The sequence below is a fragment of the Lynx canadensis genome, chromosome E1 (assembly GCF_007474595.2).
Source record: "Lynx canadensis isolate LIC74 chromosome E1, mLynCan4.pri.v2, whole genome shotgun sequence".
NCBI lineage: Eukaryota > Metazoa > Chordata > Mammalia > Carnivora > Felidae > Lynx > Lynx canadensis.
In genome coordinates this window covers 35772284-35913764 of record NC_044316.2, presented here as the reverse complement: position 1 = coordinate 35913764, position 141481 = coordinate 35772284, and the positions used below count along the sequence as shown (strand labels likewise).

The window sequence follows — 141481 nt, the reverse complement described above, 5'->3', positions numbered from 1 at the left end:
TTAGGACATCTAAATCAGACATGTGCTCCCGGCAAGGCTGTATGGACAAAGTCCAGTTCCAAGTCCCTTTACTTTTGGTGGGAAGAGTGTAACTTCTCGCCACGTGTGTAGAAGTTCTGCTTAGCCGCTCAGGACGAGAACAATCTATTACTACCTGATCAACGGAATTTGTTGATAGGCAACATTTTTCAAAGCATCGGGCTCATGGAAAACTAACAAAGGAGATCTTAGTCGGTGAAAATAATGGAAACCACTCACTGAGACAAAGGAAACAACGTGGATCCTGCCCTGAGGTTTCCAGTGCGTCGAAAGACATGATCTCACGACGAGAAACTCCCAGACCGATGCGGAAGAATTGGGCTTCATCCTTCGAGGCGTCCGGTGAATGCACACGAAAACAAAAATATTCATGCCCGGGAGTTAAAAGGAGCCATGTGTCTGTAAGAACTGGGACGGACCGGGCAGGTGTGAATTGGGGTGCTTGTATCATCTCAGCTTATTAGGAATGCATGTATAATTAATCAGACCTTTAGCTAAAGTCAAGCCACATCCGTGATTGATCAGGGTGAGTCGCAGTTAACCCTCAACCTTGGTTACTAATGGAAGGAGAATTTCTGGCTGCATCAAACCTGGAAACAGCGGATGAACCCAACTATCCCGTTTGGTTTGTAAAGGTATTTTGGGGTGATTCACTTGAACATCCATTTGCCTTTTTTTTTTTTTAAGTTTGTTATAAAATACAATAGTCTAGAAATCTTGAAAAATATAGCAGAGTCGAGAGAGAGAAAAGGGAGCGAGAAAGAGAGAGGGAGAGAGAAACAAAGACAGGAATAGAAAGAATCCAATCTCAAACCAGAGACTTAACTATCGCACGGGTTTCCAGACTTTTTATTATTTCAATGGATTTTGATTTCTTTCTTTCTTTCCTTCCTTTTTCTCTTGCTTTTCTTGCTTTCTAGCTTTCTTCTCTCTCCCTTTCCTTCCTTCCTTCCTTTTTTTTTTTTTCTTTTTTCACTGCAAAAACCTTTATTTTTTCCATTTGGTCCAAAGCTTGGGAGAGGGCTCCAGGGTGGTTTAAAAGCTGCCTGGTGATCGCAGGTCTCTTTCTTTTCTTTAAAGTTTAACCTCTTCTGGACGCATCCCTAAATAACACGTTGTTAGTTTTGCATATTTTTGAACTTCTATAAATGGAGCCATACTGTGCATATTCATCAGTCTCCAGGTTTTGTTTGTTGGTTGGTCAGAATTGGGAAGTTCACGCCCGTTGCAGAAGTTCCTTCACTGTTATTGGCCCCAAATTCCATTGTTTAACTATACTGTTTTGCTTATCCATTCTCCTGTAGATGCACATTTGTAGGATTTCTAGATTTTAGTATTATAAACAATGCTGCTATGAATATTCTGGTGCATATCTCTGTGTAGCCACGTGCAAGAGTTTCTGTAAGGTGATTTCTCGTCTTTTATGTTCACGTAGCTTTCATCATTGTTGTTAAGGTGGTTCCAATCAGACAGACTATATGAGAACAAATGCTAAATTGTGTGATACGCATTTTTTAAAATAACCTTCAGCCAAGTTTTCTAAACCCCTTTTGGACACGATTTTTAATGGCTACATAATATTTTACCATCTGGCTATGTTGGAAGTTGTTATAAGATCTCCATATTTGTAAGCATTTATATTGCTAACAGTTTTTTGTTGTTTTTTTTTCCTTGACAGTGGTAAATAACATATTTGTTCAGGGTTTTTGTTTTTTTTTTTGTTTGTTTGTTTTTAGTTTTGAAAAGGCTAAAATTTTTTGCCTTTAAAAGTCATAGTAAAATATACATAACAAAATTTATAACTTTAGCCAAGTTTAAATGTTTATTTATTTATTTTGAGAGGGAGAGAGAGAGAGAGAGAGAGAGAGAGAGAGAGAATCCCAAGCGGATCCGTGCTGAGCACAGATCCCCACACAGGGCTCAATCCCATGAACTGTGAGATCTTGACCCCAGCCAACATCAAGAGTCAGATGCTTAACAGTGGGAGCCACCCAGGTCCCCCTAATTAGCCATTTTTAAGTGTAAAATTCAGTAGCATTAAGTACATTTACATTGTTATGCAACTATCACAGTATCCATCTCAAAAACTTTTTCAACCTCTCAAGTTGAAACTCTGTACCCATTCAACATTAACTCCCCCTAACCCCTGGTAACCACAATCCTACTTTCTGCCTCTATGAACTTTGCTATTTTAGGTATCTCCTAGAAGTAGAATAATATATTTGTCCTTTTTGCCTGGCTTATTTTACTTAGCATAATGTTTTCAAGGTTCATCTATGTGGTAGCTGGGATCAGAATCTCATTGTTTTTTTAAGGATGAATAAAATGTTTCATGTACTGGCTTTTTGGTAGAAAAATTTCTCAAAAGTGCAACTTCTCAGGGCGCCTGGGTGGCTCAGTCGGCCGGGCGTCCAACTTTTGGTTTTGGCTCAGGTCATGATCTCAGTTTGTGGGTTCAAGCCCCACATCAGGCTCTGTGATCTTAGTCTGTGGGTTCAAGCCCACATCAGGCATGGAGCCTGCTTAGGATTCTCTCTCTCCCTCTCTCTGACCTTCCCCAGCTCACATGTGCGTGCACATTCTCTCTCTCTCTCTCTCAAAATAAATAAACTTTTAAAAAGCGCAGCTTCTAAGTCAAACAATATGAAATGGCAAGGTTTTTGTTGCCTTAAAATTGTTGTCCCACACAGCCACGTGGAATGTTTTATTTCACTATATTCTTGCTAGTAATGAGTATTATACATTAAAACAAAACAAAGCTCTTTGCTATTTTCACGACCTGCTTACATTTGATTTTAATTCAGCCCGTGATAAGAAATTGGTTTGCATTCTTCTTGAGTGTTCATAGCTTTGTTGATAGGTGGGTCTTCAGTCAACGTGTATTATGGCAGGTGGCTGTAAATCAGACACCCTGGGAATCACTGAGATGGAAGGCTGTCTGGGGCTGACACTTGCGCTCTGGATGACATACAAAATAATAAATGTTCAGATGGTTGATGGGGTGCTAGGTACCTTCCTAGAAAGAAGATCCTGAGAGATCTGTCAGCAGGAGGTGCATGCGGACCATTCCTTGAGTTGTCATCTGGTCGGATGGCATCCAGGGAGACAAGGATGGCTGAGGGTTGTGCCAACTAATTCTGTCGGTTGACATTGACCGCCTAAAGCTTTGAGTTGAGAAGAACTCCAAGGCTACTTACCAGACAGAACGGGAAGGTGATGCTCATCTGGAGGGAGACATGTGGCACAGGACAGTCGTGGGTACAAGACTAGGGAGTGACCAGCCGAGAGACACCCCTTGGTTGCTGTTCTTGATGTAGACCAATCAGCCTTTTGAATGGTTTCATCTACCTGTATTCAATCTGATCATTGCAGAGTACTGTATTTACAAAAATTAAAAAAAAAAAAAAAAAAAGAAAGAAGAAGAAGAAAGAAAAGAAAAGAAGGGAAAAGACGAAAAGAAAAAGCCCTTACAGACAACACAGCATTTTATTTGATTGCACTGACCATGTCTTCGTGGAGAGCATCAAAAGATACTATTTAATATATTTTTGGACACCTGTCAGCATTGTGTGGGACTCCTTGGGTGATATACAGGCTTTGCCCTCAGGATTTGATACATAAAATGCTAATAACAAAATCGTTTACAAGCAACATAAGACAGAAAAATGATACAAAGAAGTAAAAGTGTCCAGTGAACTTTCAGACAAAAAATGCTGCCAGAACCCAGAGCTCTGTGGTCTGAATCACAAAGATGCTCACCTCAAAAATGTAACAAGCTTTTCGGGGTGTTTTTGGTGTATGAGATAATCCAAGCATCTCTATAGCCTTTCACTTCACCAGAAGTAACAGTTTGAATGACAGCAGGTTAGTGGTAGAGGGACAGGAAGAAGGAAAAGGGAAAGAGCGAAGAAAAGTATAGAAGGTTGGGATAGGTATATTGATTAAAAAGAGGAAAGAAATGGCTTGGGGGGCAGAGGAGCTGGAGAATAATAAAAAGGGGAAGAGAAGTAACAAAGAAAAAAGAAAAATTAAAAAGAAGGTACAGGGAAAGGGGGAGGAGGAAAGGAATGGACAGTGTCGGGAGTAGGAGGAAAAATGGAGGAACAAAAAGGGGGGGGGGGGAAGGGGAGGGGCGGGGGGAGGGGCGGGGAGGAAGAGGAAGATGGGGAAGGACTTCATGAAGCTCATTTCAAAGCAATTTAGAAATAACATTCATGTTTGTTTCCTACACAATTTGTAAACACATTTTAGAAATGAAAGGATAATCATAAACATTTTATTCAAGAATTTACCATATAAATGCCTAACCAAGTACTTTTCAGGTTATTTTTTTTAAGAATGGAAGTTAAGTTGTGTTAATAGTAACTCTTAAAAATTTGGGAGTGTTTTCTGGAGAGGTGAGTGGACCCAGACTCTTTCTAGATTGTTAACCCATGAAAATCAGAAATCAGTTTTAGACTTATATCTCAGTTTGATCAAACAACCAAAATAATATTCTATTAGTCTGGGTCCCTTTTCTTTATAAAACTGCTTTGTGTTACAAAGACAGATGAAGTGCTTTTAAGGAGTATTTTGGTGATGAGATTTTAGTGAAATAGTATATGCATAAAATTTTTAAACATAAATATAAAAAAAAAACCGTAGCAGGATCCCCTCTTAAGCACTTTGAAATATTTGAGAAAATATTTCTGGAAAAAAAGAAAAGAAAAAGAAAATCCTAACTAGAGACAAGAGTAAAAGCAATTAATCTTATCATCAGGAATAAAATTTTAAATAGGCAAACAAAAAGAATTTGCTTTCTAGATAGAAAATTCTTTTAGTCTTAAAAAGCTTAGACATTATGTAGCTAAAATCGAATTAACTCTGTGCAGTTTGATGTTGTAACTGATGCATTTTGAATTAAAATCGTTTACATACTTCGAAGACATGTGGATTTCAAGTACCAAGTTTTCTTCTTCTTACTTCCACTTTAAATAATATTTCCAATAATCTTTTGTTGCTTTTTATAATTTGTGGAAAATAACATTTCCTTGTCTTTTCTTGAATTATACAGTCTTCCTCCAAATAATCTGTGCTTCATTTTGCACTTTGTGCAAAATAAGGACTAAACAAAATTGTTCATTATCTTTTAACCAAATGATTTTAGAGTAAAAAAAAATGCAAAAGGCAGTGTTAGTGTAGTGTGATGAATGTTATTGACCATTTTTTGTACATGTGTCAATAGGGGCTAGTGTGGTATAGTTTAATTTACTCACAAACTGACTCTGGAAACATCCATTTTTAACAAGTTAATAAAATAAACGATTCCCTTCCTTATCTAAAGCTTTCTACATTGCAAACCTGAGCCAAAACAAAAAACTGAGCAGTTTAGTCACATAGGCTACGTGACCCATAGGAAAACAAATGATTGTTCTTAAAAGTTCTCTTTTCTCTTTGAGTCTTTTCTATCTCTGGAATAAACACATTTCTCTTTAAGGTCTTAAACATACAATACTTCTCTATAATAATTTGAAGGAGGAAATTTTCCTTTTCTGCTTACAGCTCCCTTACATTTTAGGAGTTATCTTAAACACTAATTATCCTTACTTATTTGACAGGAGAAAATGCTTCATGTGCTTTTAAATGGGGATTAATTTACACTTTTTCAAAGTTTATAGGCATTTAAAAGAACCACACCAAGACTTCAAGTTGTAGGAAGAAACAAAATATCCCAAGGCAATTAACAAGGACAAAAACAAGCAAACAGCAGCAAAATAAATAAAAACTAAGCAAAAAACCAAATTCCTCCAAAAACTGTTTAGTCTAAGTAGCCATGTGTCAATAAGTGTGATTTTTTTTCTTTTTCTGTATTTCATAGAAACCATAATTCTATTTCAAAATTGATTAGGATTCATTTGAAAATAAAATACAGAAAAGTTCTAGTTTAATATATTTCCTTCCTAACTGCTTTCCAGGTTTGTGTCCTCTCTTTTGTAAAATATGCTGAACTTTTAAAAAGAAAGTCATTGATAAATGTAAGATTAAAAATGCAGTGTATATTCTGGGGATTTATTCAAGTGAGCTCATTTAAAAGAGGGAAAAGTTATATGCCCCCAAATATCTATTCACTACTTCTTACAAAAGTAAAAAAAAAAAAAAAAAAAAAAAAAAGAAATTGATGTAACTTATAAACCTAAAAATAATGATTAATGATTAACTTACATCTAGTGGACTGAATGTTACATGTTGGCAAAAAAATGATAGTTATGAAAACTTTGAGGCAGCTGGGGGAAATACTTCTGGTAAAATAGCAAATGAAAAATGAAGATATACACATAAGATGAGAAAATCTAAACCTATTAACAATGGACAAATATGGGGAAGATACATTTAAAAATAAAATTCAAATTGTATGACCATGGAATTGTTGATTTTCTTACTTCAAAAAAAAAAAAAAAAGGAAATCCACTTTTAAAAAAAGTTGTTTTATTGTCCTCAATGTTTTTCTCTCTCTGAATTTGTATGTTCACACTGAAGGAAAATGGATCAGAATCCCATCTTTATTTTTTTTTTTAATTTTTTTTCAACGTTTTTTATTTATTTTTGGGACAGAGAGAGACAGAGCATGAACGGGGGAGGGGCAGAGAGAGAGGGAGACACAGCATCGGAAACAGGCTCCAGGCTCTGAGCCGTCAGCCCAGAGCCCGACGCGGGGCTCGAACTCACGGACCGCGAGATCGTGACCTGGCTGAAGTCGGACGCTTAACCGACTGCGCCACCCAGGCGCCCCCAGAATCCCATCTTTAAATGGAGTCAAGTTTCAGTGTTTCTGGATTCAGAGAAGTGAATCTTACAAGTAGACCAAATACTTCTTCAGGAAAAATGAAGAGGAAAAGAGGGAGAGAACAAGAACAACAACAACAACAAAGTGTAACAACAATAATAAATAAGTGGAATAAAATAATCAGAATAGTGTATTAAAGAAATTTTATCCTGCAGCCACATATAATATTATATATATATATATATATTTCCCCCCCTGCAGCTATTTTTAACTCTCACAAACTAAATTTAATTCTCCACTGAAGATTAAGCCTTCCCCAAAAAAGCTGTGTAGGAAAAAATATGAAAGACAAATACAATGTTTATTAGTTGTCTCTAAGAACAAAAGAAAGCAAGAAGGAAAGAAAAGGAGAATGATAAATTATGGCATTCCAAGTTGGCCCATTCCTGTTCCTATCCTAGGAATGTGAGTCTTGACAAGAAAGAACCCTTCTCTCAGGTTAATTTTAGTGCTGGGCTCACTCAGAGGGGAGACGAAGCACCAATCAGCATCATTCAGGACCCCCAACCCCAGCCTAAAATAGCCAGATCACTGAGGCAAAACTGATTTGGGGGCTAAAAAGGTCTGCATCTCACCCGGGCTGTCTCCTCTCTCTTGTGTTCTTGCAGCCTCTGACTATACACAGAATCCCTTGGTGGGGGCAGGGGTGGGGGGAGGATTAGAATTCACCCAGACGTCTGATTTTTAAAAGAACTAATCAGTTTCAATTTAGCAATAGTTGGTCAATTTTATTTTCACAAATTTGTATCTTCTCTACTGTCATTTTAAAACGTTGAAAAGAAACTAATTTCAACTCACATTTAGACTTCCATTGTATTTTTTAAATGGGGGAAAAAAAACCCTACAAGTGACCTGAATTCAATGATTACGTTCATAATTTTTGTTTTCCTTGGAATCTAGGGTAGGATAAGGTGAGCTGCATTTTACAGGAGTTTAGAGGTCTGGATGGAAATTTTTGTGGGGTGTAACTTGCTTTTGTTTTAAGACTAAAGAGATAGAGTAGTGGGTTATGTTCCCCAGGGAGAAACCCTGAGAGGTGCTTCTATTAATTCTTAGAGATTTAAATTAAATGGAGGAAACAGTACTTAAAGTTTCTGGGAACTGCAATGCCCCGTCTAGGACCCTCTTCCTTATTCCCCAATGTAACAGAAAAGATTTCAGCAGATTGGGGCTCCTATTTAGGAAGAGGCCAAGAACACAACAGCCTTTCTGAGACCATCTTTTAGCCCTTTCAAAAGTCCACACACATCACCAAGAAAAGTCCCCGGGCAACAGACACATTCTGGCAAGATTTTTTTTTTTTTTTCCCCCTGGACTCTCAATTTTCCTCTTTATTCTCTTTGCTCTGCAGTTTGCATTAGCTGGTCTTTCATTTTTTAAATGTTTATTGAATGCCTACTACGTGGCAGACATCGCTTCCAGCTCGTGGGTTTGTGTGAAAATTATGGTCAAGAGCTGACTAAATATTGAGAGTCAGAATCTGCGGGGAAGGGCGGGGGGTGGGGGGCGAGGGTCGGAAGAGGTGGGGGGGGTAGGCTACAGATGTCGCCCACCTTCCTGCGTAGAAAACAACATTCTTTTTCTACTCAGCAACTAACAGCTCATAGTATTTTAATTTCTGTTGCCCCAAGCAGAGGGGAAAAAAAAAAAAAAAAAAAACAACAACCCGTCACAACCCCCCAAATCCGACAAACACGTGGCTGGCTAGAACAAAACGCGGATTTGGAGAGTGGGTTTTGAAGGTGGTGATGGAGAAAACCGAGTTGGAAGCCCTCCCCCCACGCCCAAGCCCCATTTCTTTGCAGCGCGCGGGGAAAACCGGGAGGGGGACAAAGGTGCGGCGTGTGGTCTTTTAACTCCCGACTTTTTGAACGGTATAAAATCGTCTGACAGAAGAGCGGTGTGCCCAAGTCGGGGAGTCAGCTCACTGACTCTGCAAACAAAAAATAATAACAAGGAAAAAAAAAATCCAAGGCATTCATATCAGTGCAGCCAACACGTGTTGCGGAGCCGGCCCGGGCCGCAGGCGACTGAGACAATGGGGTCGGGGACGGGGAAAGGGAGAGTGACCCCCTTCCTCACCTGCCCTCGCAGCACGCGTGCCCCCGACAGAATTGTTTCTCCCTCCCGCAGAACCCGGAGCAAAACCCGAGCTTCCGCCCAGTGCAGGGAGAGTCTGGCGTTACCGGGGGTCCAGTCCCTCCCCCTTTCTTTTCCCGACCCTCGGGCCTGGGGGGCTCCGAGGTCCCCGGGCCGCGCTCTCCGCCACCCGCCCCCCCACCCCCCGGCGCCGTCCCAGCCCCCTCCGCTGGAAACTCGTTGCCCTCGCCCGCCACTCGGCCCGGGATCCCGGTTGCGTGTGGACCGCGCGTCCCGCTCTCCGCCGCCTATCCGGGACTCCGAAACGCGCGGCGAACTGCCCCCTCCCCCACCGCCGAGACGGGGTGCGACCGCCCACGTGTCGCCCCTAGCCCAGTCGGGTCCGTCCCTCGGGCTCCCGGGGCCGGAGGATCCGGAGCGAGTTGGTCAAAGGCGAGGAAAGGGACCAGGGCGGATCCGCTTCCCCCTCCCCAGGAACGGGCGGGGGAGGGGCCACCGCCCCCTCCTCCAAGCTCCCGCCCCTCGCTTCCCCGAGCGCCGAGCGGAAATTACCCCCTCCCCCCGCGGGTCTGACCTGGGGACGTGGGCGGGGCTTCGCGCTCGGCCCCCCGCCCCCGGCCCCTCTCCCGCCTTCCCGCCCGGATCCCACCGCTGCACCCCAAACAAAGTTCCGAGCCCCTAACCCGGCGCTGGGAAAGCTGCGGTCGCCGGCCTGGGTGGGGCGGGCGGAGGGGACTCCACCTGTCTGCCCCCGCGTCAGGGAGGGAGAAGGGGAGCGTTCGGATCTCCACCCGGTCACTCCCTCCCTGAGACCTCCCCCTTCGGTTCGCTCGGGTCTGCTCACGCTACCACTCCTCTTCCTCCTCTCCACCCCTCCCTCTCCTGGGGTCAGCTTGGGCCGGAGCCGCGCGTTCCCCCAGGACCTTGAGACGGCCTCGTTCAGCAGCCGAACCCCGGGTGCGAGCCACCCTTCCCCCGTGGGAATCCCGAAACATGATTTCTCGCGGCTCCCTCGTTCCCAGCCGCGGTCCCCCGCGGTCTCGGCTTCCCGGTCCCGCGCTCGCAGGGTCCCTCGGTCCCGGATCCCCGCAGGCGGGGGAGTCTCCCAGGGCTGGGGCCGGGAAGGCCGAGACCCCTCACGTAAAAATCTAGGGGAAAAGCGCCTTTCTTTTTAAAATCGCCGGCTCGCGCGACCCCCGCCTGAAGACCCCAGAGTCCTCGGCTTCTCTTTGTCTATCTCGGCCGTTCCCCGCCTGTCAGTCGCTAGCAGTTAACCGGGGTAGGGTGGGCAAACTCTCCCCCCAGCCTGCACACGAATAAAAAAATAACCGTACATTTTACCCATAAAGAGGTGGGAGATTCAGGGCCCGACCACCCTCCCCCAGCCGGGGCCGGGGTAGGGGGATGGGTGGGGGCGGGGCGCCTCCCTAGGGGCCAGATTCTTGCCAAGGGGGAGGGGGCAAGCCGAGCCTCGGGAACGCGGCCCCCGCCGCCCTGTTTTCCCCCCGGGGGTGAGTTGAGTGCCCCCTCCCCCCCGCACCCCAGGCTAGGGATTGGTGGGCAGGGCCGGGCTGAAGGGCCGATGGGCCCAGAGGCGTCGGGGGTCTTCCCGAGCAGGGTGGGTGGGGGCTTTCACCACGTGGCTTCGCCTTTTTTTTTTTTTTTTTTTTCCGCTCCATTTTTTTTCAAGTCGATTTTTTTTTGAGGCGGCGCCAGGGCGGCCGCGGAGAAACGTGACACACCAGCCCGCTCGGAGGGGTTTCGGACAGAAGGGAAGGAGCAGCGCCGAGTCGTCCGCCTCCCAGCGCGCCGCGGGCACTTCTCCCGGGCCTCGCCGAACTCTCCCGCGACCTCTGCGCGCCCTCAGGCCGCCCTCGCCGCCGCGGGCTCCGGACAACTTCAGGGGTGGGGTGCGAAGAAAGTTTGCGGCTGCTGCCGCCGGCCTCCCGCCTCTCGGCCTAGGAGGCTCGCCGCCCGCGCCCGCCCGCTCGGCCTTGCCAGGGACCGCGTCCCGCCCCGAGACCGCCACCATGAACAAGCTGTACATCGGCAACCTCAACGAGAGCGTGACCCCCGCGGACTTGGAGAAAGTGTTTGCGGAGCACAAGATCTCCTACAGCGGCCAGTTCTTGGTCAAGTCCGGCTATGCCTTCGTGGACTGCCCCGACGAGCACTGGGCGATGAAGGCCATCGAAACTTTCTCCGGTAAGAGTGCGCCCACCTCCCCGGAAAAATCACAACGAAATCCCCGAACAACGGAGACCTGCCCCTCTTCTCTCCTGGCCCGCCAACTCCTCTGTCCCTCCGGCCTGCGGGGCTTGGCCTGGGCACCCACCCTCCGCCCACCTCCTTCGACGCCCCCTGCATCCCCCCGACTCGCTCCTCGCGCGGAAATATCCCGGACCTCCTCACCCCTTCCTCCCAGCCCCAGAGCAGAAGCTGGGGGCTTTAGTAAGGCCGCCCCTGCCCCCCACCGACGGGGCGGGGGGCCCCATTGGCTGTGTGTGTGTGTGTGTGTGTGTGTGTTGGGGGGGGGTCCCCACTCTGGCGGCCCCGGTCCGGGCATTATTTTCACGTCCGCCCCTCCCTATCCGAGGCTGGCCGCCCCCCACCCCACCCCACCCCCTCGGCCCCCTGTGCGAACACCCCCTGCTCCCGTTCCTCCGCCCTAGGCCTTTCCAGGCGGGGAAGGGGTCCCCGCTCCGTCTCCGATCTCCCGGGAGCCCGGTGGGGACTGCAGCCTTCGGGCAGGACCTGAGACGAGGGGGTCCCGCCTCCCGCCCAGGGCCTGGGCTTGAGCCATTTTGATTTGAAAGTGGGGCGTGAGCGGGGTGGCGCGGCGGCGGCGGCGCCGGGTCGCCATGCTGCTTCCCGAGACGCCCAGGCTGGGCCGAGAGGCGCGCGTCGCGGCCGCCGGGGACCCTCCCCGCGGGGCCCCGCACCGCTCCCCCAGGGCCTCTGCCCACCACCGGCCCCGACAGGTGAGCGCCCCGCCGCCCGGAGCCCCTCTCCGCGGCAGGACGGGAAACTAAAGTTTCATTCTGCACCCCTCCCCCGCCACACACTTTGGGAGCATCGGGGGGCCCTTTCTCTCCCGGCCCCTGCTCCCCACATCTGGGAGTCGAGCAGGCAGCCCGCCCACACGAACGCCCTCGTCGCCCCTTTCCCGGATCCGGCTCCCAGAGCGAGCCACTGCCCAGCCAGCCTCGGTGGGAGAACAGAACGAAACGAAAATTAACAAAACACAATAACGAATTTATAGATTCCACCATTCCCAGAGCGGCCGTTTCGCGTCCCGGCCGCGGAACCCACTGCCTGGATTCCTAGGCAGATCTCAAATCCCAGGAACTCCTGAGTGCCCCTCTTTCTCCGTCCCTTTCCCACCCCACACTCCTGTTCCAGCTCTTATATGGTCTTTTTTTTTTTTTTTTTTAATCTTTAGGGAAAGTCGAATTGCAAGGAAAACGCCTAGAGATTGAACACTCGGTCCCCAAAAAACAAAGGTAGGAAAGGGCTCTTTGAGAAGGGAGGCAACCTGGGGGCGCTTAGAGGCTGTGTTAAGGGGTCCATAGTGTCTCCAGTGGAAGAAACCCATTACTGGCCTTCCCACCCCCAACTCCGGATGTTGGGGGCAGGGAGGGAAGATTGGCTAAGATCTTGTAATGGGTGGTTTACAGCTTGTAAAAAATAAGCCGGGTTTGGGGTGGGCTGGGAGAGATGGTATTTGGAGAAGTAAAAGGGAAAAAAATCAAGAGGGGAGAAGCCTTGTGGAGTTTATTCAAGGTGTATGGGGCCATTTTTATGGGGAAGCTAAAAATCTTTGAAGAGTTGGATCTCCTGGGCATTGCTGCAACTTCTAAGAAGCAGGCCTCATTTTCTCTTTTTTCTCCACGCATCCCTTAGCATAATTCTTAAGTGGATTGGGGGGGGGGTCCCCTTCAGTTCCCTAGGGGAAGTGGATTTGGAGTTCCTGTCCCCAAAAGAATTGCTTGTGCTTTATATGTATTTCTGCAACAGGCAAGGACCTTTTTTTTCTCAGACCCCTACTCTTAGTCCCTCACATCACACATCCTCCCCTCCCAACTGGATTTTGCAAAGAATATGCTTTGGCTGTGTGCTATCCTTTCCGAGCCCCCCCCCCCCCTTCAGTCCATTGTTACAAGGGGACCATCTGGGGTGAGAGCTTTGTGTTCAGGCTGTGAGCTGGGGCTCTTTGGAGGGTCTAGAACTCCCTGGATGAATAGTGGAGAGAGAGAGAGAAAGAGAGAGTGTGTGTGTGTGTCTGTGTCCCAGTACCTTTCTGTTCTCACTGAAGCAAAAAGTGGGGTACCTCTATCATGTTCCCCCCAAATCTGATTCATGGAGGGGGGGGTTCCAGATCTTTTCATTGAACTCTGGCTGGGAAATTATAAGAACAGAGTCGGCTCTCTGAAATCTGACTTTAAACATGTTGACAGTGCAGTTTTCCCTCCTGTGGCAGCTCCCAGGAAATTTTTGAGCCCTGTGTTACCCTCTCCCCTCCCTAGGTGTGTTCTCCCCCTCATTTCACTGGAAACTTGCTGCATTGAGAATGATCCCTGGCCTTTTTCCTGGGTGGGAAGGTGTAGGTGGGTGGCTTTGGTTTTTTGTTTTTTTGTTTTTGTTTTGTTTTTGAGCCTGTGAAGTTTAACTGCAAAGTTTAAGTCAGATAAAAATCTGTTCCGTGGTTTTTGCTTTGAGATATTTTAAGTAACTTGGAGCTATTGTACCTATAGATGATCAATATGGCTTGTAACTATGTTTATAGAGTCTGTGATTTAACCTCACAGTGCTTCCAATACTGTTATTGGAAAGGCAATTAGAGTTAGGAGTAAAGAGGCAATAAAATCGGAAGGATGGGGGGCAAAAAAAAAAAGGCTTATTTATTATTTTGAAACATTTCCTGGAGATGGGAATGAGAGGAGCATACTGACACCAGTAGATTTATTGAGAAGATTGTGGCTAATTGAACTGAAAGCTGAGCGTTTGAAACATGTTGATGAGAGAGATTCAGAATAACTGGAATTCTGAAATATGTAGGATTTTTTTTTCCCTTTGGCGCTTCAGGATGGTTTAAATTGTAAAGAGAATGCATCGAAGGCAAGAGAAATAGCAAAACGTGATGAAATGGGACCCAAAACATTTATACTTTAATTTCCATGGTGCTCTGTATTTATGGATCTTACCCCCTAAGCCATCTGTTTGCTTTCAAGCCATTTTTAGGCTCCTTCTTGTTCCCTCCAAAATGCATTACTTAGGGCCCTTTTGAGTTGGGAAGGGGTGGGGTTTGTGAGAAGAGTGGGTACAAAATCTTCCTGTTCCCATCCATATTAAATTCCATCTTTGTGTGTTCTTCCCTTCCTGAAATAATTTTTTGAGCTCAAACCTGAGTCAGTTGGTGTGTGGTGTGTGTGGTGTGTGTGTGTGGTGTGTGTGTGTGTGTTGCGGGGTGGTGAGAAGGCCCTTCATTTTTCTAAAAATGAATCAATTTTGAAGTTTTAGGATTTAAAAAAGAGTTTGTTTGCATGAAGTCCGTTTGCTCTATCATTGTGAGTTCTTTGAAGGAAGTATTTTGTGGTATGGTGTTTTAGTTAGTCTGTCTGAAAACCAGTTCGTCAGTTGGTCTGGGACTGGCCTTTCAATCCCATGGATGTATAAAACAGGAACTAGTGAAATTAACTATAACTATATTTGAAGCAAGATGAACAACTGTGCATGTTGTCCTCTTGTGTATATGTGTTTCTTTTCACTGTTTAAAGAAATAGAAGTAACTATTTTTGGTGCACTCAGTTCCAAATGAGATATGACTTGACACATTTCTGAGGGATTCAAGAAAGTCTAAATCCTATGTGTTCCTGTTTTTTGTTTGTTTGCTTGTTTTTTTGGGGGGGGGGATCAAACAAATGATAGAAGGTTACAGCAGTTACCTTAGCATCCCTGACTCTGAAGTATGCATCTATTTTGTTCTAATGTTGTATCCTATTTGAATATATTTGTACCTTTTTAAGAACCCAAGAGACCGAGCACTATGTATTTAAAACTGAAAACATGTTTAATTTTAATTTGAATCGGGTGACATTCGATTTCTTCCACCTTTCCAAACCCCTTCTTAGAACAGTGTTGGAATTCTGGCTAACAGTTTTGGCTTTTTGCTGAGAATTTGGTGTATGTTCACTGTCAATATTAGGACAACGGAGAAAAAGCCAGAGCCTTTTTAAAACAGTTGTGGAAAGGGTTCATAATATGTGTTTTATTTTGAGAGACATAAGAGTCCTTAAGGTAAGGGGGGGGGGTCCCATTTTGAGACCTGTTTACCTTGGGAAATGACTTGCTTTTTTAAGGGAATTAAACTTTTATTTCATTTGCCACCGTGTGTGCCTTTTTCTGGGAGGAATGTGACGTAAAGACAGCATACCTACTGTCAACTGCTGTCATAAAATAAAAGGTGTTGGCTGTTAAGAGAAAAAATGCAAGAGGGGGCACTGCCTTTCTGCATGAAATGTGCTCACTTAAAAAGATTGATTTTCCTAGGCAGGTTAATGGTGGTTCTTTTCCTCTAAGCTGACTTAAAATGAGGGCGGGCTAACCCCTTTCCCTTTAATTTTCCAACTCTTACTAAAAAAAAATGCCCAAACAAGAAATTGGTGTCAGAGCACAGAAGCGTGGGAACCCTCCAAAAGGGCTTCCACTTTATTCCGATTTTACAGTTGAACTTCCCAAAGTTAGCAGCTTTGGAAATCCGTGCGAAGGGATGTCCTGTAAGTGGCAAAAATATTATTTTTAATTTTAAGTGATTTGCTCTGAAGTCTTGGATCACTAAATGTTTTCAAAAACAAGCAAAAAGATTTTGCCTTCAGAAATGGAGTTGTCTTTAATAAACATTGTTCTCAGGGGCTGAAAATGAATTATAAGGGTTTAAGAAGCAAGGGAATGTCTTTAAAAAAACACAAAGGAGTGAAAAATACAGGAGTGGGAGGATTTTCAGGCACTTTACTTTAGTGGGTTGCAGTTGAAAGATACATCTGACCTGTATTAAACCAGTAAGTTTCACACTTTTAGTAAAAGGTTTTCTTGTGAGTATGTGTTAGGGCTTTTTTTTTTTTTTTTGGCCTTGATATAAATTTAAAAATGGTTGATTCTTAAATTTTTCTGCACTCTTTGGAGAGGGAAGGTGGAATCAATTCACTCTCACTTAATTCCACCTAGCATGTAAACCTACAAATTCGTGAGTTATGTTTTCTTCGCTGCCAGAGAAACCCTTCACTTGTTGCCATTTAGGGCACAGCATTTCAAGATCCTTTCCTAAGGACAGTGGTGTTTGACCGTCCTTGGAAGAGTTGTGGGTTGCTAGAATCTTTTCTTTTCTGACCCAAAGTCAAAGAGAAATTTGACTTCAGTGCTTCCCCGATGGAGAACTTTGGAGGAAAAGGAGGGGAAGAGTTGGTATTCCCATCGCTAATTTATTCCAAGTATAGTCAACTCTTCCAATGTACAATTTTAATGGCATAGCTTTTGGTGGAAAAGAGCAAAACATTCTTGTAATTATGTTTCAGAGATGAAATACATGACATTAGCAGTTGGAAAAAATCTGATTCAAAGTTTCTGAGCTTCTAATCTTTTCAAATTACCTTAATATACATCATTTGAATCTAGGTCATGTGTTTGGGTAGTTTTAAGGCTTATTTTTTAAGAGTTTATTCTATACTTTAATGTGTAGCAGCTAGCTGACAAAGATTACCACTGAGATAGGCTAGGGAGGATACAATTATAAAATATTTTTAACAATTTCAGATCTGGTTTAGTTGAGTAAAAAGGGGGGGGGTGGGGAGACCAGCAAATGCTGTGTGAGATTTGGGTGGGGGGGGTTGCTGAAAGACATATACGGGTTCTACTCTTGGGTGGCAATGTGTCATTAGAATGAAAGTGTGAACCAGAGGCGTTTGAAGAACAGACATTTGCCAGCTGTTAGGATTTGAATCCAGTCTCGTTCTCTGTCCACCCCCTAGAAAGATTCCTAAACGTGGCCGATGCCTTCCAGAAAGTGCAGCTTAGAATTTGGGATGGGAGTGTTGAGGGAGAGGGGAGAGGAGGGGAAGGGGGAAAAAAAAAAAAAAGCAGCAGCAGGGGAGACTGAGAAATCAGACGAGTTAGATCCCGGGGTTGGAAATTCCAGACGGGGGAAAAAAAAGAGAAAGAGAGATGGGGGTTGGGGTGGAGTCCCACAGCGCCCCACGGGACAGAGGGGGTCCTGGCGGCGCTTCGAAAGAACGGGTGGGAGATCGTTGCTAAGGGCAAGGCGCTTTCTGCCGGCGGGGTTGCCCGCCTGCCCTTCCCCCTTTTTGCAAAAAAAGCCGAGAAAAGTCGCGCGGCGCCGGCTGCGCTTCCTGGAGGGCCCGCGCCGCCCCGCTGCCCACGCCTTCCCCGCCCGCAATCTCCGCCCGCTCCGTTCCTGGGGGGGAGGGGGGCCGCCGGCGCGCCCGCAGTCCCGGGATTGGGGGGGGGGCTCCCAGGAGGGCTTCCCTGCCCGAGACCCCCGGCCGCGGCGCGCGGCCAGACAGCCCTCGCCTTGGACCTGAGAGCCCCGTGATCCCAGTCCTCGCCCACGTGGAGCGGTCCCTGGCTCTGGGCGCAGCCCTTTCCAGCGCCCGGGCTGTCCCTAGACCTTTCCACTCCAAGGCAGAAGCAAAAGGCCAAGGAGGAGCGAAGAGGGCTGGGGAGGGAGGGTGGGGAAGGAGAAAAGGGCGAGAGAGGTGGAGAGAAAATGGAGGTGCATGTGGTTGTTGTGGCCCTCTCCCAGTAGCTGAGGCCCCTTGGCAATGGGGCGTAAGACTGGAAGAGTCAACAGGGTGCAGGAATCTTTAGAAAATGGACTGGCTCCAACGTTCCAAAGGCTGTGGGAAACAACCACAAAGGGAGTAATGGTAGTCACCCGGGCTTCTAGGACGGGTTTGTTCCCCGGGTAAAAGGTGGACGACAGGTCCTCCAGTGGGCCACTGACTGGCCCTTGAAGAGTTTCTCAGGGTCTCAGCCCGGCGTTTGACTTCATGTGAACGTAAAATTTGCGCGCCATTTCCACCTGTGCGGAGCACATTTCCTCTCCTCGCCCACACCTTTTAAAACGCCTGTCAAAACAAAGGCAAGGAAAGGTCTCAGAAAACATGCACTGGAGAGAGTGCAGCCTTTTTTGGTTAACTGATAAAAAGTTTGATTTGGCTAGGAAGACATCTTTCCGGGGAGCGTCTGTGCTAACATACCCTTGGAAGGAAGGCACGGCCAGCAGGAAGATACTCAAGTCTCCAGTTGGCTAACTCCATTCCGATAGAAAAACTTGGATGTCCCCTCAGATTTTGTTCAAAGGGGCCTACGTGCTTTTTTAGTGAGTGGGAGGGGTCATCCTGATACTGAACAAGCAGAGCCAGCTTTGTAAGGCCTTATGTTCGCAGCTAGTAGGTTTGCAATAAATAGTCAAGGAATGAAAGGCACAGCAGGTTCAAACAAGTTTTCATCCTAAAGACAGGTCACCGAAATCAAATGTATGTTGATTACGGGTAAATCACAGGAGAAAAGTAGGTCTGCAGCCCATCATTGTGATACAGTCGGAGAAAACCTGATTGCAAGACACTGAAGTGTAACTGTACGGAACAGACAGGGCCAGAAATGGAGTCGCATCGCAGAAGTCCAGTCCTCCAGGGTCCGGAGTCCTGTCGCAGAAGTCCAGTCTCCCAGTTGTATGGCAGAGAGCATAGAGCTTGGCGACCCATCAGTAAACTGCTTTTGAGTGAAAGAGCAAACAGCTAGATGATGAGAAGAATTTGGACTGGTATGTCCAGATATTTTCAAAGCCCCTAAGGACAAGTCTGCTTATTAGACAAGTGGCATTTAGGTGGCTCGAGGCACCTGAGGGACCTGTCAGGATGGATGGGTGTGAATTTCGCTCCTAGGGTAGGGGAAGGGAATGGAGAACTGTCTCTTTGAGAGGAGACAGGAGGGGACCTGTTTCCCACACCATGTCTGGATTCTAGTCTGCCCTCTCAGTATTTCTGTAGAAGAGGGTTAAGGAAAACTTCAGTTTTTTTATTCCTATAGCGTTAGTTTCAGTTGAAAAGCTAGTCCTTCATCCAGATGTTTTGGCCACTCGCAATGGAAAATGTTAAGTCTGCGTGAAATTTGATTGGATAGTTTCGTTGATTGGATGTAGTTAGACTCTTTCAGAGGAGAAATCAGAATTCAGGAAAAAATTGTTTTGTGTAAAGGTTGTTTGTGGGGTCTGAGTTCTTTGGCAACAGGAACCTGGTGGACAGGAATCACTGTGAGCTCCTGAGGCTCAAGGAGAGAGGAAGCTCTATTAGGTCAGGGTCTCGTGACCTACCCTGGGTCCCTCCCTCCACCCTCTATTGGACTGTGGAGGAAAGGTCTCCCAGGAGAGCCCGGTGTTTAAAAAACAAGAGCTTTGGAGTCGGGCGATGACTATGAAACCGCAGAAGTTAATCTTCTTAAGCCTCAGTTTCTGTAACTGTAAACCGGTGTTACTACACATTAACTATTATTATTGCCGTTGTTATTTGCTTTAGATAGGGACCTCTCTGCCTTCTGTCTCTGGACTGGCAGCTTGGGGCATATACTCTAAGGCAGTAGGTCGGGTGTTTAAGCGTGCTTATGTGAATGTGGCCTGTAGTTTACATGGGACAACGAGGGGTAGGCATGTGGCAGGGGGTTTGTGTGTAGGGAGCTCTGATAACCTGCATGTTGAAAGGAACAGCCCCCTTTTGGGAGAGGGAGCTGAGGCTTACCAGGGCAATCCCCCCAGGCCCCCTGGGATGTGGACCCCGCTGCCAAGTCTCTTACCCATCCCGTCAGACAAAAGGCTCAAAGAGAAGGTGCGAGCATGGTGGAGAATGTTGCTACTGGTTATTCCTTAGGGGAGGGGGCCGCAGATTCTATTGTTGTTGATGCCATGAGCCCGGGCCAGGTGAAATTTCACACTTGAGGGCTACCGTCAAAGGGGCATGTGGTGTAGGGATACTGGTGAGTGAGGAACCACCTTCGTGCTGCCGATGAGGTAAGTGTTACAAGAATTCAGGATGGGAAGGGGACAGTGGGAGTCCTTGAGCGTCTGAGGAAGGAAGAAAAGAGAGCAGCTTCCCCCACCTGGTGGGAGATGGGCGTGTTTTGCCTCAACGCTCCTCTCTCTCTCTCTCTCTCTCTCTCTCTCTCTCTCTGTAAGCTAACAAAACAGCCTTTCGGGAGTGGGGGATCCCTGGATGCCCGGGAAGTGACTGCATACACTGTTCCCCGTCCTGGGCCCTTGTAGACGGCAAAGCTCCAATGGCTTCGCTTTCCCTGGCCCCCTGGACTGGAAAGGGAGCACTCCCCCCCCCCCACAACATCCACTTCCTCTCTCTGGTGCTCCCTGTTCAAAGGGTGCACAAACACGCGCTCGCGCAGACCTATTGCCCCTTTCGAAATCGCAGTGTAGGGACTGAGGATTGAACCTTCTCTTAGCGGGCTGGGGAGAGGAAGGGCTTCCAATCCGGATGTGGGTTTTGGCCATTTAACAGGCTTGTGACTTTAATCAGTTACTATAAAGGGTTTTTACAATTAGTTGACGTGGAATGATATGTGTTGCCTCTTTACTGGAGTGGCGTCTGGGATTGCTTGGGGCTCCTCAGCTTCCCATGAGGTGCTCTGAAAATGAAGAGGAGAAAATGAGGGGAGACAGGAACTGGGCTGGGGGCTGTCGGGTGGAGTAAACTTGTTGAGGATGTGTGTTCAGAGCTAGAAATATTTATTCTACTTCCTCCTCCAGGTCTCTAAGTTGCTTGGGAGAAGTCCGTCTGTAATAGAGCATTTGCTTTGGCAGGATTTGGAGACAGAACCCTAAATTAAAGAGTAAAGATGATCCTCTGCAGACCAGGCTGTTGGTGGCTGCAGCCAGTATGTTCTGAGCAAGGACTAGACAGAGGATGTTGGCTTGGGAAGGAAGGCAGCAGGGTTCAGAAGAGTATTTTCTTTGAGTTCTTTGGTGGAGCGTCCCCCACACCAGCAACTTTTTACCGAACGTAAAAGAAGGGAAAAAATCTAGCTAGCTGACTAGCTTTTTTATCGAGAGGGTTTTCCTGAATATGGTCATTACCATTTTGAACCAAAGCGGCTGCCGCTGCTGCTGGCTTTTTTCTTTTTTTTTTTAATTTTTTGTAAATGTTTTTACTTATTTCTGAGACAGAGAGAGACAGAGCATGAGCAGGGGAGGGGCAGAGAGAGAGAGAGGGAGACACAGAATCCGAAGCAGGCTCCAGGCTCAACTGTCAGCACAGAGCCCGACGCGGGGCTCGAACTCACGGACTGTGAGATCATGACCTGAGCTCAACCGACTCAGCCACCCAGGTGCCCCGCTGCTGGCTTTTTAGAACAGGGTAGAGTGAGACCTGTCCAGAGTAAGCTGGGGGCAGGCAGGCAGTGGAATAAAATGATCTTCCCAAACATCCTAGGTCTTCATGAGATAATCTTTCACTTTCCTACCCTTGCCCCTCGCTGGGCTATCTTGAATGAGTAGTTTGCTGAATTGAAACTTTTTTCTTAAAAAAAATTTTTTTTAATGTTTATTAATTCTTGAGACAGAGACAGAGCGTGAACAGGGGAGGGGGAGAGAGAGAGAGAGGGAGACACAGAATCCGAAACAGGCTCCAGGCTCAGCTGTCGGCACAGAGCCCGACGCGGGGCTCGAACCCACGAACTGTGAGAGCACGACCTGAGCCGAAGTCGGCCGCTTAATTGACTGAGCCGCCCAGGCGACACGCTAAATTTAAACTTCTAACTGGAGGAAGAGCCGTGCCTGTCTGGGCCCAGGCTCCTTCGGTCTCTTCAGAACATCCCATGGTCAGCAACTTGAGCCTGGGCGTGTGGGGGGGGTGCTCTGGCATTCTGGCATTAGCCATTTTCTTCAGGGGGATGGAGAGACTTTAAAGATACGTGGTTACAACCAAATGCGGCATAAGAAAATCTTTAACAAGATGGTACGGACTGGTGGGATAGCTTGCTTGCATTTTGCGGTGAAGTTTGGTACCTCTGAAATATTTGTAATTTAAAATTTCAGTTTTTTTTTTTTCAACGTTTTTTATTTATTTTGGGACAGAGAGAGACAGAGCATGAACGGGGGAGGGGCAGAGAGAGAGGGAGACACAGAATCGGAAACAGGCTCCAGGCTCCGAGCCGTCAGCCCAGAGCCTGATGCGGGGCTCGAACTCACGGACCGCGAGATCGTGACCTGGCTGAAGTCGGACGCTTAACAGACTGCGCCACCCAGGCGCCCCTAAAATTTCAGTTTTTTACGTTAAAAAAGAATTTTAGGTATTTTAATTTGGCTTTTTATTTTTAACCTTTTATTTACTTAATTCTAAGTGGGCTCTAGGCCCACAGTGGGGCTTGAACTCATGACCTGGAGATCAAGAGTCCCATGGTCCACTGACTGAGCCAGCCAGGCGCCTCTTAGATAATTATTTTAAAATAATTTAAGTCAGGGGCGCCTGGGTGGCTTGGTGGGTTAAGCGTCCGACTTCGGCTCAGGTCATGATCTCACGGTCCGTGAGTTCGAGCCCCGCGTCGGGCTCTGTGCTGACCGCTCAGAACCTGCAGCCTGTTTCAGATTCTGTGTGTCCCTCTCTCTCCGCCCCTCCCCTGTTCATGCTCTGTCTCTCTCTGTCTCAAAAATAAATAAAAGTTAAAAAAAAATTAAAAAAAATAAATAATTTAAGTCAATTAAATATTTTTAAAGAATAATTTTACGTGGTGAAGCATACGTAACATGAAATTTAGCATCGTAAGCATTATTTAAAAAAAATTTTTTTTAACGTTTATTTCTTTTTGAGAGAGCATGAGCAGGGAAGGGGCAGAGAAAGGGAGACACAGATTCTGAAGCAGGCTCCAGGCTGTGAGCTGTCGGCACAGAGCCCGATGTGGGACTCGAACCCATGAACGAGATGGTGACTTGAGCTGAAGTCAGATGCTTAACCAACTGAGCCACCAAGGCACTCGAGCATCGTAACCATTTTTAAGTGTGCAGTTCAGTGCCATTAAGAACATTCGCAGTGTTGTGCAGCCATCGTCTCCACAACTCTTTTCATCTTGCAGGACTGAAACTACCCAGTAAACAGAAACCCCCCCCCCCCCCCGCCCCTCTCTGGGGGATTTCAACTGTTGCCAGTTTTGCTTTTTCCTACATGGTGGTCGCCTCTTCATCCTATATAAAACGGGAGTCTTTGCCCTGCTACCCCCCCCTCCCCCGCACTGCATTAAATACTAATTATTGGGTTTTTATTTAGCGCTATTGGGTCTTTTTCAGGGTGGGGGAGAGAAACGAGGGTTGAGAGGGTGCTGCACAAAAGAGGTACAAGATGAAATCTCTGCCCTCCAGCATTTCCACTTCAGATCCAGGAAAAGCTGTGGGACAGCAGAGGCCAAGAGACTACGTATTAAAATGGGAGGCACACAACCTCAGGGACTAAAATAGAGGAGGGAGGCTTTGAGTGAGCTAAGCTGTGTTTTGGAGGATAGGCAGACAAAATAGGAGCGGATTAAGGAGAGCATTATGGATTGACAGGGAGATAGATGTTGATGGGAAGACAGTTCATCTAGGAGAGAGGGGTAGGTAGCATTGTAGTGAGGAGGCCTCAGGCAGGGTAGGGCACATATCCCTGTTTCTTTCCTTCGCTGAGCATCTTCTTTGCGCCAGAGTTCTGTTCGAGGCGACTCGGGTCAAAAGATGAATTCCTTCGACAATTACAGGGAGCATTTATGGAGTATCTGTTCACATTTAACCGACGTCACTTCGCTGAATTCTCATAAGAACCCTGTGCAGGTATCTTCATTCTCCAGAAGGAAGCGGAAGCTCTGAGTGGTTCAAGTAACTTAGCCGGTCAATACCCAGTCAGTACCTTGAATAGGGAGTAGCACTGGGATTCACACCCAAGCCTTTCTGCCTCTAAGGCTGAGCTTTCTAAGAAGGTGGGAACAGGTGATCTTTTAACAGTTCAAAGGAATTTATTTATTTATTAATAGAATTTTTTTAATGTTTCTTTTTGAGAGAGAGAGCGCGCGAGAGCGTGCGCGCGCCTGGGTGGGGGAGGGCCAGAAAGGGAGGGAGACACAATCCGAACTAGGCTCCAGGCTCTGGGCTCTCAGCACAGAGCCCGACTCAGGCCCAAACCCACGGATCCGTGAGATCATGACCTGAGCCGAGGTTGGATGCTGAACCGACTGAGCCACCCAGGCACCCTAGCGCTTCAAAGAAATTGAATCTTGGGGCGCCTGGGTAGCTCAGTCGGTGGTGTCCGACCCTTGATTTAGGCTCAGGTCATGATCCTGGGGTTGTGGGATCAAGCCCTGTGTCATGCTCTGTGCTGTATAGAGCCCAGACGGCGTGCGAGCCTGCTTGGGATTCTCTCTCTCCCTCTCTTTCTGCCCCTCCTCCTTTTTCTGCCCCTCCCCCCAATAAATAAATAAATAAATATTAAAAGAAATTGAATCTTACTTTGAGCTTTTTTGGTGGGGGAAGAGCATAAAGTTAGCAAATGAAGACATGCCCAACGTTAATGCCTCCGTGAAACCCCATGAAATAAGCTGTGTCGGTATTTTGAGTTACAATTTTGAGTTACAAGGGCCTCCATCGTGTGGCGTTCTGGTAGGCACCAGCCCAGGAGCCGGTGGCCTGTCCCTCCCCCACCTTTGTTTGGGTTCAACTGGGAGAAAATAGGAGGCTGGGGGGAAGGGCAGGGATTGAGACGCTTCTCCTCCCACCCACCCCCCTCCTCCTAGCAGGAAGGGACAAAGAGTTGACCTTTGTGACAAGCCTACAGAACCATAATTCATAGCTTACGTATGTTTTGAGGCAAGAACCCAGGTACCTGCCCTTGGCTGACAAGCAGGAGGCAGGCTTCACGCACGTACAGCGACACTCGCTGGCTAGCGTCACCTTGAGTTAGTCACCTAACCTCTCTGGGCCTGTGTTTTTGAGCTGCAGAATGGAAATAAAACAGTCTTCTGTGGTGGTTCAGAGGCTCACGTCAACCTCTTGTCGCTGTTCTGGGTTCCTAGGAGGTGCGAGTGTAAAGGACTTTGTAAACTCTCAAGTACCGTGCAAATGTGAGTTATTAATAAGATTATCATGAATTGATGACACCCCAAGAGGGCAGACAAAGGAGGTCCTTCTCACCCCCAGACGAATGCCCTACGCTGCATGGGGGGTATGACTCTTCGATTGTAACTTTTCAGAGGAGGCTCCTGGGACGCCCCGGGAAGAGGGTCTTTTATTCTCCAGGCCCGGAAGGCCCCTTCGTTCCGTGCCCCCAGCCCAGCCCAGCCCAGCCCACTCCCGGGCCTCAGTTCCTGCCTTCTCGGTGGGAGGCCTCCCTGGCCTGGTCCTGCCTCCTCCCGCAGCCCGGCCGAGGTCTCTAAGGAATGCCGCCTCCCGGGCCATTTTCTCCCCTCCAGCTTCTGCGGCCCCACTTCCAGCCCTCTCCCGGCCCCCTACCCCCAACCGGTTCCCACTTAAATGCTTGCAGGCCTGTTTGCAGGCGGGAAGCCCCCTCCCCCACAGGACCACCTCAGTCACAGCCCTGACCACAGGGAGGTCGGGTCTGGATTTACTAAAGGACCCCGGAGGGGGAGCCTGCCCCTCGCTGGCTGCCTGGCTCGCTCATGGGGTCGGGTTTCGGCCGGTGGCTCTGGAGAGAGAGACAAAGGGCAAAGTCCCGTCCCCACCCCCACCCGGCAGCCCGGGGGCGCTTGTCCCCTCCCCCTCTGGGCCCCGCCGGGGAGGCGAGGCCCCCACCCCACCCCACCCCCTACCCTGGGCCGGGCGGGACCCGCTCCCAGCGAGTCGGGGTACCGAGGGGGTTCTGGCGGCAGAACATTCTAGACTGCCGAGCCTGCGACGGGGGCGGCGGGGGGGGGGCTGGGAAGGGGGGGACCGGGGGCATCGTCTGCCCCCTCCTTGAGCTCTGCCGACAGGGCCCACCCAGCGGCTGGGGTGGGAGGCCGCGCGCTCAGCTTTCCCTGGGCGAGGTGAGGGGCTGGGGGAAGGGGCCGCCCGCGTGGGGCGCAGGCCCGGCGACGCCAGCGCGGCCGCTCAGCTGCTCAGGCCTTCTCAATTGCCCGTTCATGAGGGCTCCCCTCCTCCCCCCCAGCTGCTGCCAGCCCTCCCCCACCCTCAGCTGCTGCCGCCCTTCCCAGGCACCTCTTTCTCCTCCTTTGCCCTGCCTGCCCCCGCTTTCCGCGGCCCTCCTCGGCCCTCCTCGCCGGAAGGCCCCGCTCGCCACCCTGGGGCTCCTGGCAGGCCTGCGACCTTGCCTGCTGCACCATCTTGGGACGCGCCGGTGCAACCCCACCCCGGCCGGCCGCGGTCCTTCTGCCCTGGGCTGGGGAAGGGTAGAGAGGCAGGATGGGTGTCCGTGTCCGAGGAGAGTTGTTCCGATGAACTGCTCACCCGACGAGGAAGAAACAAACACCAGCTTCCTGAAGTTTGCGACTACCAACAACAGGTCTTGGCCGGCAGCCGGAGGGGAGACAGGAGTGAATCCCTTGAGGTGGTTACCCTCCTGCAGGAGGGACACAGCCAGCGCCCCTTGCCACTAACAGGATGATCAATGTTCATTTTTAAAAATGTGTACTGGGAGGCATTTACATTCCTTTCATAGGGAGCACTCGCGATTCCAAGAATTAATGCTAAGTCCCATAGGGTCTTTTCTTCCCTTCCGGGTGGAATGGAGTTGCTGCAGACTGATTTCTCTTGAGGCTGGTCTAGTTTCCTCTTCCTTGCTTCTGAGAGCCCCCCCCCCCCCCCTTGCAAAATCTTGTCTTGAACTGGGCTCTCCAGGTTTGCCGCTCCCTGCTGAGGAGAGGCTCAGCCTCTCTCCATTCCCAAGGCATGCCCCATGATGCTTTCCACCGAGCCCCAGCTCCGTCCTCAGCCAGGTCTCTGGGTCCCAGAGTGCCAGATCTTCCAGCTCTTAAGCTTTCTGGAGAAATGCTGAGATCCCCCACCGGAGGGTGAGAGTTCAGCCTGCACCCCTCATGCGGTCAGGGCAGGAAATAGTCTTTCTAGCCCTCCCTCTAAGAGTATATTAGCCTACCCCACTGGTAATATGCTGGAAGATGCTGGAAAGGTCTCACTGCTAGCCTGAAGAAGGTGGTGAACAATGTCCGCAACAGTTCGTTTCTTTTCTTTAAAAAAAAAACTTTCTTTTTTTTAATTTTTTTTCAACGTTTATTTATTTTTGGGACAGAGAGAGACAGAGCATGAACGGGGGAGGGGCAGAGAGAGGGAGACACAGAATCGGAAACAGGCTCCAGGCTCCGAGCCATCAGCCCAGAGCCTGACGCGGGGCTCGAACTCACGGACCGCGAGATCGTGACCTGGCTGAAGTCGGACGCTCAACCGACTGCGCCACCCAGGCGCTCCCCCCAAAAAAAATTTTTTTTTAACATCCATTCATTTTTGAGAGCCCGAGAGACAAAGCGCGAGTTGGGGAGGGGCAGAGAGAGAGAGACAGACACAGAATCTGAAGCAGCTTCCAGGCTCTGAGCTGTCAGCACAGAGCCCGACGCGGGGCTCGAACCCACGAACCACGAGACCATGACCTGAGCCGAAGTCGGACGCTCCACCCACTGAGCAATCCAGGCGCCCCCGCGACAGTTCATTTGTCATCCCACACCATCGCTACCTCCACTAGGAAGGCTGGGCTGCTCACCGGGGGTCACCTCGTTATCATTTGTCCCTGCACAGTAGGTTTATTCCGAAGGCTGCTTCTGCCCACCTCCCCATCCCCAGATTCCCCTTCCTCACACTTACTGGCGTAGATAGAGCTTACGCGCCCCCCCCACCCCCTCCGCTCTAGGAACCACTCAGGTGAAAGACAACAGTTCTAGGCAGAGAGCAAGGTGGAGGGAGGGAGAGGCAGTTGGCCCCGGGCGGACTTGAAATTTGTCTGGAAAGAGCTCCACTGTCTCAGAGCTTCTGTTTTGGCTTCCTCTGGTGCTGCCCAGATGGGCAAGAAAAAAACGTGGGCTGTCTTGTCAAACCATGTATTTCCAAGATGAGTGAATTGAGCAAAGTACTCGTCTTTGAGGTTTGCTTGCTAACACCAGTGAACGCCTCCCCTGCTCCGTGTCTCACCTTTGCTTCCTCGCCTGTCCCTAGACGTACACGAAAATTCGCAAGAATTTTTGGTGACTACCCTCTTACGCTGCTAACGTTTCTCTGACAGTCATCCAGCCGTATTATAGTATAGTTAGCTTTTCTGTGAGTTAAACCCTGTGCCCAAATTAGAGCCGCATGCAGTAAAAGCCAGTTGGCACGCACTTAGCCATACAGAATATGGGCATTTTTCCTGCTGCTGACACGGGGGCTATACAGGCTTCTGCTGTGTTAACACTTCTTGTCAGAGAGAAAGCAGCAAGGTTTGGTGAGATGAGCATACGCCAGCCTGGAAGGAGAGCTGAGTTCTAGTTCTACCTTAGAGCTGCCAAGGCGCTTTTCCTTTTTTCTGAGCCCCCGTTTCTCCAACTGTCAAATGGAGGTGACTGGTTGAGGACCCTCTCAGCCTCGAGGGGCTTACTCCTCTCCTGCTCAGTCTATGAATCTGATCTCCTTTCACGGAAACTTCCCAGTGCTGGCTTACGGGCTGTGTGTGTGTGTGTGTGTGCGCGCGCATGCATGCATGCATGCATGTGTGTGTCCTTGGTCCCACAAGAAGCCTAGCGATCCCTCACCCCACCCTTCTTCTCTGCCTCCAGGTAGGCCAGGAGCACGTTAAACATAGTACAGAGCCTTCGAAGGAGAAGGCCGTGTGGTTCATTTCAGAGTCTCTTCTGGAGATTTGCTTTTTCCCTTCTGCTTGTCTCTGGCATTATTAGCACAGGAATCAGCACATGTGGGACAGTACATGTGTGCTACATACATTTAAAACAACATGTTCACACTGGGGCGCCTGGGTGGCTCAGTCGGTTAGGCGTCCGTCTCTGGGTTCCGGCTCAGGTCATGATCGCAGGGTTTGTGAGTTCGAGCCCCGCATCAGGCTCCGCGCTGACCATGCAGAGCTTGCTTGGGATTCTGTCTCCCTCTCTTGCTCTGCCCCTGCCCTGCTCGCTCGCTCGCTCTCTCTCAAAATAAATAAACAAACATTTAAAAAAAAAAAAAAAAAAGACCATGTTCACAGGACCACAGATACACCCAGTGGTGTCCCTGCCTTCCCGTACCCCCTCCTACACCCTGGCATTCACCTGGGTGGTGCATCTGCTCTGCCTGGTCTTGTACCTTTCAGTAGGTTAATATTTTCCTTTCCAGCCCCTACCCTGCCCATCAGCCCACCCGACAGCCTGCCTGTCTGGCTGCCCTGCCTCTGGATCAGCCTGGCATGGAGCCCTGGGCACGGTGCCAGCTCCTCCTCCCCCCCAACCCCGCCCCCTTTCTCAGCTACTGCCATGCCTGGAGCGTGCCAGGTCCGCCTCCTTCAGAGGCTTTCCTGGACCATTATTTTCTTCACCTCTCCACCCTACAGGGGTGCGGGGGCAGGGTGGGGAGGAAGGATGGGGTCAGTGGTGATCTTATGGAAAAGGCAGAGGTTGGCACTTTGGGACATCTTTTATGTGTGACTTCCAGCTGGAAGAAACTGGGAGGAGAGCCAGCTTCGGGAGGGTGCTTCTACTCCGGCACTAGTCACAGGGGACTCTCTTGTTGAGAGAAGTCCACAGCATCACCCACTTCTGAAGGGATCCGGTGGACAGCCGCCCTCTCCTCTCCAGTTAACCCTGTCTGTTCCCTCCTCCCATCCCCAACAAGATGGGGTCTCCTCCTGGACTGTCTTCTCCATGAGAGCAGAAGGCATGCCTGTCTTCCATCATGTTAGCTCTGCACTGTAGCACCTCTCAGCCTCCTGCAGTAGAAATGCAGTGAGAGCCACATACGTAAGTAGATTTTTTCTTTCTTTCTTTCTTTCTTTCTTTCTTTCTTTCTTTCTTTCTTTCTCTCTTTCTTTCCTTTTTGCTCAGATTGTTTTTGATTTTTGGAATTTTCTAAGACCCATGTCAGAAAAGAGTGAAAATAATGAAAAGGATTAATCCTAATATTAACTGAAAAGTTCAAAGTATTATTATCGTTAACGTTTATTTATTTTTTGAGAGAGAGAATCCCAAGCTGGCTCTGCACCGCCAGCACAGAGCCCGACTCGGGCCTTGATCTTACGAACCATGAGATCATGACCTGAGCAGAAATCAAAGAGTTGGGACGCTTAACCGACTGAACCGCCCGGGTGCCCCTGGAAAATTCAAAGTATTATTCATGCAACATGCCATCAATGTAATAATGAGGTCTTTATCTTGGGGGGTGGGGTACAAAGTGGTAAAGAATCTGGTGCATGTTTTTTTACGCTTAGAGCCTGTCCTGATTCAGTTGCTAGTAAGTTTTCATCGGAAACGTTTGATCTGTATTTAGACTTAACAAATTTTACGGAGGAAAAGTTAAAGTTGTATAAACACAGAAGACAAGAAAATTATGATCCCGGTTGCGGTAGCCACATTTCAGTTGCTCCAAAGCCACATGTGACTAGCGGCTACTGTGGTGTAGACAGCACGGGCCCAGTGCTTAGTAGGTGCCAGGAAAATCTATGGAATGAATGACTACAGCAGCTGGACTACAGAAACCTTGAGGCAAGTCACGGTAGCGAGTTTCTTGACTACTTCTTAGGATTGAGCAGGCATGATGCGGCTGCCGGTGTGTAACATCTTTGCTCTTTTCCAACATGCACGTGATAACTCGAGCCCCATCCCCAGCCAAGCTTATTTTCTAATTGCCTTGGGTTAGTTTCTTCCCAGCTTTTTGAGAAGATACCTGTAGGCTCGAATGAAGACTTGGACGTCATTGGGAAGAGTTAAATGCGTAGATGTGTGGGAGGATGCCTTAATTTGGGACATACGGATGGATTCCAAAGTTTTCATTAGCTCCTAAAATCTTGAAATTGTGTGCAAACTGTTGGCGTTTTTCTGGCGTAGAGTGTTCTTACCATTTCTCACACTGCTAATGGAAACCAAGTCTCAAAAAAGGCAGGGGGGCGTCTTCAGAACCACTTAACCTAAGACCATCAGGGCCCAGAAAATTCCTCTGATTAAGAAAGCCTTTTCCTACAGGTGGACCGACTTGATCCCTGTCTGGGGAACACAAGACTCGGTAAAAGGCTAATCCTAATCCTTGTTTCCCAGATGTGAGAAACTGAGGTCCAGGGAGTTGAAGGTTTGACTTGCCCAAGGCCACATAGCCTGTTAGTCAGAAAATCACAGCCAGGGGGAGGCGTAGAGGTGCAGGATTTAATCTGGAAATCCCAGTTTAATCCTGGTTCTCTGCAGAGATGAAAGTCCAGGTTTGACTTTTGATAAGGGGCCCAGAGCTTGACAAGATTTCCAAAACCTGTTGCTGCTTCCCTCCCCCCACCTTCCACTGGCTGACCCCACCCTGGTTTAAAGGAACCCCTCCTAGAGAGGGGTGAGGTCATCTGCTTGACTGAAGATGGCACCTTCCCTTGTGGCTATGGGGGTGGAAAGAAGAATCCAACACTCCCTGGGGCAGTTTTCAGCTTTTCTCCAGGAGACTTGGAGTTCTTCCTTATACCTAGGGTGCATTCTGCCCTGCAGGGAGCCCCCATTCTGTCCTCTGCAGGCTCACCGCGAGGCTCGCATTCTTGCTAATACAACACCAACTGGAAAACCTCATTTGTTAGATGCATTCATTTAGAACCTGCTGTGACTTTAAAACTGGGTGAGCTATGGGGCGCCTGGGTGGCTCAGTCGGTTAAGTATCCGACTTTGGCTCAGGTCATGATCTCACGGCTCATGAGTTTGAGTCCCGCGTCGGGCTCTGTGCTGACAGCTTGGAGCCTGGAGCCTGCTTCAGATTCTGTGTCTCCCCCTCTCTCTACTCCTGCCCCGTTCGTGCTCTGTCTCTCTCTGTCTCAAAAATAAATAAACATTAAAAAAAAAAAAGCTGGGTGATCTAGAATAATTTAAAAAACAATTTTAATGATGGGAAACAAATACAAAAAAGTAGAAAGGATAACGTAATCTCCCGTGTACCCATCACCTTGCTTTAAAAAATTACCAACCCATGGGGCGCCTGGGGGCTCAGTCGGTTAAGCGTCCGCCTCTTCAATTTCAGCTCAGGTCATGATCTCCTGGTTCGTGAGATTGAGCCCCGCATCAGGCCGTGCGCTTGCAACAGAGAGCCTGCTTCTGATTCTCTCTCTTCCTGTCTCTAAGTAAATAAATAAACAAACAAAAAAGTACCAACTCCTATCTAATCAGTGTTTTCTTCACCCCCTGATTATTTTGGAGCAAATTCTAGACACCTTATTTTATCTGTAATGGTCTTTTTTTTAAATATGAGAACTTGAGGAATCATTAGTTCTTAATAGTGTAATCAGATATCTAGTCAGTGTTCAATTACGCCATAGAATCACTTCACCCACTTAACGGAAATACGCAGCCAGGGAAAGTTACTAAGCTCGAGAAATTACGGGTGGAATGTTCTGATTTATTGGAGAACAGTACCCACTTTAGCCGGGCCCATTGTTCACCGTGTTGTATGAATTCCGAATATTTTTAATTTGTCCCGCGGCCTAACTTTGACTGTATTTTGGCAAAGGCTTTTTTTGTTTCTTTTCTTCCTTCAAAACAGCAGCTCAGGGGACAGTGCACCGAGCCTGGAATCAGACAGGTTTTGAGTTCAAAGCCTGACTCTGTGTGACTTGGCCAAGATACTCAATCAATCTCCCATTCTTGGGGCCCTGGTCTCTAAAAGGGAGCCATGGACCCCCAGCATCATGGGTCATGGGAGTCTTCTAAGCAAGTGCAGAATCTCAGCTTGGAATCTTTCAAGTATTCCTCAAGTGTTAGGCCCTTCCCTAATCGACCTGTTTTCCTTCCCCGTGTATACTTCTCTGAAAAGGTGAAAAGGACGAGAGCTTCCTTCCCAGGGAGAACTCCCAACCACATCCCTTTCCTGATACCCAACTCCTGTACTTCCTGAAATTCTTGGTTTGCTGCTTAGCTCCTACTGCCGTTGAATGGGTGCTCTCTCCCTCCGTTCTCTCCTGGAATCTTCCCAGGGCTAGAAAGAAATGGTCACTCGGCTCTGTGGCCTTCCCCTCTCCCCCACCCCCATTAGAGAAATCAGTCCCCTGTGGTTGCTCTGTACTGGGAGCTGCCCCAGGGCATGGTCAGGGCAAGCAATGCCTTCAGATCCGGGCAGGCAAAGAGGTCAGAAGCCACAGGGTGTTGGCACCCAGGGAAGTAATTAGGTTGGCGAAACCATTGCCTTCGTTGCCAAGAGCTATTACTCAACAGGTTTGTCAGCTCCTTCGTGGATGGACGGGTGGTGGTTCTTGTACCTCCAGGCATTCTCTGGCCTTTTCTGAACAAGCGATGTTGGGGTTTAGGCCCTCCAGGCTACGCTCAGACTCTAGAGCCCTGCTGCCTGTAGAGTAAAGGTACCGCGCGACCGTAGTGGGAGCTGATGCTCTAGAATGTGGAGTGGGTCCCTGGGCCGAACTAGAACCCTTTGGTTGTCAAGGGAGGCGGGGGAGTGGGACTATAGGCAGTGGTATTTCCCACGATTTCCTCAGCACGGCAACCTGAATACTTACAACGGTTACCATCACGTTGAGTGCTCATTGTCGGCCCTACCTGCCGGTCTCCTCCCATCCTTGTCTGGACCCCTGTAGGCTCCTGAGGACCTGGGTAGGGATTGAGCGCTCCCTCCGTCCGAGTCAGGTGCCCCAATTTACATGACTTGTCTCTTTTAAGCCCTCACAAAAGTTTTATCAGTTTCCACAGGAAGAAACCAAGGTACAGAGCAAGGAAGTACCCTATCAAATGCTTTTAGCTTCCTCCATGGACTCCCAAGCCCTCAGCGCACTGCCTCGGCCCAGCGTGCATCAGGCCTACATAGTTTGGGAGTTAAGCAGGGGTCCCGGGAAGGGGGTACTGGGTATAGTTCCCAACATTGCCCCATGTGCTCTGGGCCTGAAGGAAATTAGGTAGCACCATAAGTAATAGAAACCAGGCCGAGGGCTTAAAAGACAAAGGGCCTTCGTGGCTTCTGTTGTGCTTTTATCAGGGTTGGGGGCTTTGCTGAAAGGAGGTTTGGAGGCCTGAAGGAGCCTGGCATGGTTTCCCAGGATTGGGTGTGTGTGTCCTGGAGGGGTGGGTGAGTCCCTGCCTATTGGGGGTGGGAGGGGGCTGCCAGGAGGTCTTTTCTTTCATTGGTTGTGTGGCCCTGCCCTCCTCCCCCTCCTTCTCCTGGAACATTCCAGACATTCCAGACTGCCATTGCTTTCAGGATATGGATTAAAATCCCAAACTGAGATTTGATTTCCTCACCTCATCCCCTCCCCAACTCTTCCCTACCCTGAAAAGAAAGCCCCTAAAACTGGGAGTTTGAAGGAGGAGGGGGAGGGTACTTTTGACTTTTGACCTGAGATTACACTAAGGAACCCTCTCGAAAGAGCCATCTTCAAACTGAGCTCCTGTACAGGGGTTGCTTTAAGCCCTTGCATGTTTGAACTCCCAGGCAGGCAGCCCCCCACCTCTTCCATCCAGAAGAGTTTGTTAGGGCCTCCTCCCTCAGCTTGAGTGACTCCTGTCATTGACATCAGGCTAGATCAGTGTCCTCAGTCTTTGAATGGTGTAACCTCAACCTTCCAAGAGTTGGACTTGCACTGTGAGGGTTCTTGAGTTTTCTCTGCCCATTTGGGCACAAAATGAGTGCCGTATGGGACGTCCCTCGCAGGGGCAGAGACCGTGGGGCTCCCTCTTTTGCCTATGAACGAAATCGAAGAAGGTGGTCCGGTATGTGATCTGAGGACCCACAGAACTGGACTTACTTCTTAAGGTTACTCTTTTGTCCTGCATAGTTGTCTGACTTTAGGTCAGGTTCACGAACCAATCAACCGAGAAAGCCACACACAGATTCTCAACACCTATCCTCCTTTGCCCTGAAGTTATTTCGTCCCGGGGAGAGGTTTCCTTAGTAGTGTATTTCATCAACAAAGACTTTATGTGCTCAGAGCTGCATAGCTAGAAGGGATCTTAGAGACCCTTTGGTTTCCATTTTGCAGCTGAAGACACTTGAGGTCACAGGGATGGAATCATGAGTGAGCTGGCTCAGGACAGAGCCAAGAGGGAACCATTTCAGTTAGAGCTTAGCATCCTTTCTCTTGTTCCCATGTGTTTACACTCCCGCCCGCCCCCCCCCCCCCCCCCAGCCTGGCAAGAGCCGACATGGGCCTTGTTAGGAACACTGAGGCCTGAAACTTACTTGGCTTAGTCAGTTGAAGACCCAGTCAGGGTAATTTAAGGGCTAGAACTGGATTTTCTTGCTTCCCAGGCCAGTTTTCCCTCATGCCGTTAGAATTTCCTTGGACCTTGTCCCTGAACTAAGTTTGTGATCCAGGATATATGCAAAGACCAAATGACAGTTGACCGATGAAGATCAAGTCAATTGAAATGTTGTAAGCCCAGGGATTAGGGCATTGATTTGGGTGGTGAGCAGTTAATTGCCCTGGGAGTCAACTCTGAACCTAAAAGCCTTCCTGCAGGTGCCGGGGCCGGGGGGTGGGGGTGGTGGGGAGACTACATTTTTAAGAGGTATTTGAAAGCTGGGAAGTAGAGGGTGTAGTCATTTGGGAGGAGGAGTGGTCGTGATGATGTGTTGTGTGTTAACCATTCTGGCCAGAGCATTCCAAGAGGCCTCTGTTACAACAGTTCTGAGTACTTGAAGCTCTTTGCTAAGCTCTAATATTACCTAACAGCACCTTAAACCCTGTGAATAGGGATTATTCCCCTTTTACAAAGAAAGGAAAGTGAGCCTCAAAGAGGTCAAATTTTAAGAACAGTGCTGTTAAAAATGGAATACAGATTTAAATCCATACCTGTATAAAAACCACTTGACGACCGCACTATTATCCTGCTGTAATTTGGGTGCACGTATGTCTCCCCTAATAAATGGTGAGCACCTTGAGGCCAGGGACTTTGTTTTGTTTATCGCCGGGTCCCCAGCATCTAGAGCAAAGTCCAGCGCGAAGTAGGCAGCAATTAAATAGGTAGCAGATCAGTGACTGATGTTTTCTGTAGCAGCTTTGTATTCCAAGTGCCTGAAACGTAGTGGGAGGTAAAAGACGCTTACTGGAGAAAAGGATCAGTAACACCTCAGTAGAGGGATAGACACAGCAGATGTGAGTTTTAGGGAATTCCGCGGCCCTGGTGCTTTTAGGGCATCTGGTTTCAGGTTTCCCATCTGTGGTAACACTGATAATTTACTCTCGAGAGTGAGGCACCCCCGCACCAATTCTGTATCCCCAAAGGTTATCATTCTTGGATTCTCAGACTTTGGTGTTGAACAGAAGGGAGGGAGCTAAAGACTGAGGCAGGGATTTAAACACCTCGAGGTCAGAGGCTCCTGAAGCATCCGGAGCCGTCACTAATCCTGTTCCTTCTAATTTCAGGAGTCGGAAAATCCAGATTCGAAATATCCCACCCCAGCTTCGTTGGGAAGTAAGTGATTGGGGGAGACTCAGTGGGTGGGGTAGCGGAGACCGGAAGGGAAGTCCTGGTCAGTCTGAGTTGGTAGAGACGACTGGGGAGGTTCCCTGGTGGCCTGGGGGTAGGCCAGGGCTGCTGGTGCTGAGGAAGTTTGCTTGGATCTCATCCTCAGCCTAGGACTACCAGTGTTAGCCCTTTGGGCTTGGCCCTGTGGTGAGAGGCGTTATGGAGGCGGGTAGGATGTTCCTCGGGCCCCAAACTTAATGATGGCAGAAATTGACTCAGGGACCCTGGTGGCCCAAGTCCACTTCCAAAACAGCCCTTAAATGCTTTTTTGTGCTCAAGCACATTTCTGTAGAGATACCCCGAAAGGTCACTGCTAGTGTCGATACCCCAGAAAGGGTAAGCCGAACGGGTAGTATTCAATCCCCATCTAAGGCTCGGCCTGTGCCACTGTGCTTTGGGGTGAGGGGTGTCCGGAGCTGGCTTTGTCTCAGTTCCTGGGATGCCCAGAGTAGCCTTCCTCCCTTCTCTGTGCTCCTAGGTGCTGGATAGCCTGCTGGCCCAATATGGTACAGTGGAGAATTGCGAGCAAGGTAAGAGTGCAGAGGGGGTGGGTGGCGGGGAAGGAGGGTAGGAGTTGGGGGGGGATCTTCTTTGCTTCCTTTTCCGTGACCACATCTACCTGGTGTACCGAAAGAAGACAGGCAGAATATGGCTTGGAGGGAGATATACCACACGGGGGCTGTGGGCATGTTCTCCTAGCTTGGACTGGGCCGTTTATCTCTGGGACGGGTTTCTCCTGTGAGTGAGCAAGGTGGCTCATTTCCAGCATGGTGTCCCTAGGCCCCATAGGGATCAAGCACAGTAGAATGGGGTCCCGCTGTTTTAAAAGCCGTAGTTTAAGAATGGAAATTGGGCGCTCGGCCTGAGTATGTCTTCAGCCCTTTTACTTTAAAAGCTTTGTGATTCTTTGTGTTTGGCTGGACTCGTCTGTCAACTGGTGGTCTCTTTTTAAACAAATTTTTTAATTTTTTTTTTTTTAATGTTTATTTTTGAGAGACAGAGAGAGACAGAGCATGTGTGGGGGAGGAGCAGAGAGAGAGGGAGACACAGAATCGGAAGCAGGCTCCAGGCTCTGAGCCATCAGCCCAGAGCCCCACGCGGGGCTCGAACTCACGGACCGCGAGATCGTGACCTGGCTGAAGTCGGACGCTTAACCGACTGCGCCACCCAGGCGCCCCAGGTGGTCTCTTTTTAGAAGCTCTGATTGTCAGGTGCACGTCTTGGGTCAATAATAATAATTAAAAAAAAAAAAAAGCCGAGGATTTATTACTTGGCACATAGTGATGGGGAGGCATAGTCTTTCAAGAGTGGGCCCACAGCAGAAATAATAAGAAAGTGGTCTAGGTCAGAGCATATTTGGCTACGATTTCTGAGGATTCTCCATTGTTTAAGATTATAAATAAGTTTCAGAAGAAATGAGCTAAAATGTGGAGTGATTTTGGTTGGACATATAATGGTAGAGCTTGGCCAATAGAAAAGCTTGTACTATTTGAGTTTGTAGTTCTGCAAGGAATGTGCATCATCAGCTCGTGAAGATTTAAAATTTCCTCTCAAGTGTCTATGGAAAGGTACGAGCTAGAAATCACTCTAGATGGAAATATGTGCCTGTACCAAGGTCAAGGCCCATCGAACAGGATCTCCTGCTCTGATCCTGTAGCTTGCCCTTTTATCATAAATATTTGCCAGGACACGACCGGGCACACTGATAACCATTGCCCGGTACTGCTCATGCGTTAGACTAATGACGGAGTTATTCCTGGACAAACAGCAAGACAGAGCCCTGGCTTGGAAGCACATCGTGAGCCTCACCGGGCAGCCCGGCAGGAGCCCACATGAGTTTAAATTTTTTTTTTTTTTTTTTCAACGTTTATTTATTTTTGGGACAGAGAGAGACAGAGCATGAACGGGGGAGGGGCAGAGAGAGAGGGAGACACAGAATCGGAAACAGGCTCCAGGCTCTGAGCCATCAGCCCAGAGCCTGACGCGGGGCTTGAACTCACGGACCGCGAGATCGTGACCTGGCTGAAGTCGGACGCTTAACCGACTGCGCCACCCAGGCGCCCCTAGGAGCCCACATGAGTTTAAATCGGTGTGGGGCTCACCAGGGAGCGATGGCACGAGGAACTGTATCAGGAGGGGACGCCTGCTACCTGGAGGAGAGAAGAGAGTGGGAAATGTTTGGTTTTGCTGGACAGCAGAGTCTTCGAGTGTCAATTTTCCTTTCTGTCCACCGCATTTAAGATCGTTACCCCTCACCACCGCTTCCTTTACCCTGATTTACATTTCTCCATGGCCTTGATCAATCTGTGATGCTCCCGTAGAATTTGCTTATTGTGCTTAGTGATGTCTGTGCCAGCTGGAACGTAAGCTCTGGGAAGGCAGAACTTTCGTTTGGTTTCGTTCATGACTGTGTGTCAGTTTAACTGGAAAGATGATGATTCTTGGAGAATCTCCCTCACCACTGTGGTGGGAGAGCTCTGTGGAGGAAGGCCAGAGGGGCTAAAGAGTGGTCTGCACTAAGGATTTGTGGCCCACTGACTCATCCTCAGCATGGTTGGGAGAGAGGCGTGGTTTTTGTCAAGTGTCCTCCACCCCAGGGCTGAGCAGGCCCAGGAGACCCCAAATCAAAAGACAGTGGTGCACGAGACAGGTTAATTTTATTAATTTAAAATGAGAAGTATGTCCCCAGATCGCCTGGAATTCTAACGTCCAGCCCAGTCTCCCGTAGGAAAGAGTATATGGTAATCAAATGAAGACCAAGGGGTTTCATGATGAGAGCCTAGGACGTTGATGGGATTAATGGCATGTGCCACGAAGTCATGATAGATTGCATGTGCGTTTCCCCTGTCAAGATCTTTGGAATGCCCCATCAGGACATTGGCTTGCCAATCTCTGTGTGTGTGGAGTTTTAACTAGTTTAACTTCCCAAGAATAAATTTGTATCCCAAGCCAGGTGTGTGTGTGTGTGTGTGTGTGTGTGTGTGTGTGTTTTCCTGCCGCCTAACTGCTGATGTGTTGATCACACCCTTTTATTGCCCAGATTCTGAGGGGCTGGGTAGGGACAATCAAAGGAAGACACAGAAAGGAAAATGCAAAAAAAGTTAATTTCAATTTTCCAGTTCTGGTGAGAGGGGCCTAAATTAGGGGAAGTATTTTGTCTTGTCATTCAGCTCTTTCCTTCTCATAACACATGTAACTTCTCATAACCTGGAAAGATGAGCTTTTAACACTTGGGGTTCATCGGTGGCATCTGCAGATCTCACGGCTCTAACCTTGGCCTCTGTTTTGCTCCCCCAGTGAACACCGAGAGTGAGACGGCAGTGGTGAATGTCACCTATTCCAACCGGGAACAGACCAGGCAGTGAGTGGGCCGGAAAGTGGGGCAGGGAGGGTCTTTTGTGGGGTATTGGGAGCCAGGTACCCCTGCTTCCACAGGCTTGGGGTCCTGGCAGGCGGGAGTTACTCCTTCGGTTCGGTTATGGTGATAGCCAGTCCCAGACTCTTGTCTGTTGGTTCAGGGATCTCAGAGGTACTCAGGGATCGATAGCAAACACATGGAAGGGAACGGACCCAAAGACCTCCCAGGAAAGGTATACCCTGGAAGTGCAGAGGGCCTTTGCTGTGTTGAGGGCTCCATCTAGTGGTAGTCGGGAGGAACTGCGAGCTCTACAAAAGGGATTTGTTCATCTTCTGATGTGGCGGGGGCAGACATTTTATTGCGGTGATGCCATGAGCCCAGTTTATGCCTTTTGCAGGATCCTTTTTGTCCCGTCACACCCACGATTTCTAGCTCCTTAAGCCCTTGGGCTGAGCAATTACACTTCTCACCCACTGGTGCTGACAGAGTTTGTACATTTTGTGCAGGTACTCATTTATATCCGACCCGTTACGGGCCTTCTGCCACATTTTGCTTTTGGTGGCTTTCTTGTTCCTGCGGCAGGCCACCTTTATCTTTTCGGTGCCCTCCAACCTAGTGTTAACGTCGTAAAGTCCCACTACTTCCTCAAATAACCACTGTCTTTTCTTCTTTATTTATTTTTTTATAAAAGTGTATTTATCTTTATGTAATCTCTACACCCAACGCGGGGCTTGCATTCACGACCCTGAGATCAAGAGTCACATGCTTTTCCAGCTGAGCCAGCCAGGCGCTCCTAAATATTTTTCAGAGTAATCTATCCTCCCAGCGAGGGGCTTGAACTCATGACCTCGAGATCAAGCGTTAGCATACTCTGGCGACTGAGCCAGCCAGGCGTCCTGCCCCCATTTTCCTTTTGGCTGGCTCATCGGCTCAGACGGCTCAGAATTTTCTGGAAGTCCCTACTGCCCCTTGTGGCCAGTGTATGGTCCTTAGCCTGGCTTTGAACGTCACGGCAACACTCCCCTCTGGCTGTTGTTGCCTCGTTGATATTTCTAACCTGCATCAGCCAGTGTGGGGCTGGATGGAGCACGTCTTCCTGCACAGGGGTGAAGAACACCCCAGGTTTGCAGACATTTCCAGATACACTTAAACTCCTGCTTCCAAGTGGTAAGCGGGGCGCTGTGGCTCTCTCTCTTTTTTTTGTTTTCGTACGGTTTCCTCAAACATGGGAGGTGCCAGACTCAGCAGGTGCAAAAACGAGCCTCTTGTGTCATCCTCTTTTTATCTGTTAACATTTATTCACCATCACGACCTGCGATTCTCACGTGAGTCTTATGATTGAAATTATTATGTGGCTGAAATTCACGAGCCCGATGGAAACCACCTACGTAGGTTTCCCTTCGATGTCATCAGCCATTTAGACTGGAAAGTTCTCTGAGGTGGAGGTTGGAAGGGGGGGGGGCACGTGGTCATCTCCCTGGCTTTTAGCGGGTTCCAGGTTGGAACCCAGCGTGCTTTACACGCGGAGGGCATTTGCTGTGACTGGCATGGATTGGTGTGACCGGTAGATTCTCCCTCTGTCCCCAGAGCCATCATGAAGCTGAATGGCCACCAGCTGGAGAACCACGCCTTAAAGGTCTCCTACATTCCCGATGAGCAGATAGCACAGGGTCCTGAGAACGGACGCCGAGGAGGCTTTGGCTCTCGGGGTCAGCCCCGCCAGGGCTCCCCTGTGGCGGCGGGGGCCCCGGCCAAGCAGCAGCAAGTGGACATACCCCTGCGGCTCCTGGTGCCCACCCAGTATGTGGGTGCCATCATTGGCAAGGAGGGGGCCACCATCCGAAACATCACGAAACAGACCCAGTCCAAGTGAGTCTTGGCTGCTGGGAGATGGAGATCGGGTGCCTCCGGGAAGCACACCGAGGAGCCCCAGTATTGACCTCTTAGGAAATGTCGCCTGGAACGCGTTCCCTTTTCTCTGTGTTCGTTCGGGGGTCGCTGCTTCCAGTCACGGCCTCCTAGGAAGGCAGGGGCCGGTAGGGGTGGGGGTGGGGGTTGAAAAGGCCTGGGGCGGGCCATTTGGTGGCAGCGGCTGGGCCGCACAGACCTTAGAGGGGGTTCTGTAATTTCTTGTAGGAAGGTCTCATCGGGCAAACCTAGTCTTTGTGAGTCAGCCCCTCCTTGGTGTTCTGTGGTTTCAGTACTGCCTGTTGGTGGCCGGAGGGCTGGGCAGCCTGGCCAAAGTCGGCCCTCAGTAACAGGTCATGATCCTGCCCCATCGCCCATCCACCTCGGCTGCTCCTCTAATCCCTTTAAAAAATTTTTTTTTTCCAGCCGCGTATAGTTGACCCCTCTTCTCTAATCTTTATGGCTGATCAGCGTACTCTGGAAAAGAACGGGTCACGTCGTGTCCTTATCGCGAAGGCATCCTTTAGTATTTACTTTTAATTTGGGACAGCGCGCCTTCCCTTTATAGTTGTGCGCGGGGCGGGATCCAGAATTTAAGGGAGAAGTGCAGCTTTAGAGCCGTGGGCTGATGTCCGCCAACCCCATGTTCCCACCCCAGGTGCCACCGTTGTCCCTCCCCACCTCCTGGTTGAGACACAATCCGGAGCGGCAGGCTGGCCGGGTTTCCCTGGCCCTTTCTCTGCCCCTCCCATTCTTCACTTGGACGTGTTCCAAGGGCCCCTTCTGTACTTTCGGTTGAGGAAAGGTGGCCGGGAGTGCGAAGACGACCCCGGGTTTCACCAGGGACGCCTAACCGTCTTTGACCTTGTGGTCCTCAGGATCGACGTGCACAGGAAGGAGAACGCAGGCGCTGCGGAGAAGGCCATCAGTGTCCACTCAACCCCGGAGGGCTGCTCCTCTGCGTGTAAGATGATCTTGGAGATTATGCATAAGGAAGCGAAGGACACCAAAACGTAAGGCTTTCGCCCGGCGTGTCTTGTAACGGGAGGATTGCCACTTCCCCCACCCCAACTACGAACTGTTAGCAAGAATGGCGATAAATAAGACGTAAACTGGGAAACGAGGTTCTCTTTCCCACAAGGAACACCCTGTACGTATCCTCTTCGCGTTCCCGTGAACTCAACGGGTGTTTGTACATCGATGTGCTGTGCACAGGTGTATGTGTGCACACGTACGTTGTAGCACAAATAGGGTCCTGATGAACGTGTTCTACAGTTGGCTGTTGCACTTGACGTGGATCAGTGATCCTAGACCCACCTCATTCTTTTTTGTTTTCTTTTTCAATTGCCTGGAATTCGGTAGTCCGTGATGACCCCAGTATACGGTTGGATGAGTTTAACAGGCATACACCTGCGAAGCCATCGCCCCACTTCTGTAACGAGCATAGCCATCGCTCTGGTTGTCCTTCTTCCCCTTGGCAGCCCAGCCCCGCTCCCACATTTCCGTAGCCCTCAGCAGCCACCGCTGTGCTGGTTCTCGGCATCTTTTAAAATGTAACTCTGTGCTTTTGTGCTTTGTCCTGGAAACCCCACGTCTGTGGGGGCAGGATGATCGAGTCTGAGCGTGGCCTGCCATTTAAGGAACTCTTAACCCTCACTTCTTCCCAAGGGCCGACGAGGTTCCCCTGAAGATCCTGGCCCATAATAACTTTGTGGGGCGGCTTATTGGCAAGGAAGGGCGCAACCTGAAGAAAGTGGAGCAGGACACCGAGACGAAAATCACCATCTCTTCGTAAGGCTCTCATTTGCCTCTTTATTTATCAAAGGACTTTCAGAGCATGAGCAGGGGAGAGGGGCAGAGATTTTTGTTTGAAATTGTTTAATGTTTGTTTGTTTGGTTTTTTTTTTTTTTTTTGTGAGAAAGACAGAGCATGGGCAGGGGAGGGGCAGAGAGAGAGAGGGAGACACAGAATCCGAAGCAGGCCCCGGGCTCCAAGGCATCAGCGCAGAGCCCGACGCGGGGCTCGAATCCACAAACCGCGAGTTCGTGACCTGAGCCGAAGCCGGACGCTTACCTGACTGAGTCACTCAGGCGCCCTGAGAGTATTTTTTGTAATGTTTTTGAAAGAGAGACCGAGCAGGTGAGGGGCAGAGAGAGAGAGAGAGAGAGAGAGAGAGAGAGAAAGAATCCCAAGCGGGCTCTGTGCTGTCAGCACAGAGGGCTCGAACTCACGAACCCTGAGATCATGGCCTGAGCCGAGATCAAGAGTCGGACACTTAAACCAACTGAGCTACGCAGGCGCCCTGAGGGAGAATCTTGTGGGGCTGAGCCCCAGTCACAGAGTCGGACGATCAACTGACCGAGCCTCCCAGGCGCCGCTTTGTGAGTGGGATGCCCCAGGGGCTCAGGGTCAGCAGTATTTCATTATTGAGCCTCAGTACTTGGCCCCTCAAGTTGGATGCGGTTTCTGCCTATTGAGGGGTAGTCAGCGAAGCGGCAGAGAGCATCTCTCTCTGTGAGGGCTGGTGGTGTGGGAGTGCCTCCCTTCAGCCCTCCGGCCTGTGTCTCAGAGAGCCTGTGGCCAGGAGCCAGGGCCTCGGGGTTTCAGACCTACCTGCCAGGCTGAGAAGGGGCCCGACCTAGGTCCTATTCTGAACCGGGACAGAGCGTGTGCTCTACCTGTGCAGCGGCCTTGCCTCTCCGGCAAGAAACAAAGCCAAGCAAGCTCGATTAGGTGGGTCTTTGGTGAGCACTGTGCCTTATGGACTTGCTCTGCTCCAGAAGCACAGGAAGTGGATTGCCTTGGACCACGGGGGAACGTTCCGGTCCTGAGCATCTTCCTTTCCTGGTTTTACCGGTGGTGAAACCCTGTCTGAGTGGACTCCTTGCAAATGGAGGCGTGTTTTCCTCTCCCTGGCACCGTGCCCCCGGCCTGGGTTCCAGACCGAACGCCAGAGACCAGGAGCTACTTGCCAAAAGTGAAACAGCCTGCAGACACGGTTTCTGTGGCTAGTTACAAGCCGGGGTCCGCTCCTGGCCCCGGCCGGTCAGTGTGGAAAGGTGACTCAGCTCTGCTCTCCCACCAGGCTGCAGGACCTCACCCTCTACAACCCCGAGAGGACCATCACCGTGAAGGGGGCCATTGAGAACTGCTGCAGGGCCGAGCAGGAGATCATGAAGAAAGTTCGGGAGGCCTACGAGAACGACGTGGCTGCCATGAGTGTGAGTGCCTCGTGCCCCTGCTGACCGCTCTCCGAGCCTGAGCCACGGCAGAAGGGGGTCTCCATGTGGGGTGGGGAGGCCACGTGCTTTTGGACCTCCATTCCTCAGAGTCTTTTAAGTGTAATTAATTGAGATTCTTTATCGGATTCCTGGGGCGGGTCTCCTCTTGGGCTTCAAGGTCCGTGATCTTCCTGTACAATTGGTGTTGGCGTGTAGTTCGGTGAGAAGGGTCCGTTATTTTAATCTGATCAAAAAAATTTTTTTTGGTATTTATTTTTGAGAGAGAGAGGGAAACAGAGCGCGAGAGGGGGAGGAGGGGCAGCGAGAGAGAGGGAGTCACAGAATCCGAAGCAGGCTCCAAGCTGTCGGCACAGCCCAGTGTGGGGTTCGAACCCACGGACTATAAGATCATGACCTGAGCCGAAGTCGGATGCTCAACCGACTGAGCCACCCAGGTGCCCCTAAATTTTTTTCTTAAGTTTATTTATTTATTTTGAGAGAGACAGAGACCGTGTGAGTGGGAGAGGGATAGAGAGGGAGACAGAGAATCCCAAGTAGGCTCCACGCTGTTAGCGCAGAGCCCATCGTCTGATTTTTATCGTATTTTTAAATTTTATTTTATTCATGATGAACAGGCTGTAAATTTTTTTTTTTTAACGTTTATTTATTTTTGAGACAGAGAGAGAGCATGAATGGGGGAGGGTCAGAGAGAGGGAGACACAGAATCCGAAACAGGCTCCAGGCTCTGAGCTGTCAGCACAGAGCCCGACGCGGGGCTTGAACTCACGGACCGCGAGATCATGACCTGAGCTGAAGTAGGACGTCCAATCGACTGAGCCACCCAGGCGCCCCTGTAAATTTTGTTTTAACGTTTATTTATCTTTGAGAGACAGAGCATCAGTGGGGGAGGGGCACAGAGAGAGGGAGACACAGCATCTGAAGTAGGCTTCAGGCTCTGGGCTTGATTGAACCCACAAACTGTGAGATCTTGACCTGAGCCGAGGTCGGACACTTAACGGACTGAGCCACCCAGGCACCCTGCCCCTCCCCCCGTCATCTGATTTTTAAGGGGAGGGAGGATGGTGGGTATGGGAAGAAAGGTGAGTCCTGGAAGTTAATGGACATCTGTCCTCGCTGTGCCTTCTCATAGGAATGTTCCAGTGCAGGGTTTAGTGGGATAAACCACCAGAGATGGGGGGGGGGACGACATCTGAGGCTCTGTTGGACCCTTCTGGGGGGGTGGCTGGTTCTTAGTCCAGGGATTATGTACCACGGCTCACAAGTCCACACTCTATGTGTACGTGAGCGTGTATGAAAACCACAAGGACAGGCCGGTTTTGTGCAGGTACGGCACCCAGCGCTCCTGTGTTGGCCGCCCCCCCCCCCCCCCCCCCCCCCCCGCCTCTGGGCTCAGCCAGGCCCCTGCAGGGTGAGCTGACCTCTTCCTCCTCACCTTCCTTCCCCAGCTGCAGTCGCACCTCATCCCCGGCCTGAACTTGGCGGCTGTGGGTCTTTTTCCAGCCTCGTCCAGTGCGGTCCCGCCACCGCCTAGTAGCGTCACTGGAGCGGCTCCATACAGCTCCTTTATGGTAGGTGCAAGATCTCACCCCAGGGGACCCCGGGCCCTTCTGTGGCCTCCCTTTGGGCCCAACCCCCCGTGGGGGCCCGATGCTTGGGGATGCATTTGCAGGGAGAGGGAAGGGAGGTCTGGGATGCCCCCATCGTGCGCACTCCCGGCCGCTGGTGCTCTGCTGTGTGGATGGCGCCTCCTCAGTCCTTACTGGGCAGAGGGAGAGCCGGGGAGGGCATAGCCCCTGTTGGCCGCCCGCTGCCTGCGCCCTTCTGCCTCTAGGACGCGCCCCCCGGGTGCGGGAGGGCTGCACCCCTCGCCCATGCTAACGGCACCCCCTGTCTTGGCAGCAGGCTCCGGAGCAGGAAATGGTGCAGGTGTTCATTCCCGCGCAGGCCGTGGGCGCCATCATAGGGAAGAAGGGACAGCACATCAAACAGCTCTCCCGCTTTGCCAGCGCCTCCATCAAGGTGACCTGCTCTGCCTGCCTCCGGGTCCCGCGAGGAGGGGAGCGTTCGCTTGCTGCCGTGGGCTCAGACCTCTGTTTCCCGACGCCCCGGGTGGCCCGCCCTGGGGCAGGGCCTCTTCCTCTCAGGGATCGCAGCCCCCTTTGCTTTTCACCTTGCCAGGGTCTTCCTTGCTTCCGGGCTCTCAGACGAGGGAGGGGGCGGGTGTTGCAGCGTAGAAAGCGAACTTGGGTTCTGGCACGGACTGACGTGGGTTCAAGCCCCCGCCTGCCCCTAAGCCAAGGACCTCAGCCTCCGGTTTGCTCACGACTGCGGAAGCCGAGGCCCCGGGCTCAGGGCGCCTGGCGCACAGTGCATGCTTTGCTAAGTGTCAGGCTGGCTCTACACCTTGGTCAGCCAGGGTCCAGGGCAGAGAGCAGGGAGAATCTTCCCTAGTGAAACTAAGCGGTTAAGTTTCATAAGCCTGAATCCATCTGTGGTCTTAGAGGAGCTGGTCAGACGCAGTGATCCTTCTCTGGTGAAGTGTGGGTGGTAGGGGGAGCCTCTTTGACCACCTCTGTTTGCTTTGTAGATTGCTCCTCCCGAAACTCCTGACTCCAAAGTTCGTATGGTCATCATCACTGGACCCCCGGAGGCCCAATTCAAGGTTCTCATCTTTGTTTTTCCAAGCCAGACCCGGGTGGGAGTCCCCCCGGGTGGGAGGCTGGGTGGGAATGCAGATCCGCACGACGCTTTTGAAAAACGGTTTTTATCCATTTCTTGGAGTAATCTTTTTTTAAACATTTTTCAAAACGGTTTTATTTATTTAGGGGAAAGAGAGAGACACCGTGAGGGGGGGAGGGGAGGAGAGAGAGAGGGAGACACAGAATCTGAAGCAGGCTCCAGGCTCCGAGCCTGACGCGGGGCTCGAACTCGATAACGGTGAGATGAAGTCGAACGCTTAACCGACTGAGCCACCCAGGCGCCCCGATTTCTTTTACGTAATCTTTATACCCGGCGCGGGGCTCGAACTCCCGACCCCGAGATCAAGAGTCTCCCGCTCTACCGACTGAGGCAGCCAGGCGCCCCTGCAGGATAAAGCATTGCAGTGCTGCTTCTAGTTGGGCATCACACTCAATTTCTGTTGACTTCTGTTTCCTTCTTTACGGCTGAAGGTGAACAGGAATTCGGGACAGAAGGAAACCCTAGGGCTTGGCTTCTTCCTTGGGCTTTGCCTTAGTTACATCAAAGGAAGACCTTTGATGCCAAATTTCCTTCTCTGCTTTGTATCCATCGCTAAGTGCCTGCACTTCTGGTCACATAGCCCAAGAGCCGACAGTGAGCACATCCTGACTGAGGCAGCAGGGATGGAGAATGGGGACAGGCTCTTTAGGCTGTGTGCAGCAGCCCACAGCCTGTTCTCTGTGGCCTCATTCAAGTCAATGGGGTCATCCCAGACCCTATGGGGATTTGTAGCTTATGAATTGTTCTGGGAGGTGTGGGTTCAGTTACTCTGCCCCGGCTCTCCGGTGTTACAAGCAATCAGAAGGAACAGGTCAATGCCACGACAATGGCATTTTCGGTCACCTGGGTAGATGGTTGATCTACCCCTGGGTGGGGCCTGGGGGGCAGCAGGGGAGGGTCTGGAGCTTGGGGACCGGACATCTCTGTTTACCTCGCTTCCCTTTTCGTCACGTGTATGGCCTGCTGATTAACAAGGATCTCCTCCTCTCAGGCTCAGGGAAGAATTTATGGAAAACTCAAGGAGGAGAACTTCTTTGGTCCCAAGGAGGAAGTAAAGCTGGAGACCCATATCCGGGTGCCAGCGTCAGCTGCCGGCAGGGTTATTGGCAAAGGTGGCAAAACGGTGAGCCTTGAGGGCCAGGCTGAAAGTTCTGGATCTTTGTCCTCAAACCCGACAGTTCTGCTCTGGCTTCCCTCTCCCCTACCCCGCACAACCTGAGGACTCCCGACGTGCTCCTTGACCTAATTCTCCTCCACAGCCCAGCTCTGGAGTCCTCTAGTTACCTGCTAGTGATTTGCCTCTTGTCCTTCCCTCCAACCCCACCCTTTCTTGATGGTGCCCTGAGCTTCTCTTCACCCCTGGCCACGCAGGTGAATGAGTTGCAGAATTTGACAGCAGCCGAGGTGGTGGTGCCCAGAGACCAGACCCCAGATGAGAACGACCAGGTCATCGTCAAGATCATCGGGCATTTCTATGCCAGCCAGGTACACGTGGCACACCCCCCCTCCCCCCCCCCCCCCTTTTTGCAGGAGAGCGGCAGGAGCGCAGGGATCAGAGAGGGAAGACTCCAGATGTTGACCTCCATGGCCTGGATGAATCCGGTGGACTCTGCCTGCCTCTGGGCTGGCTCAGTTTTCTTTTAATTTGTTTTGAGAGAGAAAGAAGAGGGGCAGAGAGAGGGGAGAGAGAATCCCAAGCCATCTCTGCGCTGTCGCGTAAGCCTGAGGTGGGGCTCGAACGCACAGACTGTGAGACCGTGACCTGAGCCGAAATCAAGAGTCGGACACTTAACCGACCGAGCCACCCAGGCGCCCCTGGGTCATTCTTTTCTAGGTGTAGGAGTGTGACATGTAGATGTCTTATTTCCTCTTGAGGCTGTAGGGAGAGCGGTCTGAGGATTTCATATATGATATATATCCTATATAATAACCAGTATGTATTCTATATTCTTGGTCATCAACTAAGGGTCTTTCCTGTTGTCTAACCTTAGTGCTTCGCTAACACCTTGTGCACAGGATGAGAAAGGAAATTGGTATCACCCCCTTCCCCCGCCAAGTCTTGTTTGTGAAATAATAACGCCAATAACAACATTCTGGATGGCGCTTCCCCAGTACAGTCCCTTAGCCTTTCTCACAATGACTTTTCCATCCCTGCTTCCTGTTCTTCCACCGTCCCATTGCGGAACTCCCCACCCCCACCTCCAGGGAGCCGGTCGGCACTGCCCAGCATTGGGACTGACCCCAGAGCCTGCAAAGGAAAATGGATGTCGGGGTCAAATGCTCTGTACTTCGAAAAGTCAGGCAAAGGATGACCGGAAGGGAGTGAGGTTTTCCTAATATCCTCCAGTGTCGGAACCGGAAGGGGTACGGAGGTCTTTGAACGCAACCCCTTCCTCTTAGAGGACAGACGTTTCACAGCAGGCTTGTGGCCCGACCGACACTGTCTAAGCCAGTACAGGAGCCGGGAATCCGGGCTCTTGGTTCCCAGTGTGGTGTGGCTGTGCAGCAGCAGAAACGTGGGTTCTGGAGGCAGAGGCCTTGGAACTCAAACCCCCCTTGCGTGGTCTTGTGCGCCGTATGGCTTTGGCTAACTTTTCTGGGACCGTCTTTTGAGAAGTATTAACGGTAGCGTCTGTGGCGGAGTCTGCTGCACCAAGCACCATTCTGTGTGGTTTACCTATATTAACTCGTGTAATCCCCACGATAGCCTCATTTTACGGATGGGGGTGTGAGCTTAAGAGGGTAAAGGACATACGCAAGGATGCACAGGGCCAGGAGGTTTTCAGTACCGAAGCGGGGATGGTTTTCATCTGTTAGGATGAGGAGTAGAGAGAAGAGCTACGGAAGCCATCCGCTCGGGGCTGACCGAGTAGGAAGTGATCTAAAAAAAGGGAGTCCACCGTCTTGCCTCAACCTAGACCACCTTTCTGTTTAACCAAGAAACCAAGCACGCCGTGGGTGGGAGGACGCGATTCTGGCCACCGGTTCCGGGTGTCGCATTGTGCTGTTGATTTCCCTCGTGGAAACGTGTTCTTGGGGAAGGCGCCTTTGAGAAGGGGAGGGGAGAGACACCGATCCATTTTGTACGGTGGGGCTTCGGTGTCACTGCTGGTTTCTAAATCCGTCTCTGGACGTTTCGTTCTCTCTCCTGGGAACGTCGACGGGTGTGGTGGGGCTGTGGTCAGTGGGGAGGAGGTCTCCGAAGTTCATGACCCTCCGAGGGAGCACACACTCCTGGCGACTCCAGGAGGTTGATTCGGGGTTCCGCGGTACGTGTGGCAACTTTGTTAACCGGAGGCCCTCACTCCTGCCGCTCGTCTGTTTTTTCCTACAGATGGCCCAGCGGAAGATACGAGACATCCTGGCCCAAGTGAAACAGCTGCACCAAAAGGGACAGAGTAACCAGGCCCAGGCACGGAGGAAGTGACCAGCCCCTTCCCTTCGCGGCGACTCAAGGACAACGGGCTGAAGTCGAGAGCGCGTTCTCCCCAGCAGGCCTGAGAATGAGTGGGAATCAGGGACCCTTGGGCCGGGATGTAGACCAGGTTTGCCCGCTTGGCTTGAGGAAAGACGTTCCAGTGAGGAACCCTGATCCCTCGGCCCCACACGCCCAACCAATTGGCCCGACACTGCCCGCCCCTCAGGGTGTCACCATGGAAATTCTAGCTCAGGGTGCTTTTAAACGTGGATTGTTGAAGTAAGTTCTCCAGGTCCCACCAAGAGAGTGGGTCAGGCCCCAGTGGGAAGAGAAATAAAATTTCCTTCAGGTTTTTAAATCATGCAGAGGGGTGTTTTAATCAGCCTCAAAGGATGGTTTGCTTCTCAACCCGAAAATCCTTCCAGCCTTCTCCTACTTGGTTCGTTGATTAAAATACCTCTACTCTCGTGCCCTGACATAACCTCTTCCTATATAGCCTCTTCCAGAAGTCACGCTAATTGTTTTATCTGTACTGCTACCAGAAAAGGTGGGAACCAATGCATTGTTTTGCTTACGTTATTGACTCAGAGGAGAAGACACACCAGCATCTATAGTTTAAGTCCACTCCTTCCCTAACCGACCAGTAGGAACAGCAAGGAATAAAGAACGGGGGAGAGATGTGATTAAACTATATAGTAATCCACGTTTAAAAGGAGTGCCCTTATGGCCGATCTAGTCCAGATCGCCATCTTGAAAAATTGGCGCGATGAAAATGTTCTCCACTCTGTCGGGACTTCCCCACCGAGATTCCCTGCCCCATTCACGTCCTTCTCCCCATCTGGGTGCACATGGGCGGTAGTGAATGCTCGGCAGGGTAGGGGCTGACCACTGTACTGTCCCTGATTCCCACCATTCTCAGGCAGATTTTATATTTTTTTAAAGTCTATTTTAATGATTGGATATGAGCACTGGGAAGGGGACGTAACTCCCCTTGATAAAGTCTCAGTTCCATGGAGGACTTGAGTGGCCCCAAAGGCTGCCACTGTGCCCTCACTCCAGCCCGTGTGCTCCTATAAGGGCTGGTTCCCAGAGGCAGGGGTTGTGGGGCACTCCCCCGCCACGGCACTGTTCCCTCGGTGGAGGTGGGATGTGGAACCCGACCCCGAGCTCCCGGTAAAGCTGAAGTCCACCATCTGGCGTACGTTATGAATATTCAGTAAATGGGAGAGTATTTGCTTCTGTCGTTATCCCAGAGGCATATTTAACCGATGGCTTCTGCCTCCGTGAATCATCGGCATGACAAAAGTTGTGCCTAAAAAACAAAGTTCAAAATACCAGCAACCTTATGCACAAAGGGGTAAATAAGCTTAATTTATTAATTTCCCAGGCTCAGTAAGATCCCGTTGGAAGTTCAGCCCTTGTGGAAGACAGCAGCCATCAGTTGAATGAGGTTGGGCCTCCCCTCCTGATATACTGATTGTCAACGCATATCAGCCAGGTGGTGCACTTTAGTTAGCTACCTTGGACAATGCTATCAAGTGTGCTGGGAAGGGAGGAAGGCCTCTCTGCATGTGGAAAAAAGCCCATGCGTGGAGTCCCCTCCTTCCGACACTGCAACAACAACAGTAGTAACAACGAGACAACCATGACACGTGGGCGGAGTCAGTCAGGTAATGCTGTGCGCGAAGTAAACTACCTCAAGGTATGAAGTTACCTCAGCAATTACTTTCCTTTTTGTTCCCCCCACCTTTTTTTAACCTTTTTTTTTTTCTTTGCGGCTTGCTGATATTTTATATAAAAAAAGAAAAGCAAAGCAAAAGAGAAGCTGATAGTCTTGAATATTTTATTTTTTTAATGAAAAGAAAAAAAAAACGAGAAAGTTATGTTTCATAATTTCTTACAACATGAGCCAGTGTAAGCCTTTAGGATCTCTCTATGGAGAACAGGCCCTATGGGAAGGGCAGCAGGGGCTGGCTCTTTGGGAGGAGGCTGGGGCTCAGCGGCCCAAGGTGGAGAGAGCCTGGGGTGAGGCCCTGATCTCTGACCCCCAGATTCCTAAGCCACTGGCCTCTCCTGGGAAATCCCACCTGCTGGGGATTCAGAGACCTAGCAGAGCTGTGGGCCTCCAGTGGCCAAACGGCCGTCCCCAGCCACCTGCTCATGGCGTCTCCTCTCTCCCTTTTTGGTTAAAGGGCATCCCAGCCAGTTCTCCCCACCAGTGGTGCTGTTGAGATATTTTTAAATAATTGCCTCCGTTTTATCGAGGAGTGAATTAATATCTAAAAAGTATACCCACTTAAAAAAACAAAAACAAAAAACCCTCTATTCTCTTTCTAGAAGTATGGGAGCCAAGATTCCGTTGGTGGAAGAGACACAGCTGCTCTCTTACCCTCAGAGAGGTCCACCTGGTTTGTCATTGCAGTCTTTTCTTTTTTTGGGTGTTGTTTTCATTTCAGTCCCATCTTGCTGTTCCTTTGGGTCTGCGTCAACAGACCCAAGGAGCAGACAGACGCTCAGATGATTGCCCCTTCGTCTCCTGTCATCTTTAGATTGATCTGATTGGTTCGAACAGTGGACCCAAACCTAAAGGAATTCTTGATTTAGGGTGGTGGGTGCAAGAAGGAGTAGGGGGGTATGGGAATGCGACTGGGGACAGGTTCCTCCCTCGCTCGTGTCTTATCCTTGCGTCCCCATGACATTCCTTTACAACCTCCAGAACTGTCTACCCCAAAGAGAGGAAGAAGCAGGAGAGCATTTAGGGGTGATTGAGCTTCCCACCTGCCCTAACCACAAAAAAAGGGTCTCCCAACTTCCATCTCTGGCTCTGTATGCTTTAGCCCAAAATGAAGCAGATAACGTTCAGACATCGGCCATTTGGTGATTTAAGGCGAATTTCCAGCAGCAAGCATGCTTTAATATCCGGTTCAAACTACCAGCAGAAAAACAAACAACAAAAACCAACAAACAAAAAAAAACCACCCACAGTACCTGAAATGTGATTGTTGCAGTGTTCAGTTTCCTTGGGATCCTGCTCCCGTCACACCTTAAGCCCACGTCCTTTTCCTTTGGCTGGTTCAGCCCCCGGAAGAGACCAGGAAGTGTGGCAAGGGGCTGTCAGACGTTAGTTGAATTAGGCACAGCCTCCACCCATCGCTGACATCTGCCCAGCAGGAAAGTTGTGAAAGCTACCCTATCAGAAGCAGAAGGAATATGGTTTGGTGGTTAAAGTTCAGCGGGATAAAGGGACCTGTCTTGGTGGGCCCGCCTTTGACCCCTTAGGCTAGGTCTTGGGGCAGTGCCTTGCCCTCCTGCACATCACCTCCATTTCCCCGTCCTTGGCGAGATAAGTCAACGTGGAAAGCACTTGGGAGATTCGGATGATCAGAGAAAAGTGACTTTTAGAAAACCACTTCTATACTGAAGAGAGAGAGAGAGAGAGAGATATATATGTGTGTGTGCGCTACATATATATTTTTAAGAAAGGACCATCTCTTTAGGATATATTTTTTATTCTGTGGAACACACAAAAAAACCCAAATGGTTTGATTCACTTAACTTCAAAGCTGCATCTGCCAGTTACACCCGGATGGCTTTAATCCCCTCTAGGGTCTGGTTGCCTTTTGCAGTTTGGGTTGTGGACTCGGCTCCCCAGAAGGGTCTGGGTAGGAGAGAGCCATACGTAGGGACAGAGTTTTATCCCCTGCTGCCCTTTCCTGCCCTCCCCTGGGTCCTTGTCAAGTCCTTATTCCTTTCCCGTGAGCTCTCCACCTCCGGGGTGGGGGGGGGGTGGTTGGGAGCTATTCTTAGGTATGCCTCACTATTGGCAGGAAAGACCCCATGTAAAACCCAGAGAGCACTGCGGGGAACACTCCAGGTGGCTCTGTGTCCGTTTTCCTCTGTGCCAAAGACAGACAGACAGACAGGGGCTGAGAGAGGCCGTTTCTGAATCCAAGCAGTAGTCATCTTTCGACGTATACTTGGGCCCTCTGAGAGGGGCTCCTGGAAACAGTGCGAGCTAAAGACGCGTCCCTTCCCTTCTGAGGCTCCTGGGGGACGTGGGGGCGGTGCTTAACTTGCCAAGGGGTAGGGAGCTGAGAAAGGGGTCCGTTGGCTCCTGGTTGCACTTTGGGGAAGGAGGGGAAGTTTGGGGCTCCTCCACGTGGGACTGCTCTCTGTCCCCTGCCCCCACTGCAGAGATAGCATGGCGAGTTCCCTTCAGGCCTGGCAGACTGGCAGCGAGGAGGGGCCTCAGTTAGCTCTCAAGGGTGCCTTCCCCTCCTCCCACCCCAGACATAACCCTCTGCCAAACTGGGAACCAGCAGTGCTATGTAACTACCTCACAGAGCCCCAGAGGGACCCCCCAGGCTTCCAGTTCACGCCGAAGCCGAAGCCGGCACCTCCAGTCACCCCTTTCCTCCCACCCGGGGAGGGGGGGGCGATCTGTTTTCATTCTCCTGAAGTGTTTTACGGGGAGATCCTAGTGGCTTTGACATTCAAACCGCGCCACTGTTTTTTGCCTGTTTGTGGCAAACTGGTGGAAGGAAGACAGCACAGCCTGACCACAGTAATTGCAGGAAGATGGGAGACCTCCATGCCAGGGGACATAAAGCCATTTCCCTTCCAAATGCTCAATGACGTAGACGCAGAAACGTCTCTCTGGTACCCAGACTTCGAGTAACGCCAGCTGAAAGCTTCGGTTTCTTTGGATGCCTAAGGCTTCTCTGTCGGGGTACAGGGCAGGGAGGAGGCCTCGTGACCGAAGGTGAAGGTAGAGGGCGAGGGCCAGATCCCAACCTTGACCCTTGGGCCCGTGCACCTCCTTGGGGCACAGCCTGATGTGGGCACCATTTGCATGGTGTCTCAGCGTGGTTGAATCCGGACTGACGAGACATAGAAGAAGTTTTTGTTCTCTTAAACAGCAGGAAGCTCCTCGGGAGCGTGTGTTTTCGAGTTACCACAGGTGATGGATGCTACGAGTAGAAATGGATTAACTACCTCAATCCTTACAATAAGATTGGAACCGAGGGCAGGGACTCGTGCATAAGGGTATGAATCCTAGCCAGGAGAAGTGAGTTGAGGCTTGTGCCACAAAAAAGGTTTGTTCTTGAGGAACAGGCAGGCCTGCCAGGACTCCCCCCACCCCTGTCCAGGGGGCTGGGCGGTCTGGCAATTAGGTCCCCCCCCCCTTCCGCCTTCCTTGCCCGGGGGTCCAGCGTGTCACCCCTTTCCCTCCGGCTTGACCTCCGCTCACTTGCTCTAGCCTATCTCGTTGGACCAGAGAGGCTGGCTGGAGGTGAAATGGCCTGGAACCCATCACTCAGCCCTAGCGTCAGGAAGCCTGGGGAAGCCAGAGCTAAGACCTCTTCAACAGGGTTTCTTTGAGATGCTCCGCCTCCGCTGTGTCCTCAGTCTTCACAGGGGGGGCGGGGGGGGAGGGGGGGGAGGACAGTTGGCTCTAGAAGAGGTGGTGCGGGATCCTTTGTCCTGAGAGAGTCCAAGGCCCCTGGTCCTCTGGTCGCTCAGGCGTCTTTGTAGTCGGGGAGTCCACTGGGCGATCCCAGCCCCTCCCCACCCTCTAATGGACCTCCTCATAGAAGCCCCATTTCACTTTTGTTTTATCTACCTCTTAGCAAGACAATAGAGAGAAATTAGGTAGTGGCAACTCCACTTGCTTAGGTTAGGGGGGGAAAAAGATTTCTTTTTCCAAAGGAAAAAAAAAATATTACCTTAAAAATACTTTCCAAAAAATTTAAAAAACCAAAAAAAAAAAAAAAAAAAAGAGGGAGACATTTTCCAGTGACCACTGGATTGTTTTAATTCCCCAGACTTTTCTCTTTTTTTCCCCCGTAAATAAGTTTCACTCTTTGGCGAGTTTCTCCACTTGTTTAAGATAATGTGCTGTCCTAACTGGGACGGCGATCACAGTCTGCCCCCCCTGGCTTGTCCCACCCCTACACCCTGTTCCCACCAGTGAGTCTTACCTGCGCTCCTCCCCCTGACACCCTCCCGGCCAGGTGACTTCCGTCCCCCCAGCAAGAATAAAGACTGTGTGTGTGTGTTGGGGTGCTTAAGTCTTGACTCACCCTTTTCCCCCTGTGGGGGTTGGGAGGCCACTTGTAACACTTCCGTGTACATTTTATGTAACCCACTGCAATGTAAAGGTGTTCAAAATGAATTTCAGCAGATGATGAGTTAGCTTAATGAGTAAACATCCTCTGTCGCCACTTGGATGCTCCCCTTTTCTCCAGCATCTTCCTCCTGGTCCCGGAAACCAGAATAAGTCAGAGGAGCCCCCTCCCCAATGCAAAGTGAATTCGCATCCAGTCCTGAGACCCCTCTTAACTCAGGAGAGTGGAAAGTGTGTTTTTCTGGAATGCGGATCCTGGTGGCGGCCGGAAGGGGCTTCTGCATGTGACTGTGCTATCCCATTCTGTAATTCGCGGCCACTTTGAAAATTGTACCTGGCTGGAAGTCTGCCAGCCATCGCCACGGTATTTCGATTGTACCCTTTAATCTGTACTTTGCTTTGTCGGGGGAGGTGGGGCAGCTGACTCAGACTTTGCGAATTTGTTCTTTTGCTGGATGGGCGCTCCAGCTTTTCCCATGAAGGTTGTTTAAGCTACAGACCACTTCATTCTGCTGTTTTCAATTTCAAAAATAAAAAGGAAACTTCTATCGAAAGCTGCGCACGCGTGTGTGTCTGTCTCGTCTCGGGCGGGGGGTGGGTGGTGGTCTTTGGGGTCTGGTAGCAGAGATGCTCAGACCTCCAGCAGCCGACTTCAATGTTGAGAGTCCTGGTTCCCAGGGACCAGAGTCACTCAAATGCAGACGAGGCCTTTTTCTTAAATTCACCGACAGCCAACAAGGAGTGGCCTTTAGACGGTGCCTTGCTGTTAACGTCCTTTGCATGTTGGAATACGGCCTCTGCCGTATTGCAGAATCGGTGCATGTTGGGGAAACAGTGCAGAGCAGTCTCCGTGGCTCTGGAGGTCAGGAAGAGGTATTGCCCTTCCTGACCCCTGCCCCAAGAAAAACTATGCAAATGGCTTCTTCCTTACGGGTTTCCGTCACCGGCTACCGTGACCCTGCCCTCGCCTAGTTTCCTTTCTGAATGTCAGCAAGGTGGAGGGACACAACCTAGACTCCCAAGCGTGGCTCCCCGGATTCTTGGTCCAGCCCTTTCTGCCCTGGCATCTTTCAAAGATGACCTGATGGTACAGGGCGATACCATGCTTAAAGAAACGTTCTAGGCCATCTGTTCAGACCTAGGGCTGTTTGGACCCTGAATAGATGGGTCTAGCGCCAGTTACGGTGTTGTGAAATCTGATGTCAAGGGGACACGCTAAGAATGGAATGATCTGTCCCTCCTCCTTACGTCTGCCCTGGGTATTGGGCAGATTTGTGAAGAGCTCGCTTCCCCGCCCCCCCCCCCCCCGACGGTGGGGAACATTTGCTAAGAATGGTTATACCTGTCTTTTCTCCTCCTAATCCTCTCTCTCCACATCTTTTCTTTTTTTCCCTACGTAACCCAATCTTTTTTTTTTTTTTTTAGTTTATTTTGAGAGAGAGAGAGTGCGAGTGAGTGGGGGAGGGGCAGAGAGCAAGAGTTGCGGGGGGGGGGGGGGGGAACGCAAGCAGGCTCCATGCTGTCAGCGCGGAGCTCGAACTCACGAACCCCGCAAGATCATGACCTGAGCCGAAACCAAGAGTGGGATGCGCGACCGACTGAGCCACCCTGGCTCCCCAAATCCAATCATGTTTGCAAAAGGTTTAATTAAGGTGGATCTGGATAAGTTAAAAGTCATTAGGCTGGGTTTAGTGTTGGCGGTTATTTGTGCCCTCCCACATAAGGAGATCAATGTCAGGACATGATTTTCCAGTCTTGCTGGAAACTTCACGAAGGAGGTGAATATTTATTTGTTCCCTGCCCTGTTTCCGAAATCATTTTAAGGTGGCTGAAACACGGGGATGAAGCCCTGTGGACACTTTGCTGATAATGGTCAACGTTTGTTGGGATCAACAGTGTGCTTACACCCATTTAAGGCATTCGGGGGGCGCCTGGGTGGCGCAGTCGGTTAAGCGTCCGACTTCAGCCAGGTCACGATCTCGCGGTCCGGGAGTTCGAGCCCCGCGTCGGGCTCTGGGCTGATGGCTCAGAGCCTGGAGCCTGTTTCTGATTCTGTGTCTCCCTCTCTCTCTGCCCCTCCCCCGTTCATGCTCTGTCTCTCTCTGTCCCAAAAATAAACGTTGAAAAAAAAAAAAAAAAAGGCATTCGGGGCCTTACGTGACAGCGTGTTTAATTCTCCCAATAATCCTGAAATGAATGTTACTCCCCTTTTATACACAGAACCGAAAATCAGACAGGTTATGTTACTAAAGCCACAAAGCGTTTGATTCTAGAACCCAGACCTTTGCCAGTACAGCTAACCACCATCTCTGCAAGAGGAACCTTCGCTGGTGTAGGCGAAACATGGAAGCTACTTCTGCTGACGGTTTGCGAGAACACCCTTCTTTTCACCATCTGTGTAAGTAATCAGTGGTAAATTCACAAAAGCGGCTTTTTGTATCGTTCCTGGTCAAATCGGTCAGAACTGGCTTTGGCCTTGCCTTCCCATGTGTGCACGAGCCTGACAACTTTGGTGTCCAGTGTGGGGCCCATGAAGGTACGGTGCCCTTAAAAGACTGGAGGCTGGGGTGCCTGGGTGGCTCAGTCGGTGAAGCGTCCGACTTCAGCTCAGGTCACGATCTCGCGGTCCGTGAGTTCGAGCCCCGCGTCGGGCTCTGGGCTGATGGCTCGGAGCCTGGAGCCTGTTTTCCGATTCTGTGTCTCCCTCTCTCTCTGCCCCTCCCCCGTTCATGCTCTGTCTCTCTCTGTCTCAAAAATAAATTAAAAACATTTAAAAAAAATTAAAAAAAAAAAAAAGACTGGAGGCTGCATGGGCCAGGGTAGGGGGTACTACACATGCCCCAGGGTCTGGTAGCTTAGCCCTCACCTAAGTCGTGGGCGAGAGGGCAGGTGTCCTACCTATTCAGGAACTGCGTGGGTCAGGTTGGCGTATAGGACTTTCTGGAACCTCATGGTTAACACCACCTGTTGATAGACGTTTGGAGGTCAAGCGGCGGCGAGAGGGAGGATCGGTGCTTTCAGGTGTTAAAGGTGAGTTTAAGGCTGAGTTGGTAGCCACTTAAAACCGAAAGGAAGTGCGGGGCGCCTGGATGGCTCAGTCGATCAAGCATCCGACCTCAGATCAGGTCATGATCTCACCGCTCAAGAGTTCAAGCCCTGAGTCGGATTCTGCACTGATGGCCCCGGGGCCTGGAGCCTGCTTCAAACTCTGTCTCTGTCTCTCTCTTCCCCTACCCCCACCCCCGCTCCAGTGCTCATGCGTGCTCTCTCACTCTCTCTCTCTCTCAAATGTAAATAAACATTAACAAAACCCAAAAGGAAGCGCGAAGTTGTGCAAGTGGCTGCGTAATTCCCACAGTATCTGTGTTAAAACTCCCTGGTTTGTGTTTCTGTTTTTTTTTTTTTGTTTTTGTTTTTTTTAAACACCTAATGGATTTGGGCAAAAAACTTGCAGGAAAGCGGCAGGGGTTGGGGGTGGTGGTGCTGGAGGTAAAGATAAAGGAACTTTGCAACTGAAGGGTCCAGACCATTTACTGTATGAACTGTCATAACCGGGACTGAAATGTGTCACAGGCTGTACTGTGAATGTACACAAAGTGCTAGAAAATTCTTCTGGTGTCCAAAATTTTCAGTCTATGATGATATCTTTTTTTTTTTTTCAATCTCTGCATAGGAAGGTTTTTATTTTTTCCATTGTACATTATATTGCTCTATTTGTCTATAATAAACATGTATAGTTATATAATATTTATTTACTTATTTATTCATTCATTCTTTTTTTTTTTAATTTTTTTTTTTAATGTTTATTTTTGGGACAGAGAGAGACAGAGCATGAACGGGGGAGGGGCAGAGAGAGAGGGAGACACAGAATCAGAAACAGGCTCCGAGCCATCAGCCCAGAGCCTGACGCGGGGCTCGAACTCACGGAGTGCGAGATCGTGACCTGGCTGAAGTCGGACGCTTAACCAACTGCGCCACCCAGGCGCCCCCATTCATTCTTTTTTGAAAATCTTTTTTATGTTTATTTTTGAGACAGAGAGACAGAGCAGGAGCGGGGGAGGGGCAGAAAGCGAGGGAGACACAGAATCAGAAGCAGGCTCCAGGCTCTGAGCCGTCAGCCCAGAGCCCGAGGCGGGGCTCGAACTCACGGACTGCGAGATCGTGACCTGAGTTGAAGTCGGATGTTCCACCGACTGAGCCACCCAGACGCCCCTAATTCATTCATTCTTGAGAGAGGGAGAGAGAGTACGCGCTTGCTTGCCCATAGTGGGGGAGGGGCAGAGAGTGAGGGAGAGAGAGAATCCCAAGCACGCTCAGTGCTGTCCGTGCACGGCCAGACATGGGGCTCGAACCCACAAATCGTGAGATCGTGACCCGAGCCGAAATCAAGAGTTGGACGCTTAACCGAACTGAGCCACCCAGGTGCCCCTTTATTTTGTATTAAGGTCAAATTGGTATATAACGTTATGTTAGTTTCAGGCGTATGGCACAGCAGAGTGACACGTGTATACTCCCTGCAAAGTGATTGCCACAGTAAGTCTAGTTGCCATTCCTTACCATACGGTTGACCCCCCCCAACCCTTTTCACCCACCCCCTCCCTCCTTTCCCTCTGATAAACACCACTGTATCCTCTGCGTCTCTGAGTTTTGTTTGTTCAGATCGCTTTTTAGATTCCACATAGAAGTGAAATCATATGTTATTTATCTTTGACGTATTTCACTTAGCTTAATGTCCTCATGGTGCATCCGTGTTGTCACCAATGGCGACCACATTCTTTTCTATGGCTGAGTGGTATTCCGTTGCCGATACAGATCACATCCTCATCCGTTCATCCACCGATGGACACTTAGGTTGCTTCCATATCTCGGCTGTTGTAAATCATGTTGCAATGATCGTAAGGATGCGTGCATCTTTTTGAGTTAGCATTTTCCCTTTCTTTGGGTAAGTACCCAGAAGCGGACTTAGGATTGCTGGATCGTATGATCGATGTACTTGTAATTTTTCGAGGAACCTCCGTATTGTTTTCCTTAGTGGCTGCACCAATTTACATTCCCACCAGCAGCATCCGAGGGCTCCCTTTTCCCCCACATCCTCATCAACTCTTGTTATTTCTTGTCTTTATAATGATGTCTTGTTGTTTGGCAAGTTCAAGATCCCATTCTTCATGGCCTTGGCTGCCTGCCAGGGGGAGCAACCACAACCAATAATCCCAGCAACTCTCGAGGCCTGCCGGCCAGGGAGAGCGTCTTGAAACAGTGAGTTTCCCCGACAGTCCAGGGAAAGCGGCTGTTTTTTCACAAAGTAAAAAATGCCATGTTCCTAATTCAACATTTGTAACTCTTGGCAGAAGTTGGTCAAAGTTGGCCTATGTGTCTTGCTGTAAAGAGGCTCTATTAGGGGCACCTGGGTGGCTCAGTCGGTTAAGCTTCCGACTTCGGCTCAGGTCATGATCACGCTGTCCGTGAGTTCGAGCCCCGCGTCGGGCCCTGTGCTGACAGCTGGGAGCCTGGAGCCTGTTTTGGATTCTGTGTCTCCCTCTCTCTCTCTGACCCTCCCCCGTTCATGCTCTGTCTCTCTCTGTCTCAAAAATCAATAAATGTTAAAAAAATTTTTTTTAAAAATGAGGCTCTATTAGTTTCCTAGGGAGGCTGTTACAATTCCCTCGAAGCTGGTGGCTTAAAACGGTTCCGGAGGCCAGAGGTCTGAAATCAAGGTGTCAGTAGGTCAGTTCTGGAGACCCTTAGACCTACGCCTTTCTTCCAGCTTCCGGTGCTTGACAGCGGTCCTTGACTCTCCTTGGCCTGTAGACAAATCACTCCAGTCTCAGCCTTCGTCTTCACATGGTCTTCTCTGTGGCTCTGTCTCTGTCTGTCTCCTATGAAGACAGTCGTTATCGGACTTACGGCCCACTCTCATCCAGGATGATGTAATCTTGAGATACTTACAGACATCTGCAAAAACCCTTATTTCAGATAAGGTCACATTCTTTTGTTGTTGTTGTTTTAACTTTATTTTAATGTTTGTTTGTTTGTTTGTTTTTGAGAGAGAGAGAGAGAGAGAGAATGAGTGGGGGAGAGGCAGAGAGAGACGGAGACACAGAATCCGAAGCAAGGTCCAGGCTCTGAGCTGTCAGCATAGAGCCCGGTGCGGGGCTCGAACTCACAAGCAGTGAGATCATGACCTGAGCTGAACTCGGGCACTTAACTGACTGAGCCACCCAGGCTCCCCTTTTAAAAAAAATTTTTATGTTTATTTTTGAGAGAGAGGGAGCATAAGCAGGGGAGAGGCAGAGAGAGAGGGAGACACAGAATCCAAAGCAGGCTCCAGGCTCTGAGCTGTCAGCACAGAGCCCGACGCGGGGCTCAAACCCACGAATGCGAGATCATGACCTGAGTCGAAGTCGGACGCTTAACCAACTGAGCCAGGTACCCCCAGACAAGGTCACATTCTAAGGTCCAGGGTGGGCATATCATTTAGGAGGATGCCATTGAACCCATACAGAGGCCATACTTCATGGGGCTTGGCCCACCTGCCCCTGACAAGTTGGTTATATTGGATTTTTAACACCTCTTCTTCTGGAAGTTGAGGAGATCGCAGTGTCCTTTTGGAAAGACATAGGTGAGACCCTGCAGCCCAACTCACCAGCTATGGGTTAGGATGTTTGGATGGTGGTGACTCTAGTTGCTGAAGCATTTGGTGACAAGGGGGACAGGTGGTACTTTACCGTGGCCCCAAGACCCCAATGTTTTGGGTTGGCTAGAGTTACAGATGAAGGGGAGGGGCTTCATAATTGTTACCCCTCTTGCACAGGAGAGAAGGACTCCTTCCCTCCAACCTGTGGCTGTGACTGTAGGTCAAATACTCCCTGGTGGTCAAGGGCAGTCATTTATGCAGACTTGTACTAGGGTCTGCTCTTAGAATGAGTGGGAAGGGAGGAACATTGGGGATGGTTTGGGGCAAAAGCTTGATTATCTTTTTTTTCTTTTTAATTTTTTTTTAACGTTTATTTATTTTTGAGACAGAGAGAGACAGAGCATGAATGGGGGAGGGGCAGAGAGAGAGGGAGACACAGAATCGGAAGCAGGCTCCAGGCTCTGAGCCATCAGCCCAGAGCCCGACGTGGGGCTCGAACTCACGGACCGCGAGATCGTGACCTGAGCTGAAGTCAGACGCTCAACCGACTGAGCCACCCAGGCGCCCCATCTTTTTTCTTTTTGAGAGAGAGAGCGAGAGAGAGCATGAAAGCAGGGTGGGGGCGGGCAGAGGGAGAGAGAGAAAGAATCTTAAGCAGGTTCCACGCTCAGCACAGAGCCTGAGGCGCGGCTTGATCCCACGACCCTGGGATCATGACCCGAGCCGAACTCCAGAGTCGGACGCTCAACCGACTGAACCACCCAGGCGCCCCAAAAGCTGAATGTCTTGGTCAGCCTGGGCTGCTGTAACAGAATACCACAGACGGTGTGGCTTATAAACCACGGAAATCTATTGTGCACAGTCCTGGTTCCCCAGGAGCCTGGGAAGTCCAAGGTCAAGTCATAGGCAGCTTGGGTGTCTGGCGAGGAGCAGCTTCCTGGTGTAGACAGCCGTCTTCCAGCTGTCCTCCCATGGTAGGGGGACGACGGAACTGTCTTGGGTCTCCTACAAGGGCACCAATCTCAGTGGGTCTTTACTTCAACGAGGAAACACTGGCCTGCCCGAGAGAAGCTTTCTGAGAGGTCCCCGTGGGCGACAGGAAGGGAAAGCTGTAACTTCCCTCCGAGTCACTGTGACCTCAGCCTGGATTTATAATGGAAAACGTAAGCACCCAGATGGTGAGGTAGCCACTCGGGGGTCAGACTGACCGGTTTGTTCGATTGGCACCAACTGTCAGGGACAATTAAATCCAGAAAACTTCAGCCACTGGGCAACCAACTCCCCCCAAATGGCGGCCCAGACATGGGTTGAGGTAAATCCCCCTTCGGGCTGCAGGGGAGAAAACAAATCGAAGGTCCAGGCTGCAGGTCAATTGCACGGGAAATGGGTGTCATATCACTCAGGGACTCTTAGATGGGCTGCGTCACGTTCTGGGGCTTCCTGGGCACAGCCCTTGGTAGCAAAAAGTACCCAGCAGTGGGCAGCACCTGGGACATTCGCTGGACCTTTCAAGCTGGCATCATCCCCAGGCAGCAGGTGGCCCCGAAAGACGGATGGACTCCTGAAAAGGGAAAACCCAGAAATGATAACTAACCGGCCAGAGGAGGGTCACCTCCCCGCAGAACACATTTCAGACGGTTCGGTCTCTGCATGTGGCAATTCCCTGGAAGGTACCTCCCACTGAAGTCAGTTATTCAAGGGGGGCGCCTGGGTGGCTCAGTCGGTGAAGCGTCCGACTTCGGCTCGGGTCACGGTCCAGCGGTCCGTGAGTTCGAGCCCCTCGACGGGCTCTGTGCTGCCAGCCTGAAGCCGGCTTTGGATTCTGTGTTTCCCCCTCTCTCTCTGCCGCTCCCCCCACTCGCGCTCCCCGCCCCCTTCCTCGAAAACCAATAATCATGAAAACAAAATAAATAAGTCATTCCATTGTGAGTTTGGGGACGAGGGCCAGAATGTAAGAGACCCAAACCACATAAGTAGCCCTCTCGTTCTGCTTTTTCCTCCCCGTAGCCAAGAACCATGTTTTAGGAAAAACCGACACCTGCCTAATTCTCCACCTGGACTCCTGGGGTCAAAATCAGCTCTACTTTCCCGGTGGGCTCAGCCTTGACCTCAGCTCCTCTGATCACAACCTTCTCCCTGCCAGGCACCAACCCCGGGGTTTGCGATCACTCCCCACTCTCCCCAGGCAGAGCGTGGGAGCCGCACAGACCTGACCTCAAACCCGGGAAAATGTTCACTAATCTACAAGGTAAGGATATTAATACTACCCTCGTTAGTGCGAATAATGGCCTCTACGATGTGGATGTTATCAAAGGATCACTTTGATAATTAAGAAAACAAACGTCGAATCAATGACATCGATTGTGAATAAGATGACATCGATTGTGAGGCACAGCGTTATTTCATATATTATCAGGCCATCGTTGCTTCTTTTTGAGTTTTTTTTTTTGGTTTTTCCGGTAACGTTATTGAAATACAGGGGTACAATACAGGGGTATTGAAATACAGGATCTCGCGGTCCGTGAGTTCGAGCGCGAGATCGTGACCTGAGCCGAAGTCGGACGCTTCACCGACTGAGCCACCCAGGCGCCCCCCAAATTTTTTTTTTTTTTAAGAAATACAATTCCACTCAGCCATATCATCCCGTACCATAAAATTCACCCACTTGAAGTGTGTAATCCCTTGGGTTTTGCACAGTCAGAGTTCAGCATCTATCACCGCAGCCCCGTTTTAGGGCATTTTCATCCCTCCCCTGCAAAGAAACCCCGTTCATGGTCGTTCCCCATTGCCCCCTTCCTCCAGCCCCCGGCAACCAATGTGTCTCCCTAGATTTGCCTGTGTGGACGTTTCATAGACATAGAACCGAACGAGAGATGACCTTTGGTGACTGACTTCTTTCACCTAGCCAGTGTTTTCGAGGTTTGTTCAGGTTGTAGACGAAACCAATGCAGGCATACCTCGTTTTATTGCACTTTGTAGATGCCACGTTTTTTGTTTTTGTTTTTGTTTTTTTTACGTTTATTTATTTTTGAGACCGAGACAGACAGAGCATGAACGGGGGAGGGTCAGAGAGAGAGAAGGAGACACAGAATCTGAAACAGGCTCCGGGCTCTGAGCTGTCAGCCCAGAGCCCGACGCGGGGCTCGAACTCACGGACCGCGAGATCGTGACCTGAGCCGAAGTCGGCCGCTTCACCGACTGAGCCACCGAGGCGCCCCGCTGCCACGTGTTTTGCAGTGAAAGCTTGTGGCAACCCTGGAGTGAGCAAGCCGATGGCGCCATTTTTTTCCAACGGCACTCGCTCGCTTTGTGTTTCCGCGTCACCTTTTTGTAATTCTTGCCACGCGTCAGACTTTCTTCGGTTATATATGTTTGTTACGATGACGTCTGCCCAGTGATCTTTGATGTCACTTTCTGTGCCTGTTTTAGGGCACCACCAACAGCACCCATGTAAGACAGTGAACTTGATCCCCAGGCATCCCTATTCCCCGAGACCGGGCAATATGGAAGTCAGGCCCGTTAGAAACCCAACAGTGGCCTCTAAGTGTTCCCGGGAAAGGGAGAGTTTCACATCCCTCCCTTTAAGTCAAAAGCTGGAAATGATTAAGCGCGGCGAGAAAGGCATGCCGAGAGCCGAGATAGGCTGAAAGCCAGGCCTCTCGTGCCAAACAGTTAGCCAAGTCGTGGATGCCGAGGAAAAGCTCTGGAAGGAAATGAGCAGTGGCAGCTGCGGTGAACACAGGAGTTAGGAAGTGGAACAGCCTTATGGCCGATAATGGAGAAAGTGTCAGCGGTCTGGAGAGAAGATCAAACCGGCCACAACATTCCCGTAAGCCACAACCTCATGCAGGGCAAGGGCCCCAAAGTTCTTCAGTTCTGTGCAGGGTGAGAGAGGTGAGGGAGCTGCGGAAGAAAAATACGAGGCGAGCAGAGGTCGGCTCGTGGGAAAGAAGTCCTCCCCATACCATAAAAGTCCAAGGTGAAGCAGTACGTGTTGATGTACAAGCTGTGGCACGTGATCCCGGAGATCCAGCTAGGATAATTATTGATACCAGATTTTCAATACCAGATTTTCATGGGAGGCAAACCAGCCTTCTTTGGAGGAAGGGGACTTTCATAGCTAGAGAGGAGAAGTCAATAACAGGCTTCAAAGCTTCAGAGGATAGGGTGACTCTCTTGTGAGGGACTAACGCAGCTGGTGACTTTCAGTTGAAGCCAGTGCTCCCCTAGCATTCTGAAAACCCTCGGGCCCTGAGGAGTTATGTTAAGGGACGCCTGGGCGGCTCAGTCGGTTGAGCCTCCAACTCTTGATTTCGGCTCAGGTCATGATCTCAGGGTAGTGGGATCGAGCCCTGAGTCAAGCTCTGTGCTGACCTTGGACTCGCATGGGATTCTCTCTCTCTCTCTCTCTCTCTCTCTCTCTCTCTCTCTTCCTCTGCTCGTGTGTGCTCTCTCTCTAAAACAAAACAAAACAGAAAAAACCAGAATGATTTTAGATTCACTCAGCCTGTGCTGTAGAAATGGAACAAAGCCTGGATGAGAGCACATCTGTTTACAACATGGTTTCCTGGACATTTTAAGCCCACTGTTCAGAACTGCCGCGTTGGAAAGGAAAAAGGTTCCTTTCCAAAAGATTACTGCCCACTGACAATGCACCCTGGTCACCCAAGAGCTCTGGTGGAGATGTACAATGAGATTAATGTTTTTTCATGTCTGCTAACACCACATCCATTGTGCAGCCCTTGGATAAAAGAGTCATTTTGACTTTCAAGTCTTGTTGTTTAAGAAATACGTTTCGTGAGGTTTCAGCTCTCCTAGATAGTGATTCCTTTGATGGATCTGAGCAAAGTAAATTGCAAACCTTCTGGAAAGGTTTCACCATTTAATTTTTTTTTTTTTTTTTTAGAGAGAGAGAGAGAACGAGTTGGGGAGAGGAACAGAGGCAGAGAGAGAGAGAGAGAATCTTAAGCAGACTCCATGCTCAGCAAAAAGCCTGACATAGGGCTTGATCCCACAACCTTGAGATCATGACCTGAGCCAAAAATCAAGACTCGGACGCTCAACCGACTGAGCCACCCGGGTGTCCCAGGATTCACCGTTTAGATGCCACGAAGAACATTTGTGGTTTGCGGGAAGAGGTCAAAATATCAGCTGAAGTTCACAGGAGTTGGAGGAACTTGATTCCAACCCTTGTGGATGGCTTTGAGGGGCTCAGGACTTGAGTGGAAGAAGTCCCCGCAGACGTGGTGGAAAAGCAAGAGAACTAGGAGCAGGAGTGGAACCAGAAGATGGGAGTACATTGCTGCGATCTCGTGACTAAGTTGAACAGATGAGGGGGGGTGCTTCTGAGAGGGACCCGGCTCCCGGTGAAGATGGCGGGAAGACTGGCAAAACGACAAACACCAGATTTGGAATGTCACACGAACTTCATTGATAAAACAGGGCTTGAAAGCCATGACTCCACAATTTCGAAAGTTCCGTTGGGGACGGTGCTCTCACGCAGCACGGCACGCTGCAGAGAAGTCACCCGTGAAAGGAAGCGTCGGTTGACACAGCCTGCTTCCTTGCTGTCTTATTTTAAGAAATTGCCACAGCCACCCCAGCCCTCAGCAGCTGCCACCCTCAGCCGTCACCAGCTGTCCGTCTCAAAGCAAGACCCTCCACCAGCAAAAGATCACAACTCGCTGGAAGCTTAATGATAGCATTTTTTTGCAATAAAGCATTTTAAAATTAAGATGTGTCCTTTTTTTTAGACGTAATGCTATTGCACACTTGCTAGACTATAGTAAGCTGTAAACCTCATTTTATACGCACGAGGAGACCAAAAAATTCATCTGACTCATTTTATTGCAATATTCGTTTTATTGTGGTGGGTCTGGAACCAAAGCCACAATATCTCCGAGGTATGCCTGTGCTTTTTTTTTTTTTTGAGATGTAATTGACATATAACGTTATGTTAATTTCGAGTTTACAGCCTAATGATTCGATATTTCTCTATCTTTTGAATACATCATTGTTTTTATTTCCAAATAATATTTCACTGTATGAATGTGCCATACAGTGCATTTTGTTTATGCATTCATAAATTTAAAAAAAAATTTTTTTTCTTAATGTTTATTTTTGGGACAGAGACAGAGCGTGAGCAGGGGAGGGGCGGAGAGAGAGGGAGACACAGAATCCGACACAGGCTCCAGGCTCTGAGCTGTCAGCACAGAGCCCGACGCGGGGCTCGAACCCACGGACTGTGAGATCATGACCTGAGCCGAAGTCCAACGCTCAACCGACCGAGCCACCCAGGCGCCCCTATTGTCTGTCTTTTTGATAATAGCCATGCTAGTGGGTGTCATAGCTCACTGTGATTTTGATTTGGATTTCTTTGATGGCCGATGATGTTAAGCATCATGTCATTGCTTCCTATTACTTAGAAAATTTTTTTCTTGTAATGAGAACTTTAAGATTTACTTTCTTAGCAACTTCAAAATATGCAACACACTATTGTTAACTATAATCACCATGCTGTACATTACATCCTCTTGACTTATTAATTTTATAATTGGAAATTATTTAAAAAATGGAAGTTTGTATGTTTTGATCCCCTTCACCCGTTTTGCCCACCCCCCACTTCTGGCAAGCATCAGTCTGTCTCTTAAAAATTTTCTAAGCTTGGGGTGCCTGGGTGGCTCAGTCGGTTGAGTGTCCGACTTCGGCTCAGGTCATGATCTCACCTTTCGTGGGTTCAAGCCCCGCCTCGGGCTCTGTGCTGACAGCTGGGAGCCTGGAGCCTGCTTCGGATTCTGTGTCTCCCTCTCTCTCTGCCCCTAACCCACTCGCATTCTGTCTCTGTCTCTCTCAAAAATAAATAAACATTAAAAAAATTTTTTTTTAATTTATTTTCTAAGCTTATTTATTTTGCTTCTTTTTGTAAAAATTTTTAATGTTTATTTATTTTTGAGAAAGAGAGAGAGAGAGACAGAGCGCAAACAGGGGAGGGCAGAGAGAGACAGGGAGACGTAGACCCGAAGCAAGTTCCAGGCTCTGAGTTGTCAGCACAGAGCCTGATGTGGGGCTCGAACTCACAAACTGTGAGATCATGACCTGAGCTGAAGGTGGACGCTTAACCGACTGAGCCACCCAGGCGCCCCTATTTATTTATTTATTTATTTATTTCGAGAGCACAGTGGGGAAGGGCAGATATATATATATGTGTGTGTGTGTGTATACACATATATATATAGAGAGAGAGAGAGAGAATGAGAGAGAGAGAGAGAGAATCCCAAGTAGGCTCCACACCACCAGTGCAGAGCATGATGCAGGGCCCAAACCATGAACTGTGAGATCATGACCCGAGCTGAAGTCAGACTCTTAACCGACTGAGCTACCCAGGCAGCATTATTTACAACAGCCAAAGGTGGAAATGACCCAAGTGTCCACCAGTGGTTGAAAAGATAAAGAAAAAATGGAAACCAATTTGACAATAAACTTCATATATTGAAAAAAAAAAAAAAAAGAAAAGAAAAGATAAAGAAAATTGTGTAACTATATATGGTGAGAGACGTTAACTAGACTTACCCTGGTGATTATTTCACTATATACTATAAAGATAGATAGATATCATCCTGTTGTATACCTGAAACAAATATAATGTTGTCTATCAAATATACCTCAATAATAATTTAAAAATACTGTGTGAACCAGGTATAAAGTTGTTAAGGAGCTCACTCAGGGTGTAAAAAGAGAGCTCTAGGTTATCATGGAGTTAGAAATTGTCTGAAGTAGCTACAAACAAAAGGAAGAAGTTTCTTCTATGGGCTCTTTTGTCTGCAGATTATTGGTTGCATTTTCCTTCTTTTCATGTCCAGTAATTTTTTATTGTATGTTGGACATTGTGCTACTATGTTGTAGAGGTTCTGAAATTACTTTATCTTCCCATAAAGAATATTACATTTTGTTCTGGAAGGCAGTTAAGTTACTGATACATAACCCTGTCTTGCTGAGGCATGATTCAGGCTTTGTTACAATGGGTCTATTTCAGTTTTCAGTTTTATCCCTAGAGTGTATGTAGCTTTACTGCTAGAAGAGTTCAGACTATTTGCCAAGCTCTCTTCCTTCTGTACAGGGCACAGTCCAAGCTGACCACAAAAATCCATATGTATGAAAATAAAATAAAATAAAATATAAAAACACTTTAGATTTTATGGGAAATTTGCTGCCCTCAGCTGGCCCTTCTAGAGAGAATTTTTTTTTTTTTTTAATATGCCTCGCTTTTCATTTCTCAGGGTGGGATTTTCTTCCTCACACTTTGAACAAAAGTCTAGAAACTGAGCAGATAGAACAGAACAGGTGTAGTTTGGGGGGTTAAAGGTGTCAAAGATTCTAGAAGAGGGGCCAAGATTTAGTCTTTGGTGGAAGTTGTGAAGAGATTAAATTTAAAAAAGCAGAAGTTAGGAGAATGGAAGGAAGAAATGAAACAAATGGAATTTGATAGAAAAACAAATGCTATCTTCCCCTTTAATAAAAAATTAGATCAGTCAGGGGTGCCTGGGTGGCTCAGTCGGTTAAGTCTGATTTTGGTTCGGGTCATGATCTCACCATTTGTGAGTTCGAGCCCCGCGTCGGGCTCTGTGCTGACAGCTCAGAGCCTGGAGCCTGCTTCATGTTCTATGGCTCCCTCTCTCTCTGCCCCTTCCCTGCTCACACGCTGTCTGTCTCTGTCTCTCTCTCACAAGTAAATAAACATTAAAAAAATATAAAAAAATTCGATTGGTCCGTAAGTTGCTATAAGCTAGGCATTAAGAATCGTCTACCCATCTATGACTGTTTGCACTATCATCAGGGATGTTTATTTTAGCCAAGTCTCAGTTATGCATGTTGTTAGGGGAGGCCTTGGATAATCAAAAATTTAAATGCTCACCCTAAGCAATAGATTTGCCTACCTTCTCTTTCTTTTAAATTCTTCACTAAGAACCACTCACACATAGGGAATACTATGATTTGCAAAATCATGATTTGGAAAGTTTCTCTCTCATTTTCTTCCTGTTTGGTGGCGGGGCTTCCGTGCGAAAGACGGGGATGGTTAATCCATAAGCGGAGAGCATCACTCCCTTGAATCCCTGAGAACCGGCTGCCTCCTTCACTCTCAGGGGCTCAGTTTTCCATCTGGCCTCTCTGGGGGCTTCCAACAGGCCACCAAAGGATGGGCCCTAGTCGGAGGACGGGGGTCCTAGAACCCGCAGCCTCCTCCCCTTGGGAGGTGGTCACTTGAGTAGGTGCCTTCTGGTGCCCACGGGTGGTTGTCTGCTTCAGATCTCCTCGCCGAGGGCGACAGAATGACGTGCGGGAGCCGTCGAGGCAGCCGAGGCTTCCGGGGTGTGCCCTCGGTGTGGACCCGGATGTGGAGGTGGAAGGGCGTTCTGGCCTCACAGAGGCCTCCAGCTGCTAGAGCCATTCCTGGCCCCTTCCTTCCAGTGGCCACGGGGGCCTCGCGGCAGCGCTGCCTGAACAATTCCACCGCCTCATCTCGCGCTCCCTCTGTCCCCTTAGACGCATCTGACCTTCGGGAAGGAGTTCACAGAAGCGGAAGAGGCCAAACAGGTGGCTGGGCAGGAAGGAGAAGCAGCAATTCCCAAGGTCAGATCAGAAGGACTCAGCAAAGTATACTCACATAGGGTGGAATAATGACAAAGGATACAATACAGCTGGAGAACGAAAGCCCAAGCAAATATCAGAGAAGTTCAAGACACCCAGGTCCTTTCTCAGTTGCCCAAAACATTCTTTTTTGGGGGATCACAAACCACCAAGATATCGGTGAGATACATAAGTCTTGCAGGAAAACAAGAGGACAGAAAAAAGCAAAGTTATGGACTGAATTGTGTCCTCTCTAAAAGGAAGCCCTAACCTCCAATGTGATGGTATTTGGAGCCGGGGCTTTGGGGGGAAGTAATTAGGTTTAGATGATGGCATGAGACAGGGGCCCTTAAGATGGGATTAGTGCCCTAATGAGACGTGATGTGATCACGCAGTGAGAGAGTAGCAGTCTGCTAGCCAGGCCGAAAGCTCTCACAGGAACCTGACTATCCTCGTACCCTGATCTCACACTTCCAGGCTCCAGAACTGTGAGAAAAGAACTTTCTTTAGGACACCCGGTTTATGGCATTTTGTTATAATGGCCTTAGCCGATTAATACATTAATATATGTTGTTCCAGAACAAAAACGTCCCTTATTCCGGGCAAACTAGCCCCGCCTCAAGTTGGGTGAGAATAACTCACCTAATTTCGCTCATTTATCGAATGCTTATGTTGTTCCAGCCTTTGTATTGGTACTGAGGACATAGGATAGTGCAAAATAAATGAGATCTCCACTCTCCTGATGCTCCCATTCTGCAGGAGGCGAGGAAGTAATAAACAAAGAAAGTGATTAAGACGTAAATATCCGGGGGGCACCTGGGTGGCTCCGGCGGTTGAGTGTCTGACTTCAGCTCAGGTCATGGTCTCACAGTCCGTGAGTTTGAGCCCCGCATCGGGCTCTGTGCTGACAGCTCAGAGCCTGGAGCCTGCTTCGGATTCTGAATCTGTGTCTCCCTCTTTCTCTTTCCCCTCCCCTGCTCATGCTTTGTCTCTCTCCTCTCAAAAATATATAAAAACATTAAAAAGAAGAAGAAGTAACTATCCGGTAGTGATAAGTGCTATCCCAAAATAAACAGGGTATGATTAGGGAAACACATTAATATCAAGAGTACCCGCACGTCCTGGGAGGTGACATTAAATTGAGGCCTGAGTGACCAGAAAGGGGCAGCCGTGTGACCTGGAAGAAGAATATTCCAGGCCGGGGACCAGCTGGTATAAAGGCGGCAGGGGGAAAGGAACTCGATGTGCTTGAAAAAATGAGATAAGCCCTGTGGGGCTGGAGTGGAGTAAGGGTGGTAGGAAAATAGAAGCTGAAATCTGAGAAACAGCCAGAGATCAGATCACCCAGGCCATGGTAGGAAGCCTTATTCCGGGTCAGTGAGAGATACTGGACGGTTTTTTTTTGTTTTTTTTTTTTTAATGTTTATTTATTTTGGAGACAGAGACAGAGCATGAATGGGGGAGGGTCAGAGAGAGAGGGAGACACAGAATCGGAAACAGGCTCCAGGCTCCGAGCCATCAGCCCAGAGCCTGACGCGGGGCTCGAACTCACGGATCACGAGATCGTGACCTGAGCTGAAGTCAGACGCTTAACCGACTCAGCCACCCAGGCGCCCCGATACTGGATGGTTTTTAAGCAGGGGAGTCTCATCACCTGATTCACCCTGCGATGTGAAGAATGGCCTGGAAAGCAGGAGAAGACGCAAAGAGACCGGCTGGGACGCTTGCGTAAACCAGACCGGAAACAAGCGATGGTGTTGTGGGCCGGAGTAGCACCTGTGACAATGAGGCGATGTGAACAGGTCTGTCATGTGTCTTGGAACTTGCTGCTAGGTCAGATACCAGGGAGTAGGGGGAGGAAAGAATAAAGGACGAGCCCCAGATTTTTGTCTCGAGAACCTTGTTGAAAGAGCATGTCATTTCCTGAATCCAGGAAGACTGGGGGGACGATCCAGTGTGGGGAAAATTCAGATTTGTTTTCAACGTGTGAAGCTTGCGATGCCTTCTAGACTCTCGAATGTCGGGTAGGCAATTGGCTGTGTCAAGGAGATAGCTGGATGTGCAAGTGGTGTAGAATAAAGAATTTGGCTGGTCTTTGGCTGTGGTTCCGGGGAGGTATCCCCTAAATCCTTGGGATTTCCCAAGTGACGGGATTTTCTTCGTGAGTCCTGGGCCATTCCTGAGTTTAGCGTGAGACTGACTGGAAAACGAAGGCATAAGAAATACAGAAAAAAATGAAACTTGCTGCCCTTGACAAGTACTGGAGACAGGCAGGGTGACCTTCCCCCAGGAACTCAGCTGCCTGGGTGTTAATGCTTTGCTCCAGGCAAAAGGCGACCTCAACCTGACATTCGACCCTGTAAGTCTTCTTTAACATATGAAAATCCCTTGGGGCGCCCGGGTGGCTCTGTCGGTTGAGCGTCTGACTTTGGCTCAGGTCATGATCTCGAGGTTTGTGAGTTCGAGCCCCATGTCGGGCTCTGTGCTGACAGCTCGAGCCTGGAGCCTGCTTCCGATTCTGTGTGTCTCTCTCTCTCCGCCCCTCCCCGCTTGTGCTCTGTCTCTTTCTGTCTTTCAAAAATAAATAAAATGTAAAAAAAAAAATTTTTTTAAATAAAAATTCTTTTTTTTTTTTTTTTTTTTTTTTTTTTTTAGAGAGAGACAGAGACAGAGCGCTAGCGGGGGAGGGGCAGAGAAAGAGGGAGACACAGAATCCGAAGCAAGCTCCAGGCTCTGAGCTGTCAGCACAGAGCCCGACGCGGGGCTCGAACTCACAAACCGCGAGATCATGACCTGAGCCAAAGTCAGATGCTCAACCGACAGAGCCACCCGGGCGCCCCAAAAGAATTTTTTCTTAACTGTTCACTCCTGGACCCCGATATTTCACATCAAGATGACTCAGATGGGGGCTGGCTAGAAAGAGCAAATGGGATTAGAGGGTTGGAATTTTGAGCTTCACCTCCCAGGCAGGGGAGGCCAAATCATGAATTCAACCACATGATTAATGTATCAATCCATCCTACCTATGTAATAAGACCTCAGTGAAAATTCTGCATACCCAGGGCTCACTGAACTTTCTGGTTGGTCAACACATTAACGTGCTGAGAGGGTAGTGTCCTGATTCCGTGGGGAGAGGACGAAGAAATTCCGCACTTAAGACCTTTCCAAGCCCCTCACTGTGTGTCTTTCCATTTGACTGGTTCTGATTTGCATCCTCTGTAACAAAACTGTGATAAGAAGTATAGAGTTTCCTGAATTTTGTGAGTCATTCTAGCAAATTATCAAATCTGAAAGAGGGGGGCAATGGTAACCCCTGAATGTGTACCCAGTTGGTCAGAGTGTGGGTGGTCTGGGTACCCCTGAATTTGGCTTGTGAAGCGAAGGTTTTGGCGACTGTGCTTTTAAACCTGTGGAATGTGTGTGCTAACTCCGGGGGGTTAGCGTCAGAACCGGATTGCAGAACACTAGGGAGTCTGGAGTGTAGGGAAATGGCCGAGATAGAGATTTATTTGATGGTCGCCGGCCCAGAGATGGTCTTCAATGCCATGGTGTTGGGTCCTGTATAGCTGGAGAGAGGAGTCTCGGGAATGACCTTGAAGGTGCTTTGAGCAGGAGAAGAGCCAGGAAAGGAGACTAGAAAGCACCTGGCAGGGATGTAGGAGGGAAATCTGAAGGATGTGGCGCAGTAGAAGCCCAAAGAGGACTAGATTCCTGGAAAGACGGAACGGTCAACGGTGTTAAAAGGTCCTAAGAAGACAAATACAAGGAGTGTAGCAAAGAACCTCAGTGGAGCATTTACTACCTGAGCATCCTTCCTGTTAGATCCCCCTCAATACTCACCAGGTCCTTCCTTTCTCGCCTTCCTCCTTGGTCACATTGCAAGAGGGCGTTGAAAATATGCCCTCTGTGTTGGTGGAGAAGGTTTCTTAGCCGCCTTTCTGTCTGTAGAAAATTGGGGGCACAGAGGTCCTTTTGTATCTCCAGAACCTTTCAGTCCGAGTGGGGGACGGTCCGCCAACGTAGTTCTCTCAAAACTGGATATTTTCTAGGTCTTTCATTTCAGACAACTTCATGGATCAAAAGCAATGCCCACAATTCTTCTTCTTTTTTTTTTTTTTTTTATTTATTTCTTTTGAGAGAGACAAAGACAGCATGAGCGGGGTGGGGGGGGGGGAGGGCGGAGAGAGGGAGAGAAAGAATCCCAAGCAGGTTCCCCACTGCCAGCACAGAGCCCGATGCGGGGCTCAAACCCACCAAGTGTGGGATCATGACCTGAGCCGAAACCAAGAGTCGGACACTTAACCGACTGGGCCACCCAGGCGCTCCATCTTTTATTTATTTATTTATTTATTTTTTTTAAATTTTTTTTTTCAACGTTTATTTATTTTTGGGACAGAGAGAGACAGAGCATGAACGGGGGAGGGGCAGAGAGAGAGGGAAACACAGAATCGGAAGCAGGCTCCAGGCTCTGAGCCATCAGCCCAGAGCCTGACGCGGGGCTCGAACTCGCGGAGCGCGAGATCGTGACCTGGCTGAAGTCGGACGCTTAACCGACTGCGCCACCCAGGCGCCCCTCTTTTATTTTTTTTAAGTTTATTTATTTTGAGAGAGCCAGACAACACGAATCGGGGAGGGGCGGGGGGAGGGAGAGAGAGAGAGAATCCCAAGCAGGCTCTGTGCCGCCAGCAGGCAGAGCCGAACGCTGGGCTCAAACCCACAAACCAAAACCGCAAGATCATGTGTGATCTGAGCCGAAACCAAACCAAGAGTGGATCAGGACCTCAGCCAAAACCCTGAGTCCAATGCTTAACCTGCCTGAGCCACCCAGGCGCCCCACCCACAATTCTTTCCTGCATTTCTCTCTAGACAATTTCAGATACTTAAGAGCAGCTATCAGGCTTCTGTGGGTTTAGTTAATCATTCTAGGAACTCTTTTGTCTAGCTGAATGGATCTACAGGCACCAGCTTAATCCTTTCAGCAGCCGAAAAAAGGGTGTGACAGCCATCCCCTTGGTTTAGTCTTTGTGCTAAAGCCTTGAGGTCGATTGCAGTAATGACCACAAATTCCATCAGTGGCTGTAGGCACGCCCCTTTGCATTGTGACTACCCTCCCTTCAAGAGATAGAGTCTATTTCTCTCCCTTCTCATCTGCTCATCTGCTCAGGTGCCTTTCTCTATGCAATGGTACATCAGCAAAAGTGATGAAAGGAGAGACTTGAGGAGGGTTGGCCGTCTCTAGCTGAACTTAGGAACCTTCTGCCATACGGGAAGAAAACTGCTGGAAAATGACAGACCAGATGGAGCAGAGAGCAGCAGTTGCAGCCAAGGATTCCTTAGACCACTCAGCCTGCCAGTGATCAGGCATGCAGGTGAAGCTCTCTTAGCTCTCTTAGATCATCCAGCCCCAGTCCAGACCAGAAGAGCTGCCCAATCAACCCACTATATCATGAGAAATAGAAATGCTTACTGTTTGAAGCCATTACAACTTGGAGCTGTTTGTTATGCAGCAACAGCTAACTGATACAGGCTGTAGCTTCATGGCAGCATCCTAGTTTTTTCCTGAGTCCTCACATAGTCATTAAATTAGTATGGGTGGAAAAGTGGTCAGAGGTTAAGATACACGTGAGCTTCCGAATAATGAAGACTGGCTCTCTCAGCTGAATGGGCCTGGGCTCGGAAGGAGCGGAGTTGAAAGGCCGGAGAGAGGAGGTCTGGAGAAGTCACGTGTGCATGGATCCACGGCGGCAGGCATTAGTGTGCTTAGGTTTGTGTTTTCCATCAATAACCATCAGAGAGCATCCGCCCCAGAGGTGCTCAACAGCTAGGTGGATACCCTAGGTCATTCAGTGGATGTCAGGCAGCCTCTGTCCTTCCATCCTCCCCCTCCCCATTGTAGTGCTCACCAGTAGGCCCATGAGCAGAATAGACATAATGGCACGGATGCAGCTATGCAAGGGCTCCCATTACCAAGGCTGATCTGTCTTCTTTTTCTTCAAAAAAAAATTGTTTTTAAACGTTTACTTATTTTTGAGAGAGAGAGAGACAAGGCACAAGTGGGGGAGGGGCAGCAGAGAGAGAGGGAGACACGCAATTCAAAGCAGGCTCCAGGCTCTGAGCTGTCAGCCCAGAGCCCGACGCGGGGCTCGAACTCACAAACCGTGAGATCATGACCTGAACCAAAATCAAGAGTTGGAAGCTTAACCAACTCAGCCACCCAGGTGCCCCATCCTTATTCTTTTTCCACCAAAATCTAATGTTGACTCATCAAAATGTCTCTCCTTCTGAGCAAGACAAGTGTCTTAGCATCTTTTTTTTTTTTTTTTACTATATGCTAAACTTTCTTTCTTCATATCTTATGCTCTTGCTTTCTGATATTTAAATTTACAAATATTTACATATCATTCATTATTTTCTAGACACACCAATTTGTTTTATTGATTTTAATTTTAAGTAGGCCCTATGCCCAACATGGGGCTTGAACTCACATCCTTGAGACCAAGGGTCACGTGCTCTACCGACTGAGCCAACCAGGTTCTCCTATTTTATTGGTTTCTAATCTTACTGTATCTCTTTGCATTCCACTAACTTCCTTCTGGGTATATTTTCCTTCACTCAAGTACATATTTTATTTTATTTTATTTTTTAATTTGTTTTTGAGAGAGACACAGAGCATGAATGGGGGAGGGGCAGAGAGAGGGGGAGACACAGAATCCGAATCAGGCTCCAGGCTCCGAGCCGTCAGCACAGAGCCCAATGGCGGGGCTCGAACTCATGAACCGTGAGATCATGACCTGAGCCGAAGTTAGATGCTTAACAGACTGAGCCACCCAGGCGCCCCTTTGCTATTCTTTTCTAATAGAATTCCCATTTGATGCCTTCTGGATTTTCTTCCTTAACCCTCATGCCGCTGAACCTACTTTGCAGTTTCTTCCAAGTTCTTTAACTCTCTATGCAGCATTTTCGGGAATTTCTTCAGGTCTGTCTTCAGTCTCCAGTTCATGGAATCTCTTTCCAGCTGAGTCCAAATTGTTTTTCTCTTTCCACTGGCTTTCATTTTGGTGCCTTTTCCCACCTATACTTTCTATTGAAATCGTTTCCAAATCTGCCTGTTGTTTTTTCCATGATGTTCTGGCTTTATTGTAAGGATTCAATGTCTTCTTTATTTTCTTTGAAAAATGCAAATATACTTATTTTAAAGTCTGTTCTAAATTGTCTTCCTATTTCTAGCGCTGCCTGGTTTGCTCAGTCAGTAGAGCATGTGACTCTTGATCTTAGGGTTGTTGAGTTCGAGCCCCACATTGGGTGTGGAACCTACTTTAAAAAAAAAATTTTTTTGGGGCGCCTGGGTGGCGCAGTCGGTTAAGCGTCCGACTTCAGCCAGGTCACGATCTCGCGGTCCGTGAGTTCGAGCCCCGCGTCAGGCTCTGGGCTGACGGCTCAGAGCCTGGAGCCTGTTTCCGATTCTGTGTCTCCCTCTCTCTCTGCCCCTCCCCCGTTCATGCTCTGTCTCTCTCTGTCCCAAAAATAAATAAACGTTGAAAAAAAAAAAAATTAAAAAAAAAAATTTTTTTTTTAATTAAAAAATTGTCTTCCTCTTTCTAGTTCACAACTGGTTGCATCTGCTGTCTCTCATGGTGCTGGGTTTCCTTTTATGCTTTATAGTATTTGGGGGCCCCTGGGTGGCTGAGTCGGTTAAGCGTCTGACTTCAGCTCAGGTCATGATCTCACGGTTCGTGGGTTCGAGCCCCGTGTCAGGCTCTGTGCTGACAGCTCGGAGCCTGGAGCCTGCTTCGGATTCTGTGTCTCCCTCCCTCCCCTCTCTCTGTCAAATAAATAAAGACTAAAATAAAAAAAAAATTTTTTAAGTTTATTTATTTATTTTTAGCAATGTCTACACTCAGTGTGGGGCTTGAATCACTCCCCGGAGATCAAGAGTTGTATACTCTTCTGATTGAGCCAGCCAGGCGCCCCTAGGGAGTCTTCTTGTACTTGCCTCTGTTGCAGTTATTCAGGAACTACCTGTTTTGAAACCCTTTGTATATTAGTTTGTCAGTGAGGAGCTGTGACAGGTGTGCATTGCAAACTTAGTCTATTAATCAAGGAAATTTATATACTTGGCTTTACAGGAAAAGGGTGAGGTCAAAATTCAAGCCCTGCCTTGGGCAACAAGTAGGCATTTCCCATTGAGGAAATTAGTGTAGGTTCCTACCTCTTCCGTGTTGTGTGCACCCCAAGTCCAAGGGACAAACTCATTTCTGGGTATGGCAGGGACTGCTGGGTGTCTTCCAATAGTCGTTCTCCTTTTCTTTTTTCATCATAGGCTCTTGATATATTCAGGGTGTCAGTAAGTTCAGCCAGAGGACCACATTTCCCAGCCTACCTTAAGGTAGGGGCGGTCATGTGACTTGATTCTGGCCAATGAGGTATCGACGAGCCTGGGTCCCTGGTGTAAAGCCACCAGCCCAGCTCTGGATTACCTTCCTCTGGGCTTCTTGTTATATAAGCTAAATACGATTTCTAAGCCGTTCCCGCCACACTTTTGAAGGTCTCTATTTCTTGGAGAAGATTTTTTTTTGTCTTTATTTTTATTAAAACTGTTTTTAATGTTTATTTTTTAAAATATATTTTGAGTGCTTATTTCTTTTTGCGCGAGAGAGATGGAGAGTGGGAGAGGGGCAGAGAGAGAAAGAGACGCAGAATCGGAAGCAGGCTCCAGGCTCTGAGCTGTCAGCACAGAGCCCAGGGCAGGGCTTGAACCCGCAAACCGTGAGGTCACGACCTGAGCCGAAGTCGGACGCTCAACCGACTGAGCCACCCAGGTGCCCCTCTTGGGGAGGATTTCAATTCCTCACAGATACTCAGTGTATCTCCTCCCTGTCATCTGGTAGATGGACAGATTGGCTGGGGTTCCAGCAGCTTCCTTGTAAGTGCCCGAATGCTGGAAGGAACTTGGGCTCCTGAGATCGTGTGTATATAAGCTAAGTGTGTCTACAACACTGAATAACGGGGCAGCTCAGACCCTTGTTTACTGAATCTATGCTAGATGAAGGAGCGTGGTCAGAAGCTCCCAGAACTTTACCTATGCTTCAATCTGAAGGCCAAGGCAGAACTCCACTGAGGCTCACCACCTCTACTTAGTCCTGCTGCGTCCAGACCTGGGACTTATAACAGTGCCACCAAGCACCCGACTAAGCCCTACTGTATCAGGTACCCTGAGGTTTACACAGTGTCACCCGGTTGAATGAAACCCCTTTATAAAGTATAAAGGTCAAAAGTACGCTCACAGTGAACTGCAAACAAGTTCTGGACGCGGATTACCTGCCCACCCGGCCTTCGAATTAGCTACTGGACTAACACAACTGGGTAGTATTCTCCGCGGAGTCAGATTACAGGCGGACAAGGCCATTAGGGTGTCCTTTGGAGGGGGAGGTCATTCTGGGCCTTGGCACAGCAGAAGTTGGGAGCCGGTGGTGGCGGGGTGCGGGGGAGAAGGGGGGTCCCCTGGGTACTGGGTGAAGGGTTCTAAACACAGACGAGACCCTCCTATGCCAATTTGATGGTAATTGTGGCTGGTTCACGCAATACCACGCTCCCCGTATTTGCTCTGCGTGGAGTTATTTCTAGAAAGTGCATGGTAAAGCCTGGGAAGGTGAAGGGGGTAATTGCTGAAACGTCAGCGATGTTCTGGTCTCGGGGCCGTCGAACGCGATAGCCCTAGGAGGGCCAGAGCCCCGAGAGCCTCCCGGAGCCAGTTGGGGACCAGTCCCACTGTGATAGCCCAGCAGTCCTTGGAACCGCACATCTTCCCTGCGTGCTTTCCCCGTAAACATCAGACGTGTGCTTGGTCTACGTCCGGAGGCTCTTAGTGTTTCCCTCCCATGCTTTCGCACTCTTTGATGTTTACACCCGGCGAACACGAAAGAAAGACCCGGTGCACTTGGCTGCTGCGGCTGATTCGCTGGCCGAGACAGCCCTGCACGTCCGCTCTGTCCAAGCGTCGGAGAACTTTTCCTTCGGCTGCAAGTGGTGCCCGAACAAGGACCCTGCAGAATCGACTGGCTCCCGGCTGCGAACCTCGGCTCTCAAGCCTAGAAACGGGAAAAGGACGGTCCTGCCCACGACGAGACGAGAAAAATACCCCCAGTCTTTCCTGTTCCAGTCAGGCGTGCAGAACCCCTCGTCTTCTTGTTTCTTTCACTTTTGTTTCCCTGTTCGCCTGTCACGGGAGTTTCACCATCCAAACAGAATGTACGCAAGGAACAACTCCATGTGCTTTTGCACTCGTCGGGTTGTAAGGTCCCAGACACGGATTGAACCCAACTGCTTTGCAGAATTAATCAGCAATGCCCCTGGTACCCCGCTGAAGGGTCCCTTGAAATGGCTGATTGGGAGTGTGCAGGGCGCTGCTTAAAAAAAAATGCTCTTGGCCCAATAAAGATCGCTCATTTACACACCCGGAACGCATGCCATGTTGCTATTCACGTTTAACCAGAAAAACCTGATTAAAATCTTTGCAGGGACTGGGGAAAAAAAAAAAAAAGAGAGAGAGAGAGAGAAGAGAAGAAAAAAGAAAAAAATTCTGTGCTCGTCTATCTGAGCCAACAGGCTTTAGGACCGAGAGACCCCTTTCTCTATCCTCTGGGCTTTTATCCATCACCAGCCTTCTTGAGGGCACCTCACGTCTTCTATGCTTCTCCATCCCCTGGGTTATGAGAAATTCCCTCACATACGTTGTTTCAATACGACTAATAATTCTCGCAGAGTCTCACAACGAATAGATGACATTCGGGCACCCTTGGAGAAAGTTAGTGTCTCTCCTGGATTGCTGAACTGGTTTGGAACCTGGGGACATTATCTTAGAGATGCCATATTGTTGGTCAATATCACCTTTAGTGTGCGTTTTTCTCTTTACGTCCACTGATGTTTATGCCGCTTCCTGCCTGCCAGCCTTCCCATAAAATTATACCTTAAACCACTCAACCGACCCTTGGGTGGACTCTGACTGCCGTACCCCCAACCCCGTCCCTTTATCAGCTTGAAGAAGCCAGATCGGTCATCGGCCCTGTTCCCTAAAGGCAGTTGGGGGCCGTGTTCCAGAGGGAGAAATAAATAGGGGAAGGGTTACCATTAGGCAGGGAGAGAGAGGGGACCTTCAGGGAGGCAGACTGTGGCTGCAAGCGGGAGGCTGAGGAAGAGGCAGAGAGTTTGGGGAAAAAGGAGGATGAAATACACATGTTCCAGACCTGCCTGAGCTAGGTGCCATGACAGTAGTCTCTCACAGTTAGATCTGTGCTGTAAAAAAGAAAGTAAACTGTCAGAGAAGTTCCTTATAGGCAGGTGTTCCTTGCTTTACAGAACCAGGCAGACTTACGTAAGAGTTGTAAGTTACGTGCCAACCTCCTGGCCCCTCAAAGTGGCCAAAAAAGGCAAGCACTTATAGACTTGCCCCCTGAAGCCTCTTCTCAGGAAAAGCCACCTGTTAGACCCTCCTGCCCTCCATATCCAAGATTGCCAGGGATTAAAAAAAACCTTTCCCCTAAAAGGAAGTCACATTCAATGTATCCATTGACTAAAATGCCTCATGGTACATTTGGCCCCATAAAGGTTTCGTTTTCTTTGAAAGATCTTAAACAAATAAAAAAAGGACCTGAACAAATTTTCAGACAGCCCCGATCAATATGTATAGAAGTGTTCCAACACCTAACCTAGGTTGCTGGAGAAAACACAGGCCATCCCTGACGAAGGGGACTCTAACACTCTCTCGCCGTTTCTCCTAATACACTAAAATTTTGCTAAATGTAATTAAGACTGATGGAAATAAGGAAAATAACTGTATGTAGAAAAGCAGGAGATATATAAGGAAGATATAAGGAGTGGGAATGCATTTTTATTGAAAGTAAAGAAAGTAATTTTGTCCTAAATGAGATTGGTTCTTTTTTTAAAAAAAAAATTTTTTAACGTTTATTTATTTTTGAGACAGAGAGACAGAGCATGAATGGGGGAGGGTCAGAGAGAGAGGGAGACACAGAATCTGAAACAGGCTCCAGGCTCTGAGCAGTCGGCACAGAGCCTGACGCACGGACCGCGAGATCATGACCTGAGCCGAAGTTGGACGCTTAACCAACTGAGCCACCCAGGCGCCCTGAGATTGGTTGTTTGGAGAAAAATGGCTTAGGTCAAAATCTATAGGCTCCAGGTTCCAAGCTGTCAGCACAGAGCCCGATGTGGGGCTTGAACCCACGAACTGTGGGATATGACCTGAGCTGAAGTCGGAAGCTTAACCAAACTGAGCCACCCAGGTGCCTCGACACTGACAAATTTTGAGGCTTATGACTGTTTTGTGGAGAGGACACAGTGTATCAGGCTACTATTGCTGCAACAGTGCTGTGTAACAAACAGGCCCAAACTCAATAGCATAACACGGTGAGCATTAATTTTCACACTCATGCTCACAGGTCAGCGGGTCAGCTAGAGGAGCTCTGCTCACATAGCTCTCATATTTCTGGAACAAGGGCATCTTTTTCTCATGACAATGGTAGCAGCCCAACAATCTGCGTAGGAACATACAATGGGTCTGAAGTCCTGGGATCATTCATGCACAGCGTCACTTTTGCCCCTACCCCGCTGGCCAATCATGCACAGCGTCACTTTTGCCCCTACCCCACTGGCCAATCATGCACAGCGTCACTTTTGCCCCTACCCCACTGGCCAATCATGCACAGCGTCACTTTTGCCCTACCCCGCTGGCCAATCATGCACAGCGTCACTTTTGCCCCTACCCCGCTGGCCAATCATGCACAGCGTCACTTTTGCCCCTACCCCGCTGGCCAATCATGCACAGCGTCACTTTTGCCCCTACCCCGCTGGCCAATCATGCACAGCGTCACTTTTGCCCCTACCCCCCTGGCCAATCATGCACAGTGTCACTTTTGCCCCTACCCCGCTGGCCAATCCCAACACAGCAGAGTGGGGAAGATACTCCACCTTTGTGAGAGGAGCTATAGTCACATCACTAAGGGCACCGAGACAAGGAAGGGTGAATAATTGAGAAGAATCACGCGATCTACTACGTGTGGTCTGTTCATCACCCGTTAGGCTTATAGAGGTATATCTAGTCCCACTTTCTAGACCGAGGACACTGCTGAGAGCATGAGAAAGACAAAGACTTAAAGTGTAGCAACATGAAGGTCACTGGGGATCTTAGCAGAAGCAATTTCTGTGACACTATGGGGTAGAATCCACACTGGAGATACTGAGGCAGGGGTGACAGGTGGAGGGATTGGGGGCAGGGGAATGAGTGCAGACAACTCTTTAGGGAAATCTGAAATCTGACTGCAAAGGGAAGAAGAAGAGGGTCTTTTTTTTTTTTTGTTTTGTTTTTTAAGAAAAAACTGGGAAGAATTTCGTTTTCCTGTTTATGTTTTTTTTTAAATTTCATATTTTATTTTACCTCCAAGTTAGCGTCTGGTGCAACAATGATTTCAGGAGTAGATTCCTTAGTGCCCCTTATCCATTTAGCCCATCTCCCCTCCCACAACCTCTCCAGCAACCCTCAGTTTGTTCTCCATATTTATGAGTCTCTTCTGTTTTGTCCCCCTCCCTGTTTTTGTATGATTTTTGTTTCCCTTCCCTTATGTTCCTCTGTTTTGTCTCTTAAAGTCCTCATATGAGTGAAGTCCTATGATTTTTGTCTTTCTCTGACGAATTTCACTTAGCATAATACCCTCCGGTTCCATCCACGTAGTTGCAAATGGCAAGATTTCGTTCTTCTTGATTGCCGAGTAATACTCCATTGTGTGTGTGTGTGTGTGTGTGTATACATCTTCTTTATCCATTCATCCATCGATGGACATTTGGGCTCTTTCCATACTTTGGCTATTGTCGATAGCGCTGCTATCAACGTGGGGGGGGCACGTGTCCCTTCGAAACAGCACACCTGTATCCCTTGGATAAATACCTAAAGACAGAAGCATGGACGTGTTTAAATATTACCTGTAAGGGTCCAGTAGAGAGGGAGAAGGTGAAGGTACAGGGGTAGAGGAGGAGGATTGGTAGGGCAAGGTCCTGAGAAGGGGGGCAGGGAAGGACCCAGGGAACAAGTGGAGACTTTCCCCATAGGTAGGAGGAAGGACCCCACCACGTCTCACCCTTGACTCCTGCTGCAGGGGAGATGATACCAACTCCCCCATCTTGTTCACGGCCCGTGTGGTTAAGCTCTGAGCCGCTGAACGGAGCATCAGTGGTTTGGATCTGAGCGCATTTACCCTCTGGACACTCACCCCTGCCGATCTCATCAGAACGGGCTCAGTCGTTACTACATAGAGCCAGGTTTCCTCCGGTCTTGTTTCTGACACCTCGGGTGTCGGCCCCACTTTTTACCTTTGAGTCACCTGCAAAATGTTCATACGTATGTGAACGAAAATTCATTCTTTATCCTAATCCTGGCGTTGGTGGGAGGAGACAGTGGAGACTCTCAGGGTCTCAACATGCTGTCGGGAAGTTATGAGGCAAGAGGAGGGAGTAGAAGTTGAGACCCAAGGGGCGAAGTGACCTTCTCAAGGGCACACACAGAAGGACACAGCGGGGGCCTCACTCAGGAGTGGGTCCCTTGCTTCTTGGCTTAGGGGCCTGCCATCCCCGCTCTGCCGATGCCAATAGCTCCAGCCGGCAACTGTGGACTTTCCTAAGTGCCTCTTTCCCTTTACTCCGGGTCTAGGGTGTCACCTCGAAGCGCGAAGCCAAGTGTTGGGCAAACTCCAGGGTGGTAGCAAGATGAAGATATAAGGGTTTCTTCAGCCACAATTAACGCCCGGCTCAAAGAATTTAAGCAGCGAGGCTTGAGGAAAGGTTACAGCTTTACCAGAAGCCGGGGCACCTGCTCCTTGGAGGTTTCAGTGACTCACCAGTGTCACTGAGGATCCAAACTCACGCTGTTTTCCTCCTTCACTGTCCTTGCTACCGGCTCTCTTCACGGCAGAAAGACTAAGGCAGTGTGGCTCCTCTAATGGGGAGAGAGGGGCAGGTGCTACCTGTGTCACTTGCCTCCCTGTGTCATTTACCGGTGTCACTTCCTCCAAGCTCCTTCCCAGCCCCAGTCCCAGGCCAAGCTGTGGAGCAGAGTCTGGTGCGGAGAGAGGAGTACCCGTGTTTTATTTTATTATTTTATTTTTTTTTCAACGTTTATTTATTTTTGGGACAGAGAGAGACAGAGCATGAACGGGGGAGGGGCAGAGAGAGAGGGAGACACAGAATCGGAAACAGGCTCCAGGCTCCGAGCCGTCAGCCCAGAGCCTGACGCGGGGCTCGAACTCCCGGACCGCGAGATCGTGACCTGGCTGAAGTCGGACGCTTAACTGACTGCGCCACCCAGGCGCCCCTTGAGTACCCGTGTTTTAAATCCGCTTCCTAAGAGTGGATGTTCCAAGCCAGGACTCTGTAATAGTCAAGGGCTCACCAGAAAAGCAGAAATAAACAAACAAAAAACAAAACAAAAAACCCCCCAATAAGCTATATATATATATATATCTGTAGATAGAGTTATTTTTTTTAATGTTTATTTTTGAGAGAGAGAGGGAGAGAGAGGGAGGAGCCGGGAGATGGGGGCACAGAGGATCCGAAGCCGGGTTCTGTACTGACAGCAGAGAGCCCGATGTGGGGCTCGAACCTACGAACAGTGAGATCATGACCTGAGCTGACGCCGGGTGCTTAACCGACTGAGCCACCCAGGTGCCCTCTCTGCAGATAGACTTATTATAAGGAGTTGTCTCATGTGATTATTTTTTTTAATGTTTATTTATTTTTGAGAGACAGACAGAGGCAGAGAGCACGAGCAGGGGAGGAGCAGACAGAGGGAGACCCAGAATCTGAAGCAGGCTCCAGGCTCTGAGCTGTCAGCACGGAGCCCGACGCGGGGCTCGAACCCACGGACTGCAAAGACTAGTCGGACGCTTAACCGACTGAGCCATCCAGACGCCCCTTTCATGTGAACAATGTTGCTGAGAAGTGTAAGATCTGTGCAGCCGGCAAGCTGGAGACCCAGGAGAGCCGAGGGGATAGTTCCAGTCCAAGTCTGAAGGCCTGAGAACCAGGGTAGAAGAGGGCGGGAGTTCCGGTCTGAGTCCGAGTCCGAAGGCAGGAGAGGATTGATGGCCCAGCTTGCTGACAAAGAGAGAGAATTCCCTGTCACTCAGCCTTCAACAGGCCAACAGCTGCTCTCCTCAGCCTACAGGTTCAACTGTTGATCTCCTACTCACCCAGACACAAATGTCTGTGTCTGAACACCTCCTCGCGTTGAGACGTAAAAGTTAAGTTGGTGCAGATTGCAAACAATTCTGGGCATTCTGAGCCCGGGTTAGAACCGGGTGCTTGCTCTCAAGGAAAAAAATGATGTTGAGGGAATTGTGGAATCCGTCCCCCGCCCCCCACCCCCCCCACCTGGGTCTTTCTTTGTTTCCGAGGAAGATCTCATTCCTTGTTTACTCTAGAAGGGAGTATCAGAGGGAAGTCTAGAATGATGTTCTTGAGATCAGGGCCGCTGAGCTCTTGTGCTCTCTTGCTTCATCCACGGGTCTCATCTCCGCCCAAGGCCATGCTTTTTTGTGTGTGTCCTGTGATGCCGCACACAGCCCTGGAGGTACGTTCAGGCACATTTACGCCTGGAGGGAGGGAGAATGTTCTCAGAAAACAGCCCGCGAAGCTTATCCCCTGACTACCTTAATTTGCTGCTCCTTAATACAATGAAACGCATGCAACTTCCATCCAAGCAGGGAGGAAATTAGATGAAATCTTTGGGGGTGAAAGCTACCAAGCGGGTCATAGAGTCAGAGATATTGTAACAGTGTTGCGGGGTGACAGGTGCAGCAGAAGTGTAGACTTGTCGACTCACTCCATTGTGCACCGAAACTGATGCAACATTGTGTATCAGCGGACACCTCAGTAAAAACAAAAGAAAAGAATTAGATGCAGTCTTGGTGAGAGTGAAGACTTCAGCATACTCGGTTTTTTTTTTTTTTCCTATTTTCTTTTTTTGCTTATTTTTAAATTTTTTTCAGTATCGGCAAATTTAATGCAAGGAGTAGATAATGGTGTAGCGCGGACCTAAAGGGATAGGTCCTATGAGAATTCCCTAATTATAGGATACGGATTTGCAAATCCCAGCTGGCTGTTTATTTAAATCAAGGGGCGGGCAAGTCTTGTATTCCAGTAAAAAATTTGCAGCTGATAAACAACTTAGCCCGCGGAGCCATGGTCACCCTAGTTATTTCTGAGTAGACTGCACTAGTTTTCTTAGTAATGAAGTTTATTTTAACGCCTGGCTAGTTGAGTTAAATACAGGGAGAATAAAATACATCAGACCTATTGTATTCGTACCGTATTTTGGGGCTCATATTCAGGAATGATTTGTGTGTTAGTAAACAATCGGATCATTGATTCCAGACTCGTGATGCTTAAGAGAAATGTAGGAGACTGAACTGCGTTTATAAAGTGTTGGGATGTTTTAAGAGAACTTGAGATTTACTCTATTTTATCGGTTTAATTGATGAGGTTTTCCTGGGGAGTTAAATTACTTGGAGAAGTTTGGCTTGTCTGAGCAGACAGATGAAGTAATGAAAAGAGAAAAAAAATGAATATAAATATGGTGCCTTTAAAAATGCAACTACAGGGGCACCTGGGTGGCTCAGTCGGTTAAACTCAGGTCCGACCTCAGCTCAGGTCATGATCTCGCGGTTGGTGGGTTCGAGCCCCACATCGGGCTCTGCGCTGACAGCTCGGAGCCCGGAGCCTGCTTCGGATTCTGCGTTTCCCTCTCTCTCTGCCCCTCCCCCGCTCACACTCTGTCTCTCTTTCTCAAGAATAAACAAACATTAAAAAAAAAAAATTAAAAAAAAGAATGCAACTACAGACGGTCCCTGACTTAGATGGTTCGACTTACGGTTGTTTGCCTTTACAGTGGTGCAAAAGCGATATGCATTCAGTAGAAATCGTACTTCAGATTTTGAGTTTTGATCTTTGCCCAGGCCAGCAAATCTGCAGCACAACGCTCTCTTGCGATGCCCAGCAGCGGGGGATCCCAGTCCGCCATCTGATCTCGAGGGTAAACACAGCCAGTAACCTAAAACCATTCTGTCCCCATACAGCCATTCTGTCCTTCACCTTCAGCGTGGTATTCAATAAATTACAGGAGATATTCCACACTTTCTTATAAAATAGGCTTTGTGTTAGATGATTTTCCCCAACTGTAGGCTAACGTAAGTGTTCTGAGCACTTTTTAAAGTTTCTTTATTTACTCTGAGAGAAAGCGCATGGGAGCATGAGGAGGGGAGGGGCAGAGAGAGGGAGGGAGAGAGAGAGAGAGAGAGAGAGAGAGAGAATCCCAAGCAGTCTCCACACTGCCAGCACAGAGCCCGACGTAGGGCCCGACGTTGTGAGGTCACAACCTGAAATGATGTTGGATGCTTAACCGACTGAATCGCCCAGGTACCCCCTGTTTAAGGAAGTTTATTTATTATTATTATTATTATTATTATTATTATTATTTTTTAAGTTAGCTAGTTTTGTATATTTGCAGTACACCCTATGACCTGGAGTCCAGTTAAATGATTGAGTTTCTTTGGACATTCCTTTCTTTATTTTTTAATTTAATTTAATTTAATTTAATTTAATTTAATTTAATTTATTTTAATTTTATCTTTTTTTAATATGAAATTTATTGTCAAATTGGTTTTTTTTTTATAAATTTTTTTCAACGTTTTTTTAATTTATTTTTGGGACAGAGAGAGACAGAGCATGAATTGGGGAGGGGCAGAGAGAGAGGGAGACACAGAATCGGAAACAGGCTCCAGGCTCCGAGCCATCAGCCCAGAGCCTGACGCGGGGCTCGAACTCACGGACCGCGAGATCGTGACCTGGCTGAAGTCGGATGCTCAACCGACTGCGCCACCCAGGCGCCCCGTCAAATTGGTTTTCATACAACACCCAGTGCTCATCCCAACTGGTGCCTTCCTCAGTGCCCATCACCCACGTTCCCCTCCCTCCCGCCCCCCATCAACCCTCAGTTTATTCTCAGTTTTTAAGAGTCTCTTATGGTTTGGCTCCCTCCCTCTTCCCCCACCCCCCACCCCTTCCTCTCCCCCATGGTCTTCTGTTAAGTTTCTCAGGATCCACATAAGAGTGAAAACATATGGTATCTGTCTTTCTCTGTGAGAAGAAGTTTAAGTATTAATCAACGTTTCCCTTGAAACTCAGGGCTAAAACTTACTGGATTTCCTTCTTTTAATTTTTTTTCATGTTTTTATTAATTTTTGAGACAGAGAGAGACAGAGCATGAGCAGGGGAGGGGCAGAGAGAGAGGGAGACACAGAATCCGAAGCAGGCTCCAGGCTCTGAGCCGTCAGCACAGAGCCCGACGCGGGGCTCGAACTCACGGACTGTGAGATCATGACCTGAGCCGAAGTCGGACGCTTCACCGACTGGGCCACCCAGGCGCCCCCTTACTAGATTTCTTGATAGAAATATGTCTTAGTTGACTTTTGCTACAATAGTGTCATATAACAGACCACCCCAACAAAGCTTACACAAGCATTTAGTCTCAGGCTCAGAGGTTCAAAGATTAACTGTGGTTCAGCAATCTAGGCTGGGCTCAGCTGGGGGACTCTGCTCTCGACTGCCGGCCAGCTGGGTTGGCTCCAGGCCACGGGTTCGGTCAGGTTCTGCTTCCTGGGTTTTCTTCCAGAGCCAAGGCTGAAGGGACAATAACTCACGTCCTTCTAACCGCAGATCCCTGGAACTCAGGAGATAAAGCCGATCCGCACAAACACGTATCAGCCTTTGCTAACAACCATTTGACTAAAGCAAATGTTGTGGCTGAGCCTAAGTGACGTAGAACTTCATTCCAGGGAAGTGAAGTCTTGGACCCAGTCGTCATTCCATGGCAAATACAAAGATCTGTCCGTTGAATATAGAGCTTGCCCTTGTGACTTCGCTAAACTGAATATTAATGTAAAACCTAGTAATCACAGAAAGACTTCTCAAAGTACAAAAGCTTCCCTTCCGATAATAATTCCTAACACTTACTCTGGAAGTATGACGTTCTGGGGCACTGTTCAAAGGACTTCACATGTACCAACTCACTTAATTCTTAAATCAGCCTCACAAGACGGGTGCCATTATCATCTACAATTTTTAGAGAGCGAGAAGGGGAGAGGACAGGAGCAGATGGAGAAAACACAGAGAGAGAACATTAAGCAGGTTCCATGCTCAGCATATAGCACGACGCGGGACTCGATCCCCCCAACCCTGGGATCGTGACCTGAGCTGAAATCAAGAGTCAGACGCTCAACCAAGGACTGAGTCACCCAGACGTCCCTGTCATCTACAGTTTTACAAGTGAGGGTACTGAGGCACAGAGAGGTTAAGCAGCATGTCCAAGGTCACACAGCAGCAGTCAGAGCCAGGCTCTGGAGTTCATCTTTTAACCAGTACGCTGTGCTGTCTCTTGAAGGCATCCAGACGGTTCAGAGAACAACCGAGAAGAAATCCACGGCCTCCCGAGTCTGTGGGCCTTTTGCTGTGGTCCACGCCAGGGAAGCACTTTCTCGGCACCACGGTCAAGCTGAAGCCAACGGGACCCCATCCTTGACTTCTGTCCTTGTTCCACTGTCTGGTCCTTCCTGACTTCCTTTCTGCCTCTTCTGTGTCTCTTTCATTCTCACTAACCTGGGCTCTCCCTGACACCGGGCAGCGGGGCAGAGGAAGGGCTACGCAGCCAGCAAATCTGGCTCTAGTCCCTCTGGGTCTGTCACACGGCCCTGAAGTTCACCTGTCTTGTGTAAAAATGAGACCGACCAACGCGGAAGGCCCGCCATTGTTCTGAGCTTTGAAGGGCATAATGAAACTCACTCATTCCTTTCTCCATCAGACGGGTTTTGAGTATCAATTGTGAGCCAACCCCTCGGTTAGTGCCCGCGGGCAACAAAACCTTCCCGCCACTCCAGGCGACCATTCACTCAGCCGGTCAACGAATCGGACCCACTCTGAGCGGCCCTGTGCGAAACTCGAGGAGTAGCAAAATGACCAGCATGCGGTCGCCTTCCTCTGGAGCTAATAAGTGGCTGTTAGGCACCAGCACTCAGGTAGGGTGTCAGAAGTCCTCTGACTTCCTTCTTCGCAGAGCCCCCCGCCTCTTGGCCAAAGGCACTGTTGTCATTGGACCAGGATGCAAAGCTGGCTTGATCGGTCTTCCAAAGAACATCTTTCAGAAGGCTCACCTATGACAACAGGATCCGCCAGAAGCACTTGCGTCCCCTGTGGGCCACTCGGAGCTCCTCCCACGGGGGACAAGCTGCCTGCTGGCCAAGGTGACACTGGAGGTGCGGGGAGTGGCTGGAGTCACCAAGCACAGAGGTGATTCGATTACCTGAGAACTTGCCAATGGGCCCACAGCCAAGGAGAAGTGGAGGGCACGTCCCGGTGGTAAAAATAGTCACGGTGAAAAGGCCACCCACAGGGGGAGAAGAGACCTACCTTCAGGTGGACCCCAGACAGCACCCGGAGTGAGAGATGGGCACAGGCCCGGCCACCCATCAGCTCTCCAGGGTCATTTCTTGTCTGCCCCTCAGGGCAGCAACGAACATCCTGCTTGGCTCTGGGTCTAGACACCCGGGGACCACAGCCCGGCAATGCCAGGCAGAGCTGGTGTTAGAGCTTCTGACTGATCGAGCTGAAAAACAGCAAACACGTCGTCGCTTAGCCAATGCTTCCCTTCCGGCCAACGCTTCCCTTCCAGCATCGTCACAGGGGTTAAATTGAGAAGGGTGAAGGATGTGACAGCCTTTTGTAAGCAGTGACTTCTTTTTACTGCAGGCACATGGTAAGCACAATGCTTTACCGATGTGATTTGTCCGGGGAAGCAGAGGATCCCTTTTCTAGCCGTTTTCAGAAAGCCGTCATCTGTCATCGTAAATCCTTCGGGCATTTCTTTCTACTCTTTTTGGACTTACCTGGTTTGAGTGATTGGACTATAGCATTTTTCTTTTTTTTTTTTTTTTAATTTTTTTTTGGTAACATTTATTTATTTTTGAGACAGAGAGAGACAGAGCATGAACGGGGGAGGGGCAGAGAGAGAGGGAGACACAGAATCGGAAACAGGCTCCAGGCTCTGAGCCGTCAGCCCAGAGCCCGACGCGGGGCTCGAACTCACGGACCGCGAGATCGTGACCTGAGCTGAAGACGGATGCTCAACTGACTGAGCCACCCAGGCGCCCCTAGCATTTTTCTTTTAGTCACACGGCCTAGTATGCATTTCTGTCTTAAGTCCTCTTGGGGACCCAACAGCATATAATTACATACATACCGCATCAGAATAGAAACCTTGGTCATTTGGCAAGCGTTCTGCGTGGTGTTGTTTTGTTTACTTAAAAAAAAAATGTTATAGGGGCGCCTGGGTGGCTCAGTCGGTTGAGCGAGGGTCGGACTTCGACTCAGGTCATGATCTCACGGTTCCAAGTTCGAGCCCCACATGGGGCTCTGTGCTGACCGCTCGGACCCTGGAGCCTGCTTCGGATTCTGTGTCTCCCTCTCTCTCTGCCTCTCCCCCGCTCATGCTCTGTCTCTGTCAAAAATAAATAAACATTAAAAAATTTTTTTAAAAAAATGTTACCTTTGCAATGTAAGCTAGGTGCTGGTAAAATACAGGACCGTCACACTGGGGCTGAACCACAGAAGGCTGCCCAGCACTGCGCCTGGCCTATGAAAAGGGTCCTGTGATATTTTCATCTGAAATGCACTAGATTCTTCCAGGCACAGAGGTGGGCCCACAGGTCTCTTAGAGGGAGGGATTCAACCCACTCCAGCTTCCCTCCCCGCGTCTTTTGCCAGAACCGAGGCGGTGAGATGGAGGCAGGGCCAAGGCAGAACCTGCCCTTGCAGATATGTGAGCTGTAGGCTGGTGGTCTGGTTCAGGATCGTGCGCCCAGTTTTTCACGGGGAGGAAAATGGAGGGGCCGCGGTGACAGGGAGGCTAGAGGTGACCGCACGGATTTTGTTGTTCTTTAAGGGGATCATAGATGTCCTATTACCATCCGAGGACAAGGAAAAGAGGTCCCAGACAGAGGCTGGGAGACGGGCGAGAGAAGCGCGGGGGTGGGGGTGGGGTGGGGAGCCTGACCGCAGCTCCGGGCAGGGTGCGCTTCGGTTCCGAGCGCGCAGCGAGGACCGACCGGCTCCGGCAGCCCCGGGGAGGAGACAAGCGCAGGTGACACCGTGACCACCCGCGCTCCCGTCCAGCCTCTCGCAGCCCCTGGCCATTCGGAGGTCTGCGTCACGCGCTGAAGCCACGCGCTCCCGGGCACGGAGGGCCCCTCTACCACCTCGGACCGCCGACGCGGTGGAGACTGGCGCGCTGGGGACGCCAAATGCTCCACTCGCTGGAGGGGCTTCCCAGTCCCTCAGACTCCGTTCTCACCCAGCTCCTCCACCTACTAGCCGATCGCCCGGTGGTGCCTCAGTGTCCCCGCCCTAAAAAAGTGGGGCAAGTAACTGCACACCTCTGAGGGCTGTGGTGAGCAATCAATGGCACAGCGCAAAGAAAGCGTTTAGCGCCCGGCCGGTCCCTAGGAGTATCACAAGCAAGGGCTGTGGACTTTATCACCACCTTCTCGAGTTCTCCAGGGCGTGGGCCCGCGGCGGGTCTGTTGGCGCGAGGGTCAGTGGTCCCCAAACGACGGCACAGATGCTTGGGCGGACGCGGAGAGCCGCAGGTGGGCGGGGACTGCCCAGAGCTCTCCAACTTCGTGCACCTGCCCGGCTCCCAGAAAGTTGCCTCTGGCAGTCGGCGCAGGGAGTGGGGAAGGGGAGCTCCCGTCCTGCTCGACGGCCGCCGGGTGCTTGCGAGGCGGCGGGATTCGAGATGCCTTGGTGCAGGCGAGTGTTGCGGGCGGTGGGGCGCGCCGTCCGGGAGCCGGCAGGTGCGGGGGCGGCCGGGGACGCCAGGGAGGGGGCCGCGGTCTCCGTGTGGGGCCCGACCCGCCCCCGCCTAGGTGAGGAGGGCAGCTGGAAGGGGACGGCGCTCGGCGCTCGGGGACGCGACGCTGTGGCCAGCCCCTGCTCTTTCTGGAACGCTGAAACCCTGGTTTCCCCAGCTGGAAAATGGGACGTGGACGTTGCGTCTTGGTCCCGGGGAAGGTGTCGCGTGGACGTCCCGAGCGTGGGATTCTGCCCCGGGGGACCGCGGGCTCTGCACGGACGGGAAGTCGAGGCCGCGCGCGGTTTAGAAGCCAACCGGCGCTGTGGGGGGGGGGGGGGATTTTAGTCGGGTTTTCGGAGCGTCTGTTCTGTCGCCAGGGCGCAGTGGAGCCTGAGAACTGGTGCAATCAATAATGCGGAGAAGTGGACTGGGAAGTCTAATTTCATTTTTGTAGCCCCCCCCCCCCGCCCCCAAGGATCAAAATCAAAACACATTCTATGCCCTTTTACCCTCAACGTTTATTTTCTCCGAATTTTTCAATACTAGAACAATCCTTAACACTGACAAGGAAGGCATCTTGCGAAAATCTTGCAAAAGCGCATCCGTGAGATGATGTTTTCTAAGCATGAACGCGAAGCGCGGGGTGTCCAGAGGATGTGACGGAGGGAGGGGAATGTTCTGGCTCCGGCTTGGCTTTCGTTCCAGGCGTTCGGGCTCCTTCCCCGGCGTCCCCCCCGCCCCCCCCCCCCATTCTTTAGTGTGTGACCCAGAAGTCCTGGCATCAGGCTAGGTGCCAACGAATTATAGCTGGCAAGGCCTCGGCAAATGTGACTTTCCCTTCACACAGACAGCTGGAATGCAGAAAAGGTCTTGGGTTTTAATGCATGGTGTTTGCTCTCTTTATAACCCTGGGACCTTAAAAGGCTGCTGGCCTTTGTGACCATGATGGAACTAATGTTTCTTTTTCAGAAGAAACTTTTTTTTTTTTTTTTTTTAAGAGAGTGAGAGCGAGAGCGAGAGAGAGAGAGAGAGAGAAGAGGGGCTCACCTTAAGCAGGGCTTGTGTTTTTTGTTTGTTTTTACCCAGTGAGGCGGCACCAGCTCGCCCAATGCGGGGGACTCGGAAACCGTGAGATTCTGACCTGAGCTGAAGTTAGATGCTTAACCCACTGAATCACCCAGGGGCTCAAGAAACTAATTCTTTTTAAAAGTTTTTTTTTAATGTTTATTTATTTTTGAGAGAGACAGAGACAGAATGCGAGTGGGTTAGGGGCAGAGAGAGAGAGGGAGACACAGAATCCGAAGCAGGCTCCAGGCTCCCAGCTGTCAGCACAGAGCCGGTCGCGGGGCTGGAACTCATGAGCTGTGAGATCATGACCTGAGCTGAAGTCAGACGCGCAACTGACTTGAGCCACCCAGGCGCCCCAAGAAACTAATTCTTTTAATCTTTTATTTGCTTTTTAGTTTCTTCCTTTTCTTTCCTTTCCTCTCCTCTCGTCTCCTCCTTTTTCTTTTTTCTTTTCTTTCTTCTTTCTTTTCTTTTTTTCTTTTCTCTTTTCTTTTCCTTCGTTCGTTCCTTCCTTCCTTCCTTCCCTTTCTTTCTTTCCTTCTTTTGAAAATTTTCTTGTCTTTTTTATTAAGTAATCTCTACACCCAACTGGGGGCTGGAACTCACCACCCAGAGATCAAGAGTCACATGCTCCCCTGACTGAGCCAGCCAGGCACCCCTAGTCTCCTTTTTTCAATTAAAAAAAAAAAAATGTCTGATTTTGACAGGAGTATTTCTGATTTTGTCCAAGACAGGGTAGTTCGCCCCAACACGGGAAATAATCATTATAGTGTCAGCCGCTAAGCTCCGTAAACTGGTGAGTTCATGTCATTTCATACACTAGGCTTATTTATGTGTAGACCCTGTTCGAGATTGACCCAGTACTGCTCACAGCGGCACCCTCCTCTTGTGCCCACTCTACAGTTGTGGAGACTGAGGAAAGAAGTTGCCCAAGGAATACACTGGAAGAGGCAGGTTGGGATTCAGCGCCATGTGAGGCTACAGCTGATGCTTTTTGATTGCATGGGGCATTTTGGTCATAATATTTCACTCGACAAGTGTTTGATAATCTATTATGTGCTAGGCATCGTGGTAGGTACTGGGCACACAACTGTCCTCACCTCTCGGAGAAGCGGTGACCCTAGCGTATTTGTCGTTCTCAGCTACTCATTTTTAAATCTTTAAAAAATGTGGGGGCGCCTTGGTGGCGCAGTCGGTTAAGCGTCCGACTTCAGCCAGGTCACGATCTCGCGGTCCGTGAGTTCGAGCCCCGCGTCGGGCTCTGGGCTGATGGCTCGGAGCCTGGAGCCTGTTTCCGATTCTGTGTCTCCCACTCTCTCTGCCCCTCCCCCGTTCATGCTCTGTCTCTCTCTGTCCCAAAAAATAAATAAACGTTGAAAAAAAAATTAAAAAAAAAATAAAAAATGTGTATTTATTTTTGAGAGAGAGAGACAGACCACGAGTGGGGGAGGGGCAGAGAGAGAGGGAGACCCAGAATCCGAAGCAGGCTCCGGGCTCCGAGCTGTCAGCACAGAGCCCCATGTGGGGCTCGAACTGAACTTGGAAATGTGAGATCATGGCCTGAGTCAAAGTCTGACGCTTAACCAACTGAGCCACCCAGGCGCCCCTCAGCTACTCATTTTTTTGACACCCCCTTCCTCTGCAGGACAGAATCATTTTCAGCAAAAAGCGTGTAATAATCAATAATAATTATTCCCTTGCTTTTCATTTTAAGATCGTTAAGAAGACTGTCATTTCTAAAGATACCAAAATTGGGTAAAATATGTTACGTATGAATTAAAATTCGCACCCACCAAACAAAATACCACCCCTGGCAGTTTGTGCTGTGTTGCTGTTTTAAATTTTAAGCACTAATGGGGCTCCTGGTTAAACGTCCTCCCCTCTTGATCTCACAGTCTTTTGGGTTCAAGTCCCAAGCTGGGCTCTGTGCTGAGTGTGAAGCCTACTTGAAAGAAAGAAAGAAAGAAAGAAAGACAGAAAGAAAGAGAAAAAGGAAGGAAGGAAGGGAGGAAAGGAAAGAAAGAAAAGAAAAAGAAAGAAAGAGAAAAAGGAAGGGAGGAAAGGAAAGAAAAGAAAGCAGACATAAAAGAGAAAAAAACGGCGGGAGAAAGAAAGAAATAATCAAGCCACGACGAAATAAAGAAGAACCCAGAAAGAGAGCGAATAAGAGAACGACAAGGAATGGAAAGACATACCAAGGAGGTACAGAAAGAAAGAAAGAAAGCAAAGAAAGAAAGAAAAAAAATTTTAAGTGCTAATGAAAGGTCCTCAGTCACACGGAAAGACAAAGTGACTGAAGTTCGGTTTATTCATCTTTAAAATAGGTGATGGGGAGATAGGAGCTTGCTCGGGTCACTCCAAGCGTCGACTCGACTCGGTATTGTAGTACTTCCGGGAACAGTGCACCCTCTCGGGGACTAAAAAAAAAAAAAAGTGTGCTATTTGTGTCTATATCACATCCACTGCTTAAATGGAGGAGTAGGTAATACCACCTGGGTTAGAGCCAAGCCACTCCCTGAGCCAGCCTGAACAATTCCCAGCGCTCTCCATTTACTCTGGTTCCAGGCTTACCTTTGAAAGGAACCTAGGGGGGTCCCCGAACGGCTCAGTCGGTTGTGTCTGTGCCATGATCTCGCTGTTCAGGAGTTCGGGCCCCGCATCAGGCTCACTGCTCTCAGCACAGAGCCCTCTTTGGATCCTCTCTCCCCCTCTCTCTGCCTGTCCCCTACTTACTCTCTTTCTCAAAAATAAATAAACATTAAAAAAAAAAAAAAAAGGGAAAGGAATCTATGCAGCTGAGCGAGGTGTGTGTTGGGAGCCGGCTGTGTAACTGAGTTGTTCACGTCAAATTCCACGAAGAATATAATTTTTATAAAGGATAGACAATAAATGGCGCTAATTTGAAGCTCGAATGGATTATTAAAACATCAAGGTAAGTGCAACGGTTGCTTGGAACTTAGACCAACGGTTCTCAATCTTTTTGGTCTCAGGACCCTTTACGTTCTTAGAAATTACAGAGGACCCACCTCCCCAGGGAGCTTTTGTTTATGCGAGTTGTATCATTCCCATTACCACAGGAGACATTAAAGCTGAGAAAGTTTAAAAAATGTGTTCGTGAAGTTGTTAAAAACATGGGACGTCTGGGGGGCCCAGTGGGTAAAGTATCCAACTTTGGCTCAGGTCATGATCTCATGGGTTGTGAGTTCGAGCCCCGCATCGGGCTCTGTGCTGACAGCTCGGAGCCTGGAACCTGCTTCGGATCCTGTTTCCCTCTCTCTCTGCCCCTCTTCCACTCATGCTCTGTCTCTCTCTCTCTCTCTCTCAAAAAGAAAACAAACATGAAAGAATTAAAGAAAACAAAACCCAATCATCAACCTACCAGATGTTAACATAATGCATTTTAATGAAAAATTAATCATTTGAAGGCTTGACCGGGACTGACACCCTTCCAAGGTGACTCATGGGATTATTGGCCGGAGGCTTTGCTGTGTCTCTACATGGCACTTCATGGGCAACTCACAACACGACAGCGAGCTTCCCTAGAGCTAATTACTTGAGAGGAAACGCGTCACCAAGGCGAAGACCACAGTGGCATTTACTACCTAATCTCAGAATTGACTGTGATTTTTCTTTCTGATCGTGTCTTTCTCAGGTTTTCATAAAATGGTTACGTTGTTTCACAAAATAAGTTGGGGAGTATTCCCTCTCTTCCTATTCTTTGGTCTTCCAAAGAATAGGATTTTCTATTCTTACAGAAAATGAAATAAAAATGAAAATGTGGCATTAAAATTATCATTATACCATTTGGATTATTCAGAATTTTCTCTTTTTGCCCGTGTCCGCTTTTCTAAGTTGTATTTTTTCTCGTTCCTCTGTGCTTTCGAGTTTATTGGTACAAATTGTTAATTTATATTCTCTTATTGCTTCTTTAATGGCTGTAAGATTCTAGTGATGCCCTCAATGTTCCTGCCATTGGCGATTTGTGCCTACTCTTGTTTTTCTCTTGATCCCGCCAATGGGTTTATTAATTTTATTGGCTTTTAAAAATAAAACAACTTTGGCTTTGATGATCCTTTGTAGTGTATATTCCTATCTCATTAATTTATGCCCTCACATTTAATACTTCCTCCTTTCTATTTTATTTGATCCTAATCTGCTAACTCTTTTTTCTAAACTCTGAGATAGATGTTTGGTTTCCCAACTCAGATTTTCATCTTTCCTAATGTAGGTGTTCAAGCCCCATAAATGTCTCCTTTTTTTCCTTCCCACTCCCCAGAGATGTCCAGTGCTAACAATCTGATATATTTGCTTTTATTTTTACACAAATAGGATCCTACCATATATGATATTCTGGAACCTACTTTGTTTTTCTTTAAGACATATTTTATTTTTATTATTTTTTCAAGTTTATTTCTTTTGAGACAGAGAGAGAGCACAAGCAGGGGAGGGTTGTCGGCACAGAGCCTGACGTGGGGCTCGAACCCGTGAACTGTGAGCTCATGACCTGAGCCGAAGTTGGACACTTGACTGACTGAGCCACCTAGGCACCCCTAAAATTCTTTTTTAGAAACAATAAACTGAAAAAAGTTTTTTTAAATTTACTTTTGAGAGAGAGAGAGAGAGGGAGAGCGCATGAGCAGGGGAGGGCCAGAGAGAGGGGGAGACACAGATTCGAAGCAGGCTTCAGGCTCTGAGCTGTCCGCACAGAGCCCGATGCGGGGCTCGATCCCACGAACCGTGAGATCGTGACCTGAGCCAAAGTCAGACGCTTCACTGACTGAGCCACCCAGGGGCCCCTCGCCGGAGCCTTTTGTCATGGGTGCAGGGGCCTGCATGACTGAACAGCCTTCAACCCTTACGCCATCAAACAAACTGAACCATTTGCGAGTTCGACAAAGAGGAGAGGAGGCGCTCCCCCAGGTTGGTTGAAAACACAGGCAAAGAAATGATTAGCTTCTAAAAACAATTGTTTAAAACTGTGCGGTAGCCAGACCCTCTCAATGTGGAACCTCTTCTTCTGCGACCTCTTCGTCAGGCTTCAATGGTTCATCCCCGGTGGGTGACGGGTGTGATATGCCGCGAGCAAGGCGTACCCACGATCCTAGGCTCCTCCGTCCGGAGATGAAACGTCCTGACCCGTGATCGGGAAGGATGACCTTTGTATTTGGACATTGTTACATTTGGGAAAGGATTTCCCTCCGGTCTCTCCCTCTCCCCTTCTCCCCCTCCTTCTGTTCCCCTTCTTTCTCACCTAGAACCCTTGTGTTTATACGACTAGTCTCCGCCCCCATCAAGTGATGGATTCCTGGAGGAAAGAGACAAGAGTTGGTTTGTTTCCGTTCCCCCCATCCCCCCTGCCTCCGGTGGCGCCCAGGCTGGTCGGCACCTGCTGTGGCCTGCGGGCAAGTTCATCCTCTGCGGGAAGAGATTGGAGGCGGAAGCTTTTAGTAAATGTGTTGTTCTTCAGCTCACGCTCTGCCTTCAGAGATGATCTCTGTTACTCACATGCCTGGCCTCCTCCTGACATTCACTGTAGCCTTGGGGGGCGGTGCTGACCCACAATGGCAGGTGGTGGGGGCCGGACTTCGAAAAAGGGGCTTAGGGAGGGTATCACGCCGTGCTGAAATGCCCGTTTTATGAAGGCTCAATGTGTTTTTAAGGAAATGGTTGGCGAGACAGAGGGTTACGGGGGGCAGGTCATTGGGGACTTTATGGAAAATGCGTAATAGTACGCTTCTAAGTACTGCTCTCCAGCCACCTCCCAGGGCCTCTGCTAGGTGCTATTTTCGTCTTCCTTTAGGTCACTGCCATTGTCCAGTTTCCATTGTGGTTTCTTCTTGGGCCCGCGGTTACTTAGAAGCGTATTTGTGAATTTCCCAAATCAGGGATTTTTTCTAGTTATGTTTTTGTTGTTCGCTGCTAGCTGCACGGCGTGGGGGCCAGAAAATATGCGCTATGTATGTTCTTTGAAATTTTGGACGCTTGTTTTCTGACCCAGCATTTGTAATGTTCTGTGTATGTTTATTATTTTTTTTAATGTTTATTTATTTTTGAGAGAGAATGTGAGCAGGAGAGGGTCAGAGAGAGGGAGACACAGAATCCGAAGCAGGCTCCAGGCTCCGAGCTGTCAGCACAGGGCCCCACGCGGGGCTGGAGCCCATGAACTGCGAGATCATGACCTGAGCCCAAGTCGGACGCTTCACCGACTGAGCCACCCAAGCGCCCCATGTAATGTTCTGTGTACGTTTCAAGGAATGTGTATCCTGCGGTTGTTACATGTAATATGCTGTATGTTCTTTATATCAAGTTTGCTGATTGCCTGGTTCAAGTAATCTGAACGCTTGCTAATTTTTTTTATTTGTTTGCTCGTTGGTTAGGGAGGGAAGTGAGTTAAAAATCCCTCACCATGGTTCTAGATTTGTCTGTTTCTCCTTGTCATGCTTTCACTCTTTTGCGTTTCGTATTTTGAGGCGTTATGAGAAAAAGGAATTGTTACCTCTTCTTGTGAACTGAATATTTTACAACTTTGAGGTATCTGTGTTTGGCTTTTTGTCTTTATTTATTTTTTTAATTTTTTTTTTAACATTTATTTATTTTTGAGACAGAGAGAGACAGAGCATGAACGGGGGAGGGGCAGAGAGAGAGGGAGACACAGAATCGGAAGCAGGCTCCAGGCTCCGAGCCATCAGCCCAGAGCCCGACGCGGGGCTCGAACTCACGGTCGGTGAGATCGTGACCTGAGCTGAAGTCGGACACTCAACCGAGTGAGCCACCCAGGCGCCCCTGGCTTTTTGTCTTTAAAATCTGCTTCCTGGGGCGCCTGGGTGGCGCAGTCGGTTAAGCGTCCGACTTCAGCCAGGTCACGATCTCGCGGTCCGTGAGTTTGAGCCCCGAGTCAGGCTCTGGGCTGATGGCTCGGAGCCTGGAGCCTGTTTCCGATTCTGTGTCTCCCTCTCTCTCTGCCCCTCCCCCGTTCAGGCTCTGTCTCTCTCTGTCCCAAAAATAAATAAAAAACGTAAAAAAAAATAAATAAATAAAATCTGCTTCCTCTGATGTTCATCTAGCGATATCAACTTTATCTTGGTTACTTGGTATATTTATCTTCCTTATTATTCTCAACATTTCCATATCCGTGTGTGTTTTTGATGTTTCTCTTGCAAAACCGCATGTAACTGGGCTTCTTTTTTCCATGTGGCCTGACTATTCCTTGCATTTTAACTGGAGCATTTAATTGATTTGCATTTATGTAATTACTGGGGTGGTTGGTTTAAATCCAGCATGTCACGGAGCGCTTTGTATTTGTTTTACCTGATCTCTGTTCTTTCCTTTCTTGCCCCTTTTTGGTATTCATTCTTTTTTTATTATCCCATTTGCCTGACTCTGACCTTGAAACTTATTCACTATTTATACTATTTCCATAGTATTTATGCTATAGATCATAGCATACTTTTGACCTATGAAAGTCTAAAATTACTCGGTATTTTTAATCCTCTTGGGCAATGCAAAGACCTTATCACACTTTTAGTCTACTTACTGCCTTTCCTGAGTTACTTTCCTTTCCTTTTTTTTTCTATGATATACAAAACAGTATTATTGCTTTATGCAGTCAGTAGTGACCTAGATTTACCCACTTATCTGCCATTTTGATTTCTCTTCATTCTTTCCTTATGACCTTCCCTTCCATCTGGGATAATGTGCCTGCGGGAGCTCCTTTAGTGGGATAATTCTAGATTCCCTCAAACTTTGTTCATCTGAAAATGTCTTTGTCGCGCCTTTATCCTTGAATATTTTTTTCTGGTATAGAAGATATATATTTCTTAACATGTATTTATTTTTGAGAGACAGAGCATGAGCAGGGGAGGGGCAGAGAGAGGGAGACACAGAATTGGGACCAGGCTCCAGGCTCTGAGCTGTCAGCACAGAGCCTGACGCGGGGCTTGAACCCACGAACCACGAGATCATGACCTGAGCCAAAGTCGGACGCTTAACCGACTGGGCCACCCAGGCGCCCCTAAAAAAATTTTTTTTAACGTTTATTCATTTTTTTTTAACGTTTATTTATTTTTGAGACAGAGAGAGACAGAGCATGAATGGGGGAGGGGCAGAGAGAGAGGGAGACACAGAATCGGAAACAGGCTCCAGGCTCTGAGCTGTCAGCACAGAGCCCGACGCGGGGCTCGAACTCACGGACCGTGAGATCATGACCTGAGCCGACGTCGGACGCCCAACCGACTGAGCCACCCAGGCGCCCCTAAAAAAAAATTTTTTTTTTAACGTTTATTCATTTTTGAGAGACACGGAGAGAGCAACTCACTATCTTGGTAGCCACCCGAGTCCTTCACGCAGATGTGTTGGTTTTCCTTCCGTTTTTCTAGTTCTCGTCGGTGGGCTGAACCAGGAGAGCAGGTGGAATCCGCATGCATTGGGTGCGGGCGCTGACGCTGAGTGGGGTGTGGTGAACTTTAATTGAGCTCACGAAAATAAAGGAGGTATTACTGGTGCTCAATATTGTGAAGCGATTCATAGTCATTATTATATAACGGCAGGTGATCCTCGGAGAAAAATGGGGGTTACGGGCACTGACCTCCCCCTTTCACCTCCTGCGTAGTCGAAAATCCGTGTGTCACTTTTGACTCCCCCCCCCCCAACTTAACAGTTTACTGTTGACTGGAAGTCTTACCGATAGCATAAACGGTTTGACACATACTTTATATGTATGCGTGTTAGGCAATGTGTTCCTTTTTTTGGTTGGGGAGAGAGAGAGAGCAGGTAAGAGTGAGGGCGAGCAGGGGAGGGGAGTGGGGGGACATGGGGAGAGAGAGAGAGAGAGAGAGAGAGGATCTCAAGCAGGCTCAATGCTCAGCATGGAGTCCCATTTGGGGTTCAAGCTCACGACTCTGGGCTCATGACCTGAGCCGAGATCAAGAGTTGGGACACTCAACTGACTCAGCCACCCACGCACCCCCAAAGTTATTTTTAATTTCAATTTTTTTTTTTTTTACCTCACCGGTGAAACAAATATATATATTTAAAGTTTTTATTTATTTATTTTGAGAGAGAGAGAGAACAAGCAGAGGAGAGGCAGAGAGAAGGGGAGGGATTCGTGTGATAAAGCAAACAAATTATGAGATTACTTTCTCACGCGGTAGGCAAATCCTGACTAAACGGCTTCCGTTGTCTGCTGAGACGTGGGGCCATCTGGACCAGCCCTGCTAGGGTACAAGAGCCCCTGAGGGCCGGGAGTGACACCATCTTCTGACTCGGGACCCAGGAGGTTCCTCCAGTTTCTTCCTGGTCCCAAAGTTCTGTACCTGGAATATGAGAACTGCTCGGCAGGGGTAAATAGCTTTATGGGACTTGAAGGGACAGGTTGCCATCAGCCGACACGGGTGACTGACTCATTGTTCCTCAAATATGGTCCCACCAGAACAGCAGCCTCATACAATTACAGTTTGAACCGGTCCCCACGTAAGAACGTGAAGAGTGCAATTTTAACATCGTAGGACATTTGTAGTTATCTGATAAAAATTTGGCTGCTTAATACTTGATTGGTAATCTCTCACCAACCAGGTCTGCTTCATGACTGAATCGCAAATGCTGTCCTTAGCTGGAACCAAGGTTTGGTAAAATCAGAACTCCAAAGCTGAGACGGGGGTGATCACATGGTCGAACTTGAGTAAGGGTTAAGTAAAGGTGCATTTTCTGCCGGTGTTTCTAGAACGTGATTAGTTTAAACATGTCTGTCTTTGTCTGAATGTCTTTTTATTGTTATTTTTTAAATTATTTTTGAGAGAGAGAGAGAGAGAGAGACAGAGCGTGAGCACAGGAGGGGCAGAGAGAGAGAGGGAGACACAGAACCCGAAGCAGGCTTCCAGGCTCCGAGCCGTCAGCACAGAGCCCAACGTGGGGCTCGAACTCGCGAACCGCAAGATCATGCCCTGAGCCCAAGTCAGACACTTAGCTGACTGAACCAGCCAGGTGCCCCTGAATGTCATTTTTAGAAGATGCAGATGTTACAGAAATCTGTAACAACAGAGTGGAAATGCCACGTGAACCTTTTATATATACTCAAGTATTTCTGGGCTTTGGTTTATTCCATTCACCTATTTGCTTATTCTGGAATCAGTATTATGCTTTTAATAACTGTAGCTTTCTAATAGTTTTATGCTTTAGTAGTACAGTCATCGCTCTTATTTATATTTTCCCTGCTATTCTCGTGTGTTACTTCCCATTAGAGTCATTTTGACAAACAAATCCTGTTGTGGATTCGTTGACGTGTTATTATGCTGAACTTACAGGTTGATATAGAGTGAAGTTACAGCTCTGAACTGTGGAGTTATTCTAGTTAAAAATAAGAAATTGGGGCGCCTGGGTGGCTCCGCCGGTTAAGCATCCGACTTCAGCTCAGGTCATGATCTCCCGGTCCGTGAGTTCGAGCCCCGCGTCGGGCTCTGTGCTGATGGCTCGGAACCTGGAGCCTGCTTCGGATTCTGTGTCTCCCTCTCTCTCTGCCCCTCTCCTGCTTGTGCTCTGTCTCTCTCTCGCTCTCAAAAATGATATAATATTTTAAAAAATTTTAAAAAGGAATATGTTGACTGAAAAATTCCTCACTGTAATCTGATTCTTAGCATTGACTAGAATTAATATCTTGGTGTATGTCATTTCAGATATTTTTTCTGTGACTCTATGCTTTAAATATGCATGTGGTCTTGTATTCAGCCCAATAAGGTCTTAGAGTTTTAAGGGATTTATACTATGTCTATTCAGTCGTCTGCTTTTAAAAAAAATTTTTTTTAAATGTTTATTTATTTTTGAGAGAGAGAGAGAGGCAGACTGCGAGCAAGGGAGGGGCAGTGAGAGAGGGAGACACAGAACCGGAAGCAGTCCCCAGGCCCTGAGCTGTCAGCCCAGAGCCTGACGCGGGGCTCGAACTCGTGAACTGTGAGATCATGACCTGAGCTGAAGTCGGACGCTTCACCCACTGAGCCACCCAGCCGCCCCTCAGGGATTTGCTTTTCAAAATAAATGGCATTTCAGTATTTATTCAGCTGTTTGAAGTCTCACACTAGGGCTTTACAAGCTGTTGGACATTTGACAAATTATTTCTCCCGAAGAACCGTAACGCACATTCCCAGACAGTATAAATATATAACGGAACTAGTATTAATGTATATCATTATTTATAAATGGATTATCAAGTGCTAAAAAATTAGCGTAATAAAACCAATGATCAAGTATCCAAAAATTAGGTCACACAGCTCAAAAGACATACACATACATTCTCTCCCTTTTGAAAGTTCCTATTATACCACTTGGCTTTTACGAAGCTATATTGGTACTTAAACTTTTGTTAACTAAAGGAAACGCAAAGAGGATTTTTGCTGTAACCGAAAAAGGCGAAAGGGAAAAATAGCGCTGCTGGGTTTGTTTTGCAAGACCGGGGTACAGAGGTGGCTCGCACCCTGAGCAGCCCCAGGGGCGCCCCCAAGCACCTTGCCCGGGAAGCTCAGCATCTCAACATCAAGCAACCCTGTGTCTGCGAGCAATTGCTTAACCTCCGTTCATTTTGTGCATCTGTTAGCAAGATGCTCCTAAGGTATCAGAAAAGCCTAAATGTAGTTAGTTTGGGGGTCTGGGAACACTAAAGAATTTTCCATAGAAATTCATGGTAATTCAACGGTCTCGTAGGATTGTTTTCCTTTCAGAGGGTGGGAGGAACCTGTAATACATTAGATAGCGGCTCAGTTCATTGCCAGAAATTCACTTCCTTTTTTTTTTTTTTCTTTTTAAAGGAGAGGCTGGGAAGAGGGGGAAAAAGTTCACACTTCAAACAAAAATAGTAGTGGTAAACAACTTCCGATAGGTCTGTAAAAGTTAGGAGATGTTCAGAAATCTTATGATTAAACTTCGTTTTAGTTTCAATAACAAAGCCTCAGTGGCCTTTCAGAAATACTTACTAAGTTAAAGGTTATATTCTACATGTTTTGCACAAGACAAAAGGCAACCTTTTATTAAAAGTAGGAATAAAGGGGCGCCTGGGTGGCTCAGTCGGTTGAGCGGCCGACTTCGGCTCAGGTCATGATTTCACGGTCCGTGAGTTCAAGCCCCGCGTCGGGCTCTGTGCTGACTGCTCAGAGCCTGGAGCCTGTTTCAGTCTGTGTCTCCCTCTCTCTTTGACCCTCCCCCGTTCATGCTCTGTTTCTCCCTGTCTCAAAAATAAATGTTAAAAAAAAAAAAAAAAGTAGGAATAAAGCCTGGGGCGCCTGGATGGCTCAGTTAAGCATCTCGACTCTTGATTTCAGCTCAGATTTCAGATTTGATCTCACAGTTCATGAGTTCGAGCCCTGCATCGGGCTCTGTGCTGATGATGGGGAGCCTGCTTGGGATTCTCTCTCTTTCTCCCTCTCTCTCTCTCAAATAAATAAACTTAAAAAAATTAATAAAATAGGGGCGCCTGGGTGGCGCAGTCGGTTAAGTGTCCGACTTCAGCCAGGTCACGATCTCGCGGTCTGTGAGTTCGAGCCCCGCGTCGGGCTCTGTGCTGACAGCTCGGAGCCTGGAGCCTGTTTCCGATTCTGTCTCCCTTTCTCTCTGCCCCTCCCCCGTTCATGCTCTGTCTCTCTCTGTCCCAAAATAAATAAAAAATGTTGGGAAAAAAAATTAAAAAAAAATTAATAAAATAGAAATAGTCTTCTCATTCTTCTTTTTTTTAAGTTTATTTTTCATTTATTTTTTTGAGAGAGAGAGAGAGTGCAAGTGAAGGGCCGAGAAGGAGAGAGAGAATCCCGAGCAGGCTCTGTGCTTGACAGCATTAAGTCACAGGGACTCAAGTTCCTGAACCGTGAGATCATGACCTGAGCTGACATCGGGAGTTGGACGCTTAACCGACTGAGCCACCCAGGCTCTAATTTTCTCACTAATTTTCAGGCTTTCCCTGTTAAGTTGCACACCAGGTGCAAACATTCCATTAACTGTAAGGCTTTTGCCTGAAGACTTTACAGGGTGTGCTGCTGTGCAATGTAGAGTTTCCAAGTGGAGGTTTTCTATTACAGCACAACGTGAGACTTACAGAAAGACAAATCATCACGGTAAGAACTTGGTTGACATCCAGCAAAAATCAGCGATTGTAGAAACCCGATGTACTTTGGTACGAATTCGGCGGAAGTGAACATAGAGTAAGCAAGCGAATCACCATATGAGCTTCCACTGTCAATGTTTGAAATTCCTGAAGGCATATACCACATCCAATGAGAGTGTTCATGGCGCCTGGGACTTTCATCCATGTGATACTGAAAATATACACATATTGGGCTGGGTATTTCGGTACTTCGCATCTCTAGATTTTCTTGGCTGTTGATAAGATCTTGGGATGAGAACGGATTTTTTTTTTAAAAGTTTATTTATTTATTTTTGAGAGACAGCGTGCAAGTGAGCTCAAGCAGGGGAGGAGCAGAGGAAAAGGGGGGAGAGAGGATCCCAAACAGGCTCCGTGCTGTTGGCGCGGAGCCCAATGCCGGGCTCGAACTCACAGACCGTGAGATTGGGACCTGTGCCGAAGTCAACAGCCAGACGCTTAACTGACTGAGCCACCCGGGTGCTGCTGGGATGGGAATAGATTTAAAAAAAAATTTTTTTTTAAACGTTTATTTACTACTGAGAGAGAGAGAGAAACACAGAGCGTGAGCAGGAGGGGTAGAGAGAGAGGAGGAGACACAGAAGCCGAAGCAGGCTCCAGGCTCTGAGCCATCAGCACAGAGCCCAATGCGGGGCTCGAACTCACCAACCGCGAGATCATGACCTGAGCCGAAGTCGGTCACCCAAACGACTGAGCCACCCAGGCGCCCCAAGGGATGGGAATAGATTTAAAGAAGACTTCCAACCCAAGATTGCATGATTTCAGCATCTCGCCAAGTGTCCAGAGAGGACCAGGAGATGAGGATCACACGGGCCACCTTAAGACTCCGTTTGCCACATCAGTCTTGTGTGTTTTTTCTTGAGTTCCTTTTTTCCTACACGTTTTTATTTAAATACCAGTTAGTTAACATACAGCGTAATATTAGTTTTGGTTTGAAATGTAAATCGTTGCCATGTTAAGAAAGATCAACTTATGATTTTACCCCAACAATTTTTATTTTCTTGTTTATAAATCCCAAAGTTTTATTTAGAAATTTTTAAAAAAATTTATTTTGTTTGATTTATTTATTTATTTTTTAAACATTTATTTATTATTGAGAGACAGAGAGAGACAGACCGTGAGCAGGGGAGGGGCAGAGAGAGGGAGACAGAATTGGGACCAGGCTCCAGGCTCCGAGCTGTCAGCCCAGAGCCCGATGCGGGGCTCGAACCCACGAACTGGGAGATCATGACCAAAGCCAAAGTCAGACCTGAGCTTAACCTTAAGACTGAGCCACCCAGGCTCCCTTCAAAGTTTTATTTTTTAAAACTGTCAAACTGAAGAAAACTTAGAACAGTGTTACCATGAATACCACGAATACACCTTCTACCTGGAGATAACAATTATTAATATTTTACCACATTTGCCTGATGTCTCTTTTTGTCTTTCAAATGGCTGAGCCATCTGAAAGGACGTTCGAGACACGTGGACACGTCACCTCTAAAGATTTCATCAGGCTTCTCAGAATGACCACATTCCTCTATATAATCACAAGAGTACCAGCTCACCTAAAAAAAAAAATGAACAATTCCCTAAGATAATCTAACCTTCAGCCCATGTTCAAATATCCATGATTGTCCTGAAAACGTCATTTAAAATTGTTTTTTGGAACAACGATCCATCAAAGTCCACACGTTCTGTCTGGTTGCCAGATTTCTTTGATTTCTTCAGTATTGAAAGCTTTCCCCATCCCTCCACTGTTTTTCCTTTTGGTAATACTGTCTTTTTCAAGAGTCTAAGCCAGGGGCGCCTGGGTGGCTAAGTCAGTTAAGCGTCCCGCTCTTGATTTCGGCTCAGGTCACGCTCTCGTGGTTCTTGAGATCGAGTCCCACGTTGGGGTCTGTGCCGACAGCGTGGAGTCTGTTTGGGATTCTCTCTCTTACCCTCTCTCTGCCCCTCCCCCATGCACCTTCTGTCTCTGCCTCAAAATAAATAAACAGAAAACCATTTTTTTTAATGTTTATTTTATTTTTGAGAGAGGGAGGGAGAGAGATTGACAGACAGAGCGTAAACAGCGGAAGGGCAGAGAGAGGGGGAGACACGGAATCGGAAGCAGGTTCCAGGCTCTGAGCCGTCAGCACAGAGCCCGACTCGGGGCTCGAACCTATGAACCGGGAGATCATGACCTGAGCCGAAGTCGGACGCTCAACCGACTGAGCCACCCAGGCGCCCCTCCAGAAAAGAGATTCTAACACAACTTGTTCTCTCGTGTGCCTACAGGTGTGAATTTCTACGGCTCCTCAAGATTTCAGCGTTTCTCTTAGGCCTAGGCACTATTGGGTTTCTGTGCGTAAGCGTGGGGCTAAGTAGGCTCACACCAGAGCTCCCTCCTTCTGCTGTGGCTGACCAGCCGCCGAAGCTTCTACCTGAGGAACGTCTCCGGAACCTCTTTACCTACGATGGAATCTGGTGAGGTTCAAGTCCACGTTGTTCTGATGTCTACCTTGCTCCCCCTACGGTTTACTGTGCCTCCTGGTGCCCATTTTACAACCCCTTCCCCGCCTTCCCGAGCCTGCGCCCGTCGCTAAAGTGAACCAAACCGGGGGACCAGGAAAGGGTTCGGTCTGCAAGGTGCACAGCACCTACCAAAGTCCCTTACAACTACGGAGGGCCTGTCCGGCCAACAGTGTGAGAAAGGGGCAGCCTTTTCCACCCACTGGCCTCCTCCTCTGGTGGGGCCAAGATGCCCCTGGCATCCATGTGACTCGAGTTTAAAGAAAGTGGGTGCAGGGGATAATTCCAGAGAGGGGACCTTCTCCCCCTTCTCCGTCCCCTCCCCTCCCTGCGTCTCTGGGAGGTGTTGCTGCTGGGATCCCAAGTAAGACCTGGGCGGGTGTGGGAAGGAGATGCCCAGGGTGGACGGTGAATCGCACGCCGGGTTTTAGATGGCGGGTTCTCCCCCCCTCCCACCCCCTGTTCACAGCCCTTTTCTGGTTTTAGGCTGTTCCCGAAAAACCAGTGCAAATGTGAAGCCCCCAAAGGGCAGGGAGGCTATAACTTCCAGGATGCCTATGGCCAGAGTGAACTCCCTGCGGTGAAAGCGAGGAGGCGGGCTGAATTCGAACACTTCCAGAGGAGGTAATGCAGACCAGGACGGGGGGTGGGGGTGGGGGGTGTGGGGCGGAGGGGCTCCTGGGTCTCTCCTCTGTCCTGAGGGTGTGGGTCCCAAGAAAACAGGGAGGATCTCCTCTCTTGCAGGGGCCCCTGGGGGTGTGGGGGAACCGTTAGGAATAAAGCAAGCAGTGAGAACCGAGGAAGATGGAAAATGGCCCGTCCATGAAGACGTATCAAACTTTGCACGTCTAGGGCATTTCCTCGTAAGAATCGAGCAGAGGAGTGAAGATAGTCTGAGGCGTCCCTTCTTTCCTTCCTCCCTTCCTTTCCTTTTTTCCAGCAGTCATTTATGAATCATAGTGGAAGGCATGCTATAATAAAAAATAAACAGAACCATGCTTAGGGATTTGAACTCTGGAACAAGCTGGATGCCAAGTTACCTGACCACCCCCCCCCCCCAGTACTTAAGTATCTTTATATGAAAAATGGCGATAGAGAGACTTCTTTCGGAGGTTTGTGAAGGCTCGTGATGAACATTGTGTTAACACAGCTAGTATCTCGTAAAGGGTCTGACGGACTGAAGCCTTGCAAAAATATCACCTACTATTATTGTTGTGCTTTACTATTCATATTACCCTGCTTATGGTTCTTACAGGAGGTACATGATTCATTAAGAGATACATAAGTCATCTAAATATTAGATCGTTATAAGTGCCCTATGGAGGTGCCAGTTAAATTCGTGTGGTAGAATGCTACTCAAGGCCTAAGATTTAATGGGATGGTGAAGCAAAGTGACCTTGGACTCTGATTTGTATATGAAGCAGGAGTCCCCAGCGTCTCCTGTAAGGGAGCATCTCAGAAGGAAGAGTTAAGGCAGGGCCCCAAGCCCGGGCAGGTGGTGGTGGTGGGGGGGGGGGTGGATTTTGTGATGGCTGAATGACAAGAAAGCAGGCGACGGCTGTTGGAACCTAGTAAGTCAGGGGAGGGCTGGTGGTGCATGAACTCAGAGAGGCCAGGAGGCCAGGAGGAAGGGTGCGCATTTTGCTTTCTGAGTAATGCAAGGAATTAGACAGGGTTTTTTTTTTTTTTTTAATGTTCATTTATTTATTTTGAGAGAGAGAGAGAGAGAGAGGAGAGGAAGAAAGAGAGGGAGAATCCCAAGCAGGCTCCAAGCTGTCAGCACAGAGCCCCACGCGGGGCTCGATCTCACGAACCATGAGATCACGACCTGAGCCCAGATGGAGAGTCAGACGTTTAACGGGCTGAGCCACCCACGCGCCCCAGAACCGAACGGTTTCTAAAAGTGGCCCGTTCTTACCTGAGATGCTTTTGTAAAACGGGGCTCTGGCTTTTCGGTGCAGAGTACATAGTAGGGAAGGTATAGGGAAGGCGGGGCGACCTGTTGAGGAGGCAGCTGGAAGGTACATGTTCCTTCTACTCCTGGGACAGCGGTGTCTCTGGGATGAACGGTCCTCAGGTGCTCAGTTGACTGAGCCTGAGTCATGAGTCAAGGAAGGGGAAGGGTGAGTAGGGCCCCTCCGGGTTTGCTTGTGGGAATCAACCACTACTCGCCCCCCCCCCCAAACTACATACAAATAGAAGACTCCAGAAAAAGAGATGGGGCAGCGGCAGGAGGCAGCGTTGCAAGTCGAAGAGCCAGGGGAACACAACAGATGATTCTGGCATGGCTTTGAAGCCTGGCCCCACCTAGGTGCGTGAGGAGCATTCGGGCTCCGCGGTTAACAGTGCGTCTTCCGTGTCCCAGCCGGATGACCTTGGGCGAGCTGCTTACCCTCTTCTGTATAATGGGGACAATAACGGTACCCGGGGTTGTTGGGACCTGTAATGAACTGATCCACGAAAGGGCTCAAAACGGTAGCGAGGTTGTAGCCTCAATGAACTGATAGGACAGCAGAGGTCAGAAAAGCGTATAAACAGCCATAACTTGATGTGATAAAGCTGTCACGCCAAGCAGGACCTGTGCCTGGCTCTGCGCCCAATGGCAGCCTCTGCTTGCCTCCTGCCAGTACTGTGGTTCCCACTGGCTCTCCTGGTCTCCCTTTGCCACTGCCTGTGAGGTCCCTGTAGTCGGGGACTTGAGGTGGCCTCAGCGAGGTGCCCGCTCTGGGCGAGGCACCGAGTTAGGTACCGAGACAGGACTGATCTGAATGCCGCTCCCAGAGGAGCAGAGAGGACACGGTCCGCGTCCACCTCACCGTCCCTGCCGCTGCTGTAAGGACCACCGAGCCCCAGCCCGGTGCGGGGTGACTGTGGGCGGGCTGTGGCCCACGGAAGGTGGTCAGCGACCCGCGCGGAGCTCAGAAGTTCAGTCCCAAGCTCAGTGTTTACAGGACCAGTCAGAGGGAGGGCCGGGGAGGGGGGCGATGCCTGAGGAGGGAGAACGGCTTCCCATTCTGGGAATTCCAAAAGGGATGGTTCCAGAAGGCGGCCTTCAGAGCTGGCCTCATTTCTGTGACTGAACAGGTGACCTAGGATTCCGGTTATGGGTGCCTTAGTCCTCCAGGAGTGGGACCTTCTCGTCTCCTTGCCTCCACAGGGGGGCAACGCGATCACGTAGAATAAATAACCCAGAATCTTCGGCCCCTGGTGCATGTCACCTAAGCTGTGCAACTCTCTGGGGGTCATAGAATGGAGATGGTTCATACCTTACATGCTTTCTGCCATGTGAGGGAATTCAGCCAACCCCCATTTGGAGATCACATTATCCTCGGCCAGAGAGCACGTCTGACGTGGGAAGGCATGACAGGGGATCCCCCCCGCCCCCCGGGATTCCCAAGATCTCTGTGTGCTCTGTCTGTGCCGCGTAATTGTCTGTATCCTTGAAACTATTATCATGATTTTATTTATTTTGAGAGAGAGGGCACATGAGAGCAGGGGAGGGGCAGAGAGAGAGGGAGAGGGAGAATCCCCAAGTAGGCTCTGTGCTGTCAGCCGGGAGCCCTTCCCCGGGGGCTTGATCTCACCAACCGTGAGATCCTGACATGAGCTGAAATTCAGAGTCTGTCACTTAACCGACTGAGCCACCCGGACACCTCTGCTTAAAAAAAAATTTTTTTTCTGTTTATTTTTGAGAGAGAGACACACACAGAGTGTGAACAGGGGAGGGAGGGGTAGAGAGAGAGAGGGAAACACAGACTCGGAAGCAGGCTCCAGGCTCTGAGCTGTCAGAGCCCGACGTGGGGCTTGAACTCACGAACCGTGAGATCACGACCTGAGCCGAAGTCGGATGCTTAACCGACTGAGCCACCCAGGCATCCCTGTATCCTTGAAATTATTAGTGGAGCTTAATATTGGCTAAGATCTCGGGTTCATTTGAGTCTGCTTAGCGCCGTGTTATACTTCAATTAGAAAATGGTGCATGGGGGGGCACTTGGGTGGCTCAGGGGGTTAAGTGTTGGACTCTTGATTTTGGCTCGAGTTTGAGCCCCGCATCAGGCTCTGCGCTGACAGCCCCCATTGTGTCAGGTCATGGTCTCACGGTTCGTGAGTTCGAGCCCCGCGTCGGGCTCTGTGCTGACCGCTCAGAGCCTGGAGCCTGTTTCGGATTCTGTGTCTCCCTCTCTCTCTGACCCTCCCCCGTTCATGCTCCTTCTCTCTTTGTCTCAAAAATAAATAAACGTTAAAAAAAAAAAAAAAGAACCAACCGGGGAGACACGTCAGAGCGGCTGTTAACGGTTCCGGTTCTGTCCCCTGCAGAGAAGGGTTGGCCCGTTCACCGCTGCTGCTGGCTCAGCCCAACCTCCCCTTTGGGTACCCGGTCCATGGGTTAGAGGTGATGCCCCTGCACACGGTTCCCCTCCCAGGTAGGTACGTCTCCGTCTGGAGAGGAGCCAGGCAACTTTCATAACCCTTCTGAAGCAGAATCGGGGAGTGGAAGGGGACAGTCGTGTATTGAGTGCCTGCTGTGTGCTCAGCACAACGCAGGAATTTGGCGTGATTTCGCTGAATGTCGGTCTCACTGTTTCCGCCCCTGGGAATCACCTTCAGTAGTGGTGACCTCCCAGGGGACCCGAGATGACACAGAAGAGGACAGAAATCTGTGTGCCTCAAGGGCTCTTAGGACATCGTTGGCTTTTTGGCGTCCCGTCACTCATGGGAACAGGCCAAGATGAGCCCACCTCCTGGGACAGCATATTGAAAAGAGTATTTATGTTGGTTAAAACGCCCCTCCAACGAGGGATTTCTAGACACGTCTCTAGTTCGGAACCGCATCCCTGTGAGGTAGATGTTACTTTGCCAATTTCACGGATGATTCCTTTTTTTTATTGTAAAATGTGCATATCCTGAAATTTACCATATCCATCATTTTGAAGCACACGGGGTTGTGGCATTACATTCTCATCGTTCGGCAACCGGCACCGTCATCCGTCTCCGGAACTTGTTAATCTTCCCCCACTGAAACTCTGTACCCAATTTAACATTAAGTCCCTTCCCCCCACTGCCCGTGGCAGCCACCATTCAGTAGAATGTCTTGTCTCTGTGAATTTGACTGTTCTAGAAACCTCATATACAATATGATCCCTTGCGGCCTTCCCTTCAGTAACAGAGATGCCTGGAAAGTGCTAGATTAATTCACAGTCCCCGTCCAGTGCTGAGGGTGGGCATCAGAGGCTTTAGAACCACTGGAATTTGAGGACAGGGGACACCCCCTAACACAACCCCCAGGGAGAGAGGACTGTTCGGCAGATGCCCTGGGTAGGAGGGGACACTGAAGGGATTCTGGAAGGATGTATAGCATCCACCGGGAGGGTAGGAGCGTCAGGGAACCTTTGACACCCTCTCAACTGGTGTTTTTTTTTTTCTCCTTTCATCTGTGTCTTCCAGGCCTTCAGTTTGAAGGACAAGACGCCCCCTTCTATAAGGCAAGTCCCCTTCCCAGCCCCTTTTTGCGCTTGGCCTCCTGTCCACACCCTGCTTCCCCAGTGGTGGCTGGTCTCAGATTTTGACAGAGTCTTTATCCAGATTGAATATCTGACATGAGTCCCAGGTGGGGAGAGGAGAAAGGGTGCCTCCAGAAGGCATGATTTTCATGAACTCCAGCGGCCGGAGCTCCGAGGAGGACTTCTAAAGACCTGGGCCATCACAGATGCTGCTGCTTCGGCCTCAAGAGGAAGTTGCGACCACAGCTGCGGCCACGGCCACGGCTACGGTTTCTGTGCGTGTTGCCTCTGTCAGGGTGAGCTCCGGCAAGACCGATGCTCTATGCCCTTAGCCTTCCGTGGCCCGCTTAACACGGCTCCAAATCCAGCTCTCCTGCGCGTAGAGCTGATGGGTTGGAGGCAAGACACCCAGAGCCCTAATTTGAAAAGGAGTCTGGGAAATGTAGCTTTAGTTTTCCCACTCTGCATGCCACAGGTTGGGATGGGTGATGAGTGAGCAAATCTGCAAAACTACTCAGTGCCCGATGGTCTTCCCCCCTCCCAGCAAAGCGCTCCCCCCCCACGCCCCGCCCCGCCACTTTCCCAGTACTCTCCTATCTTCTTCAGGGTGCCTTTCTGTACCTGAGTTATTTTATATGCATCGTGATAGACTGGTGGCCGACCTCCCCCACCAGAATAGAAGCTTCTGGAAGGTGCGGAGTTGGTTTTATTCACTGCTCTTCTCTCAGTGCCTCTAGTTTGGATCTCAGAAAACACCTGCCCGCTGACCAAAGCGTTCTCAGCAGACGTGACATAACCCAGTGTACCTTTCACAAAAGACATCTGGATGCACAGAGGACGAGGAGGCAGGAGAGGAGAGGGGCTTTAGGGAGTAGCAATGGGATGGAGAGAAGGGGACCAGTCCTAGCTACGTGTTGAAGGTAGACCCGGCAGGACTCCCTCAGAATAGCAGTGACCTCCATCAGGGACGTCACCAGTTGAATGGATGAAGGCACCATTCACGAGGCCGGGAGAAGCAGGGAGAGAGTGGAAAACAGGTTGATAGAGAAAAATCAATAGTTTGGTCGCGAAGACTTAACTTTGAGTTAGTCACCTGGGGAATTTCCTAGCAGAGCAAACAGCCGGGCAGTTAGGGCTCAGAGAGATGGGCGCTGGAGGCATCCATTTAAAAAGAATTAAAAAAAAATTTTTTTTTAATTTTTTAAATTTATTTTTGCGACAGAGAGAGACAGAGCATGAGCAGGGGAGGGGCAGAGAGAGAGGGAGACACAGAATCCGAAGCAGGCTCCAGGCTCTGAGCTGTCAGCACAGAGCCTGATGTGGGGCTCGAACCCACAGACTGTGAGATCATGACCTGAGCCGAAGTTGGACACTTAACCGACTGAGCCACCCAGGCGCCCCCCAAAAAATTTTTTTTAACATTTTATTAATTTTTGAAAGACAGAGACAGCATGAGTGGGGGAGGGGCAGAGAGAGAGAGAGAGAAAGAGAGAAAATGTGAAGCAGGCTCCAGGCTCTGAGCTGTCAGCACAGAGCCTGACGCGGGGCTCGAACCCACAGACTGTGAGATCATGACCTAGGCCGAAGTCAGACCCTCAACTGACTGTGCCACCCAGGAGCCCCTGGAGACATACATTTTTAAGCCATCAGCCTATGAATGGTATTTAAAGATGCCTCCTCTAGGGGCGCCTGGGTGGCTCAGCTGGTTCAGCGTATGACTCTCGGTTTTGGTTCAGGTCATGATCTCGGGGTTTGTGGGATCGAGCCCCGTGGCTGACCAGTGTGGAGCCTGCTGGGGATTCTCTCTCTCCCTCTTTCTCTGCCCCTCCCCCGCTCAGGCACATGCTCTCTCTCTCTCTCTCAAAATAAATAAATAAACTTTCCAACATATATACATAAAGCCGCCTCCTCTAGAAGGTGTTGAGTAGGAAGAGAAAAGGGGACAGAACCGAACCCTGAAAAACTCCATTTGAGAGGTCAGACGGAGGAAGAGGCAGCCAAAGTCAAAGGGAGCAGCCCGCGGCAGTCGGCAGAAATCTAGAAGAATGGTATCCCGTAAGCCAAGGGATGAGAGAGCAGTGGCCTGGAACACTCCAGGCCCCAGGACTTGATTCTGCTTTGCTGAGAGTAAAGCTACAACTGCCTGCGGTGCCAGACCCCCAGCTTTCAGGAGCACCCCGGAGCGCCTCCTCTTTCCCGCCTGTGCCCTGCCCCCTGCTGGCCATCCCGGGTATGTGCCTTTCCTCGCATTCAGCGTCCTTCTACCTCCTCCACCCTAGGTCACGCTGACAGCGTCTCTGGGGACACTGAACACCCTTGCTGACGTCCCGGACAGTGTGGTGCAGGGCAGAGGTCGGAAGCAGCTGACCGTTTCGACCAGTAACCGGCAGCTTTTGAATTTCGTCCTCCAGCACCTGACATACACCAGCACAGTGTACCAGCACCCCAGCGTGGATGTGGGTGAGAGCCTGTGCTTGGAGGGCAAAATGCGAAGGGAGCGGGAAGGCAGCCACGGGACCCTCTCAAAGTCTTCCTCCTCCAGGAAGCCCGCCTGCATTTAGCACGCTTGCCTTGCTCCTGTTTCTAACCCTGGATGTCTCACCTTCCCGAGTACTGTATTCCATATTATCCCCATGTTGCCACTGACCCCATAGCATGACTGGAAGGAAAGAACACGTACCTCTCTGTGAGGACGGATCATTCGTGCTGTGTACCTGGAAGCCATCGGGCCCTGTTCCCCCTTATCAGTAGCTCTCAGCTGCGGGAGGGGAGGGAAGCAGTCTGTGCATCGGTATCTCGTCCTGGGCACTGACAGGAAAGAGGGATGTGGGGAACTCCCAGTCCCAAGGGCAGTGGTTTTGTCTCCCCCCTCCCACCCCCCACCCCAGGGATTCCCTGGGAGAACAATCCTTGCCGCCCTGATGGCAGCCCCAGGTTCTTTCCGGATGAATTCAAGTCGCTCTTTTCCCTTTGGGGGCGCCTGGGTGGCTCAGTCGATAAAGCATGCCACTCTTGTTCTCGGCCTCGTGGGTCGTGAGTTCGAGCCCCGTGTGAGGCATAGAACTTAATTGAAAAAAAAGGGGGGGGGCAGTCAACAGGTTGCCCCAGGGACGCAGAGCAAGTCAGGTGCCAGAATGCTGTCAACGTTATGGGGTCCTCAGTCTCATCCCAGGCGGGACATTCTCTACCGGGCCTTCACCTGGCTTCAAATCGGTCTTCCTTGGGGCAGCGTGGAAAGTGACCCAGACGCGGTGCTGCCCACCTTGCCCTTCTGTCTCCCTCCAGTGAGTCTGGAGTCCAAGTCCTCAGTCGCCAGATTTCCAGTGACCATCCGCCATCCTGTCATGCCCAGGTTGTATGACCCTGGACCAGGTGAGGCCCTTGCCCCCGGGGCTCCAGGGTGGGATCCTGCGGAGCTTTTGGTGACATTCGGAAGGCATCCCCCCCTCCCCCCCCCGCCCCCCCGGGAGGTGGAGGAGGAGATTCAATGAAAATAACAGCTCTGATTGGATTCCTGACAAACAAGCTTTGCTTGGTGGGGGTGGGGGTGGGGTGGGGGCGGATTCGAGGACACACGCTCCTAATATCGCTTAATCATATTTAACTTATTATATGGTTGGGCTTATTTTGAAAAAAAAAAAAAAAAAACGAATGACAACGTCTTAATAAGTAATAGTAACAAGAACAGAGTGGTACTGGGACGTGGCTAGATGTATCAATGGAGTCCAACTGGAAATCCAGAAACGACCATGTTAGAATTCTACCACGTAATGAAGGCAGCTTTTCAAATTAAAGGGCAAAAAAAGATGGGTTAGCCAAGAAATCCCATGGGACAGCTGTGGAGCTACGTGGAAGATAGAAAGTTGAATCTGTCTTACAGCTCATACCAAGAGAAATTCCAAATTGATCAAATATTGCATATTTTTAAGTGCTGGAGCAAAAAAAAAATCCATGGAGTGAAAAAAAAAAGCAATCCTAGGGGCGCCTGAGTGGCTCAGTTGGTTAAGCGTCTGACTTCAGCTCAGGTCATGATCTCACGGTTCATGGGTTCAAGCCCCATGTGGGGCTCTGTGCTGACAGCTCAGAGCCTGGAGCCTGCTTTGGATTCTGTGTCTCCCTCTCTCTCTGCCCCTCCCCTGTTCATGCTCTGTCTCTCTGTCTCAAAAATAAATAAGCATTAAAAAATGAAAAAAAAAAAGCAATCCTAGAGTATAAGACCTTTCTGAGTACATCACAAAACACAAAGGCCAGAAAGGAAAGACTACCCACGTAAAATACCCAAAATTGTTCAATGTTTTTATGGCAGAAACCCACCAAAGGCAAAGGCAAATGACAAAGAACAAATTGGGGAAAAAAAAAACATCTTCAGCATGCATTAAAGTCAAAGGTGTGCTTTTATTTGCAAGCGCCTGTGAATCAATAAAAACACCTAATAAGCCGGGGCACCCGGCTGGCTCTCGGTGGAGGGTGTGTCTCTTACTCTGGGGGTTGGGAGTTCGAGCCCCAGGCTGGGTGCAGAGATTACTTTAATAAATAAATGTTTGAAAAAAACACCTACTTGGGAATGCAAGCTGGTGCAGCCACTCTGGAAAACAGTATGGAGGTTCCTCAAAAAAGCTAAAAAGAGAACTACCCGAAGACCCAGCAATTGCACTACTAGGCATTTATCCAAGGGATACAGGTGTGCTGTTTCGAAGGGACACGTGCCCCCCCCCATGTTTATAGCAGCACTATCAACAATAGCCAAAGTATGGAGAGAGCCCAAATGTCCATCGATAGATGAATAGATAAAGAAGATGTGGTATATATATGCAACGGAGTATTACTTGTCAACCATAAAGAATGAAATCTTGCCATGTGCAACTGCGTGGATGGAACCGGAGGGTATTATGCTAAGTGAAATTCGTCAGAGAAAGACAAAAATCATAGGACTTCACTCATATGAGGACTTTAAGAGACAAAACAGAGGAACATAAGGGAAGGGAAACAAAAATCGTATAAAAACAGGGAGGGGGTCAAAACAGAAGAGACTCATAAATATGGAGAACAAACTGAGGGTTCCTGGAGGGGGTGTGGGAGGGGGGATGGTCTAAATGGGGAAGGGACATTAAGGAATCTACTCCTGATATTATTGTTGCACTATCTGCTATTTGGATATAAATTTCGATGTAAATTTTAAAAAAGAAAAAAAAAAAGAAAAAAATGCCTACTAAGCCGATGGAAAAATACACAGCTTGCTACAGATTAAATCCAACAATACTTTTAGCCATTAAAATATGTACTCAGTCCCACGCTTAAAAAAAAGCACAAATGTGAAATACATTCATATCAGAAAGGATTGGAGAAGGAGTGGGGGGAAGGCACTCTTTGAAAAAATTCTTTAATCTTTATTTTTGAGAGAGAGAGAGAGAGAGAAGCAGAGCTCCAGCGGGGGTGGAACAGAGAGAGAGGGAGACACAGAATCCGAAGCAGGCTCCAGTCTCTGAGGCGTCAGCACAGAGCCCGATGCGGGGCTCGAACTCACGAACTGCGAGATGATGACCTGAGCCGAAGTCAGACACTTAAACGACGGCGCCATCCAGGTGCCCCAGGGAGCAGGCATTCTTATGAACCCCCCGTGGGACGTGTAAATTGGCATAGCCTTTCTGGAGGTAGTTTGGCAATATCTATCAACATTTGGGATGTGTATTCCCTTCGGGCCAGCAATGGCACTTCTAGAAGTTATCATACTATACTTGTATCTATGTGAAATGACGTTTGTTTGAGGTTCTTTATTGCAGCAAAAACCTGAGGAGTGGGATGCATTGGTTAGATCAAGTGGGGTCCATCCATATAATGAAATTCCATGCAGTGGCATTCTGAAGGAGGGAAGGGGGAAAACAGGAGGAGATTTTTTTTTTATGCTGGTACAAAATGATTTGCAAGTTATAGGCGGGTACAGAAGAGAGGGAAGGGTAAACTACCATGTCTGTAAAAAGGAAGAGAGAAAAAAAATGCATCTACATTCATTGCTGGATTAAGGAAAAACGAACAAGAAGTTGGTAACATTGGTTGCCTCCTGGTTTCCTCATTGGGGGACAGAGATGGGAAGAAATTGTTTCATGGTATAACGTTCGATATATTCAGAATTTTGAACCGCTTGGCACTTTTTGAATATATTATGTATGTATTCAAAGTCTATTCTATCCAAATAGAGTCTATTCAAAATACAAACTGAATTACTATTTAAGGGTAATAGCATGAAATATCCAGGGAGAAGGATTTAAAATATTTGCCTAACACAACTATCTCAAAAATAAGAGAATTAAGTACAAGAAAGTCACATAATTTGTTTTCTTTTTTGGCTTCAGGTTTGCTTTTAAAGACAAGGTGTTATTTTTAGGTAGAAACTTCCACAATCTTATCCCCCTCCCTTCTGTTAACAAATGATCACATATATCTTTCTTTTCCTGGTTTTTGTACATTTCATACGTAAATTTCTATTCCCACCCGCATGTGTGTGCGCGCGCGCACGCGCATAGAGCATTGAGCGTGGTTTTGAGCTGTTCATAAAAGTTATCGTACCTTATGGTATGAAGTTCTAGATTCTGACCTTTTTTTGTCAATCTGTGGCTTGTCTTTTGATTTTGTTTCTGGCGTCGTTTGTTATGTGAAAGTTGTATCCTTTAATGTAGTAGAAGTGATTTTTTTTTCCTACCTTTTGCTTTTTGTGCTTTGCTCAAGAAATTCTTCCCTACCTTGAAGCCATAACGATATTCTCCTGTATTTTTCTTTCAAAGTTGTAGGTTTGGCTTTTCACATGTAGATATTTAATCCCCGCGCAAGTTATTTTTATGTGTGGCATGTGCTGGGGATCTGATTTTTTGTATATGAATAGCATATAGTCCCCAAACCATATATTAATGAGCCTATCTATCCTCCTCCTCCATGGCTTGTGTGACCAGTCTGTCACATACCAAGTTTCATATATGCAGGGGTCTGAATCTTGGCTTTGTTGGGTTGCATTGGTCTGTTTCTCCTTGGGCCAATCCCATAAGACTTCAGTAAGCTGTATAATAAGTTTTACATCTAGTGGGGATAAAATCTATACTTCAGAGGGCGCCTGGGTGGCTTAGTCAGTTAAGCATCCGACTTTGGCTCAGGTCATGATCTCACAGTCCGTGAGTTTGAGCCCGGCGTCCGGCTCTGTACTGACAGCTTGGAGCCTGGAGCCTGTTTCGGATTCTGTGTCTCCCTCTCTCTCTGACCCGCCCCCTCTCTGTCTCTCTCTGTCTCAAAAATAAACATTAAAAAAAATTTTTTTTTTATTTTTTTATTTTTTATTTTTTTTTATAGCTTGAATAGAAGTTTATTAATATTATTTTAATAGCAACAGAAATACAAAATACTCAAGAATAAATCTAATAATTGTGTGCAAGCCCTGAAAAGAGAAAATTATAAAACCTTACTAAAAGGTATTTTTTTTTCTTTATTTTTTTATTTATTTATTTTTTTTTTATGAAATTTATTGACAAATTGGTTTCCATACAACACCCAGTGCTCATCCCAAAAGGTGCCCTCCTCAATACCCATCACCCACCCTCCCCTCCCTCCCACCCCCCATCAACCCTCAGTTTGTTCTCAGTTTTTAACAGTCTCTTATGCTTTGGCTCTCTCCCACTCTAACCTCTTTTTTTTTTTTTTTTTCCTTCCCCTCCCCCATGGGTTCCTGTTAAGTTTCTCAGGATCCACATAAGAGTGAAACCATATGGTATCTGTCTTTCTCTGTATGGCTTATTTCACTTAGCATCACACTCTCCAGTTCCATCCACGTTGCTACAAAGGGCCATATTTCATTTTTTCTCATTGCCACGTAGTACTCCATTGTGTATATATACTACAATTTCTTTATCCATTCATCAGTTGATGGACAAAAATTTTTTTTTTTTAAATCTATACTTCAGGATGACTGTACTTCGTTTGCAACATTTTCTTAACTCTTCTTGGTGTTTGACTTTTCCATTAGAATTTCAGGATCCTCTCATCAAGCTCCTCCAAAATCCCTTGAGATTTTGATTAGCATATCATAGAATTTATAGATGAATTAGAGATGAGTTGGCAACTTGGTAAAGTTGAATAGTCTCAGTCACGAATCTGGTATACCTTTCCATCTTATGGTTTCTGCGATAGTCTCTTCATAAGCTCTTCAATCATTAATTTATTTTGTAATTTTATTCGTAAAGAAATTGCACACATTTTGTTGGATTTAGTCTTAGGTGCTCTATGTTTTTTATTGTTACTGTGAATTGAATCTTTTTCTTCTTTAAAAAATTTTTTTTTAATGTTTATTTTTGAGAGAGAGAGAGAGAGAGAGTATGAGTGAGGGAGGGTCAGAGAGAGGGAGACACAGAATCTGAAACAGGCTCCAGGCTCCGAGCTGTCAGCACAGAGCCCAATGCGGGGCTTGAACCCACGAACCGCGAGATCATGACCTGAGCCTAAGTTGGACGCTTAACCCACTGAGCCACCCGGGTGTCCCTGGATCTTTTTCTTCTACCTCTTGATTCGTTGTTGCTAATATACAGGACAGAAGTGATTTTTTTTTTTTTTTTGAGAGACAGAGAGAGAGAGAGAGAACATGCAAGCAGGGAAGATGGGCAGAGGGAGGGAGAGAGAGAACCTTAAGCAGGCCCCATGCTCAGCAGAGACTGTGACGTGGGGCTCGATCCCGTGACCGTGAGATCACGACCTGAGCCAAAATCAAGAGTTGGACGTTTAACTGACTGAGCCCCAGGACATCAGTGACTTTCGAACTTTGGAGTCATAAAAAGCATCTTTGCTGCCCTCTTATTGATGATGTGTTTAAACACAAACATAGAGTCTCTTAGATAAGTACTGATTTTTTTGGTCCCTTCCTTTGCTTTTAATTCTTATACTTTTTTTTTCTTGTCTTGACTCCATTTGGCAAAAACTTCCGGTATAGGGTTGAATAGTGGCAGTGAGTCCTAGAGGGCAATTTGACTTGTTTCTGAGCATTCTAGTGCTACACTATTAATGTTTGCTGTGTGGGAATGGTAAATGTATCAGGCTAAGAAAGTTATTTCCTTCTGTTTCTATTGCCAAGGTTTTTTCTGTTTCTACCTTCTATTTTCTGTTTTCTTACTAAGAGTTTTTATTATGGATGAGTGTTGGATTTTAATCAGATAATTTATCTGCATCCGTTGAAATAATTTTTCTCCTTTAATTGGGTTCATGTAGTGATTTACATTGGGTGATTTTCTTTTTTTCTTTTCTTTCTTTCTTTCTTTCTTTCTTTCTTTCTTCTTTCTTTCTCTCTCTCTTTCTCTTTCTTTCTTTCTTTCTTTCTTTCTTTCTTTCTTTCTCTGAGGGAGAGAGAGCACTTGAGTGGGGGAGAGAGGGAGTGGGAGAGGGAGAGAGAGAATATTAAGCAGGCTGCACACCCAGCATGGAGTCCAACGTGGGGCTCGATCTCACGGTTGTGAGATCATGACCTGAGCTGAAATCAAGAGTTGGACCCGTAACTGACTGAGCGAGCCAGGAGTCCCTGATTAATTTCCTGCAGCGGAATATCCTCACGTTTCTGGAACAAACCCATTTTTTTTTTTAACTGCTTTATTCTATTTATTTATTTCAAGTAATCTTGATGCCCAGTGTGGGACTCTTGATCTTGGGCCAAGAATCACATGCTCTACAGACTGAGCCAGCCAGGCGCCTCTGCAACAAACCCATTTTTTTTTTAATATAATTTATTTTCAAGTTAGCTAACATACACTGTGCTCTTGGCTTTGGGAGTAGATTCTCATGATTTATCGCTTCCATACAACAGCCAGCGCTCATCCCAACAAGTGCCCTCCTCAGTGCCCATCACCCGTTTTCCCCTCTCCCCCACCCCCATCAACCCTCAGTTTGTTCTCTGTATTTAAGAGTCTCTTATGGTTTGCCTCCCTCCCTCTCTGTTTGAAACGACTTTTTCCCTTTCCCTTCCCCCACGGTCTTCCGTTAAGTTTCTCAAATTCCACATATGGGTGCAAACATGTGATATCTGTCTTTCTCTGACTTCACTCAGCCGAATACCCTCCAGTTCCATCCACGGCAACAAACCCATTTGGATGGCAGTGTGTCATTTGACCAAACGCTGAATTAAATTTGCTACTATTTTGTTTAGGATTCTTGCGCCTGTGTTCAAAACTGACACTATCTTTTAGGTAATGTCCTTGCCCGGTTTTGTTATCTATATTATACAGTCTCATAAAATGAGTTGAGTAGCTCTCCTTTTTTTTTTTTTTTTAAACGAACTTTCTGAAATGAATTGTAACAATACAGGAATTACAGGTCCCTTGAAGTTTTTTTCTTTTAACTTGTCTGGTCCTTGTGTCTTTTTTCTTTTCTTTCTTTCTTTCTTTCTTTTTCTTTCTTTCTTTCTTTTTTTTTTTTTTGTCTTTGGTCTAAGTTTGCGGGGGACGTGTTTGGGGGTTAAGGGAAGGAATGTGAGTGGGAAGAAGCGAGAGAAAAAGGAGAATTTTTAAAATGTCAACTCTCTGTGTCTTTAGTGCTTATTGATCTGTATGTACATTGAGTCCGTTTTTAAGTGTTTCTATAGCATTATCCACTTGATATAAAATCACCAATTTGGGGTCATAAAAGTTGTTCATAGCATTCTCTTTTGCTTTTAAAAACATTCTAATACATGTGAAGTCACATTCTTCTTTTGGTTCTTACCATTTATTTTCTATAATTTTAAGTTGTTTTCATATCCAAATATTTTCATTTCACTTATGCCTGATTTATTTCATATTTTCTTTTTCATACATGTGATTCTGTTATTTCTTGCTTCAAAGATTAAAAAAAAAAATGGGGCGCCTGGGTGGCTCAGTCGGTTAAGCGTCCGACTTCGGCTGAGGTCACGATCTCACAGTCCATGAGTTCGAGCCCCGCATCGGACTCTGTGCTGATAGCTCGGAGCCTGGAGCCTGCTTCAGATTTTGTCTCCCTCTCTCTCTGCCCCTCCCCCACTCATGCTCTGTCTCTCCCTGTCTCAAAAATAAATAAACATTTAAAAAAAGAACAAAATATTAAAGATTAAAAAAAAATTTAACGTTCATTTTTGAGAGAGAGAGAAAGAGAGAGAGAGAGAGAGAGAGCGAGCATGAATGGGGGAGGGGCAGATCGAGACGGAGACACAGAATATGGAACAGACTCCAGGCTCTGAGCTGTCAGCACAGGGCCTGATTTGGGGCTCGAACCCATGAACCGCGAGATCATGACCTGAGCCAAAGTTGGACGCTTAACTGACTGAGCTACCCAGGTGCCCCATATTGCTTCAAAATTTTAAGCTTTCTCATTTTAAATCGTTTTTGGATTCCTCTGTTATTGCCAGTCTATCTGGAATGGGTTCATCTCTATGTGGTCGATCCATGGTGGACTCATTGGCTGTTGTTCATCCTAACTTTTCTTTGGGTGTTTTGTAATTTTTGTGGGTGAGCTCATCCTGAGTAGGAGATTTTGCTTGCTTGTTTTGTTTTCTCTCTCCCTTCCCTCTCCGGACTCTGCCTCATGGTGATATCGGGGTTATGGAAGAGCCAGTTTCTGGGCCCGACGGTGGCGTGGCACAGGTCATGGCTGGCGGGGGGGTGGGGGTGGCGTCATTTCTGTTTGGGCCCAGACGTGTGTGCAGGGCTGATAGCCGTCCTGGGGTTCCTTGCCTGGCAGGGAGTAAGGTGGCGAGGGATGGAGGGTGTGCAACTTAGCTCCATTCTGTGGCTTCTAGCAACAAGCCTGGCTCTGGGGGCGCCTGGGTGGCTCAGTCGCTCAAGCGTCTGATTCTCGATTTGAGGTCATGATCTCAGCGTTTGTGGGATGGAGTGCACCACTGGGCTCTGTGCTGACATCGCGGAGCCTACTTATGACTCTTCCCCTCCCCATCTCTCTGTGCCCCTCCCCCCAACACGCACAAAATAAATAAATAGACACTAAAAAAAAAAAAAAAAAAAAGAAGCCTGGCTCTGGACCCGCACGTCTCATGAGACACCTTAATTCGGTCACCCCTCAGAATCAGCCTCCGGCGATGCTTCTGGTTCCAGAATGCAGCAGGCCCCAGCTCCAGTCCCGCTCAACGGCTTTTTATTTCTGTTCCTTGGGAACTAATGTGTGCTTTGGAGCATGGCGATATCTTTGTATCTTTATGATTGCTCTATATCGGGAAAACTAAGGAATCTCGAACAGAAAGCTACACCACCAACTTAGCTAGGAGTCCCCGACCTTGACCACATCCTATAGTAATTCATGCCCCGGGTTCTCTCTTTCCCACAGAACAAAAGAACCCGAGGTGTCTTGTGGCCCAAGGAAAGGGAGGAAGTGATTCATTTGACAGGCCCTTGAACACCATTTACTTGACCCTTTCCACCGATCACTTTTCTCTCACTCCCTCAGACCCGAGGGGAGCTGACGTAATGGTGCAACAGGTATTTACAAAAGGGGTTTCTGGAATGATGACATCTGTCATTCTGAGAAGGAGCGCTGCCGAAGGGATCTGGAGCTGTCGCCCACAAGCCATGGGTGGGATGATGGCTTTCAGCATGTTTTTATAATATTTTTGCTTCCTTTCCCTTATGTTCATCTGGGGTTTTTTTTTTTTATCTTAAATTCCTCAAATGAGTGAAGTCATATGATGTTTGTCTTTCTCTGACTAATTTCGCTTAGCGTGATACCCTCCGGTTCCATCCACGTGGCTGCAAATGGCAAGATGTCATTCTTTTTGGTTGCTGAATAATACTCCATTGTATAGATATCCCACATCTTCTTTATCCATTCATCCATCCATGGACATTTGGGCTCTCTCCATACTTTGGCTATTGTCGATAGTGCTGCTATAAACATGGGGGGGCACGTGTCCCTTCGAAACAGCACCTGTATCCCTTGGATAAATGCCTAGTAGTGCAATTGCTGGGTCGTAGGGCGGTTCTATTTTTAACTTCTTGAGGAGCCTCCATACTGTTTTCCAGAGTGGCCGCACCAGTTTGCATTCCCACCAGCGGTGCGAAAGAGATCCCCTCTCTCCGCATCCTCGCCACCATCGTTGTTGCCCGAGTTGTTCATGTGAGCCGTTCTGACAGGTGTCAGGTGATATCTCATTGTGGTTTCGATATGTATTTCCCTGATGATGAGTGAAGTTGAGCATTTTTTCATGTGTCGGTTGGCCATCTGGATGTTTTCTGTGGAGAAGTGTCTGTTCATGACATCCACCCTTTCTTGGCCAGAGAGGAAGCTCAGAGACCTGGTGACCATCGCCACCAAAACTTTCCTCCGTCCCCACAAGCTCATGACCATGCTCCGGAGCATTCGGGAGTTCTACCCAGACTTGACCGTGATCGTGGCCGATGACAGCAAGGAGCCCCTGAAGATTAAGGACGACCATGTGGAGTATTACACCATGCCCTTTGGGAAGGTGTGTCCCTGGCAGATGGGGAGGTATCTGGGTCCTGGGACCCAGAGTCAGTTCTTCCCTGGATGGGGCTGCCTGAGTGGCCTTCCCAAGGAAGCCCGATTCTGGGGTGGAGGGGGTGGGGCTCTTCTCTGAGCCCCGTTGCTGACTCCACAGAGTCAGAGAAATCGGGTCACTCTTAACTTTTCTGCACTAACGAGGTGATCAGTCCGTCTTTCCTCACGCTTGGTGTGGACATTAGTCTTTCTAAGTGACTTGAGGTGTTGGACATCTTAAGGATTCCTGACCTGCAGATTCAAGAGCAGAGAACCTCGTGATCCCTATGATTCCACCCAAGCTAGAGGCACTCTCCCTCTCTTTCTCTTTCCTTCACATACCCTTTCCTACAAGGACACACAGAAAGAAAAGGGGATGATATATACTATAGCATCCTACCCTCCAACACTTTCCAGGCACCAGGAGGGGAAGTGGAAAGAGAGTCACAGAGTCAGGCGAGAAAGGACTCCGGTCACCCCACATTGGCCCTGGGACCAATGAAGGGCTTCCTGGCCTTTTCTTTTCTTTTTTTTTTTTTTTTTAACGTTTATTTATTTTTTGAGACAGAGAGAGACAGAGCATGAACGGGGGAGGGTCAGAGAGAGAGAGGGAGACACAGAATCAGAAGCAGGCTCCAGGCTCCGAGCTGTCAGCCCAGAGCCCGACGCGGGGCGCGAACCTGCAGACCGCGAGGTCACGCCCTGAGCCGAAGTCGGACGCTCCACCGACTGAGCCGCCCAGGCGCCCCTCCTGGCCTTTTCTTCATGTCAACCTCTGATTCAGGGAGTCCCTGTCCTTCCTCCTGTTTGGGGTGTAGCCTGGCTGTTGGGAACTTAGCAAGCTCCCCGGGGGATTCTAACACGCGCCCCGGGGCTGGCAACCTCTGCTCTCCCCTCATTCCACCCGCAGGGCTGGTTCGCAGGTAGGAACCTGGCCATCTCTCAGGTCACCACTAAATACGTTCTCTGGGTGGATGATGATTTTCTCTTCAACGACAAGACCAAGATTGAGGTGCTGGTGGATGTCCTAGAGAAAACGGAACTGGATGTGGTAAGGCTGAGCTGCCCCTTTTTACCCCCCCCCCCCCCCCCTGCAATCTGTAGAGACAGCCAAGAGAGGGAAGGGGAAGGGGAGGGAAGAGAGGTAGGGGCAGGGGAGGGAGGGCTCCCGGGAGGGCGAGGGGCTCATGCAGGAGATGGGTAAGCCAGCACAGCTCGGGTTGAGAGCGCCACACCGGGGATCAGGAGGTGTGCGGCCTCCCTCTCTGCCTCCATATTTACTTTTCTTTGAGTAAAAGACCCCCCCTCCCTGCCCCACCCCTGCTCCGCTCCTAACCTTTGTTCTATCTTTAAAATGGTGTGTTTATGAGATCACTTCTAACTTCCTCCCCGGACCGGTGTGAGGGGAAACAGAGCAGTGCTCTCTGTTGCTGTCACACGCCATTGATTTGTTTTATTGTATTATTATTATTATTTGTAAACACTTTTTATTGTTTATTTTTGAGAGGGTCCGAGCGTGAGCCGAGGAGGGGCAGAGAGAGGGGGAGACACAGACTCGGAAGCAGGCTCCGGGCTCCGAGCTGTCCGCACAGAGCCTGACGAGGGGCTCGAACTCACGGACCTGAGAGATCCGTGATCTCACGGATCTCACGGATCTCACGGTCGTGAGATCACGGCCTGAGCCGAAGTCGGACGCTTCACCGACTGAGCCCCCCCAGGCGCCCTTCTGTCACACATCATTAAAAAAAATGTGAAGGGTACAACGTTTTTAAAAGTGTACGTAGCCTTATTGAGGTTAAAAAAAAGAGGAAGAAGAAGAAGAAGGGACGCCTGGGTGGCTTAAGTCAGTTAAGCATCCGACTCTTGATTTCGGCTTAGGTCACGATCCCGGGGTTGTGAGGTCGAGCCGTGCATCAGGCGCTGCTCTGAGCGTGGAGTCTGCTTGGGATTCTCTCTTTCTCTCTTTCCCTCTGCCCCTCTCCCCTGCTGTCTCTGGCTGTATCGTAATTTAGTCCACTTAAAACTCAGAGGGTCTATTTGCTGAACGAAGAAGGAAAGAAGTGGTGATTCTTCTCTCCTCTCAGGGTGGGGTGGTGGGTGGGGGCCAGGAGCAGAGCAGGGGGAGGGAGGCAGCTCGAGACACAAGGTCCCTTGCAAGAGGGCCGGCAGTGGTGACTCCACAAAGGGACCCTTGTGCACGCAGGCTGCTGCGGGCCTGCCCCCAAGCACTGCTTCGCCTCGTGGGAGGGAATGACTTACCTTCTGGAAAGAGCGAGCTTGCTGTAGGGTAAGCGGAGCAGACTTGTCTGCCCTTTGGACATGGTGCTTTCTGCTCCCACCAGCGAGATCTCCTGGGGTGAGCAGGAGTGAAAAGGTCAGGGGCGCCTGGGTGGCTCGCTTGGCTAAGCGTCCGACTTCAGCTCAGGTCGTGATCTCCTGCTTTGTGAGTTCGAGCCCCGCATCAGGCTCATCTGCTGTCAGCCTGGAGCCTGCTTCGGATCCTCTGTCTCCCTCTCTCTCTCTCTCTCTCTCCTCCTCCTCCTCCCCTGCTCATTCTCTCTCTCTCTCCCCAAAATAAATAAACATTTTTTAAAAAGGAAGGAATGAAAAGATCAACGGACCTTGCTGGTGTGTGGAAAGGCATGTTGCGACAGCAAAAAGAGTGAATCCCAGGGATAGTATGAAGGGTAGATACGGAACAGGTGTGATTCTTTTTATTTTTATTTTTTTACATTTTTTTTAATGTTTGTTTATTTTTGAGAGAGAGAGAGAGAGAAACAGAGCGCAAGCAGGGGAGGTGCAGAGAGACGGGGAGACACGGGATCTGAAACAGGCTCCAGGCTCGGAGCCGTCAGCTCAGACCCCGACACGGGGCTCGAACGCGGTAAGGGTGAGATCATGACCTGAGCAGAAGTCAGATGCTTAAGCCAGGAGCCCCAGGCGTGATTCTGGTAACTGATGTGGTTTGGAGTGTTGGGGTTTGGAGCCGATGGGCCGAGAAAGAATTCCTGAGACACCTTCGGTGCAAAAATGTGTTTTTATTATAGCACAAGGAGGGGACCCTTAGGGTTATAAGTGTGTGGAAGCGACTGGTTTTATGAGAGTTCTGTCCTCTGGAGAGGAGGGTGGCATGAGGGTCCCAGGAAATCGACTCTCTATGTTTCTGAGATTACTTTTTTGTTGTAAATCAACAGAGTTGCAAACTGAGGGGGACTCAGGTCCCCGCAGACTGTGGATCTCTATCAGTTAACCATTTGTTTTCGCCTCTCCTTTGTTCTTGGGCAGGAGTGCCTGAGGAACCTCGGGCAACATCCCACCGTGGCTGTGGGGGGGGGGGGGGGGTGGGGTGGGGTGGGGGGGTGTCAGCTTCTGCTTTGCCCTCAGCCTGCCTTTTGCTCCCTCATCAGTGACTGAGGTTCAGTCCAGGAAGGCTTCCTGGCAGAGGCACCTGAATATCAAGTCTGCGTTCTCTGACAGCGCGTCTCTCTGCCCCACGGGTCAGGTAGGTGGCAGTGTGCTCGGGAACGTGTTCCAGTTTAAGCTGTTGCTGGAGCGGAGTCAGAATGGGGACTGTCTTCACCGGAGGCCAGGCTCTTTCGGACCCCTGGATGGCTTCCCCCGCTGTGTGGTGACCAGCGGCGTGGTCAACTTCTTCCTGGCCCACACAGAGCGACTCAGAGAGTTGGCTTCGACCCCCGACTGCGGCGAGTGGCTCACTCAGGTGGGGAAGAGCTGGAAGGGTGAGGAAGGTTCTGGCCTCCGGACCGACCTCAGGAGTCTGTTCTTTCCAAGGGACACGCACCACTGATCGTGGTCCTTGCCTGCCACGCTGGGCCTCTCTCTCCTTTTTCCCCCAGACTAGGGAGTTCAAGGTCCCTCTTGCCTCCCTTCTCCCCCTCGTTTTGCCTCTTATCCCCCAACGGCTGCTCCCATGTGAGGCGCCTTCTCCTATAGGTCGGTCCCCTCCCTCGTTCCCCTCTTGCTCCCTCAGTTCGGGAGTTCATAGTTCTGTCCAGCCGGAAAGCTGATCTGTGTCCTCTGTGTCTCTATGTGTCTCTGGCCACATCCCTGAGAAACGTGCTTATGAATTCTTCGCACTCATCAGCCTGGCAGGTGGCTTTTGCATGGGCTCACCTCCCGAGGGGTATAACACTGTGCCCTGCCACCTGCCCGCCCCCCCCCCTTCCCCGCCCCCCTGCCCGGACCCTGGGATATGGCCCTGGGGTCTCTCTAGCTGATGTTCTCCCTCTCTTCACAGAGTCTTTATTGATGGGCTCGGGGAGCTTGCTTGTGAGGGTACGTTGCCCAGAATGTGACTATAGGTCACCAGGCACCGTTCTCCAGCGCGGACCTGGAGAAGATGTACAGCCGTTCCGGACAACACCCACGACAGATCCAGTTCAAGCTGGCTCTCCATTACTTCAAGAACCATCTCCAGTGCTCCACATAAAGGTGCCCGGCATCAGGAATGCTCTAGTACGTACCCGTCGTGGGACCAGAACAGTGGGGTGCTGGGGATACCCAAGTATAGACTCCTGAGAAGACGGATGTTGGAAAGAATAAGCCAGCGGGTGGGGCAGATGGGTCAGGCTCAGGGACGAGAAATGCCCGTCAGAGCCTAAGGGTCGTTAGAAAGGGACCAACCCCCGATAGGGGCAATAGAGGCGTATCAACAACAGTCATTATTTGTTTGGTAGGACCCGTACCATTAGGGACACACAGCATCTCGCATCGTCTCATTTGACCTCACGCAAAAAGAGTCCATGGTGGGTTGTAGCCTTGGTCGAAAGAGTGGCTGCTGGGGTTTTGAGGGTTATTCGGTAGAAGTTATATCATGGTCAAGTGGCACCGCTTCTCCGGCAATCCACAAATGTTTGTTTGTTGTACATCCTGGGGGCTTCCGATAATGTGAATGACGCAGGGGTCCTTGCCTTCAGGAGGCTGCAGCCTGGTCCTGTCGAGGTCCGCTAAGCGGAAATCGTGCAGCCAGGTTCGGAGAAGCGGAGGAGGAAGGGTGACCAGTGCCCGGGCAGCTGAGGAAGGTTCTGTGAAGTGAGCTTGTCGGGAGGCTGGAAGCCGAGGGGATTCGGGACAGCAGGGGGGGTGGGGGTGGGGGGACAGCGCTGGAGTCCACCGTCCGCCAGAACGAAGGTTTCCCTGGCATCAGACTCACTACCGCAAGGGACACATTTCCAGAACGCCAGGGAATTGAACTCCGACCCCGTGCTAAGCAAGGTGCCGTGGTAAACAGAGTAAGGGCGATGGCATTTCCGGGAACTGGACACCAACTGCTGACCACTCAAGTCCCTGGTCGTCTGCAGAGAGGAGCCATCACATGTTGTGAGGAAGGCTTTTTCTGTTCTCTCAGGAGTCAGCAGATTCCCCAAGTGCTGTATAGCCCTGCCGTTAGGGTTTCCACTCTTTCCTGCGGAAGATCGTCGAGGGGAGTTCAGGATTTCTGAAAATGGGGCTGTGGGCTGGGAATAAAACGTCATGAAAAATGTGTTGGTGGTCCGATGATTTTGGAAAATACCGCAAGACGTAGCTCCCTCTTGGAAAGTTGCGATGCACGTTAGCATATGTGAATTAGCATGTCAGTTCGCTGATTCACGTTAGCCTAGGCTCTGAGAAGTCCTGCAATAAAGAAAGTCAGGTTGATTTTGTTTAATTCGGGCTTGCCTGGGTATGGATATACGCTGGCAATCTTTTTTTTTTTTTTTTTAATTCTCCCAAACCCAGAATTGAACGCATACCTCGTCCCGTTGTGTTAGGTCATAAAGATTCTACTGCAAAAGCTGCGGCAGCTTTAACTAACAGGGACAGTCATTTGGTGCTGGTCCATGCACTTGACCTCCATAACATAGCTATATAGGAAGACCATGTTGGATTGTCCCATCCAGCCCTGCCTTTAGAACCAGGCAAGAAAAGCCCCTATCTGGAAACCTTTAGAGAACCCTGTATATCACATGTGCTTGCTGACGAACATCTGGGCGTCTCCGTCACTCTTCACTCGGATCTAGTGCTCTGTTACTCTCGATATTCACTCCTGGGACTAACAGCATTCAGGCCCCGGGGGAAATGCTTCTCCACACCTTATGTCTTCAAAAGACGCTGCATCCGGGGCTCAGTGAAAGCTGAGGCCGTTCTTTGGATGCAGGTAAGACTTGAGCTGCAAAATGCTTAGGTAAGAGAAAAAGACGAATGTTTTCATTGTTAAATTCTTCCTCTCAGATCCCACACAGAGCAGTCGTGGTTCTAAAAGCGCTAAAAAATCAGCATAGTTTTCACAACAACTGCACATAGTGTCTTCTGGGACATTGAAAAAGAGTAAACCATTTGTACTCTTAGTTTTTTTTTTTTTAATTTTGGTGTTTATTTATTTTGAGAGAGAGAAGAGACAGCGCGCGAGCAGGGGAGGAGCAGAGAGAGAGGGAGACACAGAATCGGAAGCAGGCTCCAGGCTCTGAGCGGTCAGCACAGAGCCCGACGCGGGGCTCGAACTCACGGACTGTCAGATCATGACCTGAGCTGAAGTCGGACCGCTTAACCGACTGAGCCACCCAGGCGCCCCTAAATTGGGTTTTTAAATGAGCTTTTGTCCATTATCATTTTGATTTTGCCTTTTAATCTTAATAGATCATTTTGAGTATTTTACAATTTTTTTTAAGATCTTTTTTTTTTTTTTTTTTTTTTAAAGCCGTCTCCACACCCAGGGCCCAAACCCACAACCCTGAGATCGAGGTCAACATGCTCCAGCAACTGAGCAAGCCAGGTGCTCCAATTTTGAGTATTTTAGAAGAAAAATCAGTTTCAAAACGTGAAAAATAACTTTAATTTAAAAATTGTTAACATTGGCTTCAGTTTACCCTTAGGGTACATTCTTGCAGTTTGAACACAATCTATCTTTTATTTTTTTAATTCCTTGGATTATTGCGACTCAGTGTGCACGTCTACAGATTCCTAAAGAGCATGTGTCAAAAGGTAGTCAACACACTGCGCCCTTCATTGAGAAAGTCTGCCACGAAAAGCATCAGCTCAACTAAACAAACGGGCTGAAGGATCTAGATGGTTTTAATTCTGATGCAACCTCCTTATCTCAAGGCAGAGAAGTAGCCACGAGCTCGCAGACCAGACCTCAGGGCATACTTTGGATTAAGGGTTGACAAAATTTTTGCAAAGGACAAGATGGTAATTATTTTAGATTTGTGAGCCACTTAAGGTCTCTATCACATATCTTTTTTTTTTTCCCCATAACCCTTTAAAATGTAAAAACAGGGGCGCCTGGGTGGCTCAGTCGGTTGAGCGTCCGACTTCGCTCAGGTCACGATCTCGAGGGTCCGCGAGTTCGAGCCCCGCGTCGGGTTCTGGGCTGACGGCTCGGAGCCTGGAGCCTGCTTCCGATTCTGTGTCTCCCTCTCTCTCTGCCCCTCCCCCGTTCATGCTGTGTCTCTCTCTGTCTCAAAAATAAATAAACGTTAAAAAAAAAATTAAAAAAAAATAAAATGTAAAAACAATTCTGAGCTTGTGGGCCAAAACTAAACCATACAGGCTGTCTTCGGTCCATTGGATATAGTTTGTTGACAGTTTAGCACTGTCATTGGCAAAAAAACAAACCAAGACAAAAAACCGAGGTGCCTGGGTGGCTCGGTCAGTTACGTGTCCAGCTTTGGCTCAGGTCATGATCTCGCAGTTCGTGGGTTCGAGCCCCGCATCGGACTCTGTGCTGACGGCTCAGAGCCTGGAGCCTGCTTCCGATTCTGTGTCTCCCTCTCTCTCTGCCCCTCCCCTGCTCATGCTCTGTCTCTGTCTCTCTTGAACATAAACATTAAAAAAATTAAACAAACAAAAGCCCAAACTGCCATTGGCTACAAATTATGTGAAAAATGTCGATTATAAAACATAATTAGTGAATTCCACCACAAATTCCAATAATTTGTGGAAACAAAAGCAAGAAAGTTACATCATATGGCATAAATATATGATAAATTGTGAATTATATTCATTATCTACTTTTTTTTTTTTTTTAATTTTTTTTTTTTCAACGTTTATTTATTTTTGGGACAGAGAGAGACAGAGCATGAACGGGGGAGGGGCAGAGAGAGAGGGAGACACAGAATCGGAAACAGGCTCCAGGCTCTGAGCCATCAGCCCAGAGCCCGACACGGGGCTC

At 49.0% G+C, this 141481-nt stretch overlaps 2 protein-coding genes and 1 long non-coding RNA gene across 4 annotated transcripts; 2 read left to right on the top strand and 1 right to left on the bottom strand.

Moving 5' to 3' along the window:
• The first annotated feature begins 10992 nt into the window (after positions 1 to 10992).
• On the top strand, positions 10993 to 51300 carry IGF2BP1 (insulin like growth factor 2 mRNA binding protein 1). 2 transcript variants are annotated; one of them, XM_030296246.1, is made up of 15 exons: positions 10993 to 11167; positions 12405 to 12465; positions 36523 to 36571; positions 37104 to 37155; positions 39923 to 39986; positions 41571 to 41852; positions 42770 to 42904; positions 43560 to 43682; positions 44978 to 45113; positions 46580 to 46702; positions 47034 to 47153; positions 47722 to 47796; positions 48865 to 48996; positions 49245 to 49358; positions 51208 to 51300. In XM_030296246.1, exons 1-15 carry the CDS (start codon positions 10993 to 10995, stop codon positions 51298 to 51300), a joined length of 1734 nt encoding a protein of 577 aa, XP_030152106.1. The 2 variants fall into 2 exon arrangements, with proteins under 2 accessions (XP_030152106.1, XP_030152107.1); XM_030296247.1 differs by lacking the exons at positions 41571 to 41852; positions 42770 to 42904.
• LOC115501254 lies at positions 50349 to 54425 on the bottom strand. The gene is made up of 2 exons (XR_003964759.1): positions 54280 to 54425; positions 50349 to 52603 (listed from the first exon to the last, which is right to left on the bottom strand). It is a non-coding gene; the product is annotated as an uncharacterized LOC115501254 (long non-coding RNA).
• Positions 54426 to 73378: 18953 nt separating this feature from the next.
• On the top strand, positions 73379 to 138650 carry B4GALNT2 (beta-1,4-N-acetyl-galactosaminyltransferase 2). Its single transcript, XM_030294599.1, is given in 15 exon segments — positions 73379 to 73429; positions 73593 to 73679; positions 97344 to 97432; positions 114101 to 114289; positions 114821 to 114958; positions 118652 to 118758; positions 119780 to 119817; positions 122115 to 122295; positions 123121 to 123207; positions 133092 to 133279; positions 134222 to 134362; positions 136814 to 136982; positions 136985 to 137032; positions 137570 to 137622; positions 137624 to 138650. Coding segments are annotated over 15 exon segments (1704 nt in total). The 3' UTR covers positions 137762 to 138650.
• Positions 138651 to 141481: the final 2831 nt, after the last annotated feature.

Bases quoted from the DNA above. Each gene is read 5' to 3' on its own strand.
- IGF2BP1 (XM_030296246.1), top strand. From the start codon at position 10,993: ATGAACAAGCTGTACATCGGCAACCTCAACGAGAGCGTGACCCCCGCG. The intron at 12,466-36,522 runs GTAGGAAAGGGC...TTCTAATTTCAG, and splicing joins TCGGTCCCCAAAAAACAAAG to GAGTCGGAAAATCCAGATTC. The intron at 48,997-49,244 runs GTGAGCCTTGAG...CTGGCCACGCAG, and splicing joins TTGGCAAAGGTGGCAAAACG to GTGAATGAGTTGCAGAATTT.